This window comes from Peromyscus maniculatus, chromosome X (genome assembly GCF_049852395.1).
Source record: "Peromyscus maniculatus bairdii isolate BWxNUB_F1_BW_parent chromosome X, HU_Pman_BW_mat_3.1, whole genome shotgun sequence".
Taxonomy (NCBI): Eukaryota; Metazoa; Chordata; class Mammalia; order Rodentia; family Cricetidae; genus Peromyscus; species Peromyscus maniculatus.
The window spans coordinates 123,532,834-123,668,860 of NC_134875.1; the positions used below are offsets into that span (position 1 = coordinate 123,532,834).

At 41.5% G+C, this 136,027-nt stretch overlaps 3 protein-coding genes and 1 long non-coding RNA gene across 10 annotated transcripts; 3 read left to right on the forward strand and 1 right to left on the reverse strand.

Moving 5' to 3' along the window:
* Positions 1-32,973: 32,973 nt before the first annotated feature.
* Positions 32,974-90,038, reverse strand: LOC107402996 (uncharacterized). 2 transcript variants are annotated; one of them, XR_013047963.1, is made up of 5 exons: positions 89,901-90,038; positions 69,333-69,438; positions 68,586-68,804; positions 64,382-65,627; positions 32,974-53,101 (listed from the first exon to the last, which is right to left on the reverse strand). It is a non-coding gene; the product is annotated as an uncharacterized LOC107402996 (long non-coding RNA). The 2 variants fall into 2 exon arrangements; XR_006068197.2 differs by lacking the exon at positions 64,382-65,627.
* Positions 90,039-90,066: 28 nt separating this feature from the next.
* On the forward strand, positions 90,067-100,918 carry Uxt (ubiquitously expressed prefoldin like chaperone). 2 transcript variants are annotated; one of them, XM_006991428.4, is made up of 7 exons: positions 90,067-90,202; positions 90,372-90,436; positions 92,247-92,328; positions 92,465-92,532; positions 93,032-93,139; positions 100,569-100,632; positions 100,822-100,918. In XM_006991428.4, exons 2-7 carry the CDS (start codon positions 90,381-90,383, stop codon positions 100,873-100,875), a joined length of 432 nt encoding a protein of 143 aa, XP_006991490.1. In that variant the 5' UTR covers positions 90,067-90,202; positions 90,372-90,380; the 3' UTR covers positions 100,876-100,918. The 2 variants fall into 2 exon arrangements, with proteins under 2 accessions (XP_006991490.1, XP_006991489.1); XM_006991427.4 differs by having other exon boundaries at positions 90,074-90,202; positions 90,372-90,478.
* Positions 100,919-101,062: 144 nt separating this feature from the next.
* Elk1 (ETS transcription factor ELK1) lies at positions 101,063-119,243 on the forward strand. 4 transcript variants are annotated; one of them, XM_076561719.1, is made up of 8 exons: positions 101,063-102,342; positions 106,033-106,112; positions 110,573-110,816; positions 114,134-114,169; positions 115,680-116,126; positions 116,666-117,097; positions 117,654-117,755; positions 117,842-119,243. In XM_076561719.1, exons 3-8 carry the CDS (start codon positions 110,607-110,609, stop codon positions 117,938-117,940), a joined length of 1,326 nt encoding a protein of 441 aa, XP_076417834.1. In that variant the 5' UTR covers positions 101,063-102,342; positions 106,033-106,112; positions 110,573-110,606; the 3' UTR covers positions 117,941-119,243. The 4 variants fall into 4 exon arrangements, with proteins under 4 accessions (XP_076417834.1, XP_042125504.1, XP_076417833.1 ...); XM_042269570.2 differs by lacking the exon at positions 114,134-114,169; XM_076561718.1 differs by lacking the exon at positions 106,033-106,112.
* Positions 119,244-126,322: 7,079 nt separating this feature from the next.
* Cfp (complement factor properdin) lies at positions 126,323-132,318 on the forward strand. Of its 2 annotated transcripts, XM_006991425.4 has the most exons (9): positions 126,323-126,761; positions 126,849-126,999; positions 128,390-128,565; positions 128,980-129,150; positions 129,281-129,472; positions 129,691-129,864; positions 130,090-130,281; positions 130,424-130,535; positions 132,045-132,318. In XM_006991425.4, exons 1-9 carry the CDS (start codon positions 126,698-126,700, stop codon positions 132,208-132,210), a joined length of 1,398 nt encoding a protein of 465 aa, XP_006991487.1. In that variant the 5' UTR covers positions 126,323-126,697; the 3' UTR covers positions 132,211-132,318. The 2 variants fall into 2 exon arrangements, with proteins under 2 accessions (XP_006991487.1, XP_076417832.1); XM_076561717.1 differs by lacking the exon at positions 128,390-128,565 and having other exon boundaries at positions 126,324-126,761.
* The last annotated feature ends 3,709 nt before the right edge of the window (positions 132,319-136,027 follow it).

A 136,027-nucleotide genomic window follows, 5' to 3' on the forward strand; every position in this document is an offset into this window, starting at 1 on the left:
GTAACACTATACTATCTAACGATTTGCATATGGAAAAATTAGAGAATATACTTATTATCTATCTTGGTGAGTCTAAAGTTTTGTATTTAATTTACTTTCTTTTATAATTTAGGAAAACTATAACTATTTAGTCTTCAACTCCATCAAAGACCACAGAGGGGTGAAATGTTACCTAATGACAGGGACCTCAAGCTGCCTGGACAATCACCCAAAATTCTTCTGTAGTGTTGGAGCATCCATCTTCAGCCTACAGGCTTAGAGTATCTGGCAGACTATTCAGTGAAGCAGGAAATTTAAAGGCCTGTCCTGCCTTATATTGTCAAAGGTCATTGCTTGCTTTCCTCTGTGTTCTGCAGAATGTCTGGCAACTTCTGTGAAGCAGGAACCTGAAGGACCATCATGTCTTGGTTTAGTAAAGTTTAGCAGTCACTTTTCTGTGGGTTCTACATGTCCAGTTTATACAGCATACTGCCAAGCAATCCAGGCAAGGGCAATTTCTTGCCCAAGTGACTAACCTTACCAGATTGAAAGCAAACTCCATAAAGTGTTTCTTCAATGCTCATCATCCTCTTTGAAGTAATTGGTGCTGCCAGGAGCAGACATGTTTCACTGTTGAGAGAAGTCTAAGTTCTTAAAACATTTTGAATGCCACATTCTGTAGGTCTTTGAAGTGATTGAAGATTACCTACCTATCTGAAATATATCTCTGTATGACCTTGAAAACATATCTAACATGACTATAAGTTTGCTATTATTGATGACTATTAATCTGTATTTCTTAATTATATATTACAATTTTAAATGAGTTGTATAAACATATCTTAAACAAGAGTAGAAATATACATTCAGTATAACAAAATTAACTTTAAATTTCTATCAATAAAATAAAATCAATACAAATGTAAAATATGTAAGATTAATAGCTGTTTTCTGGATTAAAGTAATCTACCCATTTTTCCCATCATTATAATCTACTCTTTATCCTATCATTTCTATATAATATCCCCCTTTCTTCTTTTAGAAAGATATTGACTATGCCTAATAACAATTTGTAACTAACCTCCCTTAAATGAAAATGAACATTTATGACCAATATTTTGGGTATGTGGGCATAGTTCTCTAGACTACATCTTGTTGATTGCGGGCACTGGTAATCTTTGGGGGACCCTGAGAAAATTTAGGATTATGGTCAAGTCCTGACTAGAATATTCTGTGAGGCTGGTTCATGTCAGCTAACAGCCCTGAAGCCATTCTGGATGCAATCTCAGAGGAAACTGCAACAGAGGCACTCTGAAACACTGTTCCCATTGGAGATTTTTTCAGGAGGTCTTCCTTGATCAAACCTAATTTTTCTTAACCCAGAATGAATCCATAGTCTCTCATTTCCTGTGGAAATAAAAACACAATTTCTCCCCCAAACTGGCATATATTTTGACTTAAATTCTGGATTCAAGATAATTTTTAAATATATAGGTTGGTTTAACATAGCAGTCTCCAAAATCAAATGTCTCTCAGCCATCATCATCATTAGCCATCAAAAAATTTAAAGTCAACACAGTGACATACAGTATCCAGACTCTCCATGTATTTTCCATCCTTCTGTGGCTCATTATTATTTTACTACTCTATTTTTTAGAAAACTTTACTATTTCTCTCAAGCCCACACACATTTTTTAAACATACTGTGACCCATTTAGAGGCCTTTTGGTCTGATTTTTTGTACTATGTATTTCTAACCTTTTCTGTATGCATGAGCAAAAGCTCTAAATCTGCCACGCAGTGCATGGCTTATTAGCCTTTCTGTACTGTGGCCCATGTGAGAGACTGTGGAAACCTGCCAAGCCACTTAGCTCATGACAGCTGGCAGCAGCTCCGTCTAACAGTCAGCTTGTCTCTGTACTGCTGTTGGCATGAGACTGTGAGACTAGAAATCCCAATGCAGCTCCATTTCTGTGTGTTTAGAACCATTTTTAAGCTTTCTCAGGTCTTATGTGGAAATTCCTGCCCTGTGTTTGGCCACCATATGTAATTGGTGGCAGAACTTTTCTATCCTAATCACCCGGTCCCAAATAAACATACAGAAATAATCTAAATGTAAGAGCTAGTTAGTAATAAGCCTGAACTATAGGCCAAACATTCTGTAATCAATATTAAACCTCTGAGTGATTATTTAAAAGTAGCTGCAGGACAGAGAAAAGCCTCTGTTTACATATGGTGCCCATCATTGGCCATGGATCCACATGAGACCTAAAAAAGTCTTTAAAAGGTTCTAAGTTTGAAGAAACAGAACCACACTGGGCTTCCTAGTCTCTCATGCCAGCCATGGTACAGAGATACATCTCCAGACAACCTCCTGGGAGATGGAGCCAGCCCACCAACAACCATGAGCTAAGCCACATGGCTGGTTCCCACAGCATCTTATACTGGCTGCAGTAAAGAGGCTTGTCTGAGCCACTATCTGAGGGCCTGAGAACACAGCTGTGCACTGCATGGCAATTTAAGGTTTTGCTCATACAAACAAAAAACAGTTAGATATACACAATAAGGACAGATTAAGATTCATACGGTCACAGTATGTTTTAAAAATGTGTGTAGGCTTGAGAGAGAGAAGAGAAAGAATATATACAGCCTTGGATTTAAAGTAATAAAATAAAATCCTTAAAAAGAGAGTGAAGTAATATAAAGAAAAAATACACATAGAAAAGGGAAATATACTAGGAGTCTCGATTCCATATGCTATTATGTTGATTTTGATTTTTTTTTATTGTTGAGAAGCAAATGACAGCTGCTAAGAGCCATGGGATTTAAAGAGGGACTGATGAAATAAACCAGTCCTAGGTATTTTAAGAATGACTTAACTTTAAAAAAAGAAGTCAAAAATATATTTGTCAAATGAAAACCTAAAATGCTTTGGAGAAGAGGTTTTGCTGATGTTTCCACAGAAAACATGAGGCTATGGATATGGATCAGGATTGATCAAGGGAGATCTCTTGAACCTTGACAGGTGATATCTATTAACAAAGATTATAGCTGGTATTCCCACGACTTAGCCATTATTTCAAATTTTCTCTCTGGGACCCTAAAGATGCTTCATCCACAGACAGAATGAAGCAGTCTAGAATAAACAATGCCCACATTCCCAAGAGTTGAGGGATATTGGTGGTCTTTGTGTTTTAGTGGGTTATGGATGTTTGTTTTCATTTAGGGCAATATAGGAATGAAAATATAAAAGAGTAGATTATTGAATCTACTTTAAACTAAAAACACAACTATTAATCTCAAATATTTTGTATTTGTATGGATTTTTGTATATTGATACAAATTTAAGGTTTTTTTTTTTTACAACATATTGTATATATGCTTCTACTCTTATTTAAGGTATTGTACCTCTGTGATTCATTTTAAATATAAGGTAAAGTTCTAGTTTTTTAACACTATTATTATAAACTATTTAGGATAATCGAGAAACATAGGTTAGTAGTCATTTATAACAATCAAGTTTGTAGATAACATTAGGTATGTTTTTCAAGGTCATATAGAGATATATTTTAGATAGATAGATGGTCTTCAAACACTCAAAGACCTATAGAATATGAGATTTAAATGTTTTGTTAACTTAAGACTTTTCATGACAACAAGACACTTATGCTCCTGGCAGCATTAATTTACTTCAGAGATGATGGGCATTGAAGAAACTCCTTATGGAGTTTGCTTCATTGAGGGAAAGTTAACCACTGAGCAAAGAACTGCTCTTGCCTTTGACTGCTGACAATGTGCTGTGCAGACTGGACATGCAGGACACACAGGAAAAAGACTGTTGAACTTTGCCAAAACAAGGCAGGACAATCCTTCAAAGTACCTGTTTCACAGAAGAGTCTGCCAGATATTCTGCAAGACACAGAGGAAAATGACTGACCAACTTTGCCACTACAAGACAAGACAGTCATTCAAATTTCCTGCTTCACTGAAAAATTTGCCAGATATTCTGGGCCTGTAGGCTGGACATGGATGCCCCAACATTGAAGAGAAAGTTTGGGTGACTGTCCAGGCAGCCAAATGTCTCCATTGTTAGATAATATTACATCCTTCTGGGTCTTTTATGGAGTTTAAGACTAGATAGTTATAGTTGCAGTTTTTCTTAGTTATGATAGAAAGTAACTAAGTATAAAACTTCAGACTCACCAAGATAGGATAGATAATTGAATGTTTTCTCTGATTTTGTCAAAAACAAATAGACTAGATATTATAACTGTAATTCTTGCTTGATAACTCTTTTGTAACTTTGTGATGTTAAAGTTTAAACCTTCCTTTTTGATTAGACAAAAAGGGGGAAATGTTGTGGAAGGATCTTTCTGTATGCTGTGAATATGTGTTTCTCTCATTGGTTGATAATAAAAGTTGATTTGGCCTATAGCCAGGAAGAATAAGGCTGGGCAGGAAAGCCAAATGGAGATACAGGGAGAAAGAAGGACAGAGTCAACAGATGAAATCCAGGTGCCCAAAGAACAAGATGTCAGAGAATTGGTAATCCATGGGCCACATGGTGATGCATAGATTAATAGCAATGAGTTAATCTAAATGTAAGAGCTAGTTAGTAATAAGCCTGAACTCTAAGCAAAACATTCTATAATTAATATTAAGCCTCTGAGTGATTATTTATAAGTGGCTGAGGAACAGAGAAAAGCCTTTGTTTACACTCTTCTAAGAACCAAAGAGGAAACAGAAACCAAGGAACAAAACACCCATCCAACAAATGTAAGAGCAGATGTCAACACATAGAATTACAATCTTCCCAATCCAAGATGAAGCCAACATAAAAACACAATGACAGCCAGTATAAGGTGTCTCATCTAGAACTTAGCAACCCTATTACAGCAGGCCCTGAATATTCCAACATATTTGAAGCACAAATAAAAGACCTTAAAACAACCTTTATGGGCCGGGCAGTGGTGGTGCACGCCTTTAATCCCAGCACTGGGAGGCAGAGCCAGGCGGATCTCTGTGAGTTCAAGGCCAGCCTGGGCTACCAAGTGAGTTCCAGGAAAGGTGCAAAGCTACACAGAAAAACCTTGTCTCGAAAAAAAAAAAAAAAACACAAAAAAAACAAGCTTTATGAATATTTGTGGTGGTTTGAATGAAAAATGCCCCCCATAGGGTCATAGGGAATGGCACTACTTGAAAGGAAAGGACTTACGGCATTTTTGGAGTGGGTGTGGTCTTGTTGGAAGAAGGGTTTCACTGGGGAGTGGGCATAGCAAGCTTTCTTGTCGAACTATCTTTGGACTGCAACCCAAAAATAATAACCAAAAGACTTATTATTAATTATAAAATCTTGGCCTTAGCATAGGCTTTTCCACAACTCTTATGACTTAACTAACCCACATTTTTAATATGAGTTCTGCCATGTGGCTCAGCCTCTTCTTAGTATGACACATCTGACTTGTTCTACGTTTGCTGGCAAAATCTCAAGCCTAGGTTACTTCTTCCTGTTTCTCTCTCTCTCTCTCTCTCTCTCTCTCTCTCTCTCTCTCTCTCTCTCTCTCTCTCTCTCCCTCTCTCTGCCTGGAAATTCTGCCTGTTCTCTCCTGCTTAGCTATTGGTCATTGACATGTCTCAACATCAGTTTTCTCAGTTCCTCAAGAAAAAGACAAAGACTAACAGAATGAAAGGGAAAACAGGATCCGTGCTTCTGCTGTATCCAAGAAATATACCTTAACAACAAAAGTTAAAGTTTGTTGACCTCAGGGTGAAAGGTTGTAAAAAAATATTCCAATAAAATGGACCTAATAAATAAGCTGGTGTAGGTATATTAATATGTGAAAAAATAGACTTTAAACCAAAGCTAAGCAGAAGAGATAGAGGAGGACATTATATACACAAAAAGAACATTGTCATTTTTAACATCTATGCCCAAAAATCATGTACACCAAGTTTGTAAGAAAAAAAAACTATTACAACATAAATCACATATGTACCTTCACACACTGATAGTGGGAGATTCCAATACCCTACTCAGACAGGTCATCCAGGAAAAAAGCTAAACAGAGAAAGGCAGAAGCTATGAGACATAAACCAAATGGAACTAATATACTTAACAAACATTTCACCCAAGCACAAAAGAATATACCTTTTTCTCAGCACCTCATGGAACATGGTTCAACACTGACCATATGCTTGGATACAAAGGAAGTCTTAACAGATATAAGGAAATTGAACTAACTCCCTGCATCCTTTCAGACCACCATGGGTTAAAGCTGAATACCAGGAATAACAGAAACAACAGAAAGCTTACAAACTCATGGAAACCTACCAAAAACAATAAAGTTCAGCCTTTATTATTTTCTCCCAGGGTCCATGGAAGAATCTAAAACCAGCTGAGGATTCTAATCTGAGGGATATCAAATGAATCTAAGCACACTGAATTCTTTAGTCCATTCACTTTATTCTCCTAAATTCAATTCTATCTACACAGCTTCCTTTCTGTCTCATACTTAGTTCCTCTCTGTCCCTTCTTCTGCTCTCTCATCATTCTACCTAGTTCTTTCCATCTCCATCCTCATCTTTATTCTTCTAAATCAACTCCCTCTAGTGCTGTGGGGGCACCAGTATATATACACAAGCAGTAATTATTTTGCAAAGCAATTCAAGGCTTGAAGTTTTCAGCATTGCAGAGAGAGGTGATAAGAATCTACACATAAAGCAATAATTGTCAACCTCCAATTACAACCCAAAAGGGGGAGTGAATTTGCACAAGAAATGGAACTTGGCACCTGTCATGTGCCTGGCCTTGTCAGAAGTCTCCTTTGGTGAGTGGGAAATAATTATCTTTTTTTTTTTTTTTTTTTTTTTCGAGACAGGGTTTCTCTGGGAAATAATTATCTTAACTCAGTAAAAAGCAAGGGGCTAAAACATCATCCCAGAAATGTGAGCAGTAAGTATCTTAAGTTAGGGTCTTGTGTAAATAGCCCAGGATAAAGGTAAAATGTTGAGGATTTAATTGTTAATGGTTATTTTCTCTTATCTGTAAGTGAGATGAGCTAATGTTTAGCTATGTGCAGTTTTGTCCTCAGGAAAAAAAATATCTTTGATGAAATACTTTTGTCCGGAGAAAAGCCCTGGGCAGATGTAAGCTAATGAATAATAAACACAGCTGGAGAAATTATCCAATTACCCCAAATGTATAAGGAGAGTTGTGCCCAAGACTGAGATGCAATCATGAGATTATATGTACACATATAATCTGGAAATACACAGTAAATGAGGAGAATCATAGCTGTTATTGCACAAGAAGTTTACAACAAGAAACAGCCTATTCATTCAAAAGGCAATAATTCCATAAAACCTTACACGATGGTTTCATCTAATAGAACCCTCAGTTCTGATAGGTTGGCCTTCTGAACTCTAATTGCCACCTGCTGTATACCCGCATGGTTTTTTGCTACCAGCGGCTCTCAATAGAAACTGAACAACTCTCTATTGAATGAAAAATTGGTCAAGACAGAAATAAAGAAATCAAAGCCTTTTTAGAATTGAAGGAAAATTAATACACAACATGACAAAACTTATGGGACACAATAAAGGCACTTCTAAGAGGCAAGTTGATAGCACTAAGTGCCTACATAAAAAATACTGGAGAGATCTCAAAAGAGCAATTTAACAGCACACCTGAAAGCTCTAAGAAATCACACCCAAAAGGAATAGACAGCAAGAAATAATCGCACTCAGGCCTGAAATCAATAAGAGAAACCAAGAGAATAATACAAAGAATTAATGAAACAAAAAGTTGGTTCTTTGAGAAAATCCATAAGATCAAGAAACCCTTATCCAAGTTAACTAAAAGGCAGAGAAAGAATATCCAGATTAACAACATCAGTAATGAAAAGAGGGGCAAAACAACAAATACTGAGGAAATCTGGGGATCATAAGAACATACTTTAAAAACCTGTACTATACAAACATCAGGAAATTTAAAAGAAATAAATAATTTTCTCAATAGGTACCACTCACCAAAGTTAAATCAATATCAGGTAAGCAACTTAGAATACATATAACACCTTTTGAAATAGAAGCAGTTATTAAGAGTCTCCCAAGCAAAAAAGCCCAGGACCAAATGGTTTTAGAGCAAAATTCTTTCAGACTTTCAAGGAAGAGTTAATGCCAATACTCTTCAAACTATTCCATAAAATAGAAACAGAAGGAACATTGCCTAATTCATTTCACAATGCCACAGTTACCCCAATACCTTAAACACCCAACCAAAAAGGAGAATTACAGAGCACTTATCCCTATAAACATAGATGCAAAAATTATTCAATAAAGTACATGCAAGCCAAATCCAAGAACACATAAAAAAGATCATCCACAATGACCCACCCCAGAAATAGAGGCAAGGTTCAAAAATACATAAATTGATAAATATAATCCACTATATAAGCAAACTAAAAGGAAAAAAAATCACATAATCACCTCACTAAGTGTAGGAAAGGCCTTTGACAAAATGCAACACCGTTTCATGATAAAAGTCCTGGAGAGAGTAGGGATAAAAAGGGCATACCCAAACATAATAAAGACAGTATTATAGCAAAATCATAGCCAACATAAAATTAAATGGAGAGAAAGTCAAAGCAATTGCACTAAAACCAGGAATAAAACAAGGCTGTCCACTCTCCCCATACCTATTCAATGTAGTACTTGAAGTTTTAGCTAGATCAATAAGACAATTGAAGGAGATAAAGGGCTACAAATTGGAATGGAAGAAGTCAAAGTATATTTATTTGCAGATGATGTAATAGTCTACATAAATGACCCTAAAATTCAACTGAACACCTATAGTTGACAAACACTTTTGGCAAAATAGCTGGATATGAAATTAACGCACAAAAATCAGCAGCCCTCCTAAATGCAAATGACAAATAGTCTGAGAAAGAAATCACAGAAATATTACCTTTCACAATAATTTCCAATAATGTAAAATATCTTGGAGTATCTCTTAACAAGCAAGTGAACAAATTTTATGACAAAAACTTCAAGCCTTTGAAGAAAAAAATTTGAAAAAGATATCAGAAGATAGAAAGATATCCCATGTTTATTGATCAGTAGGATTAACAGTAAAAATGGTCATCCTGCTGAAAGGAATCTACATATTCAATGCAATCCCTATCAAATTTCCAACACAAGTCTTCACAGATCTTGAAAGGATAATCTGTAGCTTCATATGAAAAAAGAATAGGATGGCTAAAACAGTCCTGTGTAAGAAAAAAATTGCAGGTGGTATCCCTGATTTCAGGTTTCAGTATGAAACTATAGTAATAAAAACAGGAAGGTATTGGCACAATACCAGACATGTTCATAAATGGAATCAAATTGAAGACCTAGATATAAACCCACATACCTATGAACACCTGATTTTTTTATACAGTAGCTAGAAATACATATTGGAGAAAAGACAGCATCTTCAACAAATGGTGCTGGTCAAACTGGATGGCTGCATTTAGAAGTATCTAAATATTTATCACCCTGCACAAAAGTCAACTCCTGATAGATCAAAGACCTTAACATGAAACCAGATACACTGAACTTGATACAAGAGAAATTGGAAGAATAGCCTTGAACACATTAGCACACAAAAAGATTTTCTGAACAGAACACTTATAGCACAGGCACCAAGATCATCAAAAATTAATAAATGGGAGGTCATGAAATTGAGAAACTTCTGCACAGCAAAGAATGTTACCATTCAGACAAATCAGCAGCCTACAGAATGGGAAAAGATTTTTTTTAACCAACTGCATATATCTGATAGAGGGCTAATATTCAAAATATATAAAGAACTCAAGAAACTAGATATCAAGAAATGAACCCAATTAAAAATGAGATACAGATCTAAACAGATTTCCCAATAAAGGAAGTTCAAGTAGCTGAGAAATACTTCCTTAACCCTCAGGAAAATGCCAGTCAAAACTACTCTGAGATCTTATCTTACAACTGTCAGAATTGCTAAGATCAATAACACAAGTGACAGTTCATACTGGCAAGGATGTGGAGTAAGGTGAACACTCATACTTTGCACATGGGGGGTGTAAACTTATACAGCCACTCTGGAAATCAGTATAGTAGTTCTTCAGGAAGATTGAAATCAATCTACTTCAAGGTCCTGCTATAACAATCTTGGGCATATACCCAAATGATGCTTTATCCTAACACAGAGACACTGGCTCAACCTTATTAATTGTTGCTCTATTCATAATAGCCAGAAATTGTAAACAACTTAGATGCTCCTCAAAAGAAGAATGGATATAGAAAATATGAGTAATACAATGGCAGATTACTAAGTTGCTGTAAAAAAAAATTGACATCATGATCTTTGCCAGCAAATGGATGAAACTAGAAAAAAAAATCATCCTTACTAAGGTATTCCAAGACCCCAAAAGACAAGCAAGGTTCACACTCATATGTGGATATTAGCTGTCAAATCAATGACAACCAAGCTACAATCCATAGAACTAGAACAGATAGATCTCATCGGGAAAGGGAAATAGAATAGATACTTGTGGATGGATTAGGGGGTGTGAAATGAGAGTATCAAATGGTGATGGGAAGGGGAGAAGGGGTAGTGGGAGGGAATGTGGGGTGAGACAGCTAAAATTAAGAGGCATCAGCTCTTGCCTCCAGGTTCCTGCCCTGTTTGAGCTCGTGTCCTGACCTTCTTCAATAATGAACAGTGATACATAATTGTAAGTCAAATAAATGCTTTCCTCTCCAAGTTTCTTTGGTCATGATGCTTTATGACAGTAATAGTAACTCTAAGTAGGACAGAACAAATACTTCTTATACCACATGCTCTCACAGGGCCAACCTGTAACAAGCTCTCAGACCTTAACACAACCAACACCAAGTTAAAGGCACCATTTTGCCCTTAAAACCCAGCATGTCAGCTACAACATTTGCCAAAAATGGGAACAAGGACATAATCTATCAAAGATATAGTCCATAGTTCCAAGATCCAGGAAAATCCCTAAATGTACTAACCTTACTTTTTGGCTCCTGTAGTTTTGCTTCCTGACAACTGAAGTGTGCCAAACAGGGTGTAGTTTTTGTGCATAAAAGACAAAAAAATGGTAAGGCTTGGGGCTGCATGATTTAGGCAAGTTCCCTATGGAGCTGCTGGCCAACAATACAGACTTGCTATTTGTCTTCATGTGTGTTCAAGCCCCAGGCTACTAAAGGTGTATAAATGGTCATCCTATAAAAACTTTTCCTTGAAAGCTATGCAGTAGATAGTTGCTACTGAAACACAGTGATATGCTAACCAATAAGAACAGAAATGGGCCCAGAATGTTGACATATGAGGCAAAGGCAGGCAGATCTCTGTGAATTCAAGGCCAGCTTGGCCTACATTGAGAGGTCCAGGCCTACCAGGACTACAAAGTGAGACTCTATCTCAGAGACAAAGAAGAAAAAGAAGGAGGAGGAGGAGGAGGAGGAGGAGGAGGAGGAGGAGGAGGAGGAACAGCAACAACAACAACAAACAGCTTATATGTGCTATAAAATTGGTGTTTATTTTTAAATACCTTAGACACCACCCCATGGATCCCATGTATGAGTGTCTCTATGATTCATAATCCACTATATCATGTGGCTAAATAAAAGCTTGAAAAAAATACCCACTTAGAGACAATGTGTAGTTTAGTTTATACCCACCCAGGAACATTGATGTTATCTACTAAGGACAATTAGCAGGAAACTGGAACACTTGTACACACCTACGAGAAGAATGAGAAGTATACAACTGTCCTCAAAACCAAAACTGCAATGAAACTTAGCCATAGATGGCATATTTAACTCAAGCTACACTGGATTCTGCCAACCTGATCTTAGTACACATAGTGAATGTTTTTATACTCCAAAATTCATAGGTTGAAGACTTAACCTCCTGTAAAGGCCAGGCCAAAGAAACCCCACTTTGTGCTAAGGGCTCCATCTTAGTATCTAATGACTGTTTGCCCTAGACTCAAAATCCCAAAAAGGTGAGTCCCAAGAAAACAATCTTGACTCAGTGATCCCCACCCAGAAATATACAGCCACGACCATCTACTTGTTATGATATAGCTTACTTGTTATGATATAGTTACGTGAATTGCTTACATAGATACCCAAAGACTGTTTTGAGTCACTTTAACCACTTAAATTTGTCATAGATATTGAAGATCTTTTTGTGATTTTCCCCATTAAAAAACCATCCCCATTCTCCTCTTTCATGGAAATCTCAAATTTTGCTCAGAGATTGTTCATAATCCACTGAATGACAAAAAAAAATCACCCACCCCACCTCTTGGGAATGTGGGCTTTGTGTTCTCTAGACTGCTTCCTGTTGTCTAGGGGTGCTGGCACATTTGGGAGACCCTCAGAAAATTAGGATAGTGGACAAGTCCTGGCTAGAATAGTCTGTGAGGCTGGACCATCTCAGCCAACAGCCTTGAAGCTGTTCTAGATGCAGAACTCAGAGGAAACTGAAACACAGGTACTCTGAGAAGTTAGATCACCTGGACCACCCATTTTCATTGGTGTCTGGTCCCATTGCTCTTAAACACATAAACTTTCAGAGGTAACATAGATATCTACATTAACATAAGTATGGACTGTGCATTGTACACAAACCAGCCAAAGATGATTTTTTTTTTGTTTTATGTTTGAGCAGGTAAAATATACATCACCTGTCTTGTAGTTTTTCGAGATTTATTTCTTCATGCATGTAGTCAGGATTTTCAAGGTGTCTCTCCTGATCAAATCTGATCTCTATCAACTTTGAATGAATCCACAGCCTTTTGTTTTCTATGCAAACAAAAACATAAACTCTTCCCCAATATTATGTATTTTTGTACTTCCATTTTGAAGTTAAGACATTTTTAAAATGTTGGTTTAATTTAGTAGTTTTTATAATCCATTATCTCTCAGCAGCCATTGTTTACTCATGAGCAATTAAACAATTAAAAATCAATATAGCACCATACAGGATCCAGACTCCCTGTGTATTTCACATCTCTATATGACTTATTTTTTATTATTTATAAACAATTTACTTTTTTCTATGACTGTCTATATCCATTTTCTTTTCTTTCTTAAGCCTATGCACATTTTTAAACACACTGTATCCTGTTTAGAGGTTTGTTACATCTGAACCTGCTTTACCATACATCTGTCTACATGAGCAAAATCTTTTTTTATTAAGAAATATTTTGTTCAATTTACATACTAACCACACAACCCCTCTCTTCCTTCCTCCTGCCCCTCCAGCCTTCTCCCTCAACCCATCCCCCATTCCCTCCTCTAAACATGTAAGGCCTCCCATGTGGAGTCAGCAGAGCCTGGTACATTAAGTTGAGGCAGGTCCAAGTCCCTCCCACAAGGCTGTACAAGGTGTCCTACCATAGGTAGTGGGCTCCAAAAAGCCAGCTGATACAACAGGGATGAATCCTGATCCTACTGCCGGGGGCCCCTTAAGCAGATCAAGCTACACAACTGTCTCACATATGCAGAGGGCTTAGTCCAGTCCCATGGAGGCTCCACAGTTGTTGGTCTAAAGTTCATGAGCTTCAACTAGCTTGGTTTGGTACTCTCTGTACCCCCATGATGTTTCCCCATCATGATCTTGATGCCCCTTGCTCATAGAATTACTATTATCTCTCTTCAATTGGACTCCTGGAGCTTGATCAGGTACTTGGATGTGAATCTCTGCATCTGCTCCCATCAGTTACTGGATGAAGGTTCTATGATGACAGATAGGGTATTCACTGATGATTACCAGGGTAAACCAGTTCACACAACCTCTCCACTATTGTTAGTGGTCTAAGCTGGGGTCTTCCTTGTGGATTCATGGAAACTTCCCTAGCACCAGGTGTCACTCTATCCCCATGATGTCTGCCTCTATCAAGGTATCTCTTTCATTGCTCTCCCACTCCATCCATGTTCTACCTAGACCATCCCATTTCCTTATGTTCACCTCTCTCATCCCCTACCCTCTATTTCCCCCTAGCCCCCAGTCTACTCATGGATATCTCATCTTTTTCCCCTTCCTAGGATGATCCATGGGTCCCTCTTAGGGTTCTCCTTGTTAGCTAGCTTCTCTGGACCTGTGGGTTGTAGTCTGGATTTCTTTTGCTTTATTGCTAATATCCACTTATGAGTGAGTACATACCATGTTTGTCTTTCTGAGTCTGGGTTACCTCATACAGGATGATATTTTCTAGTTCCATTCATTTGCCTGCAAATTTCATGATGTCATTGTTTTTTTTTTACTGCTGAGTAATACTCCATTGTGTATATGTATCACATTTTCTTTATTCATTCTTTGATTGAGGGGCATCTAGGTTGTTTTCAGATTCTGGATATTACAAATAATGCTGCTATGAACGTAGCTGAGCATGGGCCCTTGTGGCCTTTGAGCATTCCTTGGGTATATGCCCAAAAATGGTATCATTGGGTTTTCAGGTATATTGAATACTATTTTCTGAGAAACCAACATACTGATTTCCAAAGTGGTTATACAAGTTTACATTGCCACCAACAGTGGAGGAGTGTTCCCCTTACTCCACATCTTCCCAACATAAGCTGTCATCAGTGTTTTTGATCTTAGCCATTCTGACAGGTGTAAAATGATATCTCAGAATCATTTTGATTTGTATTTCCCTGTTGATAAGGATGTTGAGCAATTCTTAAATGTCTTTGGTCATTTGAGAGTCTCCCTTTGAGAATTCTCTGTTTAGATCTGTAGCCTGCTGTGGAATGTTCTGTATGCTATGAACATGTGTTGCTTTCATTGGTTGATAAATAAAATGCTGATTGGCCAGTAGCCAGACAGGAAGTATAGGCAGGATAAGCAGACAAGAAGAATTCTGGGAAGAGGAAATCTGAGTCAGGAGATGCCAGCCCACTGTCCAGGAAGTAGCATGTAATGGCACACAGATAAAGCCACAGAAAATGTGGTGACATGTAGAGTAACAAAAATGGGCTGAGTTTAAAAGTAAGACCTAGTCAGTAGTTAGCCTGAGCTAATGTGCCCTGCCTGCAGGGCTACAATGGGTTCTCAACCACCCTAAGGAGGGAATGTAGGGACAGGAGATACAAAGGAAAATACACTAAGTCTAGATTCTAATCAAAGTGCAACTTTATTTTCTTCCAGAAGGGTTTATATAGTTCCTGCAGGGTGGGGGGAGCAAGAAGCTGTCATCTGCATAAGGTGGGGCAAGCTAACAGGATGTTTGTATAGGATGTTTACAGGGAGAAAGGGTCAAGGGCTCTGACTCAATGTCCTGTTGCTAGGCAACCTGGCTGTAAGATGATCTAGTTCCCTGTCTTATCGGAGGTCTGTATTTTTCCACTAACTAGAGATTCTGTCCTTGTCCCTGTCATCACCCCCTTCTTAGTAATAAATCTAATAAACCAGGTTCAAATGGTCTAAAAGGAGGGCTCTGAAAGAGGCTTTGCATGGAGGATTACAGAGGCCCTATCCCTCTAAAAGTTGTGAAAAAAGGTCCAAGAGGGAATGTCTCTCCAGACTCAAGCACCACAAGCATGCCCACCGTGCAGTTTTTTGAGGGAGTGGAAATGGGTAAGCGCAAGGCAGCTACTGCACAACCACTATGCAACAGGGCATATAATCCAGGTTCTCAGGATTTGGGGGTACCATGGCCCCAGCCTGTGCAGTCCCAGCTGCACTCCAATCATGCCTTGAGTGAGCCTTTTTCCCCACACACAGGTGCAGCCTCCCCCAAGTGAAGGGGTCTGTGTGTGGCATCTCTCATCAGGGGAAATTTCAACCCTGGAGTCCTGCATATCAAAGCAGTGGTAATGAACCTGGATCTGCCTGGCCTGCAGGTCTGTTATTTGGCTTCGGATGAACGGAATGAGCCAGGAAAGTGCCCATGGCCCAAAGGCAAGGACTAGGAGCAGGCCTACAACAGGTCCTAGGAGGGAGGAAAGAAGGGTCGTTAGCCAAGGGGAGTTGGAAAACCAATTCTAGAACCACCCAAGCTCTTGTTCTCCTTTTCTTTTTCTTTTTTTCTAGTCCTTTTCTAACCTTTACCATACTATCTCTGAATACCCCGGTGTGGTCTGTAAAGAAGCAACATTCCTCTTTGAGCACAGTGCAAAGGCCACCCTGTTGTAAAAAGAAGAGATCCAGGCCTCTCCTGTTCTGTAAAACTACCTCAGCTAGGGAGGAAAGGGGTGACTGGAGGGCAGAAATTCCCTGTTCAAATTGGGCAATATCCTCATCTATGGACAGGTGAAGCTCAGAGTAATGTTGATTGAACAGGACCAGAGAGGCAATTTCTGTGCCTGTTTCCGCTGCTCCAAGCCCCAGAAGGACTGCTAAGGTGATGGCAGTAACCGGCTCCCATCAAGGCAGTCGTCTCAGCGCGGTTTCTCTTCCTAGAGATCTAGGAATTGATCTGAGGAATAATAGGTTAGTCTAGGTGGAAGGGACCTAAGTGCCCTGAGTGGCATCTCTGGTGCTACCCTGTTTGCTGTGCTACCTGCCAGCCACAGGCTGTGTCAAGCTGGCCCAACATGGCTATGACCACCTGTGAAACCAAGGCCAGCAAGTCCAACAAGCCTTTCTGACACCTTGGATGAAAAATTCAGCACTGCCTTTGGAAACATGATCCCTGCTGTCAGACTGGATTTGTGACAAGCAGTGTCCCTGCTCAGCCCAGAACATGATTGACTATGGGATTTGTATACTGTGTGAAAGGTCTCACACACAGTTTGCTGTAAAGTTCCCACTGTTCCCCCACAGGAACTCTGAGCAGAGTGATAACAGAGCTAAAGGGCTGGTGGGGGTTGTTGTGAATGAGGACAATAGCCTGGATTGTTTGACGGAGGGACAGCATTTGAAACAGAAGAAGTTTCCTCAGGAGAGGGTCTATCTCTCCTGGGCAGATCAGGTATATTTACAGCTCTAACCAGGCATTCTGTTAACCATCTGGGAGCAGAGTGTATCAAGAATGCAGGCCAAACCTCGTCCCCATATAAGGACCCAGTGAGGCGCCAAGGAGCCCAATCCAGCTAACGCCCAGGGGTGTTTGTAATTGAGGGATTATCACAGACAGATGAGAGTAGAGGAACTAGCAGTGCCAGGCATGTACTGAGGAATCGTGACCATGCTGTTTACAGCAGTGGCCAGAATCTTAATTTCACCTGTGAAATCACTATCTATTATGCCAGGGTAAACCTGGACCCCTCGGAGGGCCACAGAAGCACAGCCAAGGACAAGTGCGCAAACATTAGGAGGTAAGGGCCCTGTCACCCCTGTAGGGATGACCTGAGCCCCTTCAAGGGAGTTTAATACTGTTTTGGCGGCTGCACACAAGTCCAATTCGGCACTGCCTGGAATTGGAACTGGGGCGGGAGAATTTGTTGAGGCTGGGGAGGCAGGAGGTGAGCGAACCTCAAGGCCCCAGGGTGCATTCTTGGAGGCATTGGGGCCAGAGGCTGGCCCCTTTGGAAGTTTCCTGGCACCTTCAGAGGAAGGGGCTGGCCAAGATAATTGCTTTTTGACCTGCATTCTGTAGCCCAATGACGGCCTTTGTAGCAGCAGGGGCAGAGAGTGGAAGGCAGGGGCCTCATAGAGGCAGCCTCCTCTGCTGGCTGGGCTAAGGGCACAAGGCTGTGACCTTTCTGGGGGCATTCCCTAGCAAAATATCCAGGTTGTTTAAAGAAATAACAGGTGTGGGCCCCAGGCTGTTGTGAAGACCTCAGGGCAGCACCTATGGCTAATCCCATGGTATGGGCGGCGCCAACACCTGAACAGAGTCAGACATATTCAGACAGGTCCACTCTGTTTTTATGAGGGTGGAGGACTTCCTGGCAGGCAGGGTTTGCGTTTTCAAAGGCCAAGTGTTTAACAAAGGTGCTTTCATGTTCGTTTGGCCCAAAAAGTCTCTCAGCTGCATCATTTAAGCGAGAAACAAAGTCACTAAAAGATTCATCAGGGCCTTGGTGAATCTTTCCTAATGAGGTGGTAGCCTACCTTTTGGGGCAGGCTATTCCAGGCCCGGACCCCTGCGTTTTGAATCTGGGCCAGGAGGCCAGGAGGGAATTTTGCCTGTGTTGCATTTGTATCATAAGGGGGGTTGCCAAGGAGTTTCTTTAGCATCCAAGTTTTTGAGGACAGCTGTTCAATATTTTTTTTGAGCAACTTCTCGACAATTTTCTGTAAATTCTGTTTTCCAGAGGACAAAGTCACCCCCAGAAAGAGCCGCATGGGCAAGGAAATACCAGTCATTAGAAGTGTTGTGCCCAGATCATGACCCCCAGAGAGACCACCAAAGACGAGCATGCCGGAATGCAAAAGCAAGGTTTAATTCTGGATATCCAAAAGCAATACAAGCCTAGGCAGGGACTTCGTCCAATGCATCCAACGCAATGGAGGCTGGAGGAAGCACCCACCTGTCTGCAAGCTCAGTTTTTAAAGGGAAAAGTCACAAGGTTACATCATTTAGGGGTGCTAGTACAGGTACAATTCTGATTGGCTCGCTTCTAGGGACTTCTAGAAATTACTTCTAAGGGAGTGGTTGCCCACCACCATTTCCATTTCTCATTGGCTGCCCTCGGGTGGGGGCATTTCTGACTGGTTTCAGTAACTAATGGCCTATTCCCAAAAGGAGAAATCTTAGGCCTTAATTTTAGGGTGAAAGCATTTTGGTCTTATTTCTAAGATGGCTCATTTTGGTCTCACATTTCCCCCTTCTCATGTGCCTAATGGGTTTTGGACAGTTAGTTCCTAAGTATCCCTCTCTAATAATGGCCATGTATAGTTAGCCATCTTGTCTCTATGCCAGGGAGTTTTCTTTTGACTCAACATTTCAGCCTTTTCTGAACAGGGAACATGGGTGACGTTCTCTTCTGGAACTGCTTCGAGCTGGCATTGGGGCGCCGATGTCAGGGGGCCCCAAAAGGCTGAAAAGCTAGTCAAAGACTGGGCAAGGGGGCATTTGTCAGAAGCATGTAGCTGCCTGACCCCATAGGGACAGGGAAGAACCATGTTAGCTGGGCTGGTCCACATTGGCCTTTAGCAAGTCCAGAGCTCACAGTCGTCTGGAGCAGTGGAGTCAGCTACTGAAACCTGGAGGTGACTGCCAGCTGAGTAGAAATCTGTTGAGACAAATTTAAACTAGGAACAGAAGTTAAAATTTATGAACTTATTTGGAACCCTTAGGTCCATACCCTTAGTAATGGGAAAATCAGTAGTCCCAAGACCAGGAGAGAGGAAAAATACCATCTTTAGGAATACTTATCTGGGGTCCTTTCAACCTCTGTGAAATGGGTCTAGGTTTTTTATGACTCTTTTGACCCTTTGAGGCCTACTTACAAAATGACATAAAAGTTTTAGATACATTAGTATTACCAATCTGTACTGAAATCCATATTGTAGACAAAGCAGGTGATGGGTATCTTGTAAAACAGCAGAAGTGGACTCATACCTTTGAGTCCCAACAAGAACTACAGATTTGGGTTAAAAGCTTGTGCATTTTCCTTCTGTCCAGAAAGCCAGGTATAAATTGGACAGAGATTTTTGACCTGATGAGAAGCACTTTAGGTTTACATTTAGACATCCAAAATGTTGAGCTTGTGACTGAATAGTAAGTAGTCATTGCTCTACCAGCTCATCAGGGCTCCTAAATGTTAAGCTCTGAACCATAGAACAGGAGAGTAATCTGAAACATATCTCATTTTAGACTCATATCTGAACCTCTATGACTTAGAACATTTTCCTAAAAGTGAGCTAACAAGTTAGCTATGGCCTTGCAGAAGGATCTGGTTGATGCTGCTATGCTGACAAAGTTAGAGCTAGCCTGGCCATCAGTACTGTCAGAGATCTGAGAAGGATAAACTATATCTGAGTGCAGACCAAGAAGCTTCCAATCCTATAAATTACAGGGACCAATCCCTACCCAGGTCTCCATAGCATTGGAGGCACCAGTCAGAACAGCATCAATCTTCTTCCGCCATCAGGTCCATAAGGCAGAGTATTTTTCCTGTGGAATAGGGACATGGAAGACTGACCTTGATCAGGCAAAAGGGTGCAATCAATTCCAGTGTCCTACTGCTTGTCCACAGTCTGGGCTGGGTCCTGGCGGCAGGCGTTGCATTGAGGCATCTTGCCCTGTGGTCAGCATTGTCATAATCCAGGCAGAGACATTATGGTGCCTCGTACATAATCTTCTTTGGAGACCTTGGGTCACTGCTAGGATCTGGAAGCCTGTCTGATATAGTAAGCTTTTAGATCAACATTTAAATGCCATATTCTGCAGATCTCTGAAGTATGAGGGCTGTCCAGGTATATCTGAATAGACAAACTTTGTTTCTAATTACTTGTTTCAAGCTCAACCCTAAAAACATATGCAAGAGACTGAGTAAATGAGTAACTTACATCAGTACTTACTTACCCTGACTACAATTAAAAACTTGATTACTTACTTATGACTGACTATTTATGTTCTCTAACAGTCTACAAAAATAGCCTAAAAACACTGCTTTTAAGTTGAAGCTCTTCTAGCATCAAATACAGATTCAGTAAAGAAACCAAAACAAAATATCAATATAAGGAGAAACATTTTTTTAAGCCATTGGTTTTTAACTATAAAAATGTTCTTAAAAGACTGGGATCTCTCAAATGTCTTCCACCACTGCAACTAGACTCTTTTGGAACTCTAGTCCTGCCATACATTTGCAAACCTCAGCTGTTTCCTATGATTCCTTTATGTTGCAAAGTTTGGCTGCCAGAGCAAGGTATATTCCTGTGTATAAAAGCATTGATGTGCAGCTTTAATATTAATCAAATACCTTATTTATTAAACATATGTTGCCATCTATTTAAATTCTCTAGAAACTTGCTGTTGAACACTTGCTAAAGACATAAGTATTGTGTTAACCCGAGTAGATCTTTATAACCTTAGTAAAAGATGGCTGCCAGCCACATGGCTGCCCATGAGGTCACCAGCCAAGATGGAGGGAGCCACGTGGTTGCTGTTCAAAGCTCATTTTTCTAAACAATAATTACTTGCACACATACACACAGTTGGATCCAAGTTACACACATACATACATACAGTTAAAGCTTGCTTACATTTTCAAGTCACATGCCTGTATACATACACACATAAGCAGTTTGCAGAATCATTAGCCATTTTTAAGATGAAAACCAATAAGAATTAACTTTCAAATTCAGTATTTGCAGGTATAAGAAACCATAACAAACAGTTTACATCACTTCCCCTCTGACCTTCTACGACCTTCCATGTACCCTCAGTCCGTTCCTTTGATCCCTCAGACATTTACTCCAGACAAATTCCACCTTTTCTTTTCCTTCAAAACAGAAACTCTTACCAAAGTCTTTCTTGTGATTTCCCTCAGTACTCTAGAATATATTGTAAAGTTACAGTATTTTAAACAAGAACAGAAATACATGCATATACCATAACAAGAATAACTCTCAATTTGCATCCGCACTGTACCACAGACAAGAAACTGTTGGTGACATTCCATTCTTGGAGCCAGACCTTGATCAAGTTTTAGCCCCAGGGCAGGTCTTGGGAGCCCCACCCAACAGCATGGAAGAACGGGGAAGGCATGCACCATGGAGACAAAAGATTGCTGTCAACCTCAGACCCTCAAGTACACGAGAATGGCAGACTGAAAGTGACTCCACGCCCTGGCTGGGCCCACAGACCTGTAGGCCACTCCTCAGGTGTGACCCTGGAGGGGCAGTTAGTTCTCCACCAGGCCCCACACTGAGCTCCTTGAGGCTCCTGCTGGCTTCTGCCAGCTCTGCCCCATGTCCACACAGGAGCCCAGCCAGAACCTGCTGACCGCATCTGGGCCCCACAGTGCTCACAGCCCGCTCTAGCACAAAACCATGCCTAGTTCCCATGCAGCCAAGCCTCTACTCCACATCTTTTTGAGTGAGCTGGGGCCCCAAACCCACTGCATCTAGGCCCCGTGATGCTCACAGGCCGCCTAGCCCTCTCAGCGGCGCCCTGGGTCCCCGAAGTAGCAGCTGTGCAGCTGCAAGCTTTCTGCTGCCTGCTGCCTGTGCTCTGGTCAGAGAGAGCAAGGAAACAATGTTAGGTTAGTCTGTGCCAGTTCAACCACCCAAGGGGTCTCCATCCCTTCGGCTGGCAATCCGGCCCACAAGTCCCAATGCATACACAAGCTCAGGCATAAAACACTCAACACATGTGGCCACAGTTCTCACACATTTATACATTTATGAAGGTATAACAAATAACACTGATGAACAAGATAGGCAGACAAAAAGGAAGAACAAGGGCCCTACAGATGGTCTAGGCAGAAGAGAGTCCGGAGAGGGAGCCTCAATAATGCCAAAGACCTACAGATGGGACAGGGAGAAATCAACAGAGTCTCCTGATCCCCAGACGGACCCCTCACAGGTGTCCAAACAGACGGACCCCTCTCGGGCGTCCTATGACGGGGGGGGGGGGGACTGTGAGGACCCCAGCGTCCTGATGAGGGGTTGGAACGTCTTCCAACTCCTCCAGGGTCACCTTACAGGCGCATCCGCCAAGGTGAGCCTGTCAGATTCAACCACCCGCTTCGGATAAGAAAATGAAAGTAAAAGGAAAGCAAAGACAAGAAAATGGAGCGCTATTACCGATCGGTGCAGATGGACCTCCGGAGCTCTTAGGGGTCCCAGCGGGGGGTCTCTGGGGATCCCGGAGAGCCCACAAATGTTGTGCCCAGATCATGACCCCCAGAGAGACCACCAAAGACGAGCATGCTGGAATGCAAAAGCAAGGTTTAATTCTGGATATTCAAAAGCAATACAAGCCTAGGCAGGGACTTCGTCCAATGCATCCAACGCAATGGAGGCTGGAGGAAGCACCCACCTGTCTGCAAGCTCAGTTTTTAAAGGGAAAAGTCACAAGGTTACATCATTTAGGGGTGCTAGTACAGGTACAATTCTGATTGGCTCGCTTCTAGGGACTTCTAGAAATTACTTCTAAGGGAGTGGTTGCCCACCACCATTTCCATTTCTCATTGGCTGCCCTCAGGTGGGGGCATTTCTGTGGTCAGTTACCCTGGAAACCAGGGAGAGGACATTCCATAGTCTGGCAGGCATTACCTCGTGACTATCTTGTGACTCTGTACTTTTACACTTCCTGGTTTCTGGAATCTGAACTGACTGGTTTCAGTAACTAATGGCCTATTCCTAAAAGGAGAAATCTTAGGCCTTAGTTTTTGGGTGAAAGCATTTTGGTCTTATTTCTAAGATGGCTCATTTTGGTCTCACAGAAGTTAACCAATGTTCGCTCTGGTTTTCCACCAAGGCCATTGTAAAAGGAACTGTAGGACCATACTGAGCACAGGCAGATTTCCGCTTTTCAACAAGGCTGAAATTTAATTTGTGATAAATCTGTCCTGGCGGGGGATCCTCTGAAGACAGCTCTGGCTCCTCCTCCTCCTCCTCCCCCTCCCCCTCATTTTGATCTTCCAAACCCCCTGAGGGGCCGCTCTGGATGGCTGCCTTGGATGAGTCCCCACCAGTCTGGCTCCTGGTAACAGGAAATGTCAGGAGAGGCTGAGGCTTACTTTTTGATTTACTAGATTTTTGAGATGGCTTTTAGCGGCCTGGGAGCTACCACTTCAAGGGCAAGATATTTAAGTTCTTTGTCAAGAGTTTTCAATTCACTTAAAAGCTCAACATATTCCCTGCGAGCCTGGAGGGCCCATTGCGGTGAGCCGAGATCTGGGACAGAGGGAACTAACTCATCAAGAACGGGCCGCAAAAGTGGGAAGACAAAACATAGGGAGGAGGCACCGCTGGAGATTTTTGAGGTAGTATAAAAGGGCCCAAAGACTCCTGTTTTAAGGGGAGATTTTTGCAGGGGGGACAGTCTGGATTATGTTAAGGGGCTGCCCCTTTCTCTGGGAAGCCTCCTCAGTGGGGTCTGGAGGGGAGTTATAGGTAAATTATTAGCAGAGGGATAAAGATGGGCAGGAGCGGACTCCTGGGGATTGTTAGGTTTAAAAGGCATGAGCATCCCCTCTTCCATAGAGCGCAGGTCGTGATCCGAGGGACAGACCGAAGGTGCTCCAGAAAGCGCTCGGGGGTGGGGGGGGGTGTCTTAGGGCAGGTAGAGGGCGAGTGAAAGGCTTCTTTTAAGATTTTTTCTCCTATATTAATAAGCTCTTGTATTTCAGGGGAATGTTTATAGACCCTAAGAATGTCATTAATAACCTTCCAGTAAGAAAATGTGGTGATGGGAAACTTCTCTAGTCCAAAAGTCCTGTAGAAATCATCTAAACATTCTCCGAGACATGCCCAAATTTTTTCATCTATGGTTCCTCCTTGGGGGAACCAAGGACATGTGTCTATAATATAATCAAAAAAGGCTTTAAGATCTTTTTTCTTTACCCTAGTTCCTCATATCTTGAGGGCCTCGTTTAGGCCAGAAAGGAATAACTCTTGTGACCATGTTGCCTGTCCCATTTCACATTGTTGTGCCCAGATCGTGACCCCCAGAGAGACCACCAAAGACGAGCATGCCGGAATGCAAAAGCAAGGTTTAATTCTGGATATCCAAAAGCAATACAAGCCTAGGCAGGGACTTCGTCCAATACATCCAACACAGTGGAGGCTGGAGGAAGTGCCCACCTGTCTGCAAGCTCAGCTTTAAAGGGAAAAGTCACAAGGTTACATCATTTAGGGGTGCTAGTATGGATACAATTCTGATTGGCTCGCTTCTATGGACTTCTAGAAATTACTTCTAAGGGAGTGGTTGCCCACCACCATTTCCATTTCTCATTGGCTGCCCTCAGGTGGGAGCATTTCTGTGGTCAGTTACCCTGGAAACCAGGGAGAGGACATTCCATAGTCTGGCAGGCATTACCTCGTGACTATCTTGTGACTCTGTACTTTTACACTTCCTGGTTTCTGGAATCTGAACTGACTGGTTTCAGTAACTAATGGCCTATTCCCAAAAGGAGAAATCTTAGGCCTTAGTTTTTGGGTGAAAGCATTTCTAAGATGGCTCATTTTGGTCTCACAACATCACTTTCTTATCTGCGTCGTCTCTGCTCTCCTCCTGAACTGGGTGATTTCAGAGGGATCCAACAACTTCACCAAGGCCTTGTCTTCCTCTGGGCACCAGTCGCCCCGCCTGCAGGGCTTCAACGGGTTCTTGACCACCCTAAGGAGGGAATGTAGGGACAGGAGATACAAAGGAAAATACACCAAGTCTAGATTCTGATCAAGGTGCAACTTTATTTTCTTCCAGAAGGGTTTATATAGTTCCTACAGGGTCGGGGGAAGCAAGAAGCTGTCATCTGCATAAGGTGAGGCAAGCTAACAGGATATTTGTATAGGATGTTTACAGGGTGAAAGGGTCAAGAGCTCTGACTCAATGTCCTGTTGCTAGGCAACCTGACTGTAAGATGATCTAGTTCCCTGTCTTATGGGGGTGGGGGTCTGTATTTTTTCCACTAACTAGAGATTCAGTCCTTGTCCCTGACACTAATGTCTGAGAAGTTTTTTTTTTTTAATTTATAATTTGATTTAATTTTACATATCAGCCATGGATTCCCTTGTCCTCCCTCCACCCGCCTACCAGCCATGCCCCCAGGCCACCCCCCATTCCCATCTCCTCCAGGGCAAGGACTCCCCTGGGGATTCAGCTCAACCTGGTAGATTCAGTCCAGGCAGGTCCAGTTCCCTCCTCCCAGGTTGAGCAAAGTGTCCCTACATAGGCCCCAGGTTCCAAACAGCCAGAACATGCACTAAGGACAGGTCCTAGTCCCACTGCCTGGGTGCCTCCAAAGCAGTTCAAGCTAATCAACTGTCTCACTTCTCCAGAGGGCGTGATCCAGTTGGGGGCTCCTCAGCTATTGGTTCGTAGTCCATGTGTTTCCACGAGTTTGGCTATTTGTCCCTGTGCTTTTTCCAATCTTGGTCTCAACAATTCTCGCTCATACAATCCCTCCTCTTTCTTGCCAATTGGATTCCTGGAGCTCCATCTGGGGCCTGGCCATAGATCTCTGCATCTGCTTCCATCAGTCATTGGATGAGATTTCTAGCATGACAGTTAGGGTGTTTGGCCATCCTATCACCAGAGTAGGTCAGTTCAGGCTTTCTCGTGACCACTGCCAGTAGTCTATTGTGGAGGTATCTTGGTGGATTTCTGGGGAACTCTTTAACTCTTTGCTTCTTCCTATTCCCATGGATTCTTCATTTATCATGGTCTCTTTTTCCTTGTTCTCCCTCTCTGTTCTCGATCCAGCTGGGATCTCCCACTCCCCTAAACTCTCTTTTCCTCAACCCTTGCCCTTCATTACCCACCCCACATCCAGTTTGCTCATGTAGATCTCATCCATTTCTCTGTCATTGGGTGATCCTTGTGTCTTTCTTAGGGTCCTGTTTTCTAGGTAGCCTCCCTGGAGTTGTGAGTAGCAATCTAGTCATCCTTTGTTTTACATCTAGTATCCTCCTATGAGTGAGTGAGTACATACCATGTTTATCTTTCTGAGTCTGGGTTACCTCACTCAGGATATTTTCTAGATCCATCCATTTGCCTGCAAACCTCATGAAGTCATTGTTTTTTACTGCTGAGTAGTACTCCATTGTGTATATGTACCACATTTTATTTATCCATTTTTCAGTTAAAGGGCATCTAGGTTGTTTCCAGGTTCTGGCTATTACAAACAATGCTGATATTAACATAGCTGAGCATGGGCCCTTGTGGTATGATTGAGCATTCCTTGGGTATATGCCCAAGAGTGGTATAGCTGGGTCTTGGGGGAGATTGATTCCCAATTTTCTAAGAAAGCGCTATATTGATTTCCAAAGTGGCTGTGCAAGCTTGCATTCCCACCAACAGTGGAGGAGAGTTCCCCTTGCTCTGATCCTCTCCAGCATAAGCTGTCTTCAGTGTTTTTGATCTTAGCCATTCTTTACCATGTCCTTTGCCTTACAGAAGCTTCTGAGATTCAGGAGGTCCCATTTATTAATTGTTGCTCTCAGTGTCTGTGCTACTGGTGTTATATTTAGGAAGTGATCTCCTATGCCAATGTGTTCAAGACTACTTCCTACTTTCTCTTCTATCAGATTCAGAGTAACTGGATTTATGTTGAGGTCTTTGATCCACTTGGACTTCAGTTTTGTGCATGGTGATAGATATGGATCTATTTGCAATCTTCTACATGTTGACTTGCAGTTATGCCAGAACCATTTGTTGAAGATGCTTTCTTTTTTCCATTGTACACTTTTGGCTTCTTTGTCAAAAATCAAGTGTTCATAGGTGTGTGGATTAATGACAGGGTCTTCAATTAAATTCCATTGTTCCACGTGTCTGTTTTTATGCCAATACCAAGCTGTTTTTATTACTATAGCTTTATAGTAGAGCTTGAAGTCAAGGATTGTGATGACTCCTGAAGTTCCTTTATTGTACAGGATTGTTTTAGCCATGCTGGGTTTTTTTATTTTTCCATACAAAGTTGAGTATTGTTCTTTCCAGGTCTGTGGAGAATTGCATTGGGATTTTGATGGGGATTGCATTCAATCTGTAGATTGCTTTTGGTAAGATTACCATTTTTGCTATGCTAATCCTACCTATACTTTAGCATGGGAGATCTTTCCATTTTCTGATATCTTCTTCAACTTATTTCTTCAAAGACTTAAAGTTCTTGTCATACAGGTCCTTCACTTGCTTAGTTAGAGTTACCCGAAGGTATTTTATACTATTTGCAGCTATTGTAAATATTGATGCTTCCTTTATTTTTTTTCCCAGCCCACTTATCATTTGTATATAAGAGAGCTACTGTTTTTTTTTTAGTTAATCTTGTATCCTGCCACATTGCTTAAAGAGTTTATCAGTGGTAGGAGTTCCCTGGTAGAATTTTTGGGGTCACTAGCATCTGCAAATAATGAAAGTTTGATTTCTTCCTTTCCAATTTGTGTTGGAAATTTTGATCTCTTTTTTTTGTCTTATTGTTCTAGCTAGTATTTCAAGTACTATATTGAATATATATGGTGAGAGTAGACAGCCTTGTCTTGTTCCTGATTTTAGTGGAATCGCTTTGAGTTTCTCTCCATTTAATTTGATGTTGTCTGTTGGCTTGCTGTAAATTGCCCTTATTATGTTCAGGTATGTTCCTTGAGTTCCTGATCTCTCCGAGACCTTTATCATGAAGGGATGTTGGATTTTGTCAAAGGCATTTTCAGCATCTAATGAGATGATCATGTGTTTTTTTTCCTTTCAGTTTGTTTATATGGTGTATTACATCAACAGATTTTTTTTATGTTGATCCATCCTTGTATCTCTGGGATGAAGCCTACTTGATCATGGTAGATAAGTTTTTTTGGATTCAAGTACTAGCTAGAGCAATAGGACAACAAAAGGAGATCAAAGGGATACAAATTGGAAAGGAAGAAATCAAACTTTCATTATTTGTAGATGCTATGATAGTATATTCAGTTTACCAGTGTTTTATTGAGTATTTTTGCATCAATGTTCATGAGGGAGATTGGTCTTTAATTCTCTTTCTTTGTTGCATCTTTGTGTGGTTTGGATATCAAGGTAACTGTAGCCTCAAAAAAAGAGTTTGACAATGTTCCTTCTGGTGCTCACTTCAGCAGCACATATACTAAAATTGGAATGACAATGTTCCTTCTGATTCTATTGTGTGGGACAATTTGCAGAGTATTGGTATTAGCTCTTTGAAATTCTGGTAGAATTCTGGGCTGAAAACATCTGGTCCTGGGCTTTTTTTTGGGGGGGGGAGACTTTTTAATGACTGTTTCTATTTTCTTAGGGATTATAGGTCTACTTAAATTATTTATCTGGTCTTGATTTAATTTTGGTATATGGTACCTATCCAGAAAATTATCCATTTCTTTTAGTTTTTCCAATTTTGTGGAGTACAGGTTTTTGAAGTGTGACCTGATGATCCTCTGAATTTCTTCATTGTCTGTTGTATGTCTCCCTTTTCATTTCTGATCTTGTTAATTTGGATGCTCTTTCTCTCTCTGCCTTTTGGTTAATTTGGATAAGGGCTTGTATATCTTGTTGATTTTCTCAAAGAACTGACTCTTTGTTTTATTGATTCTTTGTATTGTTCTTCTTGTTCCTATTTCATTGATTTCAGTCCTCAATTTGATTATTTCCTGCCCTCTTTTCCTCCTGGGTGAGTTTGCTTCATTTTATTCTAGAGCTTTCAGATGTGCTATTAAGTCACTAGTGTGATATTTCTTCAACTTCTTCATGTGAGCATTTAATGCTATGAATTTTCCTCTTAGCATTGTTTTCATAGTGTCCCATAAGTTTGGATATGTTGTGCATTAATTTTCATTGAGTTCTAGGAAGTCTTTAATTTCTTTTTTGATTTCTTCCTTGAGAAGATTTTATTCAGTTGAACTTTATTCAGTTTCCATGAGATTGTAGGTTTTCTGTAATTTTTGTTGTTGCTGAAATCTAACTTTAAGCCATGGTGAGCCAATAAAATACAGGAGGTTATTCCAGTTTTTCTGTGTTTGCTGAGATTTGCTTTGTGACTGAGTATGTGGTCAATTTTAGAATAGGTTCCATGGGTGCTGAGAAGAAGGTATATTCTTTTCTGGTTAGCTCTTGTGAGGCTTGGGTTCAGTCCCAAGCACCACAAAAAAAATTATTTTCAATTACCATTTTATGTCTTAGAAAAATTGAATTGAATGTTTGTGGTCAACTATTTATTTATTAACAGGGTCTATACCCCAGGCTTGCCTCAAACTGTGTTAAACCGGGCTACATCTTCAGTCCCCAATATTCATTTCATTGGAAGACTCACACTGTATTTTCATAATTTAAATATATTCTCTAGATGTCTTAATTATTTCTCCATACTCATTTCTGGGATTCATTTTAATGTTATCTTTTATTTATTTTATATCCCAACTGCAGTTTCCCCTCCCTCCTCTCTTCCTAGTTCTTCTCCCTCCCACCTCCCCTCTGCCTCTCTGGAATCCATTTCTTGTCATTTTTTATTCAGAAAATGGAAGGCCTCCCATGGAGATCAACAAAACATGGCATATCAAGTTGCAGTGAGACTAAGCACCTCCCCTCCTATTAAGGCTGGACAAGGTAACCTAGTGTGAGGAATAGGGGCCTAAAATCTGGCAAAAGAGTCAGAGACAGCCCCTGCTCACACTGTTAGGAGTCCCACGAGAAGACCAAGCTATACAACTGTCATATATATGCAGATGGCCTAGGTCAGTCCCATGTAGGATCCCTGGTTGTCGATTCAGTGAGCCCATATGATCCCAGAGTAGTTGATTCTGTGGGTTTTCTTGTGATGTCTTAGATCCCTCTGGCTCCTATAATTCTTTCTACCTTCTTCCTCAGGATCCCCAAGCTCCACCAAATATTTGACTTTGGGTCTCTGTATCTGTTTCCATCAGTTGCTGGATGAAGTCTCTCTGATGACAGTTGGGCTAGGCACCAATCTATAAGTATAACAGAATATTAGGCAACAGTGCATAGAATTTTTTTTAACCAATCATGTTTGTGTCTCTCTTAGGTCTCTGGGTCATCTAGCCTCTAGGTCTCGCCCTCCAGGCATTGTCAAGTGTGGGTTCATCTTATGGCATGGGTTTCAGGCTAGACCAGTCATTGGTTGGCCACTACCACAATCTCTGCTCAATCCTTACCCCAGCTTATCCCATAGGCAGGACAAACTGTAGTTTGAAGGTTATGTGGCTGGTTTGGGGTCCCAATCCCTCCACTGAAAATCTTGCCTGGTCACAGGAGATGGCCAATTTAAGCTACATATCTACTCCTGCTAGGAGTCTTTGTTATTTATTAAGCAGTGCAATGTTATTTATTAAACAGTGCTATTTACTGTACGAGAGAAGCCATGAGGCACAACAAAACCCACTATAAGAGTTTATTAAGAGAATAGAGAGAGGGTGTGCATAGGCCTATGGAATGACCATGCAGGAAGAGAGAGAAGTAATAGGTGGAACCTGTTTTTATAGCTCCCCACTGCACATACACATATAGGCTTACATAGCTATGCCACACATGCTCATAGATTACATGATCACACTGTGAGCAAATTACATGATCATGCAGCACATGGATTATGTAGGACGTAAGGCCCTGGGATGACTAAACATCTTGCCTGGCTGCTGGACAGCGCATGTGCAGTCATGTAGCTAGGGGAGTGGCTAGGAATTCCAGACTCTTTTTTATAAAAATTGGTGGGTAAACAGGAATAGGGGTGCTGTGTCTCCCAAAACTGCTTCCGGCTGACTCAGTGGGCATTGGTTAACTTTGGGGAGTAGGGAAGGGGGCTTTTAAGGTAGCTAGATGTCCTGATGTAGTAGATTGTTTTCCACTGCTTTAGGAATTCTCCATCATCTTCTGCTGCTTCAGGCTCTGTGGAATTGTCCATCGCTGCTTGGATCTGACTGTTTGGATCTGACAAGGTGCTAGCAAGGCAGAAGAGGAAGTTTAGAAAAAAATTTACCTTGGAGGAGTCCCTGAGGGGTCTTGGGGTGAGGAAGGGGGTCCCAGGACCAGGAAAATTTGAATGATACTTATCTGAAGTGGATCTGACCTGTACAGGTGGATTCAAACTGGCTCTGGAACACAGAAGAAATTTTAAACATACTAAGAAGCAGCTGCAAGTAATTTAAAATCTTGAGCTGGTAGTCATGATATTAAATGTTTAGTACTCTGCCATCTGAATGTTATTAGTTAGTGTTAGCAAGAGAGAGAAAAAGAGAAACCTGGAACATGCTTTTAATTTTCACCTGAGATAAGTCTTATTTAAAACAAACCTCAAGGCACCTGTTTTCTTTATTAGTTTAGCATCCAGGAGATACAGGTGATCAATTGCTGAGGGCATTTAAAAGTAATAAATTGTGGGAGCCCATTTTCGGGTTCCTCGTGGCTTTACCCAGCATGTCTGCATAGAGAATGATTAGTACCACCGGCCTGAGTGCAGGTGTCTGAGATGGTCTGCACTTGGCTGTGCTGGGGGAGAAGGTCTTTTGCTCCACCCCTTAGCATCTCTATAAATACCCTGTGACAGAGACAGTCAGGGCCTGTTGGAAAAGGCTCCAGGCCCTCTCGAGGCTATCCTTTATTCTCTATCTATCTCCACAATATTTTCTGCAATAAATCCTTCTATCTAATATTTCCTGCTGCTCACACTCAAGAAAACTCTGGGGAGCTGTGGGATTGGTGGGTAAACACCCCTACAGAATGGTGCCATGAACAGGGACCAAAGACAACAGAAAAAAAGGGGACTAAAGAAAAAAAGGGGGACTAAAGAAAAAAGGGGGACTAAGACAAATGAACAGGGACTAAAGACAAAGTAATAGGGACTAAAAATAAAGGAAAATAATAGTTTTATTACAGAATTTTTGGTGAAAGTGTGGGTCAGCCCTGCCAGTGGAAAGGCATGCCAGTGTTATGGAAAATATATATATTATTGAGGGGCAGGGATTTTATCCTCAAGAGAACAGGAAAGCAGACTGGAAGGATGTCCAATGCTACAGAGCAAAATTCTCTTCTGTCAAAATTTTCTATTTCTATCCCTTTCTCAATTTCTATCTGTGAAAAATAAGTACAAAGTATAGGGTAGTAATATGGTGTAGAAAAACTTAGAAGTTTAAGATTGTGTAGAAAATAAGTAAGGCAACTAGACAGAAAAACTCTCCAATTTTTTAACTTTGGGGGCTATAAACACAAACTGGGGAAAAAATCTTTCTTTGGGCTTTTTTAGTAAAAAAAGCTCTTCTTTGAGCTTATTGGGAAGAAAAAAGTTTCCTATGGAAGCTTTTGTCCTGGGGACAGCTGAAATGCTAAGTCCAAGTGGCAGGAGAAAGTGTTTTCTCCCTGAGGCAAAAATGGGGGTGTAAAAAGCCAAAAAGTTTAAAGTTCAGAAGTTTTGGGAAAAGTTGGTCTTTCTCTCTTGGGAAAAAAATCTTTCTCTTAAACCAAAAAGCTTTTCTTGGAAAATTTGGGGGAAAAAAATCTCTTAAACTTAAAAACTAAAGCCTTTCAGAACTCTCTCAGAAGAACAAATTAGAATCACCTGAAGATATTAGTATGGGGACCACCTGTGATTAGCTCTAAGGGAAAACAAACTTCTTAAGACAGCAAAATGACTCTAAGTTCTCTTTCAAGCTTTAAAGATCCTCCCTGCAATGCAGGAGGCAGGGACAAGTTCCTAAAAACCTCTTCTAAGCTCTGTCTCTTCAAGCTAGTAAAAGACAGTGGGTCAGAGTACCCTGAGGGAAACGCTTGGGAGAGTGTGGGTAAAGAGCTACAGAGAGCCCAAAAGGACAGGAAACCTTACCTGAGAAAAGCAAAAAAGCCAAGCTTTTCAGTTACAGCCGAGCTGAGGCATCAAGGGTTTTGTTTCTGAGTGAGCTTTTCAGAATGAAAAGGTTCTCCTAATCCTCCTAACACAAAGATCCCCTGAAGCAATGCAAACTGTTAGCATGGTATCCTCCCTTCAGAGCAAAAACCCAGAGGTGACTGGCCAGCGGCTCTGAGTTGAAATGCATTTTGGGGATACTAGGGTTCCCGCAGTGATAAACTTCCTGGAGCGCACATCTAAGGCCGGAAGGTGCAGGACCCAGGGGAAGATTGCTAATGAACAAACAAAACTAAAGCCAGTTGGAATAGCATAGTTGTCTGCTTTCCTACAAGTCCAGGGTTGATAAGTCTACAGCTGCAAAAAGAAATCTGAGAAAAAGCTTTTCTATCAGAGTAAGGACCTTTCTGGGAAAACAGTAAAGCTGAACTGTGTCTGAAGCAGTTGTGCTGCTGAGTCAGAATGCTGTCTGGGGAAAGAGCCCAGCCAGGGCAGAACAGAACTATCCAGGAGTAAAGCTTTCTTTTCTGTCAGAGAAAGCATCTCTTTGAGAAAAGCTTTGTCTCAACTGACTCCCGTGAGATGAGGGAGTGTAGCCCTAAGGGGTGATTGCCTCTGGCATAAGCTCTGTCCTTGAGCACCCAGACAAATTCAACCCACTGGGGGACTGGGCCAGGTGAAGGCCTGATGAGGCAAAACACTTGTCCTAATGGGAGTTTAGAAATGGCAAAAACATCTCTTGTTAGATTTTCAGTCTGTACACAAACCACACAGACCCCGAAAACAGAGACGGACTAAAGTCCCTACCTTCAGAAGCAAAAAAAGCTGTCACTGTGGCAATGGGAAATGTTTCTGGGCTAGAGGGGATAAATTGAGACCAAACTGGGAACTGTCTGGGAGAAACACTCTGTGTTAGTTATTTAGCTGCGTTGTGTTCTTACCCTGCAAGGAAATGTCACGAAACACGACAGAATGCGCTTATAGAGTTTATTAGAGTTAAAGGGACAGAGAGTGCGCAGGCCTGTGGGAGAGACACATGCGTGGAGAAGAAGGGGGATTGGGAACATGGCGCTCCTCTTTAAAACCGGCTGGGGGCGTGGCCAGGTCACGTCACTACTCCACGCGTGTGCATAGATCACATGGTCACGTTGCATGCTTACGTGGCCATGTAACATCACGGATCCTGGTTACGCGAGACGCCTTGACCCGGAACTTGCTAGGCGGAGGTGTCCAGGTCCGCCGGGTATCCTGGTTATGAGAGACGCCCTGACCCGGAAATGCCTATCCTGACCTGGAATTGGCTAGGCGGAAGTGTCCGCCTGGTACATGCGACCGTGGGGGCGTGTTGTGAACCCTTCACTCTGAAGAAACAGAGAAGGGACATAATCCCCCCCAGAAAATATATGACCTGAAAAAGCTGCTAGAATTTGAGGCAGATTAGGGGGGAGAAAAAAAAAAGCCCCTACCTCCAAAAGCATCTAGCAGAGGTACAGAGCTGCAGACAGATACCTGAAGCTCTGCATCTGAGCGGGGGAGAGGAACAAGCAAAATGAGATAGATCAGTAGGAGAAAATCTCTTGAAAGAGCTATGAAAAAGCTGTTGTAAATGATCTTGTTTTTCACTGGCTGGCTAAGGCAAATACAAGCCCTGAGGAAAGTTGCTATCAGAAATGCCAGCCTCAATGCCCACTAATGAGGCAGGTGTGGTTCTGATCCGGGGCCAGTGTCAAATGAAGGAGAGACACCTGTTAAAGCCAGCTGAGGAGAGACCAGAACCTCCCAATGTGCCATAGTTGAAAATGTAAAATGCTTGTTCAAATCTCCCATTGCAAAAGCAAAAAACTTTGTTCAAACCTCCTGGGCAAGAATTTGTAAGCAAGTCTGGTAAAAGTGAACCAGTTGACTCTCAGACCCGAAAAGAACTATGGGAAAAGACTGATATAAGGGAAATGATATTATTATGGACTGATATAAGGGAAATGCATTCTGGGAAAGGTAGTTTTTCTGCTAAAGATGGCGAAATTGCCCTGAAACACTTTTGTCAGCTTGAAAATATGTTCATGGTAAACTTAAAATACAGCTTTTAAAAGAATAAGGAGGAAAATCGTCTAAGAATTTAAGTGTCAGTTCCAATGAAAAATTGAAAGGATATGGAACTAGGTGCTTCTCAGTTTGGGGCTCCGTTGATTAAAATACCTTATTTACCCTAATAGCTGTGCAAAGTTATTACGGTAGTTGGATGACTAAAAAGCTACCTATAAGAGCAAGCAAGCCACTTTAAAATCCTTAAGAAAACAAGGGAAAGCAGTTTATACACTGAACGTTGTCTTAGATATGAAGAAACTTATGTTAAAATTAAAAAAGTTCTTTACCTTTTGAACAAACTGCCTGCAATGAGTAATTCCTTTGCAAATCTAATAAGTAGACAAGGAAACAGGCATTCAAAAAGAAATGACTGCTTTATAGATGGAAAAAAAACTTCAGAAAATCTAGCTGTCTTACAAAAGAGTTGCTTCACCTGAAAGTTCCTTATAAGAAATCAGTGCTAAATATTACAGCTGCTAATAACATCAGGAGGTAAAGTTAATGAAATAAAAATACTAAATCCTGAAAATGCTTTTTCTCAAAGTAAGCTAATGAAGGATACATTTCATGAAGGAACATCTATGTTCTTGACTCCTTTGAATAGTAAGTTTTGGTGAAAATAATGGAACTAACAACAATCAAGTCAAAATGATTCAATAAATTCAAGACGCTATTCCACAAAAGAAAGCTGCCATGCTTTGTGGGCCATATTAGAGCTCACTCCAATCTTGCTTGTCCTTTAACTGAGGGTAATGCAATGGCTGAGCATTATCCCAAGTGAAAATGGCTCAACAGTCACATGATCTTCATCATCAAAATAGCAAAAGCTTAAGAAAGCAATTCAAACTTACCAAAGAATCAGCTCGTCAAATAGTTAAATGTGGGGTATGTCCAAAATATTTTCCTATCCCTCACTTAGGGGTAAACCCTCAAGGTCTTCTTCCCAATCATCTATGGCAAATGGATGCTACTCATATTGTAGAATTTGACAAATTAAGATAAGTACATGTGACCATTGACACTTATTCAGGATTTTTAATGGCTAGTGCACAACCTGGGGAAGCTATAAAACATGTAATTATGCACTGCTTGAAGTGTTTTTCGTATATGGGTATACCTGTATGGCCGTGGGAGGCTTCTTGCTAACTGTTCTAATATCTTAAATTAACCCATTTCTATAAATCTATACCTTGCCACGTGGCTCGTGGCCTACTGGCTTCTTCACATGTGGCTTGTCATGGTGGCAGCTGGAAGTGTCTCTGACTCATCCTTCTACTTCCCACAATTCTTCTCCTCCTTGTCCCACCTATACTTCCTCCTGCCTGACTACTGGCCAATCAGTGTTTTATTTACTAACCAATCAGAGCAACACATTTGCCATACAGAACATCCCACAGCATATACCAAAAATTATTAAAACTGATAATGGTTCTGGATATAGTAGTAAGGCATTTCAACAATTTTGTACCCAATGGGAAACCATACATAAAACAGGTATTCCTTATAATCCTCAGGGACAAGGTGTAGTAGAAAGGGCTCATAAGCAGTCTTAAATACAACTTCAAAAAATAAAACTAGAAAAGGAAGAAATTTACCCTCAATCGCCACATAATACATTAAATCGTGCTCTTTTTGTTCTGAACTTTTTGATTATGGATGTCTATGAACAGTCTGCCGCAGATAGAGTTTTAAGGAAATATTTAAGTTTGATGTGAATACATCAAAGTTTTTCCTATGTTCTGTTAGCAAGAAAATTCAAATGATTAAGAGTTAAAGTTGTAAGACAGAGAAAATTGTTAACTATATATAGCACCATATATGCTAATTCAAATGGTTCTGTTAAGAGTTTGCTTTGTGTTGTAAGTTTGAGAGAATTGTGACTATGTATAGCAATATTTATGTTAACCTGTTAATGGTAATGATGAAGCTAAGGGATTCTTTAAGTTTGTAGTTGCCTTAAGAGTTTTTGGTTTAGAAAGGGCTTGAGGCAGCTAAGACTGCTGTAGTCAACTTGGACCTAATTCAAAAGAGAAATGCCATCTTTATCATCCTATACTCCCATACCAGGAGGTGTAACAGCTATGGAGATTGCTGTGAGCCATTAATAATTAGTGATTTTTGATCCTGCCCTGGACTTCCCTTCTGGACCAGAGGTGAGTGTCCTAGCTCAGCCCGGACTCCATCCCTGGGCACCAGCCACTCTGGGGAAGACCTGCCCAACTTGGCCCCAGGTTCTGGCCACCGGGCAGGTTCCCTTCTAGCCCCACCAGGAAGGATCTCCTTCTCCAAGACCCCCGGCAGATCCTGCAATCTCCACGCCCTGCCCCCACGCCCATCCGCCTGAGACCCCAGCCACTTCCTGAGACAGAGACCGGCACCCAGCTCCCATCCTGCCCCGGACTTCCCTTCTGGACCAGAGAGAGAGCTCCTGTGATACCTCAGTAAAACCCCCCACTCTATCCCCTACAGACAAAGAGAAGCTTAAACTAGGATTCCTAAGTGTAGATAAGAACTTAGACCCCTTTTCCCCAGGTGGCTGTATCTGCTACAGGGACTTTGGAAAACACAGAGTCAGGATATTCGACCAAAAGACTAAAAAAAAGGGAGGCGGGTTAAATAAATTATATGGTCTATGCCTTTAGGAACTAGCCTCACAAAGAAAGGGGAGCGCTCCTTCCAACCTCCCTGCTGTGAGTGAGAGATTTGGAAGAGCCTCCCTGGAGGCTTGTAAACTTAGAATACACCTTACTTTTGCATCCTGTACCTAAAGTCTCCAGTGGCAGCTTTGGGGATGCGATCTAGGCACAACAAGACCCTCACTCTATTGTCTCAAAAAGGGGGCCTTAGACAAAGATATCTCAATATAGATAGACCCAGGCCAGTTTCAAGTCACCAGAAATGATGGAGCCAGCCCCAGGAACTCAAAAGAACAAAGTCAGAATGTCTGATGGTAACCAATTAACCACAAAATGCCCCTCTTCAGAGATAACATGACCAGACCCTGGAGATGAGTTGGAAAACTCCTGACAGGGCAAACAGATAAGCTAGAATAAGATAAAGTCCAGGCCCGGGAAAAACTGGACCAATCAAGGATGGACCCGTACTAACCCCCTCCCCTCTAAGAAATTTTATGGGTTTTGCCTATAAATACTAACTTCCCCAAGAAAGAGTAACTCTTCCCTGCCTCACTTGAGATGTCTTGAGATGAGTTCCCTGTCATGACTTGTAACAGATAAACCTTGCTTTTGCATTCTGGTATGCTCGTCCTTGGTGGTCTCTCTGGGGGTTACACTCTGGGCACAACACTCCCATCCTGCCCTGGACATCCCTTCTGGACCAGAGAGAGCTCCCATCCTGCCCTGGAGTTCCCATTTGGACAAGAGAGCTCCCATCTGGACAAGAGAGAGAGACTTCCTGAATCTGTCAGCTCTGTCTGAACCAAGTGCGCTGATAAGACCAAGAACGAACCACAGGGAGATGGGCAGACGTCAAGGCAGAAGTACATACAACAAAATGAAGAGCAATACAGCATCACCAGAACCTAGCCCGCCTCCAACATCTAGACCTGAACATCAAAAATTGGAAGAAGCAGAAGAAAACAGCCTTATGAATAACATCATGAAGAAGGTAGAGGCTTGTGTAGAGGAAAAGACAAAAAAAAAATGGGAAGAACGCTATAAACAACTAGAGGAAAGGGCAAACAAATTAGAAGAAAACAATAAATTCCTGGAAGAAAACAATAAAGTACTGAAAGAAAATCATGAAAAAGCAATGAAACAAATAAAGGAAACAGTCCAAGACCTGAAAAGGGAAATAGAAAAAATGAAGAAGACACAAACAGAGGGAATGCTGGAAATAGAAAATCTGAGTAAAAGATCGGGAACTTCAGATGCAAGTATAACCAACAGAATGCAAGAGATGGAAGAGAGGAGCTCTGGCGTTGAAGATTCAGTAGAAGAAATAGATTCATCAGTCAAAGAAAACACTAAAGCCAACAAAGTCATGAATCAAAATGTCCAAGAAATTTGGGACACCATGAAAAGACCAAACCTACGAATAATAGGGGTAGAAGAAGAAGAATTTCAACTCAAAAGCACAGAAAATATATTCAACAAAATCATAGAAGAAAACTTTCCCAACTTAAAGAAGGAAATGCCTATGAAGATACAAGAAGGCTATAGAACACCAAACAGACTAGACCCCAAAAAAAAGTCCCCTTGCCACATTAGTTTTTTTTATATATTAAGAAAGGGGGACCTGTGGGAGCCCGTTTTCGGGTTCCTCGTGGCTTTACCCAGCATGTCCGCATAGAGAATGATTAGGACCACAGCCCTGAGTGCAGGTGTCTGAATGGTCTGCACTTGGCTGTACTGGGGGGGGAGGTCTTTTGCTCCACCCCTTGGCATCTCTATAAAGACCCTGGGGTAGAGACAGTCAGGGCCATTGGAAAAGGTTCCAGGCCCTCTCAAGGATATCCTTTATTTTCTATCTGTTTATCTCTGCAATAAATCCTTCTATCTAATATTTCCTGCTGCTCACACTCCAGAAAACTCTGGGGAGCTGTGAGGTTGGTGGGTAAATGCCCCACAATAAATTACTATATTAAGGTCAGTTTTTTGCAGAGTCCAGGCACTTTTGAGTCTGGGTGTGTGAATACCTCTAATCTGTTACTGTTCCTTACTGACTGGGTGTATTTGATGATCCTTGGCCTCTGGCTCTATGGTGGTCCTGTAACAATTAGCTAAGTAGTTAATTAGAAGTTTGAGGGAGACACAAGCTCGTCCTGCACCAATTGGGAACAGGTAAGGCCCCATCTCCAGACTGGGCAGACCACGTCCTAGGCTCTAGGCCCTGGGGACACATCCTGTGCCCTTTCCCTAAGCAATTGCAGCCCCAGGGACCAGCCAGCTGCCCCTTCTCCCACCCCCTCACCAAGAAATTCAGCCCCCTGTGACACCAGTGAAAAACTGGAGACATAAGCCCACACTGCACTGATTGGGAATAGGTAAGGCCCCCTCAGTAAGGCCTCATCTCTGTACTGGACAGACAAGGTCCCTAGCCCCTAGGCCCTTGGGGCACATTCTGTGTGCCCCCAAGCAACTGGAGTCCCAGGGAAGAGCCAGCTGCCTCTTCCCTGCCCCCTTGCCAAGAAAACAGCCCCTTGTGACACCAGCAACCACCAGAGTCATAAGCCCAACCTGCACCAACTAGAAACAGGGAAGACCCCATCTCTGGACTGGGAAGACCAGGTCCCTAGCCCCTAGGCCCCATGGGCACATTCCGTGCCACTCCTGCAAGCCATTGGAGCCCCAGGGACCAGCTAGCGGTCTCTTCCCCTGTCCCCTTGCCAAGAAAACAGCACCCTGTGACACCAGTGAAAAATGGAGACATAAGCCCATCCTACAACAATTGGGAACAGAAAACAGGTCCCACGCTGCACCAATGAGGAATAGCTGCTCCCTGAAACAGAGCCCACTGGTGCCCATTGGACTAAGATCTGCTCCCTGAGACACAGAATCCATCAGCACCATTTGGACCAAGAGCCTGGCTTAAACCAAGAGCTCCCATTAGACAAAGAGTATCAATCAGACCAAAAGAGGCTCCATCAGACACAGACACCACTTGCACAAAGTGGAGGAAGAGATGTGTAGACGCCAGTGCAAAAATACAATCAACAACATAAAGACCAATATGGCACCATCAGAACCTAGTGGTACTACAGTAACAGCAAGACATGAACATCCCAAAGCAGAAGAAGCAGAAGAAATAGACCTTAAAAATGACTTTAAGAAGATGATAGAGGCCTTTAACTACACTTAAAGAAATTGAAAAAAAGACAAAGAAAAACTTGGAAGAAATCAAAAAATCCCTTAAAGAAAGCCAAGCAAAAGCAATTAAACAAGTGAATGAAAAAGTTCAAGATTTGAACACTTAAATAGAGGCAATAAAGAAGACACAAACTGAGGGAACTCTGGAAATGGAAAATCTGAGTAAACAAACGGGAACTACAAACTAACAAAATGCAAGGGATGGAAGACAGAATCTCTAGTGTTGCAGAAAAAAATAGAGGAAATAGATTCATCAAAGAAAACACTAAAGACTGTAGATGGAACCAACCGTCTTATTAAATAAGAAACATAGAACCAATGCAAAGAGAAAGCCAAGAGATCAGAGCTAAGAGCCTTACCCACCTGCTGCAGCTAGCCTCTTCTATATGCAGTTTCTTCAATGCCCATATTTTCTCTGAAGTAGATTGGTATTGCCAGGAACCATCATGTCTCATAGTCATAACAAAAAAGAAAAATTTTCTAAGTTTTTAAAATATTTTAAATGCCATATTCTGTAGCTCTCTGCAGGGTTTGAAGATGACCTGTCTATCTAAAATATATCTGCTCAATTATTAAAACATATCTAATATGACTATAAGTTTTATTGTAATGTCTAACTACTAACTTTCATTTCTTTATATCCTAATAGTTGGTAATACTAACATTCAAGGATCAGAAAATTGCATTACATTGTTAAATGAACGGTATAAGTACAATTAGAAATATACATATAGCATTTTCTAACAATATCAATTTCAAATTTGTAAACAATATAAAACAATCCAATCCAATGTAAAGTATTTAATACAGGTAATTATCTTTTTCTTCTTTTCTTTTTTCTTTTTTTAAACAAGAACTTTACATCTAATCTCCTTTGCTTAGCCTTTTTCCTAACCCTTGACAACAACTTGTAACCAACCCCACTAAACAATGAAAATTATCCCAGACCCTAAACCCATTAAAAACACCAAAAAACCAGCTGCCCCACACCACCTCTTTGGGATTGTGGGCGTTGTATTCTTAAAATTGCTTCCTGCTGGGTATGGACGAAGTTATCTTTATCCTGAAAGAAAAATTTTAGGTTAATTGTCAAATTCTAGGAAAGGTAACTATATCATTCATTATCCAGTCTGTGTATAATATTCAAGTAGTCTTTGAGACTGGATCATCTCAGCTAGCTCTGTCAAAATTGCTCTGAGCACTTTGTATGTCAAAGCTGATATGTAGATGATGTTTGTCAGCTTGGTGATGTTATTATTGTCCACGTGGAATTGTTGTTGTTGTGGGGCCCCAACTTCTTTCTGGAGACTTCAGTTGATGTTAGGCCTGGCCGTGATTTCCCGCAAAAAACTGATAAGAGACTCGAACACAAAGACATATATATGCAGCTAATTGAAGCCTTTTTTCTAGAATTAGTTAGTACTGTATATGATCATTCATATCTTAACAAAGTTTAAAATGTATATATATATATATATATATATATATATTAATCTTGTAAATTTTGATATAAAACTTATACTTTAAGAAAAGTTTAAAGAATCAGAATAGAATCAAAGAGTTGAGATAAGTAATAGAATAGTTCCTTAATTAATTTGGCTTTTCTCCTGTCCCATAACAGAAGATGGCTCTTTTCTTCTGACATGATACAGGAAGTTTGCATTTTCCTTTTAACAACATGCTTGAGTTTTAAGAGGGAGAGAGCCATTCTCCAACTCCAAAGTCAGCTTAAAATTTTAATTGAACTGGGACTACTAGAAGACCAATAGTGTTTAATCTTTAGAGAAAAGCAGAAACAAACATTTAGGAAGACATAAAATTTTTTAGATGATATACCATACGCCATTTCACTCTGTTTCTTGGAATAGACAATTTGTCCCTTTTCTTCAGTTGTCTCATTTGTCTAGTATTCTTCAAATTCCTTAACCTTCATTCTCCTAAAAGACAAAAACAAAAACCTTTCCCCAAGACTAATGTTGGGGATGTTCCTTTTTGGCAAGTTATTATCTGATTAAATGAAAAGGCATGTGTTACTGGTATAAGTCAGTTTAAATTAGATGTTCATGCTAGTTGATGAATTATCACCTCCTCTAATTAAGAGATCTCTCTTGTTCAAATCAAACCTTTATCAATTTTTATGGTACCCACAGCTTATCTTCTCCTGCAGAAACAAAAGCAAAACCTCATCCCCAATGTAACACATATCCTGGTTTCCATTCTGAGGTCAGCTCATCCTTAAAGAATATAGGCTGATTTAATTCTGTAGTCTTTTCTATTATCCACTGTCTCTCTGCAACTGTTGTTCCTTTCTCATTGGCACTGAGAAAATTCAAAGTTAATAGAGCATTATGCAGTCTATTTCTGGTGGGATTCGTTACCCCTTTCTGTTTATTTAGCATATCCTTCAGAGTTCTGTTTGATCTTTCTATAACTGCTTGACCTGTAGGATTATGTGGCATGCCTGTAATATGCTTTATATTGTAATAAGCAAAAAACTGTTTCATTTTAACAGAGACATATGCTGGAGCATTGTCAGTTTTAATTTGTGTAGGTATACCCATGATGGCCATAACTTCTAGCAAATGAGTGATTACAGAATCAGGTTTTTCAGAACTCAAAGCAGTTGCCCATTGAAATCCTGAATAAGTATCAATGGTATGGTGTACATATTTCAATTCTCCAAATTCTGCAAAGTGAAACACGTCCATCTGCCAGATTTCATTCCTCTGAGTACCCTTTGGGTTACATCCTGCTGGTAATGGCATCTGATTGTAGAAGGAACAAGTAGGATATTTCTTTACTATTTCTTTGGCTTGTTGCCAGGTTATAGAAAAATCCTTTTTATAAACCTATACTATGACATGATGTTTTTATGAAATACTGAGGCCTCCAGCACATTTCCTATCAATATTTTATCAATCTCATCATTGCCTTGTGCTAGAGGGCCTGGCAGACCAGTATGGGATCGGATGTGAGTTATATATAAAGGATGACTCCTTTTCCTGATTGTATCTTGTAATTGAATAAATAGTAAAGTTAATTCTGAAGCATCAGGGATAAATTCTGCAGTCTCAATATGTAATACTACTCTTGCAGCATACTGAGAGTCAGTTACTATGATGAGAGGTTCTGAAAAATCCATTAATACCAACAGAATAGCATACAATTCTGATTTTTGAACTGAATTAAAAGGACTTTGAACCACTTTACTTAAATTTTTGGATTTGTAACCTGCCTTTCCTTGTTTGTTGGCATTTGTATAAAATGTACGAACTCCAGATATGGGTTTTTTTCCACACAATTTGAGGCAAGATCCAATCAGCTCTCTTTATAAGATCAATTCTATCGCTTTGGGGATATTTGCTGTTAATTTCTCCCAAAAAATTACTGCAAGCTTTATGCCAAGGTTCACTTTCTATCCATAATTTTTCAATATCCTCCTTAGTGAAAGGTATGACAATTTCTGCTGGGTCTATTCCTGCTAATTGACGAAGTCTCAATTATCCTTTCCAAATCAAGTCAGAGATTTTTTTCCACATAAGTTTTCAATTTTTTATTTGGTTTATTTGGTAAAAATATCCATTCCAATATAATATCTTCCCTCTGCATTAATATTCGTGTAGGAGAATGCCTAGAAGGTAAAATAACCAAAATGTAATCCAGCTTTGGATCAATACGATCCACGTGCCCTTCATGTACTTTCTTTTCTACCAAGGCCAATTCTTTCTCAGAATTCAGATGATACTTTCTTGGACTGTTTAAGTCCTTGTCACCTTCTAAGGTTTTGAACAAATTAGTCAGTTCGTCATTTTTTACCCCAACAATAGTTTGAGTAACAATAATTAATTAACAATAATTAATTAACAATAGATGAGTAATATCTCCAAATACTCTTTGAAAGTCATTAAGAGTCTGTAGTCCATCTCTCCTAATTTGCACCTTTTGGGGTCTAATTTTTTGTAGCTCTATTTTATATCCTAAATAATCCTAAATAGAATCTCCTCTTTGTATCTTTTCAGGAGCAATTTGTAATCCCCAGCAAGGCAAAATTTTCTTTACTTCTTCAAACATTATTTCTAAAGTATCTGCATTTGAGTCAGCTAATAAAATATCATTCATATAATGATAAATTATAGATTTAGGTAATTTTTTACATACCAATTCCAATGGTTGTTGTACAAAATATTGGCACAGAGTTGGGCTATTCAACATTCTCTGTGGGAGAACCCTCCACTGAAATCTTTTAACTGGTTGAGAATTATTATAAGTAGGCACTGTGAAAGCAAATCTTTCTCTGTCTTTTTCTTGTAAGGGTATTGAAAAGAAACAGTCTTTTAAATCAATAACTATGAGAGACCATTCTTTGAGTAACAGAGTAGGCAAAGGAATTCCAGATTGTAGAGAGCCCATTGGCTAAATTTCTTTGTTAATTGCTCTAAGGTCTGTTACTATTCTCCATTTACCAGATTTCTTTTTAATAACAAATACAGGAGAATTCCAAGGGCTGGTTGATTCTTCAATATGCTGGGCATTTAACTGTTCTTCTACCAGCTCTTCTAAAGCCTGGAGTTTCTCTGTTGTTAAAGGCCATTGCTGAACCCATAGAGGCTTGTCTGTTAACCATTTTAAAGGTAGAGCTGTTGGTGTTTTTGGAAGATTATCAGTTGTTGTGCCATTTTTGTATGACATGGATGGCTGGTGAGCACTCATTAGAATAATATCTATTATTTCTCTCAGAAACATGTACTAGTTTATGATTTGTTTCTGAGATTGAAGGGATATTAATCTGAGTATTCCATTGTTGTAACAAGTCTTGACCCCACAGGTTCATAGCTATGTTATATGGTTTTAATTTTCCTTTCTGTCCTTCTGGACCTATACATTCGAGCCATCTTGCACTCTGTTTCACTCAAGATAATTTCCCAATTCCTAACAGTTGAACATTTACCTCCTGAAGAGGCCAAGTTGGATGCCAAAATTCTGGTGCAATTATGAAAATGTCAGTACCTGTGTCTACCAGACCAGACAACAAAACCCCTTTATTTTTATTGTTAATTTTGGTCTTTGTTCATTAATAGAAGTTTGCCAATTTTTTTCTTTATGTTTTTTCCTGAATTTCCTATTCTGTCTGTTTCATCATCCCGACCAACATGATTTATTCCAATAGGCATTTGCTTATTTAGTTGTTTTGAGCAGGGGTTTCCTAAACAACTGCAGGAAAGGTTTGAACTGGATTTACTGTGGCGGCCTGCCTGAGGCCCCTCTGAGAGTTTCCCGAAGCCTGAGGCAAAGGATTACCCTGTCTGTCCCTTGTTGATATACATCGTTGGTCCAGTGTTTTCCCTTACCACACCTTCTGCATACTCCAGAAGGAAGGGGCATTCTGTTGCCAGTGTTCCTTGAATAAACATTATTTCTAGGAATGACCTGTCTACAGTCCCTTTTCAAATGTCCTTGATTTCCACATCCAAAACATCTAACATTTCTCAAACCTTTTGAAATTGCTTCTCCTACCCACATATCATCATGGCCATAAGCCTCAACATTAACCATGTCTCTAATCCAATCTCCCAAAGGTGCAGATCTTGCCTTTAACAGCCTGATTATTCTTTTGCATGCTGCATTTGCATTCTCAAAGGCCAAAGATTCAATTATTATCTGACTAGCCTCTGAATTCGGGATCATTCTCTGTACTGCTGAAGTCAATCTTTGTAGGAAATCTGTGAAAGATCTTTTGGGCCCTGTATAACCTTTGTAAATGACTCAGTTTTTTTCCTAGTTCCTCAACTCTGTCCCATGCATTCAAGACATAGAACTAGGGTTTGGACATCATATAAACATTGTGTTTGTACTGAAGCATACTGGCCTTCTCCAATAAGCTGATCCTGGCAGACTTGTATTCCTTTATCCCTCCATTGTTTTTCTATATTTTTAGCCTCATTATTGAACCACATTTTCCGCTGGAGATTTTGTCTGGGTTCAAGAACAGCCTGTGCCAAATCCCGCCATTCCTTTGGTAGAATCCTATTACAAGTTGACCAGGTGTTTAACATTTGCTTTACATATGGGGAATGCATGCCATAAGATGCTATTGCCTCCTTAAATCTTTGTAAGTCTAACATTTCAATTGGAATCCAAGTATTTTGTTCATTCTCTTCATCAGGTAGCTGCTGTATGGCTACCAATAAATTAAGGGTGATTGTGTGAAAACTGGCTTTCTTTCTGTAACCTTATGATCCAACTTTGAAACAACTTCACTGTTAATTTCTTCTGTCTGAATTTGAATTTCTCTATAATTCATTTTTACAGGTTTAACAAGTTTTTCTAAGACTGTTGTCCTGGCATATGGTGGTATTTTATTTGTACTGAAATGTGATTTTCATTGTATGTTAATAAATAAAGTTCCCGGGGGTCAGAGCTATTAGAGCCATAGCAAGAGCATGGTGATGGTGGTGCACACCTTTAATCCCAGCACTTGATAGAAGAGCTAGGTAGATCTCTGTGTGTTCAGGGATACAGCCAGCATTGGAGACATATGCCTTTAAGATCTGGAGGGCAGTACTTACAGGCAGTGATGAGGCAGTCATGTGTTTGGGTTTACAACCAATGAGAAGGCAGAATAGAAAGACATTTAAAGACAGACACACAGGAAGTAGCTCTCTTTCGGGGAAGCTAGGAGCACTGCAGGAGGTAAGATTTTAGCTCTGAGCTCTGACCTCTCGGCTTTCTCTTTTACATTGGTTCTGTGTTTTTTTATTTTAATAAGACAGTTGGTTACATCTACAAGGACCCAATGTTACAAATAACAAGATACTGACTAATGGTCCTACAAGAGGAATCAAAAGGGAGAATATGGATGATCTCCACCAGTCATCTGCCACAGCAGAGAATCACTGCTTGTGTAGCTCTAGGCTAAGTTTATGTAGCTTATTTATCTGGGTTTCTACCATTCCAGACTCATTAATATAATAACAACATTCTCCCCTCAGAAAAAGGCATGTCCCACCCTTTTCTGCTGTCAACAGGTCCAAGGCCCATCGGTTTTGTAGGGCAACCTGTGCAAGGGAAGTTAACTGCCTCTGAAGGGAGGACAAGGATGCTTCAGAAGCCTCAATTCCTACCTGAAATTGTTGGGATAGGTGAGCCATTGTTATGAGGGAGTGACCCAGGGCTTTTCCCACCAGGCCTGCAGGGACCAGGGAGGTGGTCAGGGAAACTCAGGCCACAAGGGGCAAGAAAACCAATTACCTGTCCCTTAGCAGGAGGAATGGCATCATGAATTTTGCAGTAAGAATAGGGGCATCCTACGCTTTCCTCCCTCTAATAAATTTTGCAATTGTGGGCAGTCTGACCCCACCCCCAAAGAAGAAAAAGAAAATTTGTAAGTGGGAGATATAAACTGTAGTCAGGTTGTATTCCTCCTAGTCCTTCTTGGCTTGTGGGCGTTGGCAAATTTTGATCACGCACCACCACCACCGACGTGATCTCCTGAAGCTTATAAGAACCTTTTTAATAGACAAAATCTTAGACACGTTAGCAATATAACAGTGGTAAACTTTATCAGAGCAAAATTATGAATCCTTGGAGCCTCAACAAAACATCAGGATAGCCAGAGAATAAAATCTAAAATGTGTCATTTATATATCTCTCAAGTCTTTTGACAAAATTAATAAAATACATTTAGAACAGAATTATTAGTTCTAATCATATTTCTATAAGTTTTGATATTGATGAACAGTTCTTCAAGAGGGTCTGGAATTGTATCAATTTATTCATATTCAAGAATCTAGAGGTAAATAACAGTCCTATAAAGACATGTATCCTCCTCCTGACATTATGAAAACATCAGGACCTTTTTAAATATCAGTGAGGGGATCATAGAGGCTTAGGTATAATTTTGTGGCTTGGCCTGGTGGTAATGAGGAATACCTGTAGTGGGGGATATGAAAAATTAAGCACCAATTTTTAAGAGCTCTTAAAGTATATGTAAGGCTGTTGTCTATATATGAGCTCAAGGCATTCCTAAAATTAAAAAGCAGTGAAAGATATGGTGTATTACTTTTTATTTCATAACCATAAATCATAAGGATGTAAGCCTCGTGGGTAAGCTTCCATAGGGACAGAATTTATAATTGTTGGCCAGACATATGAAAAGGTGCCAGTATATCCTGTAGAGCTATTTGCCATTCTATAGACTCATAAGTTTCATAGTTTGATATAAATATAATATCATCTGTACAATAAATGTATTGTAAGGTATATGTATATACATATACATATATATATATATATATATATATATATATACATATAGGTTGGGGGGCTGTGAGGAATCTATAATTGACAGTTAGTTCTGATAGTTAATCTGTATATATAAAAGGAGAAACTCTGTTCAATGAATGAGTCCTGGATAAACAGAACTTGCATTTCCTGCTCTGTATGTCAGCTTTGGCCTCCATCATGGCAGGGTGAGTAGGCAAGCTAAAAGTGAAATGCTGACAACCTTTAGGGTGAAAAGGTATGGCAAAGAAGCAATCTTGTAAAATTTACAACAATTGTTATCTTGATTTCTAGGGATGACATGAGAGATGGCAAGCCAGGCTGTGAGATTCTCCTTGGCTTTAATAAATTTTATTTAATTTCTTAAAATGTTTTAACAGTGTATAAGCCTGATTTTCCTAAATAAAAAGATATTGGGGTGATTTAAGGGCTGGTGGGAGGCTTTATATGCCCTATTTTTAAGTTTCTCTTCCACCAGACAGGTTACAGTTACAATTCTCTCAGTATTTAAAAGCCATTGTTTGATCTAGATAGGAGCATTCGATTTTCCTGACCTTTTGAATACATTATTAGCTTGACCTAGGCCTGTAAGAGACGAAGAAGTAATAGTCATCTTAAGTACTTGGCCAATCTTTTTCTGAAATATAAGAAACATCTATGTTTATGTCTAGCAAGCCAATTATCTTCTTTCCCTGTATTTTAAGTGTTTAGTTGTTTGGAATATTTAATTTCCTGAATCCAGAAGGCCATATCACTAGAATCCACACCAGCAGCTCCCTTAGGCACTGCCCTGTATGAATCTGAATTGTACAATGATCTTAATCTCTCCAGTAAAGTCAGAATCGCACATCCCTGGGGCAACCTTGTACATACAGCCAAGGAGCTACACCCTATAATTAGCCCCAATGTCCCTTCTGGGGAGGTCCAAAGACTCTTGTATTAAGGTATACATAACTTTATTTTTAAAGCCTATACATCTATCTCAGACCTCAATAAAAACTTTATTCATAGATCTAACTTAGGCATACATCTTTAATATCTTTAGGTTATTTATTGAGATTTGTTTAGCATTTATAACATATCTAGATGTTTATAGATTATATTTCTTTATTCCAATGACTTGCATTACATATGTAATAAATTATTTTTAACATTCTTAAACATTTTTTATATCTAATCCTTCATATCCTATAAAAACTTTATATCTAAAAGCATTTTTGTATTTAATTCATCAGGAGATATAGGTGATTAATTACTGAGAGCAGCCAATGTGGTGAATTCCTTTAAACAAAGGAACAGTCAAAGATTATTTTGAAATCTGTTTGGCGAGCTATCTTTTCTATGAATTTGGATAGCAAGGCAAATTATCTTTTAGGCCTTGTAAATAGGGATATAATCTAAATGATGTCAAAGCATAGTTTGGACAAAACCCTGGAAATAAGGGGTATGGCAGTTTTGTCCAAAGCTTAAACATTTTAAATGCTAGGGGGCTAAATAATGAATTGATTATATGAAATTCAGCATACTTAGCATATATATAAATATGATTTTGTATACATTAGAGAACTTGATCATAAAATGATCAAGCTTTAATTTGTATCCTAATGATTATCTCTAATAGCCTATAGCTTAAGTACAACTTATCCTTAACAGTTTACAGTTTAGGGTGGCCAATCAATCAATAAATTTTATTTTTTAATTATCTTTAACTAAAGTAAACTTATTTAACAATTTATAAGTTAGTTGGCTCTGTAAACTTAGAACTTAGGTTTTATATTAAAACAGAGGAGGATTTTTTTTTTTTTTTGTAGCAGCTGCAGCCGGTTTGTCCAATCTATATCAAGCCAGGTAGCCACCGGGAATGGCAAAGGTGAGGAGAAGGGTGGAAGTGAGCTGAGATGCAGATAGCAGATAGTTAGGTTCAGAGAGAAGAAGGCAGATGTTTAGGATTCCAGCCCCCAAACATCTTCGGTGTCTGATGAATCCATACAGGTCGTAGTAGGGCGTTCCCTAACCAGGACCTGTTTTTTTTTTTTAATGAGTTAACTGAAGTTCTTGTACTTGGCCAAGATTTTTGTAAATTATCAAGAAGTTAAAAGTCAACCCAAAAAGAGAGAAAAGGACACCTTTTTAGGAGAGCTGGGAGTTGCCATTAGTTTTTAAATCGGTACTGGCTATAAGGCTTGCATTAATTTAAATGAAGGCTGCTGGAGCAGAGCTCCTAGTTAGCTGCAGGGCAAATTTAGGGCTCAAGTTAGCCCTTAGATTCCAATAGTTTTAGCAAAAGACTTTGTAGCAGGACGCTGCTACTACTATGGAGAACATAGTGTTCTCCATAGTTCTAGTTTACACTCTCAGGAGGTCTTAGTTCTCATTAGTTCTAGTTTACACTCTCAGGAGGTCTTGTAGTATGATAATATTGTGTTACCTCCTTTAAAGACCCTGAATGAAGTAACGGCAGGTTTCTCCCTGAAGGGAGGGGTTAGAATCTCTGCCACTTAACACAGTCTGACAGTAAATCATTTTTATAAGGCTGGCTGCTTTTATGGGTCTCCTATATCTTTCCTTACTTTTTTTAAATAAACCTTTAGGATATCATTTATCAAGTTCCAATAAGAAAAGGCCTAAACAAGCACCTTCTCAGGGCCAAAAGTTTGATAATAATCTCTTTTTTTTTTTGTTTTGTTTTGTTTTGTTTTGTTTTGTTTTTCAAGACAGGGTTTCTCTGTGTAGCTTTGCTCCTTTCCTGGGACTCACTTGGTAGCCCAGGCTGGCCTCGAACTCACAGAGATCCACCTGGCTCTGCCTCCCGAGTGCTGGGATTAAAGGCGTGCGCCACCACCGCCCGGCGATAATAATCTCTTAAACAATTTCCTATTAGTTTCCATCTTTTTTCATCTGTAGTTCCCTCTTGAGGAAACCAAGGACAAATGTCCCCAATATAGTCAAAAAATATTTTTTTAAGATCTTTTTTCTTTACTCTAGTTCCTTGCGTCTTGAGAGATTCTTTCAAACCTGAAATAAGGGGCTGGAGAGATGGCTCAGAGGTTAAGAGCACTGACTGCTCTTCCAGAGGTCCTGAGTTCAATTCCCAGCACCCACATGGTGGCTCACAACATCTGTAATGAGATCTGGTGCCCTCTTCTGTGTACATAATAAATAAATAAATCTTTAAAACCTGAAATAAACAGGTTCTGTTTACTAAATGCTTGTCCCATGGTGACTCACTCACCTTGCATTGACACCAAATGTCTCTCCTCAGATCTGTCTCGTGGGGCGGGTGGTCCCACGGTGATCTCCTCTCCAGAGCTTCACTCACGACCAAATAGGCCATGGCAGTCCAATGTCATGGATCTGTCTTGTGGGTGGTCCCACGGCAATCTCTTCTCCAGACCTTCACTCACAACCATATGACGCGTTGGTCCAATGTCAGTCGGCTTGCCTGGGTGCAACATTAGCTGAGCCCTTCACAGCTTCAGCCTCACCATTGGGTGCCAGGTGCCCCGGCCAGTGGGGTCTTCAATGGGGACCTAAAGGGAGGGCCAGCGAATGAGAGGGACAAGAGACACAAAGAATGAGAGCAAGACAGGATGTCTGATCAAGCTCCAAAATTTTATTTTACTCTCAAGGGATATATAGGTAGGCAAAGGGGGTTGAGAGCAGGAAGGGACTTAATTATGGGGGTTGCAAGCAGGAAGGGACTTAATTATGGGCTGTTCGGCCAGCAGGGAATGTTGCTCTGAAGGTTATCTATCTACTCTTGCCTAACTACCTAATTGCTTAACTGCAGCTCATTCACCTGATATCTGAGAAGAGGTTCTGGTATTTGTGAGAAGAGGTTCTGGTGCTTTGGAGACTTAAGCAAGGCCTAGATTTAAGAAAAGAGGAGAGAAGCCCAAATATGGCAGCCTGTGTGTCAAAGGTCGCTTAGGCTTATGGCTCCCGTCAACAGAGTAATAACAAATAAATAATTTAAAGACAAGTTATGTCAGATTAAGACCCACCTTAATTACCATATTCTAGCTTAATTACTTCCATAAAGAATTTAATTCCAAATATGGTTGTATTCTGAGATACTAAGGGTTAGGACTTTAATATATTTTCTTTTTCATTACTTTTAAGTCTTTCTTTTCTTTTTAAAGATTAATTCTTTTAGAATTTAGCATAATATACCCCAACTTCTACCAGACTTCTCCCCTTGCCATCCCTGTACACCCTGTTCTCTTCTTAAAAAATATCAAGTCCAGTTTGGGCCACACATATACTCTAAGGTATGTAGCTTTCCACTAGAACTTGATCTACCTACCAGGGACCACACACTTTAAGAAAACTGACTCTCCTTCTCCAAGCAGCTATCACTTACCAAAAGAACCTCAGCTAAGGGTATGACTTCATGACCACTCCCCGTTCTCCATGCTGAGATTTTGTCGGACTTAAACTTTCAAAGGGCTTGTGTATGATGTCACAATCACCATGAGTTCATATGTGCAATTTCCCTTTTGAATCCCAGAAAATTCTGCTTTTATATAGTAAGCTATCACCTCAGGTTCTTACAATCTTTCTTCCCTCTCTTCTGCAATTATTTTCTCTGGAGACAATTTAACCCACAGCAAGCTTCTCAAAATACAATAGAGAGCAGGTGGCTGTAGTTCTCCAGCATTACATCCTGGTATAGACATCTTTGAGAAGAGTCCAATTGCTGCCATTCCTCTCTACTGAAATCTACAGCTACATCTTCAAATGACACTGGGACCTATAACAACATAATCCTGTTCAAAACAACATTATCAACACAGTAGAATAGTTAAAAGACAGAGGAGATTGTAGCATACCATATAGTGTGCCCATTAAACACACATATACAATAACATGTTGAACACAATCATCTAATCATAAATTTCTGCTGTTTTTGATGTATGAGATTTAGTTTTTAAATTAATATTTAAAACAATTCTGGGCCGGGCGTGGTGGCGCACGCCTTTAATCCCAGCACTTGGGAGGCAGAGGCAGGCGGATCTCTGTGAGTTCGAGGCCAGCCTGGGCTACCAAGTGAGCTCCAGGAAAGGCGCAAAGCTACACAGAGAAACCCTGTCTCGAAAAAACCAAAAAAAAAAAAAAAAAAAAAATTCTGTACAAGATTTGACATTGATTTTAAATTTTTTTGCTCATTTTTAAAGATTTATTCATTTTTAATTTATGTGTATGAGTGTTTGCCTGCAAGAAGCAGGATGCTGAAGGATAGGTAAACCATGGTCCACATGGCAATAACAGATTCATAGGAATGGATCAATTTAAATGTAAGAGCTAGTTAATAATAAGCCTGAGCCATTGGCCAAACATTTATAATTAATATAAGTCTCTGTGTGATAATTTGGGAAGCAGCTACAGGATGGGGCATGACAGAGAAAAGCTTCTGTTTACATAGAGCACTCCAACTTGACGCACACATATCCACATAAAGCCTGAAAAAGCTTAAAAGGGTTCAAGATACACAAAAACAGAGCCAAGAGCAACTTCATAGTTTATGTCTCTTCCTCTGGCTGAGGCATGCATGTTTCAGCTACAGTGTGGCGGATTCCCACCACATACATAGAGGTGTCTCCAAACCTTGCAGCACACTGCATGGCAAATTTAGCCTTTGCTCATACAATAAAGATACACAATAAAAAAGATAAAGATACACAATAAAAACAGATTCAGACAGAAAGGCCTATAAACAGGTCACAGTGTGTTTAAAAGATGTGCATAGGGGCTGGAGAGATGGCTCAGGGGTTAAGAGCGTTGACTATTTTTCCAGAGGACCTAGGTTCAATTCCCAGCACCCACATGGTAGTTTACAACTGCCTGTAATATAACTACCTCCATGGGATCCGACATCAACATACATACATGCAGGCAAAATATCAATGCACATAAAATAAATAAATCATTTTTTAAAACTAATAAATAAATAAATAAAAATAAAAGATGTCCATAGGCTTGAGAGAGAAAAGAGTATATATACAGCCTTAAATTAAAAATATAGATTTAGGGCTGGAGAGATGGCTCAGCGGTTAAGAGCACTGGCTGCTCTTCCAGAGGTCCTGAGTTCAATTCCCAGCAACTACATGGTGGCTCACAACCATCTATAGTGGGATCTGATACCCTCTTCCACCATAAAGGTGCACATGCAGATAGAGTACGCAAATACATAAAATAAATAAATAAAAAATAAAAAAAATATATAGATTTAAAATAATAAAATAAAGTCCTTAGAAAAGGGAGTAAAGTAATATAAAGAAAATGAGCCACGTGAGGATGAAAAATACAGAGTCTGGATTATGTATGTTGTTGTGTTTTACATTGGTATGGATTTAGTCAATTTTGTTATACTATATGTATATTTCTACTCTTGTTTAAGGTATTGTGTTTATACAGTTCAATTAAAAAATGTAATGTATCATTAGAAAATATAGATTAATAGTCATCTATAATAGTCAAACCAATAGTCATGTTAGTTAGCTTTTCTGGGTATGCAGAGATACATTCCAAATAGGTAATCTTCAAACACTTCAAAAACCTACAGAATACGACATTTAAAATGTTTTAACAGCATTTTTTAATGTGACACATCTGCTCCTGGCAGCACCGATCTACTCCTGAGAGGAAGATAGACACCAAAGACACTCCATATGGAGTTTGTTTTCTTTTTGGCAAAACTGGCATATTGGGCAAGAAACTGCCCTTGCCTCAACTGCTGACAGTAAGTATGCTGTCCAATCTGGACAAGCAGGACACAAAGAAAAGTGACTGCTGAACTTTTCTAAGACAGAATAGGACAGTCCTTCAAATTTTCCTGCTTCTGAAAAAAGTCTGTCTATAAGCCAAAGTTGGATGCCCCAATGTTACAGAGATCCTTGTGTGACTGTCCAGGCAGCCAGCTGTTTCTGTCATTTCTTAAATGATTTGGAAGTCATGTGCTTGCACTTCCCCCTTACTCAGGTAATGTTATTTTCCTTCTCAGGTCTTTGATGGAGTTGAAGACTAGATAATTATAGTTATAGTTTCCTTAATTATAATAAAGGATAAAATAGATATAAAACTTTAGACTCGGGGGCTGGAGAGATGGCTCAGTGGTTAAGAGTACCGACTGCTCTTCCAGAGGTCCCGAGTTCAATTCCCAGCAACCACATGGTGGCTCACTACCATCTGTAATGAGATCTGGCGCCTTCTTCTGTACACATAATAAATAAATAAATCTTTAAAAAAAAAAAATCTTTAAAAAAAAAAAAACTTTAGACTCATCAAGATAGGATAGACAATTGAATATTTTCTCTGATATTGTCACATATGAATAGACTAGATATTGTAACTGTAATTCTTACTTGATAACTATTTTGTTATTTGTAATCTTACTACGTTAAGGTTAAAAAACCTTCCTTTTTGGATCTATACAAGGCCCTCTGCACATATATTATAGCTACTAGCTTGGTATTTTTATGGGACTCCTGACTATGAGAATAAGTGGGTCTCTAACTCTTGTGCCTTCTCTTGAGATTCTTTTCCTCCTGTTGGGTTGCTGTGTCCAACTTCAATAAGATAGCTTTTGCTTCATCTTATTATATTTTATTTTGTCATGTTTGCTTGTTAACTCCTAGAAGCCTGTTCTTTTCTAATGAGAGACAGAAAGGAAGTGGATGGGGCGGGGAAAAGAAGGTGGGGAGTGAGAGGATTGTAGAGAGGGAAACTACAGTAATTTTAAAAATAGGGTTACTAGCTGGGCGTTGGTGGCGCACGCCTTTAATCCCAGCACTCGGGAGGCAGAGCCAGGCGGATCTCTGTGAGTTCGAGGCCAGCCTGGTCTACCAAGTGAGTTCCAGGAAAGGCGCAAAGCTACACAGAGAAACCCTGTCTCGAAAAACCAAAAAAAAAAAAATAGGGTTACTATAAAGCTACAGTAATTCAGACAGTGTGCTACTGGTATAAGAACAGATATATCAATAAATATACACAATAAAGTCCAGAAAGAACCACATCTGTATGGTCAACTGCTATTTGACAAAGGTATCAACATGATTTAATGGGGGAAATAAATCTTTTTAACAATTTTTGCTGGAACAAATAGGTACCAGTACTGGAAGAATACAACAAACCTTGACTAATATATCATTTTCAGTATGAATGCATCATTTTACCATTATCAATTAACCCTCACACGGGTAACAACTGTAAATATTGACTAAAATATTTTTTAAAGAAGACAACTAAGCAAGGCATGGACGTGCATGCCTGTAATTCCAACATTTGCAAGGCTAAGTCAAGAGAATCTCATGTTTGAAGCTAGCCTGGGCTACATAGTGAGACCCTGTCCAAAAAAATCATTCAGTATACTAAGAATGATTCAAATCAGCTATCTACTAGAAGAGAATTAACATTTAAAAGAAGGGATGGTAAGTTTGTCTATAAACAAGCCCAGTCAGTGGGATGTAGACTAACTAAATTATAAAAAAGGAAGGAAAGAAAGCAGGAAGGGAGGGAGGGAGGGAGGGAGGGAGGGAGGGAGGGAGGGAGGGAGGGAGGGAGGGAGGGAGGGAGGGAGGGAGGGAGGGAAAGTTTTATTGACTTAAAAAAAGAGTGGAATTTCCTTGTTTGCTCATAGTAGGGATTAGACCTGAGGCCTTGTGAATGTAATGAAAAGCATTCTAACACTGAGCTATATTCCTAGCCCTCTTTTTACTTTGAGTCAGGGTCTCTTTAAGTTTCCGTAGCTGTCCTTGAATTCATTCTATTGCCCAGGCAGGCCCTGAACTTCTGACCTTTTCTGCCCCAGACAACACAGTAGCTGGGGATACAGGTCTTTGTCACCAGGCCTGGTTAAAAGGATTTTTCACTCTTCATTACCACTGGAAAATTAAAGGGGAATGCAGGGAGGCATCCAGGGAAATATGAATTCTAAATTCTGTAAGTTAACACTGTTCAAATCTCTAGTTGATAATTTATATGAACTGAAATTTGACCAATCAAATACCACAAATGAGACAGTTTCTAGTTTAATTCTAGCCAAGTGCACACTTCATTATACAGAACAAAAAAAAGAGCAATAATCAGAGGAATTAAATGGAATCCAACTACTTGTATAACAACTAATATAAAATCAAAAATAACACAGAACAAAACAAAAGATGTGTAGAAATAAAAATTCAACAGAAAATGCTATCAAAGACTGATCTGAGGTGACCTAAATGCCAGCATTGGCAGAAAAGTATTTTAAAATGCTATCCATAGTTATTTCATATATTTATATAAAAAATAGTTCATAATGAAAACAGGATAGCTTGCCTAAGATGTAGACACCATAAAACAACCAAATGAAAAGTCTAGAACTAAAAAGAACAATCTGAAACAAAAACTTTACTGAATGGGCTTAACAGAAGAATGGCGATAACAGAAAATAGATACTAAGAACTGGGACCACTGCTGAAATAAACTTGACCTGCAATTTGTAGACCTTTGCAACTGGTTTGCAGAAAGAATGTGTAAGAGTTTGGACGTTTTGTGCATGTCTTTAATCCCAACATTCTGGAGGTGGATCCCTGTGAGTTCCAGGACAGCCAGGGCTATATAATAAGACCTCCCCTGCTTAAAGAGAGAGAGAGAAATGTTTAGGCTAGAAAACCCCTAGTATTCAGGAAAAAACTTAATGAGCTATTCTGATGAGAGCCTGATGATAAAAACACTGTGTTAGATTTATGCTGCAGAGGTAGGTCCAACTCAGGAGATTTCAAAGAGGAACAAAGACTATCAAGAACTGGACTAAGGGCCATGCATGTGATATTTTGGCCAAGAATCTAGTTTTATTCTGCCCATGTACTGAGAACTTGAGTAAAGTTGGATTTACAGGTAATGGATTAATTTGTTTGATAGAGAAATTTTCAGGACAGGAGAGCATTCAACTGGTAATAAGAAAGCAGTTGTCATTCTTAAGAGTTCAGCACCACTGAAGAGAAACCTGCTGTGCACACTAGGACAAATAGGAATGGTGCCTTGGGGGTAAAATTCCAAACCTTGAAAGTTCCATCTTGTAAAGATCCAAATTCAGATATGAGAGTGATCTGGCTGTGACATCTGTAACCCCATTGATCGCCAGGGTTGATTTGGCTGATCTGGCTGGCTATGCAGATATCCCCTCCACCTTCAACACTCCATGTATGTCCCTCCTGAAGCTACACACTCGGTTGAAGGGAACAACCTTCCCTGAATAGAGGAGGAGCAGTCTTTGGTCAAGGGTAGACGAGTAGCTGTACTCCGGTGCTAGAACGTTCAAATAAGATCCAAATTCATTTGAAGGAAAAAAAAGCCTAAACTGAAAAGATCCTCTGTACCTCAAACGAAACTGCTTAGGAGGTATTTTCCCAGGGTCAACACACAGCTCAGAGCCAGGGATCAGAGAAGGGAGGCTTAATCCTAAAATGATATCAGAGCTTAGACTTCTGATTTTTCTGACCCTTGGGTTATAGCTAATTGCCTAACTGTACAGTCTCCCACTTAAAAAACCATATACTAAGATTAGACCACCATCATTGGTGTTATGGACTATGTAAACAAATTACAGCTATAGCTGAATGCTCTGGGTCATATACATAGGGCTCTACACTAAGGATCTACTTGATGAAACTGACTGGAAACAAACTGCCAATTCAAACTTAGGTGCCCAGCCTCCTACCACTGCTGCTCAGATCCATCACACTGGACATGGTAATGCATCTATTGTAAAAACAGACATGACACAAATTACTGGACACCGTTTCTAATACAGAAGTTGCCATTACAATACACAATTGTGAGTCCTTCAATTTTGTGATGAAGCTGGGTGTGGGGTGTGTTTGTATAATGCCAGCTCTAGGGAGGCAGAGGCAGATGGACCTGTATAACTTGTAGGCCAGCCTAGTCTATGAAGTGAGATCCAGGACAGTCAAGGCTACATAGTGAGACTCTATCTCAAAAAAAAAATCAAAACAAAATGTGTTATGAAGAAGGGGATCTCACATAAAGTGTGACCCCATTTGCTCCTGAAAAACTGCCTACATCACATGTCTAGCCCCATCTCAGAGCTTTCAACATTCACTAATGTCAATTTTATATGGAAATACAAAATCCCAGGATAGCTCAAACTATCCTGTACAATAAAAGAACTTCCAGAGCTATCACCATCCCTGATTTCAAGCTCTACTACAGAGCTATAGTAATAAAAAGTGCATGGTATTGGTATAAAAAGATAGGTGGATCAATGGAATTAAATTGAAGACCAAGACATAAATCCACACACCTGTGGACACCTGATTTTTGACAAAGAAGCCAAAATTATACAATGGAAAAAAGAAAGCATCTTCAACAAATGGTGCTGGTCTAACTGGATGTCAGAATGTAGAAGAATGCAAATAGATCCATACCTATCACCCTGCATAAAATTCAAGTCCAACTGGACCAAAGACCTCAACATAAAACCAGATACACTGAGCATGATAGAAGATAAAGTGGGGAATAGCCTTGAACACATTGGCACAGGAGACTTCTTGAACAAAATACCAATAGCACAGGCACTAAGATCAACAATTAATAAATAGGACCTCATGAGACTGGAAAGCTACTGTAAAGTAAAGGACATAGGACACCATCAACAGAACAAAACAGCAGCCTACAGAATGGGAAAAGATCTTCATCAACCCCACATCTGACAGAGGACTAACTTTCAAATATATAAATAACTCAAGAAACCAGACATGTAGATTCCTCAGTCCTTGGATGGGGTTTCTGGTACAACTATTAAGGTGTTTGGCCATCCCATCACCAGAGCAGGTAAGTCCCGGCTGTCTCTCAGCCATTGCCAGCAATCTTTTGTGGAGGTATCTTTGTGGATTTCTGTGGGCCTCTTAGCACTTTGTTTCTTCCTTTTCTCGTGTGGTCTTCATTTACCATGGTCTCCTATTCCTTGTTCTCCCTCACAGCCCCGGGTGGAGCACTGGGAGTCTAATTAGCAAGAAAGAGGAGGGTTTATATGAGCGAGAATTGTTGAAACCAAGGTTGGATAAAGCACAGGGACAAATAGCCAAAGGAATGGAAACACATGAACTATGAACCAAAGGCTGAGGGCCCCCCAACTGGATCAGGCCCTCTGAATAGGTGAGACAGTTGATTGGCTTCATCTGTTTGGGAGGCATCTAGGCAGTGGTACCAGGGTCCTGGGCTCGTTGCATGAGTTAGCTGTTTGAAACCTGGGACTTATGCAGGGACGCTTGGCTCAATCTGGGAGGAGGGTACTGGACCTGCCTGGACTGAGTCTACCAGGTTGATCTCAGTCCTCGGGGGAGGCCTTGATCTGGAGGAGGTACGAATGGGGGTGGGCTGGGGGGAAGGGGAGGGGGGCAGGAAGGGGGAGAACAAGGAAATCTGTGACTGTTATGTAGAACTGAATAGTATTGTAAAATAAAATAAAATAAAAAAACTACATCTGAAAAAAAATGTAAATTCCAGAAAATTCTAGGTAGTTTATACTGCCAAAGATGACAGGAAGGTTAATGTTCCACAATTCTTCCCTTAGACTCGCTGACAGTCTTCTGGTTGTTAATTATTGGCATCACCCTATAATATTCATCCTTGGATATTCCTGAAAAGCTTATAGTTCTCAAAGTTTGACTTTTATTTTCTGAATTGGAATTCATTAAAAAGTCTGCTCATAAAAATAAAAGAAAGAAACTAGACATCAACAAACCAAATAATCCAATTAAAAATGATGTACAGATCTAAACAGAAAATTCTCTACAGAGGAATCTCAAATGGTTAAGAAACACTTAAAGAAATATTCAACATCCTTAGCTATTGGGGAAATGCAAATCAAAATGACTCTGAGATTCCATCTTACACCTGTCAGAATGGCTAAAATCAAGAACACAAGTGACAACTCATGCTGTAGAGGATGTAGAGCAAGGGGAACACTCCTCCATTACTGGAGGGAGTGTCAACTTGTACATCCACTATGGAAATCAATATGGCAGTTTCTCAGAAAATTGGGAATTGATGTACCTCAAGACCCAGCTATACTACTCTTGGGCATATACTTCATCCTATCACAAAGACACTTGCTCAACTATGCTCATAGCAGCTTTATTCCTAATATCTAGAAACTGGAAAGCACCTAGATGTCCCTCCACCAAAGAATAGATAAAGAAAATGTGGTACATGTACACACTAGAGTATTACTCAACTGTTAAAAACAATGACATCAGGAAATCTGCAGACAAACAGGTGGAACTAGAAAAAAATCATCCTGAGTGAGGTAACCCAGACCCAGAAGAGCAAACTTGTACTCACTCATAAGTGAATATTAGCTGTAAAGGATAACCATGCTACAATCCACAGACCCAGAGAGGCTAAGTAACAAGGAGTGCTCAAGGGGGGGCATATGAATCTCCCTGGGAAAGGGAAATAGAATAGATATCGCAGGTGGAGGAGAGGGTGGGATGTGACAGGAACAGGAGGGATCAGGTCAGGGAAAGATGAATGGAGAGAGTACTGAGAAAGACAACTGGAATTGAGGGGCATCTCGGGGACAAGCTAGAAACCTAGTGCAATGGAAATTCCCAGGAATCTATGAAGGTGGCCCCTAGCTAAGACTCCTAGGAATAGGTGATATGACTAGCAATGAGGTATACAGAGCCTGAACTGGCCATCTCCTGTAACCAAGCAAGACTTCTAGTAGAGAGATTGGGACACCAAACCAGCTACATAACCTTCAACCTACAATCTGTCTTGCGTACAAGAATTGTTAGGGTATAGGTAACACAGAAATTGTGGGAGTGGCCAACTAATGATTGGTCCAGCTTAAGACCCATGCTATGAGTGGGAGCCCACCCCTGATACTGCCTGGAGGCCAGGACCCAGGGGGTAGATAGCCCAGAGACCTAGGATAGAATCAAACATGCCTGGCAAAGAAAAAAAATCCATGAAATGATTCCTAATGATATTCTGCTCTACTCATAGATTGGTGGCTAGCCCAATTGTCATCAGAGAGGCTTCATCCAGCAACTGATGGAAACAGATGCAGACCCACAACCAAACATTAGGTGTTCTGGGAATCCTGCAGAAGAGAAGGAAAAACGATCGTAGGAGCCAGAATGTAGCTGAAGTTTTCCTGGTCCTGCCTGGCCCACAGTCAGGACAAATCTCTCCCATTCGCATCCCCCAAGTAAACACACAGAGACTTATATTACTTATAAACTGTATGGCCGTGGTAGGGTGCTTGCTCTTATATCTTAAATTAACCCATTTCTATAAATCTATACCTTGCCATGTGGCTCATGGCTTACCGATATCTTACATCACGCTTCTCCTCATGGTGGCTGTCAGCATCTCCCTGCCTCAGCCTTCCACCTCCCAGCATTCTCCTCCTTCTTGTCCCACCTACACTATCCTTCCTGCCTGGCTACTGGCCATTCAGCATTCTATTTATCAATCAATCATAGTAATATATATTTACAGCATATAGGACATCCCACAGCACTTACTTCCCCTTTTCTGTTTTTTCAAAAAGAAGATTTTAACTTTCACATAGTAAAATTACATATAACAAAACAAGCAAGAATTACAGTTACAATATCTAGTCTATTTATAATATCTAGTCTATTTGGATTTGGCAGAATTAAAGAAGATATCCTATCTATCCTATATTTGTAAGTCTAAGATTTCATCTCTAACTTATCTTTTAGCATAACTAAGGAAATTATAACTATCTAGTCTTCAACTACATCAAAGACCTCAGAAGAATATAATATTACCTGAGAAATGGAAGAAGGATGCAAGCAACTTTCAGGAGTATTGCAAGAGTAGACAGAGACAGCTAGCAGCCTAGACAGTCATCCAAAGTTCTTCTGTAAAGTTGGGGCATCTGTCTTCAGCCCACAGGGCTAGAGTCTCTCAGTCACTTCTCTCTGTGTCCTGTAGAATGTCTGGCAGTTTCCTCTGTGAAGCAGGAACCTGAAGGACCATTTTGCCAAGCAAAGTTCAGTGGTCACCTTCCTATGGGTCCTGCATGTCCAGTCAATCAAGCAGTCCAGGCCAGAACAGTTTCTTGCCCAAATGGCTATTTTTGCCAAGAAGAAGATAAACTCCATATAGAGTGTCTTCGATGCCCATCCTCCTCTCTGAAGTAAATTCGTGCTGCTAGGAGCAGACATGTCTCACTGTCCAGAAAGTCTAAATTTTTTAAATATTTTAAATGCCATATTCTGTAGGTCTTTGAAGTGTTTGATGATTACCTACCTAACTGAATTATATCTATGTATATAATGTATATTATATATGTACCTTGAAAACTTAGTATGAATACAAGTTTAACTATCATAGAAGACTAATTATTAATCTGTATTTCTTAATTATCCATTACAATCTAAATGAGTTACATAAGCATAACACCTTAAACAAGAGTAGAAATATATATATAGTAAAACAAAATCAACTCTAAATTTGTGTCAATAAACTAAAATCAGTAACAATGTAAAACATTTTAAACAAGCTGTTCTTTAAAAGTAGGTTCAATAATTTACCCCTTCATCCTATCATATCTAAACTATCCCCTTTTCTTCTTTAGAAAGGGATTGCATTTATTATCAACCTGCTTTTAAATAAAAATACTGGGTTTGCTCTGTCCCACACCAGAGGGCTCTTCTGATATGGGACAGAAAAATCTCTCAACCTTTTGTTTTAGCAATATGCTTGGGTTTAGAGAAGGAGTGAGCAAATTCCATCTCCAAAGCCAACTTGGTATATTTGGGAATTTGAGTGTAGCTTCTCATACTACTTCCTGCTGAATGAGGGTGCTGTATCTTATGGGGACACAAAGAAAATATTAGGATTATGGAGTAGTCTGTGAGGGTGTATTGTCATTGTCTGAGCCAGTTGCCTTGAAACCATTTTGGATGTTGGATTATCTGGGCCATGGTGTCATCGGAGACCTTTCAGGGGGTCTTGGCTGGTTAAACCTGATGTATCTTAATCTGGAACAAATCCGTAGCCTCTGGCTTTCTGTGGAAACAAAAGCAGAGCCTCCTTTTTAAAGCACCCTATCCTTACATCCAAATTTTGAAGTCAAGGTATCTTTAAAATATACATATTGGCTTAGCTCAATAGCTTTTACAATCAAATGTTTTTGTGCTGTTAAAAATTCCAAAGACAATACAATCCAGATTCTCTGTGTAATATCCATCTTTAGGTGGCTTATTTTTTATACTACTTTTACTGTCTTTTTAAAGACTTTATTTTTAAAAACTATTTCTTTATATAACTGCCTATTTTTTTTCTCTTTCAAGCCTATATACATTTTTACATACATTGTAAGCTGTTTAGAGGTTTATCCCATCTCAATCTGTCTTATTGTGAATGTATTGCTTTAAACTGCAGCATTCTAAGACTGAAATAGCAGCTATGGCTGCTGGCTCTGCCCACCTCAGCTTTTCAACATGGTGGTGGTTTACCAGCAGCTCTGGAAACCATGCTCCCACAGACTCTGGGAAGCAGTGGGTCTATGATTCCATCCAGCAGCATGTAACCCAGAAACCTCTTTTTTTTAACTAGCAAAAACTATATCTAACACACAGCATAGTGCACAGCTTGGAGACACTTCTGTGTAACATTGCGTAGGTCAAGCCTGCATGCCATGAACCTGCCATAGAGTAGCTCAAACCTTCAGGCTGCCGTTAACTTGAGAGAGAGGAAGCTGCTTTTAGCTCTGTTTTAGAATCCTTTTTCTCAGGTTTTAGGTGGAAACTCTTGCCAACCCACTGGGGGCCATTTGTAGCTGAAGTTTTCCTGGTCCTGCCTGGCCCACAGTCAGGACAAATCTCTCCCATTCGCATACCAAGTAAACACACAGAGACTTATATTACTTATAAACTGTATGGCTGTGGCAGGGTGCTTGCTATCTGTTCTTATATCTTAAATTAACCCATTTCTATAAATCTATACCTTGCCATGTGGCTCATGGCTTACCGGTATCTTACATCATGCTTCTCCTCGTGGCAGCTGTCAGCGTCTTCCTGCCTCAGCCTTCCACCTCCCAGCATTCTCCTCCTCCTTGTCCTGCCTACACTATCGTTCCTGCCTGGCTACTGGCCAATCAGCTTTCTATTTATCAATTAATCATAGCAACTTATATTTATAGCATACAGGACATCCCACAGCACCAGAAGGGGTCAAGGACAAAAGAAAACCCAGAGAATCAACTAACTTGGGCTCATAGGGGCTGACAGAGACTGAACTGACAGAGCCTGCATGGGACTGACCTAGGCCCTCTGCATATGTGTTACAGTTGTGTAGCTTGGTCTTCTTGTGGGACTCCTAACAGTGGGAGCAGGGGCTGTCTCTAATTCGTTTGCTGGCTTTTAGGACCCTTATCCTCATACTAGGGTGCCTTGTCCAGTCTTCACCTTGATATGCCATGTTTTGTTGATATCTATGGGAGGCCTGTCCTTCTCTGAAAAGAAACAGGAGGACTGGATGGGGAAGGGGAGGCACAGGGGGAAGGTGTAGTGGGGGACAAGGAGGAGAGAAAGGAGGGGAAACAGTGGTTGGGTTGTAAAATATAGGTGGATGGGTGGATGGGTGGATGGGTGGATGGATGGATGGATGGATGGATGGATGGATGGATGGATGGATGGATGGATGGATGGATAGGTAGGTAGATAGATGATAGATAGATAGATGATAGATAGATAGATAGATAGATAGATAGATAGATAGATAGATAGATAGATAGATATAGACAGACAGATAGACAGACAGACAAATAGGCAGATAAATAAATACAGCCCAGAGAAAATGAAGCAATTTTATATGTGTTATTAGGAAAAAAATGGATAAGAGAACTTTGACTATATAGATTTGCACTTTTCAAACTTTTTGTCTATATTACTAAAACATTAAATTTAAAATTAAACTATTAGCTAGGCATGGTAGCATATACCACTAATCTCAGTACTCATGAAGAAGAGAAAGGTGATCTCTGTGACTTACAGGCCAGCCTGATCTATATAGCAAGTTCTAGGGCAGCAAAGGCTACATAGTTAAGACCCTTTCTAAAAAATTAAACTGTTACTAATACTCGCTAAGTAATAAGATATTGTCACTGCAACTATAAAATAGTAATAGTGGGGTGTTTATGGGGATGTTCTAAAAATTTTAAGTTATTTGAATAAAAATTATAATAGTATTAATGATGTACAACAGAAGATTTAGAAGAAAAAGTGTTTTTTTAATTAATTTGAAGGAAAATAAGAGATAGAAAGGTGTCAAACATGGTAGCACATACCTATAATCCCAGAAGGCTAAAGCAGAAGGGTTACAAGTCTAAGGCCAGTCGAGGTAACTTAGCAAGACCCTATCTTAAAATTAAAAAAAAAAATTAAAAGGTTAGGGTAGGAGCTGGAGAGATGCCTCAGTAGTTAAGAGCATCTAGCTGCTTCCCAGAGGAACTCGGTTTGATTTCCAGCATCCATACGACAGCTAACAAACAGTAACTCCTTGCTGGGCGGTGGTGGTGCACGCCTTTAATCCCAGCACTTGGGAGGCAGAGGCAGGCGGATCTCTGTGAGTTCGAGGCCAGCCTGGTCTCCAAAGCAAGTTCCAGGAAAGGCGCAAAGCTACACAGAGAAACCCTGTCTCGAAAAAAACAAAAAAAAAAAAAAAACAAACAAAAAACCAAACAGTAACTCCAGTCCCAGGAGATCTGATGACCTTTTTTGCTTTTTTGTTCTCTGTGGACACTGTGTTCATGTTGTACACAGGCATACATCCAGGCCCAACATCCACACACTTAAAATAATAAAGTGTTCTTTAAAAGGTTTGGTTATAGCTTCATGTAGACCCTACTAAAATGTAGCTATCAGGGTTGGGGGACATGCACATAAAATTATGTTTTTCTTTAAACCTCAGAAGTTCAGCATAAACAAAATCCTACCCCCTCGATCTCTTTTCTTTTCCCCTCACCTCACAGGCCTTGTCATGTCTCACTGGCTGAGGAGGGTCTTGGGTGGCCACCATGTTAATGCTATCCCTGGGCTCTCTTGTTGGTAACTCTGCTCTGTTCAGATTCTCCAATTCTGTTGAAGTCTGTAGACTTAACAAGATCTTCTGGGGTCAGAAGTAAGATCCCACAGTCTTTGCTATGGGATTTCTCATTGGGACTCCACAGATACTCAAAGATACCTGAAAAGACAGTGTACAAATTATCAGAATCATACAACATCTGCTACTAAACATATGATAGTGCCAAAGTACAGTTCAATCCACTGGATACTTTACAGTATCTACTGGACACCCACAGTAGACAAAGTCCCAGAAATATTGATTCAAAGTAGAATATTAGGAAAATGAGACATTTCTAATAAGATTAATAAAAATTTAAATTTTAGCTTTACAATATTTAGGCATGATATTATAAAAATGTTTCTTTTGAGTTTTACTTTTAAATGAATAAAAACTATCTCGAGCAGCCGTAAAAATTAAAATGAAATGATGTTTATGAGGCACTTAGCGTAAGACTGGCACAATGAAAATAGAGCACATATCAGCAGGTACTCTTATACAGGTTGAGCATTCTGAATCTCAAAGTCACAAATTTAATAAAACCCAAAACATTTTAAACATTGACATGATATGGAGATGTAAAATTCCACATTTAACTGTGAAGGATCACAGTCAAAACAAGGTTGCAAAAAATATTACATAAACTACCTTCAAGTTAAGCTGTAAGGTAGAGATGAAACATAAGAAGTTCAATTATAGATTTGGATCTCAGCCTCATTATACCTCTTCATGTTAAATGGAAGTGGTCCAAAATCTGAAAAAGAAACACAAAACATTTCTGATCCCAAGCTTTCCAGATAAAGACTAATTACCCTGTATAAGGACCCATTAATATGCAAAGGCAGGTAGATATGTCTTATAATTTGCACAAAACCTTTCATCTACATATTAATAATTCTTGTTTCTGTACTTTCTATGTGCAGAAACAGAAGGTTAGGGATTACAAGTTACAACCAGTCTACCTTACTTCAAAGTTCACATTCACAGCTGGGTGTAGTGGCACAAGCCTCTAAGCTCAGCTCTCAGGAGGCAGAGGCATGCAGATCTCTGTGAGTTCCAGGACAGCCAGGGATACATATATAGACAACACCTCTCTTGAAAAATCAAAGGAGAAAGAGAGAGAGAGAGAGAGAGAGAGAGAGAGAGAGAGAGAGAGAGAGAGAGAGAGAGAGAGAGAGAGAGAGAGAAGAAAAAAGACAAGGAAATGGAGAGAGAAGTGGCTCAGCAGTTAAAAGCACTCACTGCTCTTCCAGGAAAACCAGGTTTGGTTCTGAGCACCCACATGGTTGCTAACAACTGTTTCTAACTCCAGTTCCAGGGAATCTAAGTCCTCTTCTATCCTTTTCAGGCACTGCCTATGCATGTGGTGTACAGAGGTATATGCAAGCAAAACACCCATACACATAAAATAAAAATAAATCTCAAAAAAAAGAAAATAGACAACAGAAATGGGTGAATTTGAAAGAGACCAAGGTGCAGTAGGGAGTGATGATGACGTAATATGGCAATAACAAATAGGTATTTCTAAAAAGTAGAAAGAAATAGTGGATAATTTATATGCAACATGAGAAACAATGCATTTTCTTTTTCACTTCCAAATATCACCTAAAGATGCTGGAGAAATTTATACCGAATCCTCAACAGAAAATAACCACCACAACAAAAAGGCTTCAAGAAATGCCCTTTCTTTTGTAAAAGATTAAGCAAAGGTGGCCTAATGGAACAGAAAATGTGAGAGATTTTGACAAGTTTAAAGTATGTATTTAAGATAGAATTTGCAAAATGCTTACTCTGCTGACAGAAAATGGATTTTTTTTACATGCTCAGCTATTTCTAGCAAAGCACTAATGTTTGTTTTTCTGAGACAGGAGGATTTCATTAATTAGCCCATGCTTGCCTCAAACTCTATTAGTGGAAACTAGCCTTGAATTCATAACCCTACCTCACCCTCCTTAGTACCAGGGGTATAGGAATGCAGCATTGAAATGCATGTTCTTTTCAAGAGCCCACTGAACACTTTGCAAGATAGAAAATACCTGGGATCATAAAACATTATAAAACAAGGTCATTTCATGTATTTTCTCTGATTATAATGTCAAACTTGAAATCAATAACAGAAAGATAAGAAATCTTCAAGTACTTAAAACTTAAAATATTGTCAAAGAAACTATGGGTCATAAACATCTTAAGGAAATTTTAAAAAGCAATAAATGAAAATACACCATATTAAAATCTGGTATGAGCCGGGCGGTGGTGGCGCACGCCTTTAATCCCAGCACTCGGGAGGCAGAGCCAGGTGGATCTTTGTGAGTTCGAGGCCAGCCTGGGCTACCAACTGAGTTCCAGGAAAGGCACAAAGCTACACAGAGAAACCCTGTCTCGAAAAAACCAAAAAAAAAAAAAAAAAAAATCTGGTATGAGCAAGAGACATCAAGCTCATGATGGGGAAACCTACAGAGATAATCAAACCAAACTAGTGGGAACTCATGAACTGTGGACCAATAGCTATGGGGCCTCCATCTCATAATGAATATTCACATAGCTCATAATCTAGCAGGTCTAGCCTTAGGAATATATTCAAGAGAAACACGTGAGAAATTTCAGATATCCAAGGCATCCTATTTACAAGAGCAATACCTGGAAACAAGAACCAGAAGCAGTAGCACACCACCAATGCCAGACATACCAGGGCCAGCTTGAGCTGCATAGGAAGACTGTCTCAAAAATGAATAAAATAAAACGTAGAGTCCATCTAGAACAGAATTGTTTGAAACTGTATTTTTACTTGTAAAGTATCTTCTACTTTTAATACACAATGTTACCTGCCATTGATGGTGTTTTCTGATCCTTCTTATAGTATTTTGTTCATAAACATTTTATGCAAATGTACTATTATGAGATGAGATATAATATCCACATTTTATATGTAGTAAATATAGTTACATGTAAATATGAATATTACAGACAGTTCAGAGTAATTCCTATGGCTTGGAAGTATCATGGCAAAGTATACAAAATCTACATTTGAATAAATGCCCTAACTGGAGTAAGTGCATCCAGTGTGTGAATTATATCTGGCCATTTCCAAAAACTACAAAAACATTAGTTAACCGCATATTTATTTATTTTTGTGGGGTTTTTTTTTTGCTTTTTTTTATTATTAAGAGATTTTCCATTCATTTTACATACCAACTACAGATTCTCCTGTCCTCCCTCCTCCCGCCCCCCAGCCTTCCCCCTCAACCCACCTCTCATTCTCACCTCCTCTAAAGGTAAGGTCTCCCATGGGGAGTCAGCAGAACCTGGTAGATTCAGTTGAGGCAGGCCCAAGTCCCTCCTCCCTGCACCAAGGCTGGGTAAAGTGTCTCACCATAGGCACTAGGCTCCAAAAAGCCAGCTCATGCACTAGGGATGGGTCCCAATCCCACTGCCAAGCTCAACAACTATCTCGCCTATCCAGAGGGCCTAGTCCAGTACCATGGGGGCTCCATTTATTTTTAGTTACTGATAATGTAAGAGTACAAGTAAAGTACTCTCTAGTTATGTTAATATTGTCAGATTGTAACATTCATTTTTTTATTTTTGTTTCTTTTCATTTTCCATGTAGTCTCATTGAACCACCTTGTGTATGCTGGGAATCAAACCTGGGCCCAATGTTCCTAACCACTGGGAGACCTCTCTAGCCTGTAGGAAGTCTCCTTATTGCTTATTCAGAAGCTCATCTATGAATAAGTCTGTAAGCAGGTCATCATGTATTGCAGATCTTTTTATGCACTTGTTTTAATACTCAGTTGTACAGAAATTATGCACTGAAGTACAATACTATTCTTTTTTGAAAAAAAATAAAAAAAGGAAGTTTAACATGAATCAAAATGAACAAACTAGAATAATATTAAACAATACTTCTCAGTGATTACATAAAGCATAACACATTTTGCATTAGTGCTACATTAAATAATAGAGAGTCTTAAAGTTAAGGTAGTTTAGATCTATGTGTACTTTGAGTTCTGTGTTCTGTCTGTTGTTTGCCTGTTGTGTATGAGTGTGTGTGCATGTGTGCACATATATGTGTGTGATGTCTACCTGTCCCTATTGTCTATACCTAACAAAAGGCTTTGCTCTATATTTACTGAGTAGCCCAGAAAATACAGTACGTGAAGGGAATTTACAAAACTCTTTGAGTTTTACAAGTCAGGAAGTTATTTTCCTGATGCCAATTGACCCAGAATAGCACTCAGAACCACAAACAGATATTATCAAACTTTCTATATGTTGCTTCCAACATTTATGATAGATATTTGTTTAAGGTTGCTTTCAATCTTCTGGCTACTTTCAACAAGTGATTACCAACACACACACATACACACACACACACACACACACACACACACACACACACACACACACATTCTGGATCAGGGATATGGAAGAATACAGTTTGAGATTAAAGCCATACATTTAGCTTATGTTGTAAAACTCTGATTACATAGTGCCCTAGTTAGGTTTCTGTCACTATGACAAACACCATAAGCAAAAGCAACTTGGGGAGGAAAGGGTTTATTTTAGTTTAGATCTTAATAGTTCATCTTGGAGAGAAGTCAGGGCAGGGACTCAAGGCAGGAACCTGGAGGCAGGTATCTGAACTAGAGGCCATGGAGAAGTGCTGCTTACTAGCTTGCTTCTCCTGGTTTGCTCAGTTTGCTTTCTTATAAACCTCAGGACCACCTGCCCAGGAATGGCACTGCCCACAGTGTGCTGGGCACACCCACATCAATCCAGAAAATGTTCCATAGGTTTGACTACATACCAATCTGATGGGGCATTTCCTCAGTTGAGGTTTCCTCTTTGGAGAAGACCCTAGCTACTGTCAGGATGACAAAAACTAACCAAGACGGAAAGGAAGTTCAAGGCAAAGTGAGATTGGTTACAATGTTTTCTTTTTTTTTTAAGGTTTACTTATTTATTATGAATACAGTGTTCTGCCTGCATGTATGCCTGCAGGCCAGAAGAGGGAGCCAGATCTCATTACAGATGGTTGTGAGCCACCATGTGGTTGCTGGGAATCGAACTCAGGACCTCTGGAAGGGCAGCCAGTGCTCTTAACCTCTGAGCCATCTCTCCAGCTCCTAACAATGTTTTCTTAAAGGCAAGATAAACTTAAGCAGATCGAATATACACAGTAGGGAAATAGCATAGCCAGAAGTTTCTATATCCCACCCAGCCCTGTGGTCCAGACGAATCTTTCCCACCCACAGTCCCACAGCTACTTTTAAAATAATCACCCAGAGGCTTAATATTAATTACAAACTGTTTGGTCTATGGCACAGGATTCTTGCTAGCTAGCTCTTTCACCTTAAATTAACCCATTTCTATTAATCTATGTTTTGCCAAGTGGCTTTGTGGTATTACCTGTGTTCCATTATCTCTTGCTCCCCCAAACAGTGCTCAATGCCTCCTCTGACTCTGCCTTCTTCTCTTTGTCTCTTTGCTTGGATTCCCTGCCTGGATCTATTCTGCCTTGCCATAGGCCATAATAGCTTCCTTATTAACCAATCATAGCAACACATATTCAGTGTACAGAAAGACCATCTCACAGCAAAACAGATTGGCTACATAGTTTTAAATGGTCTCTTTGCAACTTGGCTGCAAGATCTGGCAAAAGTTCAAGTTCTGGAGACAAAAGAGATTTTAGAAAAAGACCATGACTTTCATAAAATTAAAAGCCACTGGGGGCCAGCAAGATAGCTCAGTGGGTAAAGGTACCTGTCACCAAATATGATAACCTGAGTTCAATCACCAGGTCCCATGAACTTGGGGAAAAAGAGAACCAATTCCCACAAATTGTCTTCTGACTGTTACATGTGCACCCCAGCATCTGCATGTGCACATGTATGTGCAAGCACACATACACATACATAATTTAAAGTGGAAAAAAGTGAAAGCCACTTAAAGAACAAACTATTTAGAAATGCATATACTTGCAATAAAGTTATATTTAAAAAGAAATGGTAATCTTGAGATTCAAGACAGTGATTATGTCCATTGAGGGCAAGCAGGAAAACTCACTGTGGGACTATTTGTTGTAAAGGCATGCCTTAGTTTTTTAAGTGTGAACTGAATTATTAAAACTAAATGTTGAATTAATTTGGAAAATTAAAATGTTGGCTATCTAAATGAAAACATGAGGACGTCTTTATGGAAGAAAACAATGACTTTCAAATGTGGCTAGAAATCTTTAGCCCTAGTCCAGACATACCACTTAGTGGTGAGATGAGCAGGACACAGGAGATCTGCAGCCTTGACATTGCTACACCTGCCAAAGATGCTGTGGTTCTAAGATACAATTTGTGTTGGCACTCAGGCCGCTAATCAAATGTCCTTCTTCAGAGGTGTTTCCTACCTGTCCCACTCTCAAGCTTTTCCTCATATGCCCATCTTCTTCTTGGCCTTCCTACTGATTAGCAACTTATGCATTTACTGTTTGCTCATTGTTTAGCTGACACTGCAGCCATTTCTAATTCTCAGTGACTTTATTTCTCCTCTATTTGATACACCATGCAGAGGAGGGGGAAATGCACATGGTAATCAATTTCTCTTTTTCCCCACTGTGGAAATTAGTATGGAACTCCAGGAATTGCACATATGTGCAAGCACTTTACCACTGAGCTACATGTCCAACCAAAGCCACTTAATTCCCTTTCACTTTTCCTTTTATCTATTCTGTTTGGTTTGTTAATTTTCATGAAATTTTCATTTCCCTCCCAAAAGCATCTAGAGTCACCTCTGTATGAAACACTGACATAAAATTATTTTGAATACATAATGCAAGAAATACTCAAACATTTTAACTTTAGTCTTTACATTCTTCCATTCTTTATGTAGACCTGAGTTTCAAAAATATATTAGGTTCCTTATATCTGAGGAACTTCTTACCATTTGTTGCAATAAATTCCTTTGGTGGTTTTTTGTTTTACTTTTGTGGTGCTAACGGATGGAACCCAGGGCCATGTGCATGCTAGACAAGTGCTTTGCCACTGAGCTCCATCTCCAGAACCCATCAGTGCATTTTTATCTCAGTCTATTTATACTTCTTGTCTTAGTTAGGATTTCTATTGCTGTGAAGAGATACCATGACCATAGTAACTCTTATAAAGGAAACATTTAATTGGGTCTGGCTTACAGTTTCAGAGGTTTAGTCATGGCAGCATGCAGGCAGACATGGTGCTGGAGAAGGAGCTAAGAGTTCTACATCTTGATCTTCAGGCAATAGAACGAGACTGGGTCAAATACTGAGCATAGCTTGAGCATATGAGACCTCAAAGCCCACCCCCACAGTGACACGCTTCTTCCAACACTACCACGCCTACCCCAAGAAGGCCACACCTTGTTATTCTGGGGGATTTGGGTGAAGCCTGGACCTACAGATAGCAAAAGATTACCAAGTCATTAAACTAAACCCTTCCCCAATGTTCCAGGTGGAAGACAGGTAAACATCTCTTTCCTTTGATGAGACAAGCCTGTGTGTTTTTCCTTTGACGAGACAAGCCTGTGTGTTTAACTTTTCCCAGTTTCCCTAGTGCTTATCTGTTTGCACAAGGACATATTACCCTCTACAAAACCTGTCTACATTCCCTGGGAGGTCACCTGCTTCTTTCCATAAGTTATGAAACTTAAAAGAAACTATTTCTTGAATCTAAAACTCTATTAGTACCTGGATCACTGTGCTGTGTAATTAAGACCTAGTCTTGAGGCTGAAGAAATGGCTCAGCAAGTAAGAGCACTGGCTGCTTTGGCAGAAGACTTAGGTTCAATTCCTAGCACCCTACACAGCTGCTCACAGCCATCTGTAACTCCAGTTCCAGGGGATCCAATGTGCACTGGTGCACAAACATACACGCAGGCAAAACACCCATAGATATACAATTTTAAAAGGAAAATATCTTTTTTAAGATTTATTTATTATGTATACAGTGTTCTTGCCTGCAGGCCAGACAAGGGCACCAGATCTCATTACAGATGATTGTGAGCCACCATGTGGTTGCTGGGAATTGAACTCAGGACCTCTGGAAGAGCAGCAAGTGCTCTCAACACCTGAGCCATCTCTCCAGACCCAAGGAAAAAAATATTTTAAAAGACCTCACGCCGGGCGTTGGTGGCGCACGCCTTTAATCCCAGCACTCGGGAGGCACTCTGTGAGTTCGAGACCAGCCTGGGCTACCAAGTGAGCTCCAGGAAAGGTGCAAAGCTACACAGAGAAACCCTGTCTAGAAAAACCAAAAAAAAAAAAGACCTCACCTTCATATCCTTCTAACTTCACAGATGAAAATTGATCCATGTTATACTGGGAAAACATGGATGCTGCTCCTTCCTTGGAGAAACTGTCATTATTAAATAGTAACCAGATATCACTGAATATGTTATTAAACTCTCCTGGGGTGCTTTGGTGATGAATTTAGCAGCTGTATATACTTTATTTTCTTCAAGGAATTTGTCACCCCTAAACATATAATTAAATATGTATTGCTGAGTATCTTCAAAAGAATTCCAGGAGCACAGAGCAGAAGTCAGTAAACTACTTTTCCTCACTTAACACTAATTAATCCTTAAAGTTGGCTATCTTGGGTTGCTCTGACTGGCTCAAGGCAGGCTGGACTGAGAAATTTTTATACAACCCTGGGTATACAGTTATATGAAAAGGGCATAGAAATAAAATATTTACTGATAATAAATCATTAAGAATTACTTATTTTTAATGACTCTTTAATATATACGCTGGTTAGTTTTCTGTCAACTTGACACAAGCTACAGTCATCTGGGGACAGGGACCTCAATTGAGAATATGTCCCCATCAGATTGTTCTATGGGTATTTTCTTTGTGGTTGATGTGGGAAGTCACAGCACTTGGAGGGCAGGGCTACCTCTGAGCACATGGTCCTTAGGCTCACACAGTTTCAGACATTGCATTCCATGATCAGCTTGTTCTTTTCCTTTTAGACCTGTTAGCAAGGCAGAAAGTCATGGCAGAAGGATATCATGGAGGAAAGCCACTTATCTCATTGAAGTCAAAAGGCAGAGAGACTCAGGAGGCAAAGGCAGGCAGATCTCTGTGAGTTCAAGGCCAGCATGGTCTACAAAGCGAGTTCTAGGACATCCAGGACTACACACAGAAAACCTGTTTGGAAAAACCAAAACAGGGGGCAGAAAGAGAAAAGAAGAGTATAGGGACAACATCTACCCTTTAAAGGCATGCCCTCAGTGATTTACTTCCTCCAACTAGACTCCATTTCCTATGATCCACTATAAAATCATCAATGAATTAATCCATTAAAGAAATTATCATGATCTAATCACTTCTCAATAGCATCACCTGCTACAGATCAAGTATACAGCACATGAGCCTTTACAGAGGACATTTCATACATAAATCATAACATTGATTCTAATGTCTGCCAGTTTTCATACCACCTCCTATGTCTTTCACTTTTTTGTCATATAAGGATATTTTTCATTGGATTAGAGTCCATTTGTTTAATCTAGGATGGCCCCACCTCAAGATACTTAATTAAATATGCAAGTTTTTTTTCAAAATAAGGTCACAATCACAGATTCTGTGGCTATATATTTTTGGTAGACATTATTCTATCCATTAAACACAGACATTCGCAAACAGATTAAGCTGGACTTTGTAGCTAGAGTTTTCCTGCTTTGCCCACAGTCAGGACAAATCTTTGTCACCTGCCAGTCCCACAGCCGCTCAGACCCAACCGAGTAAACACAGAGACTTATATTGCTTACAAACTGTATGGCCGTGGCAGGCTTTTGCTAACTGTTCTTTTATCTTAAATTAACCATTTCCATAAATCTATACCTTGCCACGTGGCTGGTGGCTTACCGGCGTCTTCACATGCTGCTGGTCATGGCGGCGGCTGCAGTGTCTCTCCGCCTCAGCCTTCTGCTTCCCAGAATTCTCCTCTCTCCTTGTCCCACCTACTTCCTGCCTGGCCACTGGCCAATCAGTGTTTTATTTATTGACCAATCAGAGCAATTTGACATACAGACCGTCCCACAGCACTTCCCCTTTCTTTTTTTTAAAAGGAAGGTTTTAACTTTTACACATCTCCAAAGTCAGCTTGGTATATTTGGGAATTTGGGCGTAGCTTCTCTTACTACTTCCTGCTGGAGGGGGGCGCTGTATCTTATGGGGACACAAAGAAAATTTTAGGACCATGGAGTAGTCCGTGAGACCGTATCGTCTGAGCCAGTTGCCTTGAAACAATTCTGGATGTTGGATCATCTGGGCCATGGTGTCATCGGAGACCTTTCAGGTGGTCTTGGCTGGTCAAACCTGATGTATCTTAATCTGGAACAAATCCATAGCCTCTGGCTTTCTGTGGAAACAAAAGCAGAGCCTCCTTTCCAATGCAACATATCCTTACATCCAAATTTTGAAGTTAAGGTACCTTTAAAACACACATTTTGGCATAACTCAACAGCTTTTGCAATCAAATGTTTCTCTTCAGTTACGAATATCAAAGAGAACATAATCCAGATTCTCTGTGTGGTAGCCATCTTTATGTGGCTTATGTTTTATATTTCCTTGAGCCTATTGCTTTAAACTGCAGCCTTTTAAGCCTGAAACGGCGCTGTGGCTGCTGGCTCCGCCCACTTCAGCGTCCCAACATGGCGGTGGTACGTTTTCCGCCAGCTCTGGGAGCCATCGTGGGTCTATGCTTTTATCCAAGCAGCATGTAGCCCAGAAACCTCTTTTTTTGTACTAGCAAAGGCTAAATCCACCATGCAGCTTAATGTGCCACTTGCAGAGGCCTCATTCCCGCCATACTGCAGATCGAGCTTGCATGCTAGGAACCCGCCAGTAGCTCAAACCGGCAGGCTGCCGCTCATTTGAGAGAGACAATTAGGAAGCTGTTTTTAGTTCCGTTTTAGAATCTTTTCTCAGGTTTTAGGTGGAAACTCTTGCCAACACGTTGGGCGCCATTTGTAGCTAGAGTTTTCCTGCTTTGCCCACAGTCAGGACAAATCTTTGTCACCTGCCAGTCCCACAGCCGCTCAGACCCAACCGAGTAAACACAGAGACTTATATTGCTTACAAACTGTATGGCCGTGGCAGGCTTTTGCTAACTGTTCTTTTATCTTAAATTAACCATTTCCATAAATCTATACCTTGCCACGTGGCTGGTGGCTTACCGGCGTCTTCACATGCTGCTGGTCATGGCGGCGGCTGCAGTGTCTCTCCGCCTCAGCCTTCTGCTTCCCAGAATTCTCCTCTCTCCTTGTCCCACCTACTTCCTGCCTGGCCACTGGCCAATCAGTGTTTTATTTATTGACCAATCAGAGCAATTTGACATACAGACCGTCCCACAGCAGGACTTGGTGCCTTACATCTGCAATGCCAGAAGTTGAAAGGCTGAGACAAGAAGATTTTAAGTTCAAGGCCAGCCTGGACTACACAGACAATTCAATTCATCCTAACTATATGCCAAGACCCTGCCTCAAAAAAAAGCTGTAAATAAATGTTAAATTGGATCCATACCTTATATCATATATACAAACTCTAAATGGACGAAGATTGAAATGTGAAAGTGAAGCAATATACAAGTAGTAGAAGCCCTGGGTATATTCCTTTATAGTCTGGATGAAAGACCCTAACCCTTCAGGCTTACACCCCCAAGCCTCAGGAAAAGGAGGAACTTCAAGCACCAGGAAATGAGAAACTAAAAATCTAGTTCTAAGAGCAAGCTGACTCAGCCATTGTTCAATCTCCCCTGCAACCATATAACAATATAGAGAGATTTCTATTAAGAGATGTGCTCAACTGTGACTGGGATAGTGGCAGGTGTTCCAGGAAGGACCACTGTGACCTTTGTGTAAACTCCACTCCCACCCTGATACCCCCCCTTGAGGTTTCAGGAAAAATGTACCTGTTGACGTAACTATACCCCCTCTGTGATCACTTGTAACCAGACCATGATCTTGTGAAATGAAATTGTATGGGAATTGTAATCTTATGGCTTTTGTGGGTTTTTCTTTTAAAAGCCCCCATGGGGCTGCAGTAAGATGCGGCTTTTGCTCTTAGGAGCAGAGTTTGCCCTTCTGTACAGAGCTTCAAAAATAAATCCTCGTGCTTTTGCATCAACTGGACTGGAGTCTGGGTTCTTGGAGTGCCCACTTGAGACCCTAAATTTGGGGGTCCAATAATTGGAGGCCCCAGTGAGATTTTGGGGTGCCCCCACTCAGCCAATTGGAGGTAAAAACTAGCTTGATCTATGTTTTATGTTATTATGTCCTTGTCCTTTGGTTGATTTGGCATCTGTATTCTGTGCCTGTGCATGAGGTGCGTGCAGGACCTGTGTCTGGGACCTGTGAGGGGAGCAGACATGCTCAGACGTCCTTGGGTCCCCCCTTTGGAGATTTCCTCCAGAGTGGTCGGTGTCTGGGACCTGTGAGGGGAGCAGATGTATTCAGATGCCCCCGGGTCCCCCCTCTGGAGGTTTCCTCCAGAGTGGTTGGGGGACAGGAGGCAGACATACCCATCTGAATCAGTACTTTCAGTTTTGTGGCTGAATCAACCACGGTGCTGACTGTGTCTGTCCTTGTCCTCTGTGGATTTTTTTGGAGTCTGTCTTTTGCCTCTACCTTTCTCTCTCCATATAGGGCAACAACTAACTACCCCCCTAAGTTTGACTTTAGATAACCCGAAGGATGTGCTCGCCCAGGCTCACAACACCTCTCTGGAAGTCAAGAAAAAAAAAAATGGATCACCTTCTGTTCCTCAGAACATTGAGGCCGGCTGGTCGGGGGACGGGACTTTTAACGTAGATTGATGTCATTTCACAGGTGCCTGGGTAAAGCCTGCCCGGGGCTCCGACCCCCACCTCTTCCTTCTCAAACTCCCCTTACTCCCCTTGTCCCTTCAGCCCCGCTGCCCTCTGACCGTTCCCGGCTTCCTCCCTTTACCCTCTTAAGGAAATCCAGCGTGAAAAACCCCCGGTCCTTCCAGAGGACCGGGGAGACTAATGGTGAAATCACCCCCCTCATGCAAATCCACCCGCCAGCACAGGAAAAAAAAAATCCTCCAAAACGGCTCTGGAGGCTAACTCTCCCAGCCGGGCTGTGAGCACCGCCCAGCAGATTCTGGCTGGGCTCCCATATGGACAAGGGGCAGAGCTGGCGGGAGCTAAAACCTGATCAGGATCTGACTCCAAGAATGGAATGTCACTCCCTATGTGAGGCTAACCTACAGTTTCTAGTCTGAGGTACAGTACTGATGCAAAATTAGATTTCTAGATTACTGAGGAAAATCACAAGAAAGACTTTGATATAAAAGGTTATAAAGGTCAGTAAACTATTATGGTTTCTTTTTTTTTTTAAAGATTTATTTATTTATTTTGTACACAGAAGAGGTTGCCAGATCTCATTACAGATGGTTGTGAACCACCATGTGGGTGCTGGGAATTGAACTCAGGACCTCTTGAAGAGCAGTCGGTGCTCTTAACCTCAGAGCCATCTCTCCAGCCCCTATTATGGTTTCTTATACCTGCAAATACTAAATTTGAAAGTTAATTCTGGTTGGTTTTCATCTTAAAAATGGCTAATGATTCTGAAAACTGTTTATGTATATATATGGACAGGTATATGACTTAAAAATGTAAACAAGCTTTAACTGTATGTATGCATGTAACTTGGATCCAACTGTATGTATGTGTGCAAGTAATTATTGTTTTTAATATATATATATATATATATCACCTAAGTACTTACCAAGTGTTCAACAAGTTTCTAAAAATTTAAGTAGATAACAACATATGTTTAATAAATAAGATGTTTGATAAATATTAAAGCTACACATCAATGCTTTTATACAGAAATATAAAAGTTTATAAAAGTTTAGCTCTGACAGCTAAACTTTGTAATTTAAGATTTACCCATGTAAAATGATAATGATTTTAAAGACATAAAAGGATCATAGGAAACAGCTGAGGTTTGCAAATATATGACAGGACTAAAGTTCCAAAAAGAGTCTGGTTGCAATGGTGGACCTTAGCAGTTTTAAAATTGCCAATGTCAGATGATGATCACCAGAAAGCACCAGCCATAATAAAACAAAACAGACAGGCTATATATGTGCTGCCAAAGGTAGGGTCAAAGAAATCATCCAAGTCTCTAAGTAAAAGAACCAAAAAGATTATAAATAAGTCCCAGATATTAAACTTTGGGATTGTTTGTACTCTAGAGCTTGGTTTTACTTTATACAGATTATTTAAAAAAGTACTTTTTTGTTATTACAAAAGACATTTGAGAGATATTAATCTTTTAAGAACAGTTTTTATAGTTAAAAACCAATGACTTAAAAATGTTTCTCCAGCTGGGTGGTGGTGGCACACGCCTTTAATCCCAGCATTCGGGAGGCAGAGCCAGGCAGATCTCTGTGAGTTCGAGGCCAGCCTGGGCTACCAAGTGAGCTCCAGGAAAGGCTCAAAGCTACACAGAGAAACCCTGTCTCGAAAAAAAAAAAATGTTTCTCCTTACCCAAGGTACATTCAGGCTTAAGAATGTTGTCTAGCCTCCTTGTATTTGCTAAGTTTGTTAAACTTAAGTTATTTAAATAAGCTGATATATTGACATTTTGTTTTGTTTTGTTAAAGAATTACTGAATATGTTTTTGATGCTAAAAGAGCTTCAACTTAAAAACATTGTTTTTAATAGTCAGTCATGAGTAATCAAGTTTCTTTTTAATTATAGTCAGGATAAATAAGTACTGATATAATATTACAAAGATAAGTTTACTCATTTATTCAATCCCTTGCATATGTTTTCAGGGTTGAGCTTGAAACAAGTAGTTAAAAACAAAGTTTGTCTATTCAGACATCTGGACAGCCCTCATACTTCAGAGATCTATAGAATATGGCATTTAAATGTTGATCTAAAAGTTTATTATATCAGACAGGCTTCCAGATCCTAGCAGTGACCCAAGGTCTCCAAAGAAGATCACGTGCGAGGCACCACAACGTCTCTGCCTGGATTATGACAATGCTGACCACAGGGCAAGATGCCCCAGTGCAAGGCCTGCCACCAGGACCTAGCCCAGACTGTGGACAAGCAGTAGGACAATGGAATTGATTACACCCTTTTGCCTGGTCAAGGTCAGTCTTCCGTGTCCCTATTCCACAGGAAAAATATTCTGCCTTCTGTGCCTGATGGCGGAAGAAGATTGATGCTGTTCTGACTGGTGCCTCCAACGCTATGGAGACCTAGGTAGGGATTAACCCCTGTAATTTATAGGATTGGAAGCTTCTTGGTCTGCACTCAGATATAGTTTATCCTTCTCGGATCTCTGACAGTACTGATGGCTAAGCTAGCTCTAACTTTGTCAGCATGGCACCATCAGACAACCAGATCCTTCTGCAAGGCCATAGCTAGCTTGTCAGCTCACTTTTTAAAAATGTTCTAAAATATAAAAATTTAAATAAGTCATAAAGGTTAAGATATGAGTCTAAAATGAGATATGTTTCAGATTACTCTCCTGTTCTATGGTTCAGAGCTTAACTTTTACAAGTCCTGATGAGCTGATGGAATAATGACTACTTACTGTTCAGTCACAAGCCCAACATTTTAGATTTGTTTTAGATGTCATCTAAATATGTCTAAATGTAAACCTAAAAGTGCTTCTCACCAGGCCAAAAATCTCTGTCCAACTTATACCTGGCTTTCTGGACAGAAGAGAAATACCCAAATCTGTAGTTCTTGTTGGGACTCAAAGGTATGAGTCCACTTCTGCTGTTTTACAGATACCCATTACCTGCTTTGTTTACAATATGGATTTCAGTACAGATTGGTAATACTAATGTATCTAAAACTTTTATGTCATTTTGTAAGTAGGCCTCAAAGGATCAAAAGAGTCATGAAAACCTAGACCCACTTCACAGAGATCAAAAGTACCCCAGATAAGTATTCCTAAAGATGGTATTTTTCCTCTCTCCTGGTCTTGGGACTACTGATTTTCCCATTACTAAGGGTATGGACCTAAGGGTTCCAAATAAGTTCATAAATTTTAACTTCTGTTCCTAGTTTAAATCTGTCTCAACAGATTTCTACTTGGCTGGCAGACACCTCCAAGTTTCAGTTGCTGACTCCACTGCTCCAGACAACTGTGAGCTCTGGACTTGCTAAAGGCCAATGTGGACCAGCCCAGCTAACATGATTCTTCTCTGTCCCTATGGGGTCAGGCAGCTACATGCTACTGACAAATGCCCCCTGCCCAGTCTTTGACCAGCTTTTCAACCTTATGGGGGAGGGGCCCTGATAACGGCGCCCCAATGCCAGCTCAAAGCAGTTCCAGAAGAGAATACGTGGTCCCATATTCCTTGTTCAGAAAAGGCTGAAGTGCTGGGTCAAAAGAAAACTCTCTGTCATAGAGACAAGATGGCTAACTATACATGAACTATGCATGGCCATTACAGGCCATGAGTTACTAAATGTAATACCATAATTTTAAGATTAAAATTTGCCAAAAAGAAAATGGGGGAATGAAAGACCCTAGCCCTTCAGGCTTACACCCCCAAGCCTCAGGAAAAGGAGGAACTTCAAACACCAGGAAATGAGAAACTAAAAATCTAGTTCTAAGTGCAAGCTGACTCAGCCATTGTTCAATCTCCCCTGCAACCATATAACAATATAGAGAGATTTCTATTAAGAGATGTGTTCAACTGTGACTGGGATAGTGGCAGGTGTTCCAGAAAGGACCACTGTGGCCTTTGTGTAAACTCCACTCCCACCCTGATACCCCCCCTTGAGGTTTCAGGAAAAATGTACCTGTTGACGTAACTGTACCCTCTCTGTGATTACTCTGCAACCAGACCATGATCTTGTGAAATGAAATTGTATGGGAATTGTAATCTTATGGCTTTTGTGGGTTTTTCCTTTAAAAGCCCCCATGGGGCTGGAGTAAGATGCAGCTCTTGTTCTTGAGAGCAGAGTTTGCCCTTCTGTACAGAAGCTTCAAAAATAAATCCTCGTGCTTTTGCATCAACTGGACTGGAGTCTGGGTTCTTGGAGCGCCTACTTGAGACCCTAAATTTTGGGGTCCAACATGGATTGGGGGAAAGCACTTGTAGCTGTGCCACAAAGTCAGACATCTCAGAGGGAAAAAATGAGTTGATATATGTAAAATGCTTAGAACTATGCATGGAATGGGTAAATGTCTAATGAATAGCAGATATAGCCCTAAGAGTCCTATAGGTAGTTTGTTCCCCTCTCCTTGACTTCTCCCTGTGGTTGCACTCACGGGCAAAACTTTGCCACTGTAGTGTCTCCTGTCTCTTCCCCAGTGGTACTGCCCACAAGGTGACTTTCCCACCCTGAACTCCCTCACAACCTCTAGGATTCCTTACCAGAAGGGAAGTACCCTGATATCTCTCTCTTCCTCCTCAAGGGTATTTTCTAGAGAATCATTGTACCTACCTGATTTAACCCATTTCTTCCAGTGCTATCATTCAGAAGAGGATGGGCCCATCCTGAATTTCCATCCCTTTCCTATACTTGCAACGCTTAGGAGATAAGTTCTTTCTTGCTCTCATGTCATACATAGAGGGCCACTTCAGCTTCTATAAGTAATGAAGATCCTACAGCTCAGATCCAAACACTCTAGTCCAGATTGGCACATCTTTACCCCCTAACCACCTAAAGCAAGGTGACATCCTTATTTATATGTGAAGGGTACCTTTCGAAGATGGTGGTCCCTGCAAGTAAGCTCCCCAAAAGTTCTATGATATTCCCTGGTCTACAAAGCAATTCCTAGGAAAACCAGGGCTGTTACAAAGAGAAACCCTGTCTCAAAAAAAAGCTAAAAAGGAGAAAAGAAAGAAAGAAAAGAAAAGTGAGGACACCCAGCAAACACTACTATAAAGTATGAAGAAAAACAGGTGAGTTCAGGGAGAAAGCAGGACCTGAGTATCTGATTACTTGGGGGTAGATATCAACTGAATGACATATAAGCTACTAGGGAGTTAAACTAGAACTTTTAGTGAACTTCTAAGTGTCAAACGTAGGTTAGTGTGACAGTGTGAAGTTCTTGGGAACTGCAGGCATAGGACATTTCAATGGGTTTGCAAACTCTTACAGTAGAAGGGTCAAAAGAAACTCTTCCTTTTTCAGGGTGCTGGCTAAGGAAACTACTGTGAAATCCATCCAGATTCACTTCACACAGAAAAGGTTTAGTCTCCAGGGGAAAATGAACCAAAGCCTACACCCTGTAAACACTGGTAGGGTTTTACTTCAGGTAGGTGAAAGGAAAAGTGGGGACAATCAAACTCTACTTTTTATCTATCCTAAACACAGATCCACAGTGCCTATCAAAGATGGAGCTTAATCAGAATAGCAAAGATGTCTCTCACACTAAGCTTGAGCACCTCACTAACAAGCAAAAGAAACTGACACATGACTGGGGGGACAAGAAGAGAGACTTTGTTTGAGAATAGGAACAAAGGGATAATCCAAGCCAAGTGAGAAGACAGAGACAAGATACATAAAGGAAAGCTTCAATAGGTGTAACTATAACAACAAAAAATAGCAAACACAGTTGGATTCTTGATTAGATAAAAATCTCCACACAAGACCCAAGAAGAGGAAACATCTATTATTGAGGTTGAAAAAGAAGGATTTATAAGCAGAAACAGATGAAGACTCTACTGACTCCACCAAATGACTACTAGAACTGATTAAAAAAAATCAGCAAAGTAGCAGAAAACAAAATCAACATTCAAAAATTGATTTTCTATACACCAATGATGAGTTTACTGAGACATACATCATGAAATCAGTATCATTCACACCAGCTACCAAAAAAGAACAAAATATCTCATAATTTTTACCAGGAGATGTAAAGAAAGGTCTGTTCACTGCAAATGAACGGGTATCAGCAAGCCAACAGGATCCTGTCCAAGTCAAGTTTGATGAATAAATATTGGGATGAATTATTGGAACATGAATGACTCAAAGACAGCTACACAACTAAGAAATTCAGAACAACTCATAGGCAGATATCCCATTGACTATTCCCATCTGCACCATGAGGAACTCACAAAAAGCTGTACCACTGGATAGTCCCACTTGCAGCATGAATGGTTCATGAGAAGCTATGCTACTTCATTTGCCCAGGAAATGTACAGGCAGCTATGCTTCCAAAGATTTCCACCCTAGCCCATTTGTTTACCACTTATATATAATCTTGAGAGAGGAGGGTCTTTGTGAGGATCTTGACCCCATGACGTCATGAACCTCTCTACTCTCTCAACAAAGAATATTAATAGGCCAGATTCTGTGACAATCTCATAAAAGCTTCATGAGGATCTTGAAAGTTCACTGAGACTCAAGAAGCCTCCCTTCTCCTTCCATGTGGGAATGTTAATAGGCCAGGTCTCATAAAAGTCTCATTCAAGTGATTACATCTGCTCTGATTCAAGATAGTAATGGCTATGCCCAACACAGCTCTACCTTGCTCCAACTCACATTCTTTCCATGCCTTCTTCTGCAGTGTTCCCTAAGATGTAGAATGATATAGGTGTATGATTACTTCCTTCCACCTTGGGCAGCTAGCTATACCACAGCAAAAAAATGTAGAATACAGCAACAAAAATATTCCTTGCAGTTCAACCAGTTATGAATCTTCTATAGTAACCACCTCCCACTATAAAAAGAAGTATTCTTTCTCTATGTCAGTCAACAGCAGTAATCTACAATCCATCCATCCTACGGACTGAACTTAGGCTTTCAGACTTGTTAGCAAGCACCTTTTACCCACTGAGCCATTTTGCTAGTCCAAAGCATCTTTCAAGTTAAAAAAGAAAAATTTGCATGAAATGTAGTTAATAGACTTACATAGACCCAACTCTAGTCCATCCGAACTGTTTTCCTTACCAAATAAAGATTAACTAAATATTTTCTAACTCCCTAATATCCATTTTAAGCACATTTTAAACACCTGTAACATGGGATTTTTTTTTCCAAGAAAAAGGTTTTTCTGTGTAGCCCTTGCTTTCCTGGAACTCACTCTGTAGACCAGGCTAGCTTCGAACTCAGAGATACTCCTGCCTCTGCCTCCTGAGTGTTGGGATTAAAGGCGTGTGCCACCACCACCCAGCCATGCATTTTTTTAAATTTCAATATTTCCTTTACAACCATCGTGTTTTATGAACAACGAGATATTTGATTTGCTTAGGTTTTGAGCATTTGAAGAAAAACCCAATAAAACTTGGTTTTACATACTGAATGCAAGAATAATCTGGAAAAGCTTTCTTGATAGGGGTAAGTGCTCTAGGACCTTCAAAGGGGAACAGCATTTAGGAGATTCTAGTGTCTAGGTTATCCTCCAGGCTCAGCCCTTCACTTGCTAAGCTAAATGCTACTGTTTAAAAGGAAAACAAAGAGATCCACAATGTGGTTGCTGGGACAAAAAAAAAAAAAGGAAAACAAAGAAATTTGTTTTGTTTTGTTTTGTTTTGTTTTGTTTTTGAGACAGGGTTTCTCTGTGTAGTTTTGGTGCCTGTCTTGGATCTAGCTCTGTAGACCAGGCTGGCCTCAAACTCACAAAGATCCTCCTGGCTCTGCCTCCCAAGTGCTGGGATTAAAGGCGTGTGCCACCACCGTCCAGCAACAAAGAATATTTTTATCTGAAAATAAATTAATAGAAAATCTACACATTTAAATAAAAATAGCAGGAACTATTTAGTCTGGGAGGAGTTGAAGGGAAGGAGTAGGGAATGAATATGATGAAAATACATTGCATACGTGTATGAAATTCTCAAAGAATAGAAATGATTTTAAAAGAAAAAAACGGGGCTCTACATAAATAGATCAGTGGTTAAGAGTACTGGCTATTCTTGTAGAGGCCCAGAGCTCACAAATGGTGAGTAGCTCCAGCTCCGGGGATCCAACATACTCTTTTAGCCTTCACAGGCACTGCACGCACATAGTGCACCAACATGCAGACAAAACAGATAAAATAAGAAAATTTCTTAAGAGTGAAGAGGGGGCTACAGAAATGGCTCAGCAATTAAGAGCACAAAAGGTCTTGCAGAGGACGTAAACTCCGTTACTAGCACCCACAACTAGCTCACAACTGCATGTAACTCTAGAACGCGCGCGCGCGCACACGGGGGGGGGGGATAAATAAATTGTAAACGATTAACTCCCTGTTCCTACCTTCCTGTGAGTCCAGCTTCCCTCAGAACCCGCCAAATATCATTAACTTCACCTGAACCAGCAACCTGCGGGCTCAAGACCATTGACATTCTAGCAGACTGCTGGCCCGCTCTCTAGGTTGGATTTAATCTCCAGGGGTTTATTAAGACCTGCCTGCGGCACTTCCCTGTAAGTGGGTCTTCTCTCTCCCATTCTGGACTGCCCCTTCCCACCAATTTGGTTGGCTCCCATGCTGGAAATACGTCATCTACACGCGCCACCCGGAAGCCGCGGTTCATACAGTTATTGCCGGTGGACCTAAGGTAAGCACCGCGCTTGGGTGCCGGTGAGTGAATGAGTCGGGTTGGGCTGAAGGAGGAACCCCGTAGCACGAGCCGAAAGAAGTCATCCCCAACATTGAGAGGTTGGAGAGAACTTTGTGAAGTTAAACAGGAGCGCTCAACGTGGTTTCCCCCCCTCCTCACTCCCCAGGAGCCCATCATGGCGACACCCCCCAAACGGCGGGCTTTGGATACTGTGGGAGAGAAAGTGCTGCGGTACGAGGCCTTTATCAGTGACGTACTGCAGCGAGACTTGCAGTGAGTGACCACGCAGATTCTAGGCGTGACGTTTGAGAAATTCCATGTGGTGGGTGGGACAGAATCCCGGCCAAACTTTCGGATTGGCCGGGAAGCGAGTTTGATGTCCGGGCTGCGATTTGGTTGGAACTTGGCCCTTGTAGCAGAGCCTCTGATGTTGTTTGTCGGATTAAATAGTCATTATGAACCCACGATGTTTCTGACTGGGCCATTTAACCATTACTTATGAACAAGTTGTGCCTCACCTTTCCTCTCTATGCTTTATGAACTTTCCTCATCTGTGAAATGGGAAAGTTTATGGGGCCTTCTTAATGTGGTGGGTTTGAGTTTTAAATGTGTCAGCCCAGGTAAAGAATGTAACCCAAAGCCAAGCGTGATAACACAGGACTGTAATTCCAGCACGAGGGAGGCAGAAGCAGGAGGATCTTCGAAAGCTGGAGACTAGCCTGGGCTATAAACTGATTGTCTCAAAAGAAAATAATTAGAATGAAACCAGGCTCAGGCTCTCTGGTGCATGCTAGTACTATCTAGTGGAGAGGTGGGAAAATTCATTTCTTTAGCCAGGGTGTTCAAGCCAGCCTTGGCAATAGAACACGATTCTATTTAAAAAAAAAAAAATTAAAACTCCCAGTATGGTGACACAGGCCTGTAATCCCTGTACAAGGATGGGTGAAGCAAGAGGATCCAGAGCTCAAGATCATCCTCAGCTACATTTCAAAGTTGAATACAGCCTAGGCTCTGGGACTATGTCTCAAAAAAAGAAAAAAAAAAGAGCCAGCAAGATGGTTTGCCTTGCCCCCAAACCCATGTCCTGAGCTAGCTCTCTGGGATCCACATTGTGGAAGGGAAAAAACCCCCAAAGGCTGTCTCCTGAATTACACATGTGGACCATGGCACCCAGACATATACACAAAATAAATATATTAAGTAAGAATACTTTTTTTAAATTCACATAAACCCAACTATTATTATATTAAGGCTGAGAAGAAAGGATTGTCTGGTGTGCTTGCATATTCAATGCTAGCCTGGGAAACTCAGCTCTTGTCTCAGAAAATAAAACAAATAACCTGGATAAGCTGTTTTGAAAAAGGAATTTAACTCCAGTGCCTGAAACACACTAAAGACTCAATAACTAGATGATTACTATTATCTGAACAGAAAGTTAGGTATTCAGAACTCGAGTTGTGTGAGCATCCTAAAGGAGATGGGGGATATATTTAGGATGAAGATGGGACATTTTAATTGGCATAAAGTATTGAGTAAAATGCAATATTTGTAGTAGTAATAGATAGTGCTTATCATTTGGCTGGAATTTAAAACACTTGGTAGTAAACACTTGATTCTAATGAGTCCTATGAGGTAATACTGTCATCTCTATTTTATATGTGGGGAAACTAAATCCCAAACAGGTTTCCTACTTGCCAAAGACACATTGCTAGTAAGAGGTAGAGCTCGGGATGAAATACAGTCTGACTTGTATTTATTAAAATACTTGGTGTGTTTTTCTCTGTCTATACTCCACCGTGTGTGTGTGTGTGTGTGTGTGTGTGTGTGTGTGTGTGTGTTTAAGTGTGTGTTTAACAAAGGGTCTCACTATGTAGCCCAGACTGGCCTTGAACTCATAATCCTCCTGCCTCAGTCTTTGAGTTATTGGGATTGCATTCGTGAACTGCCACACCTGGCTTAAAATGCCTGTTAGGCCATGATGTGAGGTATCTCAAGAGAAATAGGGCTGCCTAATGTTCACTATTGTATTTCTACATATCAGAAAGGTGCTGGATCATCGAGACAAGGTATATGAGCAGCTGTCTGTATACCTTCAACTGAGAAATGTCATTGAGCGACTCCAGGTAAAGGCTTTTAAATTGGGTATCAGTTTGTGTGTGTGTACAAAGAAGGAAGGTGGGAAGAGAAACCCAGAACAAAACCTTTTACCTGCCTTAAAATTGGCCACTGACACCTACTTCTTTTCTCCTGGACCTACAGGAAACTAATCACTCGGACTTATATATGCAGGTGGATTTGGGCTGTAACTTCTTCGTTGACACAGTGGTGTGAGTGTATTTCTCTCCTCCCCCCCCCCCCCCCCCCCCGCCCCCAAGTTTCTCCCTTCTTTCATTCAACAAGTATTTCCTAATATTTTCTTTTTTTGTTTTGTTTTGTTTTTTGTTTTGTTTTGTTTTGTTTTTTTGTTTTTCGAGACAGGGTGTCTTTGTGTAGCTTTGCGCCTTTCCTGGAACTCACTTTGGAGACCAGGCTAGCCTCGAACTCACAGAGATCTGCCTGCCTCTGCCTCTGCCTCCTGAGTTAAAGGATTAAAGGCATGCACCAATAAAGGCCCTAATATTTTCTATATACCAGACTTTAGTAGCTTTTATATTGCATTAGGATATAAGCTACATGCTGTGGGTGTGACAGTGAATGAACACGAAATACCTGCCCTTACGGAGCCTTCACTTTGGGGAATTGGAGGGAATAGGAAACACTTTAAACTGTAAAATATGCCAAATGGTAATAAAGATTTCCTCCACTTCCTCTGACTTCTTTCCTCAGCCCAGATACTTCACGCATCTATGTGGCCCTGGGATATGGTTTTTTCCTGGAGTTGACACTGGCTGAAGCTCTCAAGTTCATTGACCGAAAGAGTTCTCTCCTCACAGAGTGAGTTCATTCCATGAGGATAGTGTCTAAAATCACCTGTATGCAGGGCAGTGGTACAGCATTTGCCTAGAATGTGTAAAGCTCTGGGTTCTATCCCAATCACACACCATACACAGACAGACACACAAAATACATAAAAGCCAGATATAGTGGTACCCACCTATAATCCTAGGACTTGTGAAACAGGAGGATCCTGAGTTTGAGGCCAGTCAGAGTGATAACACAAAGCCCTGTCTATTTAAAAAAATGAATAAATAGACATCACAAATTTTAACATTCTATCCTTTTTCCCCATGACTATCTGAAATGGTACTTGGAAAACCATACTACCTTCCTCTTTAGGGCTAGGGCTAAGAAAAGTGAGGATGCAAAGTTCAACCAGGGTGTAGCACGTACTAAACACTCAATAAATGGTTTTTGTATCATTCCTTCACACAAATTTATTGAGCATCTTATGTATACCAGGTTGTGTGGTTGGTGTTGGGAATACAGCAGTAAACAAAACAGAAGAGTCTTACATTCTAGGACTATGCTATTGTACATACATACATCTGTGACCACATCCATGAGGTTTCAACCCATGATTCAGTAACAGTCAAAAAAGGTACTTCTCATTTAACTCTATTTCTAATCTACTAATATTTCTGCTTATTCACTGGGCTCTCACCACTCTAAACTTCACATTCCTGTATCCACACATGCAGAGATAATACCCTCTTGATATTGTATGTCTTATTCTCTTGTGACAGGATCTCTACCACACCTAGAGCTTGCTGGTTTTTTGGCTTCAGCAAGCTACAGTACTGTGGTTAGATAGAGGTGTGTGACTTTTTACTTTGGTACTGGGAACCAAACTCAGGTCTTTATGCTTGTGCAGCAAATGTTCTTGTCCACTGAGCCACGTCCCCAGCCTTAACACATGCTTTAAGCATTTCCCACCTTTGGGAGCATTCAGTAGCTGCTGGCATTTATCTGCAACCACTCCCCCATGTTTTATTTTTCTCCTTACTCAGTTTTCCTTCATAAATAATACTCCTGCAACAAATTCTTCTGTGACCTAACTTCAAAATTGCAACCCCTAGCATTCTTGAATTGCCCCACACACTTTAAAAAATTAGCATTAGTGTATATGTGCATGTGTGTGCATGCGCGTGTGTGCTCATATGAACATGTCTTTAGTTATATGTGCTATATAGCATGCATTTGGAGGTCAGAGAACAGCTTTGTGGAGTTGGTGCTCTCTTTCCAGGGAGTCCCTGAATGGAACTCAGATTCCCAGGCTTGTGTGGCAAGCACCTTTACCCACTGAGCCTTCTCACCAGCCATCTTCTAGTTTTTCTATTTTTCCAGCATCTTATTATCTAATATTTACTGTGAGTTTCTTTCTTTCTTGTGTTTATTGTCTTTTATAAATAAGTAATAAGCATCATTTACATATTTTACAGGGCTGGGACTTGAGGCCAAGGTCTCTTGTATGCTAAGCAAGAGCTCTGTTACTGAACTATGTCCCTGGCCCAGGTTTATAACCTGGCATTATAAAGGGAACAGTTTATACTGTAGATGACTAAAATAATGTAAAGCACAAAATTTCTGTTGAATAAATTATGCTAGAAGCAAATTGAAGAGCTGATCAAAGCTTATCTGTGTGGGTAGTGGTGGGGAGAGAAAGTGTGGGTTCCAGATGAGCTCTGGTTTTGTGTAGGGAAGAACTAGTTTGGGTGAGGAGTTTGAAATATAGGTAATAGCTGGAGAGATGGTTCAGTTGTAAAGAGCACTTGCTGCTCTTGCAAAGGACCCAGGTTCTATTTCGAGAGCCCACATAATGGTTCAGAACCTTCTGTAACTCTAGTGCCAGTGGATCTGATGCCCTCTCCTGGCCTCTGAGCACCAAGCACACAAGTGGTATACAGACATGCATGCAGGCAAAACATCATATACATGAAATAATTAGATAGAAAGTGAAGACCTTCTAGAAGGCCTGCCCTCAACTCCCATTCCCAGAGGAGTGACATTTGAATCATATTGGGTGAACAAGCCATGGGCTATCTGGGGAAAAATATTCTTGGCAAAGGGGACAGTGTGCCTGACATACTAGAAAAAGTGTCACATGTGGCATAGCTTAGAATGAGTATGAGGGGGTCAGTAAACAGTCCACTTAGATAAATATGCACTCACAAGCATGAACACCTCCATTGTAAAATTTCTCCTTGGCCATGTTTATTCCTGCATTCATTTTGTCTGGAGTTGCCTTCTTTCTGGTTTCAGTAGTTATTCTATTAAGCTTTGTGGAGTTTTTAGTTTTAGTATACCTGAGACCTGCTGAGATTTCTAAATTTTGGTGACCAAACAAATTGCCAAGTAATTTGATCAAGGGCAGTGTAATTCTGAACTGGTGGCCATTTAGAACAAGTCCAGTTTTTATAGCAATTTTTCCTCCTATGTCACCAGGGTTTTGGAGTCTTTATTTTTTTTCTTCTTGAGAATTGATGATTTTCCTCAAAATGAGGTATTCAGAGTTATCAGTGCCTGTCAGAAAGACTCCTTGCCTAGTCTTTCTAATCTTTTGACGTGCGTTCTACCAGTGTAATGAAATATATGCTTGACATATTGCTCTGTTATAACTAATAGAGCTATCTCAAAGTTTCATCATTCTAGATTAGGATTTTCAAACTTGATTACTTGGGGTTGGGGATTTAGCTCAGTGGTAGAGTGCTAGTGGGTTCAGTCCTCAGCTCGGTGGCGGGGGGGGGGGGGGGGGGGGACGACGACTTGATTACTTGGGATACACTTAAAACTAACATATTTTCTGGTTGCTTTATGTATCCAAAACTGCCTGCCAGTACTTAATTGTTTTTAATGTATCTTTCGTTATTATTATTGTTACGTGTGTGTGTGTGTGTGTGTGTGTGTGTGTGTGTGTGTGTGTGTATCACACATGTATATATAATCTATATAATCTACTGAGTCCATTTAGCTTTGTATGTACATGGGACTGGGCAACCTATTCGGGAGTTTATTCCTAAAGGAGACTAATTCTCCCTCTTTCAGCAGGCTTTAACCACTTGTAGCTCTTCATCTAGAGGTATGCCAGTGTATAATTTCCCCTTTCCACTTTGACATGTCAACTGGTGTTGACATTATGCTGGCCTTATTCATATTGTTGGGAGTTCATGGGTATAGTTTTCCGAACATGTCTAGGGAATATCTAACAGCAGACATTCTGGGCATTCTTATAATGTCTCCACCGCTTCTCTATGATTTTCCACGAGCCTTAGGTGTAGGGGTTACAATACAGATGTACCAGTTGGGTTTGGGCACCTCACAGACTCTTATTCTCTGCATTTTGGCCAATGGTGGATCTCTGTGATAGTCTTCATCTGTTGCAAAAAGAAGCTATTTTAGTGAGGGGTGACAGCTATACACTTATCTGGGAGTAAAAGGATATGTTTATAGAAAACAGACATTATATTAGTTTAGGCTATTGGGCCTATGACCGACCACTCCAGCCATGGATAGTTAGCTATGTTTACATCACCAGGCCTGAATTCCTTCCTGTTGAGCAGGCTTTAATTCCAGTGAGACAGCTGATGATTAACTCAAAGATAAAAAAAAATGCTACTCTTACATTATTGGGAATATCTTGCCAGTCAAACCATTGTTGTGGTTCATAGGTTTTACAGCTGGGTAGAACTAGGAATGATCCTCTCCCTTAGCAGCTTACATAGCACCTTGGAGAGCTAGCCATGGAGGAGACTTCCAGATTAGTTTCAGCTTGATTCCTCCTAATTTCTGTGTCTGAAGTACATGGTATTTTCAGGAGTTGAGTCTTTTTTTTTTTTTTTTTTTTTTTTTTTGGTTTTTCGAGACAGGGTTTCTCTGTGTAGCTTTGTGCCTTTCCTGGAACTCACTTGGTAGACCAGGCTGGCCTCGAACTCACAGAGATCCGCCTGCCTCTGCCTCCCGAGTGCTGGGATTAAAGGCGTGTGCCACCACCCGGCTAGGAGTTGAGTCTTAACCTTCACGTTCTGGGAGGCAACCAAGAGCAACAGCAATTACCAGTATTGTCTTAGAAGTCTCTTTAATTCCCCTGACCAACAACTCTATAGCAGTCCAGGCAGGAAGATCTCAAATTGGAAGCCACCTGGGCTAAGTCTGTCACTGGGGTTTTTGCTAGATCGTTTATACATATATAATCATATGCAATGTGTATCTATACATATATATGTATATATACTTTAAAATAATACATATAAACATAAAATAGTGTTTCCCTATGGCTTTTTCAGTCATCCTCGTGTTTTTTATTCCTCCTCTGTCCCTCTTCCTCAGTACTTCTCTCCCTCTCCCCTCCCCAGATAAAACTGCCTCAACTTTTCCCATTTCTCCATCATAGCACCTGTGACCTATTATCCCATTCTCTACAGTTCCTTCTCCTCCCCCCTGGTCTCTTTACTTTCCTGGTTTCTGTGGTTACTTCAGCTTATATATTCACATCTAAAGATTCGGAGCTGCATTCACAAATAAGAGAAAACTTGAGGTGCTTGTCTTTCTGGGTCTGGGTTGCCTCAGTATAATATGCTCTAGTTCCATCTATTTACCTGTAAATTTCTTTATTTCATTTTTCTTTGTAGCTGAACAGAATTCTGTTGTGTATATGTACAGCATCTTTATTATCCATTCATCTAGTGAAAGACATTTAGGTTGTTTCCATTTCCTAGCTATTGAGAGTGAACAGAGCAGCTATGAACATGGCTGAGAAAAGGTATTCTTGCTCTCCAGCAGTAATGCCAAGCTTCATACCATGTCCTAATTATAGACTTAAGTATTTTTTTTAAGGATTTTGACTTCCTTTGAACGGTGCAGTCTTAATTCATTCAACATCCATTGGGTCCCCACTCTGTGCCACATATTCTTCTGGTCCTTGTTATACAGCAGACAACAAAACAGACCACAGTCTGCCCTCACAGCTGTCATTTTGATCAAAGGAGACAATAAGTAAATAAGGCCATGATGTAGTAATAATAGATGTTGACAGTGGTACAGACAGTACATAATGGAGATGGGAAGTGTTGCTTGGGCTGGAGCAATTGTAGTGTTGAATGGCTGACTGGATATGGAAAACAAAGAGGATCCTTGAAGCTGGGGTACATGTCTGTCAGTAGTAGAGCACATAACTGGGATGTGTGAGGCCCAAAATTCAATGCTAGTCCTGCAAAAAGATGAGAATCTGGGTTTTTGATAAGCAACCAGGAAGATGGCATGATTTCTATCTGAGGTAGAAAAGCAGACCAGGAGGGAAGAGCTGGGGCTCAGACACCGGTGTCAGGACTTAGACACTGAAGTGGGATTTTGAAGATAGTTAGCAATATAAATTTGGGAGATAGTAGTATATAGATGAATTCATACTGGGTTTTTTTCCAGCTTAACTTTCTATCCCATTGCCTTGTTTTTTTTGTAAAGTATTTAGTTTCATTTACCTAGATCAGCACAATTAAACTGGATTTCCTATCATGCTATCAAGGTCCTGCACTATCTAGCCCCTTCTGCTGCTTCCACACTATCTTACACCATCTCCCTTAACTATTCACTTAATTACTAACACTGACCGCTTTTCATAAAGCTCTTTTGTGCCTCTTGTCCTTCTGTGAAAAAGACCTTCCTACTGTTTAACTCTCACTCCATCTTCAGTGCTGCTTCTTTATTCTTCAGAAAATTTCTCCATGGCCCACTGCATTCATTTTTGACCCATTATATACATGAGGATTCTTTTAGATGAGACTTGATTCAAGCAGACATAGACAGAAGGAGTTGACTGATTTATGTAACTCAACAGTCCAAGCCTGGGGTAGTTTTAGGCATCTCCATTTGCTCAGGTATTTTTATACCTTGGCCTTTTCCTAGAGTCCTTTCTTTCACACCTGACTGACTGCAAGCCTTTGGCCCTGCCTTCAGAATACATCCCAAACTAAGTTGTTTCTCGTTACTTAACTATACTGCTCCCTGTAGTCTGAGCCTCCATTCTTCACCTCAACTATTGCATTACCCTCCTCACTGGACTTACTGACTTCACATTTGGGTTTCTTGCCCTATAGCCAGGTGGATTCTTTTAAACCCTATTGATTCTGTTTCTCCAATCATTTTCCATCTGTCCTCCACGCTCAACCGTCCCCTTGTTCCCACCTTATTTAATACAAAAGCTAAGGTTTTTACCATGCTCCTGTAGACTTTACACCCTCTACCTCCTTCCTTACCTCTCAACTTCACCTCTTAGGATCCTCCTTCACATATTCCCCAACCACAGTGGCTTCTTGGCTATGCCTGAACCATACCAAGCACACTGCTAGCATCTTTGCATTGGCTACTCCTTTGGTTGGAACACTTATCTTCCATATCACCCACACTACATGGATTTCTTCATTTTAGGTCAGTGGTAGAGTGTGGTAGTACACATCTTTACTCTCAGCAGATCAGCAGGAGGATCTTGAATTGGAAGCCAGCCTGGGAAAGTTCTCAAAAGGAAAGTTCTCCGTGAAGCCAAACCTGAGCACTTTTTAAAATTGAAGCCTCCACTTTTTACCTCTTCATCGTTTTTTTATTTCCTTATACTTAGATCTAATACATTATAGTTGCTTGTGTTTATTTTATCTCTTAGTATTTGAAGAGCTAGAGAGATAGATGGTTTGGTAGTTAAGAGCACATACTGATCTCCAGAGTACTAAGTACAGTGCCTAATACCCATATCAGGCAGCTCACAACCACCTGTAACTACAGCATCAGGGGATCTGATGTCTTCTTCTGACTTCTGTGGGCACTTACACTCAGGGGTACATTTTCCCCACACACAATAGACAGATAATTAAAAACTAAGTTTTTTTAAGGAGCTCCAGGAGACCAAGAATTTTGTTTCATTTACTGCTGTTTCTGCTGCTATTTCCCCAATATTTAAAGCTGCCTAGCATACAGAAAGCATTCAGTAATCTTTACTTTTTATTATCATATAGTCATTGTGATGGGTTTCCTAAAGACAGTTTGTTTCAGGTGTAGTTTGATCATATTCAGAGACCCCATATTCTCCCCTTCCCTCTTCTCCTTAATCTTGAAAAAAAGTATTACATTTTTTATGAGTACAGGTGAAGGTAAGAGGTCACCTTTTGGAAGTCATTCTCTCCTCCACTATGTGGGTCCTGGGGATTGAACTCAAGTTATTAAGCTTAGCAGTAATCACTTTTACCTGCTGAGCCATCTCACTGGCCCTATTCCCCTCAATTTTTAAATGGGGAAATTCTGAGTAGTAACCAGACATCTCTGCATAGAAGCAGGCCAGGTGGAAGTCATCCAGGATGCAAGCATTTCTTGAAGTGATAAGGAAGAGTCATCGTCATAAGCCTAAGTAGGGCCCACTTTGCCCTTTCTTGTTCCTTTTTTCTAGGCTCAGCGACAGCCTCACCAAGGACTCCATGAATATCAAGGCCCATATCCACATGATGCTAGAGGTGAGAACAGCTCACTCCACTCTACCCTTCAGGTATTTTTAGGGTGGCAACCTGAAGGGAAGGAGAAAGCCAAAGAAGGGAGGGGTCATCTTTCCTTCTAAACTGAAGCCAAGGGAGTGAAAAACAAAGCAAACCTGGGACAGGACTTGGACCCAGCCTCTGTTCAGTCTATTTTGTCCTCTTTTACAGGGACTTAGAGAACTACAAGGCCTGCAGAATTTCCCAGAGCCATCTCCCCATTGACTGCTTCTTCCCATCTAATATTAAAGAGCCGAATGTCTTGGAATCACATAGCCCTTCTTTTTCCCCCTAGCTCTCACTGATTGACTAAGTGCCCTGGAGACCAAAGTTACTAGAAGACCCATCCACTCTGTAGAACCTCTAGAACACTCTAGAGGTTTTGCCTCCAATTTGTATTTTCCACCTGACTTTATGATTTGCCCTTTTTGTCACCTTGTGGACTTTGACCCACCTCCTCACACTTTAATTCCTTTTCCTATCAGTGTCCTTTGTATTACCATAAAGAATGAACTGATTCATGGGCAGGGGATGAAGTTTAGTTGGTAGAGTGCTTGCCTATCACACATGAAGCCCTAAATTCATAGGAGGTCTACCTGAGTGGGATCAGGAGTAGGCAGGAAGATCAGAAGTTCAAGGTCATCCTGGACTACATGTGACCCTTGAAACAAATTTTAAAAGTGCTAATTCAGAGTGATTTGTTTCTGTGGCCATTAGCCTTTTACTTCAGATATTAAGGTATATTATCTCACTTTCACAACCTTGATTTGTTCCCTAAATGGTTCTAAATAGATCTAGTTTACCAAAAGGCACAGATCCTGCCCTTATAGGCACAGGCCCTATAACCTAGAGTCCAGTCTTAGATAACTAAAAACCAAGTTCCACACTCTGGCTGCAGCTTGACCCTGCCCTTGTAGACAGTTAATTTCTACCCTCAACTACCCCGTATATCTGGCAGCCATTCAGTCCTCCTACCTCTGCTGGATTCTAAATTTGTCTCGCCTAGCTAATTACCATAGCGTTACCCTACCCTCCTACATAGTGTCAAGCCCTACCCTGCTGCTATTCCCCGTTCTAAATAAGTCCTGTTTCCGCTGAACCGCATGGTGTGCAGCACCACCTACTTTGGTGTTTTGGCAGCTGTCTCTGTCTCTCCACCAATCAGCTGAAAACGGAGCTCATCCACCGCCCCTCCATCCTCTGGGGCTGTCTGTCTGCCATCAATCTCACTTAGGCCAATCGGTGTGAACCAGGCGCCCTCCCCCCCCCCCAAAACCTCCCTCGCCCCAACCTTGGCACTTGCCCACTTGGCTACCAGTCCTCCTTGATCCAATCAGGGTGAAGCACCAGTGCCGCCCAACGCCTCTCTAGTTGGCCATCTGCAGTCCATCAATATCCTTCAAGCCAATCATGTCACAGCTCTGTTAGGATTCAACCACCAGGCAAAACTCTGCCTACATTCTTGGCTTTTTGGCCAATCAGCGAGCAGCGGGACGCTCAGCTCCTCCCCTGAGGGCCCACGTGAGCGGTGGGGAAACGCAGGGGCGGCTTCTGGGTGCTGCGGCCACCGCCACTGCTGCTCCCGCCGCCACCGCCGCCGCCGCCTTGGAACTCAGGCCTGGGGGGCGGTGGGGCCTCATATGGAGCCCCCGCCCCCCGGAGCTGCCGCTGCCACCACCGCGCCACACACAGGTGAGCCCCAGGCCCACAAGGTGAAGGGCCCAGTCTATGACCCCATGTATCCTCGCCCCCGCGAAGGGGATGTGGCTTCGCCCAGCCTGCCGGTATTCAGCTCTACTGCTACCAACTGATTTCCCCTATGTGTGTATTGCCAGCTCCTTTTGCCCCTTATAGTGGATCTGAGCTTGGCCTAACCTCCTGCTGTCTCTATAATGGATCGGTCTGCGAGGTTGTTTTTCCTCACCCCAACTTAATGGACTCGTCCGTGGTCTTGCCCTCCCCAACCCCCACTTTACTGGGAACCAGTCTGTTGCATTGTCCAGTCTTCCTTTGGTAGTAGATGCTTCTAAAGTGTTTGCAATTTCTTCTAGCCTCAACTTTAAGGGGATCCTCTGTGGCCTTGTTTATTGAACCCCTCATGTTTTGTAGTGAATCAATCCGTGGCGCTGTACCCCCCTCATACCCCATGTTTGTTTAACAGTGAGTCCACCTGAGTTTATGTTTCCATCACCTTGAGTCCCCAGTACATAAACCCATGACTTTACCCACCTCCTTCCACTGCCCCCAGCTTATTGTGGATTAGTCTGCATGCTTGCATTCACATCCCTCTAGTTATCACTTTTCTCCCTTATTTGTAGACTCCAGCCTTTGACCTGCTTCCTTTTAGCAATGGGTCAGTTTGCTGCTTTTTTTTTTTTTTTTTTTTTTTTTTCATTTTCGGCGGCCCAGTCTATGGCCTTGTTCTGTCCCTCATTTTAATCTTTATGTGATGGCTCTTCTTCGCTGCTATTATATAGGAGTCAGCTTTAAACCTTATCTCCCTCCTTTTGTAATGGGTCTGTTCAGTAGCCTCCTGCCACCTCAGTGTTTGCATTCTCTCATATCCTTCTGAGTCCAGTGCTTGCAGTCTTTCCCCAAGGAAAATAGGCCTTGTACTTTATTTCCCTCCTCCTCTCCATGTGTTGGATCAATCTTCCCTGCCCCCATCTGTTAGGCGATCCTATGTATTTGTGAAAACCAGGGACTTTTACTGTATACTTTACATAGACACTCTTAACCACTTAGACATTTTGCCTTGCTATAGTTCTCAAGTACAGTAGTGGTACTGATGTTAATGACAGTCAGAGCTAACCTTTACACTTTACACTTGCTATGTACCAGGCAGAGTGTTCTATAGTCTCCAGCTTGCTTAGTCTTTATCATAGCCCTGTGAGACAGGCGACTGAGAAAACCAAGACATGGAGATTAAAACCCTTACTCAGAAATGGTCCAATAACTACTTTCAAGGACATTTTTGAAGTGCCCTTCTCTCACTTCATTGCATCCCACATGAGGGCACATTTCAAATTAGTTCCAAGTACCAGGCTTTTGTTTCTGGTGTTCATTCTTCCAATAGGTCTATCCCCATTCCACACTAGTCTCAAGACCCATTAATTCCCAATCCCAGCAGTGCTGTGGCTTTACATGAATAGCTTAACTACTTTCTCCCTGTACTGGGCTGAAAAAGGGGAGTCAGGAACTATAATCTTTTCCAGTGCAAAGAAAAAAAATATGTGAGTTAAACAAGTCACCTCTCTGACCTTACCTCCTTCACCTCCCCATTTTAGACCTATGGTACAGCCATGCTGGCCTCCTCTTCATTGCTTCTCGAAAACAGCAGGTACAGGCCAGCCTCAGGGCCTTTGCATTAGCTCTTCTTTCTCCCTTAACATTATGTCCACATTTCAGCATGGTAACTTCCTAGGCCTTGTTCAGTTGCCATACCCAAAATAAATTTTTCACCACACTGTGCAGGGAACACACTAAAGTTGTTTCTAAGAATGCCATTTGATTTGTGAATAAGGTGAGTGTAGAAGGATTCATTAACAGAAATGTGATGTTGGTGATATGAAAAGGCACAAATAGAAAAGATGTTTCAGAGAATGCTTTCATTGCATCTGGGTGGTATTCTTTCAGTAAAACATGTATTTGTCACACTGGTGCTTGGAATATACTATATAAAGGCACATGTATAAAAATGTTTCAAAGGATACTTCTTGTGTGAAAACAAAGCAGTCAACACCCACCCCTCCCCTTGGCCATCTGATTTTGCACACCCAACAGGGTTCAGGTTTCTTTCTTGCTTGCTTTGTTCCTTTCTACTCTGTCACTGTTAAAAATGCTATATAGTTTATATATTGTCTGTCTCTCCCCAGAATGGAGGTCCTATGGGGACTTATATGTTTTATCTGCTTATTCAGTGTTCTGTCTTCATCTAAAAAAAACATACCTTCTGTACAGTAGATGCTTGGAAAAATTGGTTGTACAAATAAATGAGGGGAAGATGTTATCTAGGCTGTGCATGGTGGCTTACATCTATATATTTCCAGCATGGAAAACCAAGAGAGAGTTTTCAGGAAGTAAATGCTTGCCTGGGCTACATAGTGAGTTTCAGACCAACCTGGATTACGGAATGAGATCCTATCACAAAACTGAAACTGAAAATTGTATCCCAGACATCAGTATGGGGATGGGGCAGACAAGAAGGAGAAGGAGAAGAACAACAACAACAACAAATTAAGATATTAGTTGGGACTGTTTAAATGTTAACAGATATTTTCTAAGTACCTAGTGAGTACCAGGCATTCATTCTAGATGCTAGTGATATATGGAGAAGCAAAACAGGCAAAAATCCCTGCACATAGGAAGCAGGTATTACTAAAAGTGAGGGAGACAGACTATATAAATAGGTAAAATTAGACGGTGTATTACACAAATGCTAAGGAAAAAACATGAAGTGGGGCAAATAGGACTAGAGTATCAAGGTATTTGAAATCTTTGGGACAAAGCAGGCTACATTTGGAAATGTGACTCATGAATTAAGGCCTGAAGGAAACAGTGGAAGAACTCATAATGCGTTAGGGAAGAGTGTACCAGAAAGAACACTCCGTACAAAGACTGTGAAGTCAGATTGTGCCTACCATGTTCAAAAGCCAGTGTGGCTGGAAAAGATTTGAGGGGGAGGGGTAGAAGACAAGGTCATAGACATGATGAGAGCCAGATGGTAGAGTCCTACAGAGGTTGAGGGGGAGGAAGAAGGATGACACACAGCCTAAGGGCTAACATTTATTGAGTGTTTACCATGTGCTAGAGACACTTTTCTAAATCTTTTACATATATTGGCACCTTGAATCCTTATAAAAAGCCTTTGAGGGAAGGCATGATTTTTTTTAATTCTTTTTTGGTTTGAGAGTAAAATACCCTATTTTACAGATATTTAACCAGGCATAAAGAGGTTGAGCAACTTGCTCAAAGCCACATAGACTAACATGGCAGAGTGTGAAATTGTGAAGACCAGGACAGAACAAATTTGCAAGGACAAACAGGTTACTCCATGCATTGGATTGTGCAGAAAAAAAACTAATTCTACCTGCTAGGGGCTAGAACTTAATGATATGATAGAATTAGTCCTAGGAGGAAATGACACTCCTGGCAGAGAACATTGTGTGCCTCAGAAAGTGGGCATTATCCTAGGAACCATGATACCTCGAATAACCACTTCAGAGCTTTTGTATATGCTATTCCCTTTACCAAATTATCCTTCCCATGGACATCAGTATGACTTACTGCCTCCCCTCCATCAAATGTCACTTCTTCAGGGAAGCCTGTCCTACTCACATTCTTGTCACTCTGGGATCTTGCCCATCTATGTTTTCTTCATAGAGAACTGGTCTTGAGTAGCTAGGAATGCTGAGTCAGAATTCATCCATCATCCAGCATCTCGTCCAATGGTGAGATCTAAGGCAAGTTACTTAACTACTTTCTCCACACTTCACTGACTTGTCTGTAAAATGTAGGCAATAATACAATTCACCTTTTGGAGAGTGGTTGTGTTATGTTGTAGTGTGTGTTGTGTTTTTTTTTTCTTTTTTGAAACATTTCTTACTGCCCCACAAATGTGTGAATTACACTAGCATTCAGGGGCTCCTGTCTGTTGTGTCCCAAGCTGTTTTGAGGCACCCAGTGAATGAGGTGAGGAGTGAAAGGAAAGCCTTCTGGGAAGGGCAAGTGACTAGGATTCTTGTTTAGGAGTTGTGTGAGAGAAGCAGTAATCAAATTCAGCCCCCTGTCTGATAGGCTGAACACTAATTGGGCAGATTTCACTTAGCTGCTAGATTTTGGCATAGCTCAGAAGAGGTGGTGAAATTGCCTGTCTTCGCCACTAGGAGTCACACTGGTCTTAGGGCCTCTGAAAGAAGTCAGTCTTGGGTATATTTAGTCTGTTAGAGCTCTGAGGAGGGGACTCTGATCCACTGTTTCTTGGCACTGTAATTTGGACAGCTGTGTAACACTGTCCTAAATGAACCTTGAACTAGCTCAGGCATACGAGGATCATACTGTAATTTCATGTAGATTAAAGAATAAGGCTATAAATATAAATCATAAATTCTTCAAAACCTTAGAAGATTTATTCTTAATCTAACAATCCCAGCCAGGTGGACAGCTGGTTGATGGAGTCCCATCTTCACAGGGACTAGAATGTTGAAGGTTAGTTCCATTTTGCTTATTGGAAAGGTTAGTGATGGGATGACAGGGAACATCCTTCCTCTGAAAGGCACGCCTAAAGGGAGTAATTAGTTGAGGTGATATTTTGTTTTGTTTTGTACTTCCTTTTAGTTAAAATAGATTTTTTTTCCTCACATAATATATATTTTGCTTATGGTTTCCCCTCCCTCTTACCCCAGTTCATTCCGACCTCCTCTCCCATCCAGATCCACTCCCTTTCTGTCTCTCATAAGAAAACAAACAGGCAGAGCAGGTATGGTAGTGCACACCTTTAATCCCAGCACTCCAGAGACAGAGGCAGGCGGGTGTCTGTGAGTTGGAGGCCAGCCTGGTCTACGAAGCGAATTCCAGGACAGCCATGGATGTTACACAGAGAAACCGTGGAGAGAGAGGGGGGGGGAGAGGGAGAAGAAGGAGGAGGAGGAGGAGGAGGAGGAGGAGGAGGAGGAGGAGAAGAAGAAGAAGAAGGCTTCTAAGGGATAATAATAAATTATAATATTATAATAAAATAAAACAAAAACTAACACAATGCAACTGGACAAAACAATCAGAAAGTAGCCCAAGAGAAGACCCAAGAAGCAGGGACCCTTTCATTTAAACACTAAGGAATCCCATAAAAACACTAAACTGGATGCTGTAATATATATCAAAGGACCTGATACAGGCTCCTGCAGGTGGTTAAATGCTCAGACCCCTGAAGCTGGTCATGGTGACCCATGCCTATAATTTCAGTACTAGGGAGGTATAGACGGGAAAATCAGGAGTTCAAGATCATCCTCTGTGTGGCAAGTTTTAGGCTAGCCTAGGCTATATAAGACCCTGTCTCTAAAAATGAACAACAGAACCACTTAGATCTCCGAAACTGTCACTTATAGCAGTGTAGCATAGTGAAGTCACTTGGACATCTTTTGCCTCAGTGTATAAATTAGCTGCCTTGTGTATAAATTAGTGCTATTATAATAATATCTCCTTTCCAAAAGGAAAAAAGTCCCTACTTTCCAGAATTGGGATGAGAGATAAGTGAGTCAATGCCTATAAAAATAACAGCCCATGCCTTTATCTAAACCCCCAGAGACCAGATGTATTTAAGAACTGCGAATTTTTCAGTTCAGAAAGGTAGCAGGGTGCACATATGATATGTTACATAATGCCTTCAGCCAGCTCTGTCACCAGCTGCTTTCAGATCTCTGCAGCAGAATGTATGAACATTCACACTAAGCAAGGATCAATAAAAACCAGAATGAGCTTGCTTTCTTTCAAATCATGTTTTGTTGCCAAAAGAATTACAAAAAAAGCCTTTTGTTCTTAGAGCTTTTTAGATTCAGAGATAGCAGAAAAAGGATTTATGAACAAATTAGAAAACAAAGCTTTTACCCCAAGCATGTTATATTTAATTCACATAATAATAATGCTCCATAGTCACTATTTTATAGATGGATGTATCACTATCCCTATTTCACAAATGAGGAAATTTGAGGTACAAAGAAGTTAATGAATATGGCCAGGATCACACAGCTAATAACTTGCAGACCCAGGATTCAAACCATAGAAGTCTAGCATTAGACGGAGGTTGATTGTCCAGTAGGCCAGCCTTTCTGCTTAGAGCAGTGCCTAACATAATAGTTTACATGTTTGTTTAAAGAAAGACATAGGTTTGTGGTAAAGCTCTGTGATTAAAAACATGTGCTTAACATGCATAAGGCCCTGAAGTTGATCTTCAGCACGGCAGAAAGAAGCAGCTGCCTTGTATGCTGAGTTATGTGGGATATGTATAATCTCAGCACTCAGGAGATGGAGGCAATAGCATCAAGAATTTAAAGACAGCTTGAACTACATAAGACCCTGTCACAAAACAACAGCAACAATGGCAAACAAAAAGGGAAAAAAACTAGAAGGACTCATGGCCCCACCATTTCCTGAGGTTCTTTAGGCCTTTAATGTTTACTGGAAGAGCAAGAGACATTTTCTTCAATGGTATAGCCACTGGTAAGGTGTCTGTGCTCCTGAAACAAACCCTCACCCATGCCCCTGTGAGCAACTCTACTGAAACTCATTGGATCACAAAAAAAGTCATAAAATAAAAAGAAGCCTAATTGGGAAGAGGAAGGTAATCAGTGGGAAGGGAGGGAAGCAGGATAGGGTAATTGAGGTGAATGTAATCAAAATTGTTATAATGGAAATGTTATAATGAAACCCATTTTAATGTATAATAAATTTGTGCTCATCAAGAAAACATTTTTTTGTTTTGTTTTTCGAGACAGGGTTTCTCTGTGTAGCTTTGCGCCTTTCTTGGATCTCGCTCTGTAGACCAGGCTGGCCTCGAACTCACGGAGATCTGCCTGCCTCTGCCTCCCGAGTGCTGGGATCAAAGGCATGTGCCACCACCGCCCCGCAAGAAAACATTCCTTAAAAGCCTAAACCATACAGGGACAATCACAGGCTAGAAAAATGAGGTATTGAGGAACAGAAAAGTGTAGGTATTCAGATTTGGAAGGCTTCATAAAACAAAGGACCTTTGAGTGAGCTCCATATGCAATGAACAGTGTGTTTACAAGGGGCTAGCAAAAGGCACATCCTGGAAAAGCTAATGGGATAGAAGATACTGATTATAAGAGTCCAGTCAAGGACATTTCACTAGTTTTTTAGTACTGCTGTATAAATTAGGTTAATCTCCTTAAAACTACACATTTGTATAGGTGCACACCTGTAATCCCAGTACTCATGAAGCTGAGACAAGAGAATTCATGACCAGCCTAGGCTACATAATAAGACCCTGTCTTTTAAAAAAAATTACACATTTATCATCTGATAGTTCTGTAGCTCAGAAATCCAACACTGTTCTCACCAGGCTAACATTAATGTCTTGGGAGGACTTTAGTCCTTTTTTAGAGGAGAATTGTTTCCTGTTCTTTCAGGTTGCCCTTTGAGTTGTAATACTGATGTTTCCTTACTGGCTGTAGGCTGGGGGTCATTCCAGGTTTGTGAAGCTGCCCAACTTCCTTGTCTTGGAGCCTTCTCCAGAGTCAGGAATGGCAGGGAAAATCCCTCTGATGTTTGGAATCTACTGCCTCTCCTGCCATTCTGCCTGTAATCTCTGTTTCAGCCTTATTTGTCTGCTTTTAAAAGAGCTCATACAGTGCAGTTGAACTCAAATAAAACCCGAGTGATTGCTGTATCTTAAGGTCTGTAATCCGTATTCTTATTCCTAGACTCAAAATCATCCTAACATAATACTAAGGTTCCTTACTTCATAGGAGCATAACATAGTCAGACTCCAACTAGGATGTGGAACTCTTTCAGGCTCAGGTTGTATTATCTTGTCTTCCAACTAGCCCCTAATGATACACACTTGTCAGGGTTGAACTGATGGCTCAGTGGTAAAGAGTGCTTGCTGCTCTCACAGAGAACCCGAGTTCAGTTCCCAAAACCCATGTTGGACAGCTCATAAGTGCCTGTAACTCTAGTTACAGGGGATCCATTGCCCTCTTCTTGTTTCCCAAGAAGAGGCACACACATGTTCACATACACACAGACATACATAAATATCTTTTAATTCCAGTTTTGTCCCATGTGTGAAGTACAAGGGACATCTAAAGCTACATGAGGGAGTTTAGGAGACTGTTTAGGGGATAGTAGTGGGATATGGGAACAGAGGTGTAGGCAAGGTAACAAAGAAATCACTTTTGCTGTCCTCCAGGTACCCCTGGAATGGCGTGAGTGCTTCACTAGTGATGGACCCATCTGTGACGCTGTGGCAGTTTCTGCTGCAGCTTTTGAGAGAACAAGGTAATGGCCACATCATCTCTTGGACCTCACGGGATGGTGGCGAGTTCAAGTTGGTGGATGCAGAGGAGGTGGCCCGTCTATGGGGGCTGCGCAAGAACAAGACCAACATGAATTATGACAAGCTCAGCCGGGCCTTGCGGTACTACTATGACAAGGTATGGCCTCAGAGACCAGGACTGGAAACCCTTGAAATTACTACCAGAAAACTCCTCTCTGTTTTTTTCCTTTTGAGTCAGGGTCTCACAATGTAGTCTGGATTTGTCTGAAACTTACTATGTAGCCTAAGCTGTCCTCAAATTCACTGTCCTGTCTTCCAACTGGACAATTCCTGAAAATTCCCCCAATTCCTGAAATTACACTTCTGGCCTAGAAATTTCATTTTGTTGTCTCAATTACTATAGCTATAACTTTGAAAACCATATTAAAATTTACCAATTTTTGACCCAGCCTTTAGTTCCCTGCTGGCTTTAAGATAATGTGTTTTCTGGAACCCTTGGACTAATGTTGTGTTCCCCTGGTTGCTTTATATATAATCTTCTCTCACTACAAAACAATCCATATTCTTATTCCTAGACTCAAAATCATCCTGACATAATACTAAGGTTCCTTATTTCATTTTTTAGAACCCCCAATATCTTTATCAATTGTTTTGTTTTCTCTTGTTCCTTTGTTTTGTTTTTATTTTTGAGGCAGGTCTCTTGGTGTTGCTGAGGATGGCCTCAAACTTGCATTCCTCTTGTCTTAGTCTTCTGAGTGCTAGGATTACAAGCCTTTGCCCTTAACTAAATGCTCCAGAACAACATGTGTAGTGCCAGTTCCATGCCCACTAATCTTAGATTTCTAGAGCAGCAAGCACCTCAGTGTCTAGATCACTATTGCAGCTCCATTTTTAGATTTTCTCATCTTACACTCAGACTCCCAGATCTGCATTATATTTATACTAATTATTTCATATTTCCTCAGTGTAAATCTTCAAAACAATGTTAATAATTTTCCCTTTTCATTCCTCTTCTGAAAAACACAAGGATACCCTGTGAAATACTTGACCAGCATTAAGACTTCCACCAAAATACCTAGTGTCCTCAGATTCCTCATTCTCTCTCCAAACAAGATAATTCTCACCTGTGATTTGTGTCTTTGATAGTTTATGGCATATATTCCAATTTCATACAGTACTCTTTCAGTTCAAACCTCTAAAGTAATATTAATTACTCTTCCTCATTCTGGTCTTCTGAGACCATCAGGACATCCCTGGAACCCTCCAAACCATATGTGTCTGTCTTAGTTAGGGTTTCTATTGCTGTGACAAAAACCTCATGACCAAAGAGCAAGTTGGGTAGGAAAGGGTTTATTATTATTAGGCTTACAGTTCAGCATTGCTGTTCATCCCTGAAGGAAGTCAGGACAGGAACTCAAATAGGGCAGGATCCTGGAGGCAGGAGCTGATGCAGAGGCCATGGAGGCGAGCTGCTTACTGGCTTGCTTCCCCTGACTTGATAAACCTACCTTATAGAACCCAGGATCAGCAGCCCACGGCTGGACTCTACCCCATTGATCACTAAATGAGAAAATGCCTTACAACTGGATCTCATGGAGGCATTCCCTCAACTGAGACTCCTTCCTTTCTAATGACTCTAGTTTGTGTCAAGTTGACACACAAAACTACCCTGTACAGTGTCCTAAGATACCACAAAGCATGCTTTCTGACCCAGCCAAGCAAACCTTGCTACCCTACTCCTCATGCCTACACCAGCTTCTCATGCTCTTCTCTAATTACGGCCAGTTTCCTCATTTTCTTAGTGCTTTAGCTTAAATATCCAGAATGGTACTAAAAATGAGACATTTCCTGTCCTCTTTAGTGATATTTCTATCCTAGTTTATTTTCTTGGTAGGATAAACACAATGACCAAAAGCAACTTGGAGAGGAAAGGGTTTGTTTCCCTTACAGTTCCATGTCACAGTCCATTATTGCAGGAAGCCAGGGGAAGAACTCAAGGCAAGAACCTGGAGGCAGGAACTAAAGCAGAGGCCATAGAGGAAGGCTGCTTACTGGCTTGCTCCTCGATGGATCACTCAGCATGCTATTTTTATGCAACCTATGACCACCTGCCCAGGGGTGGTAACACCCTGAGTATACTGGGCCCTACTACATCAAATCATTAATCAGGAAAATGCCCCCACAGACTTGCCTATGGGCAATCTGATGGAGGTACTTTCTCAATTGAGGGTCCTTCCTAGATGACTCTAGTTTGTATCAAGTTGACAAAAAACTGACCAGGACATTTGACCCTTTTTGTCAACTTGACACACTAATGCATCACTATTAAAGTATAATCTTTAAAATAACTTCTTATTTATCCTCAAGATGTCATGTTAATATCAATATCACGGGCTGGAGAAATGGCTTAGAGGTTAAGAGTACTGACTGCTCTTCCAGAGGTCCTGAGTTCAATTCCCAGCACCCACATGGTGGCTCACAACCACCTGTAATAAGGTCTGGTGCCCTCTTCTGGTCATACATGCTGTATACATAATAAATAAATAAAATAAATCTTTAAAAAAATATCAATATCACAATATAAAACATAATATAACTTTAAAAGTCCCAGAGTCTTTTAAACATTTTAAAGGTTCAGTATCGTTTTAAAATATCCAATGTTTCTCAACTGTGAGATCCTATAAAATAAAAAGCAAGTTAAATATTTTCTTACTTTTACTCCAAAAGGGAAGAACTGGTTACAATCAAATCAAAACAAAACCAAATTCCAGCAGTCTAAATTAAATCCTGTAGCTCAACATCTGGCATCTGGGACTCACTCAATCTTTAGGCTCTTTTGGGCATCTCTACTTCTCCAGCTGCACCATCTGTAGCATATAGAGCTTGTCTCCTAGGCAGAGGCTAGCTCCACATCACACTTGTCACCATCCTTACTGGTAGTTCCACAGTCTTTGCTTCTCCAGTAGGCTGGAGTCTCCACTGCAACTGTGGATGCACCTTCACCACGGGCCTCTTAGCCTCTCTGTGGGGACTCCAACCCTATCATATGGTACCAAGCCCCAGCTTCTCTCCACGATCTTTTCAATCCTGGAACATCTATTGCAACTGAAACTGCACCTTCACCAGTGACCTTTCCTGGCTTCTCACAGTACCAAGCCTCAGCTGCTCTCCATAACCCCTTCAGTAATGCAGCTTTCATGCCACTAAACCAGATACCATGTGGAAGACTTACAAATTGCCAAGTTCAGCTACCAGTATAATATGTATCCTTGGCCCCCTATGGACCACAGCTTCTGTGCACTGACCCTAAGGAAACACTTCTTGAAATATTTCACCTCAGTGTTCCTGATCTCTTCTTATTCACAGCTGATTTTTCCAGCCTCTGTTAATCAGCATCAATTGTCCCAGTAAAGCAAAGGTTTCACTGCAGTTGTGCTGGTCTCTTGTTAATCACAACTAATTCTTCACTTCCAGCTTACCAGAAACCACAGATTCTTAACAGAATATCATGTAAGTAGACCCTCTAGAGACTTTAAGGAACTCTCAAACTTCCCTCTGAAAGTTCACAACCCATCATCTGCACTGCTCTCAGCATTATCTTCCAAGTTCCCTCTACAGCTCATTTGAAGCTCTGAACAGAAAGCTCTTGCAGCCCAAAGTTCCAGGTGCTACTGCACTCCTTTCCAAATAACATGGTCAGGTCTATCACAGCAATAGCCCTCTCTGGTATTTCTGTCTTGTATGCTTTGTTTGTTTGTTTGTTTGTTTGTTTTGTTTGGGGGGGTTGTTTTTTGAAACAGGGTTTCTCTATGTGGCCCCGTCTGTCCTGGAACTCACTCTGTAGACTAGGCTGACCTCAAATTCACAGAGATCCCCCTGCCTCTACCTCCCAAGTGCTGAGACTAAAGGCGTGCACCACCACAATAGGCATCTTGGTGTGTCTTCTATTGCTGTGATAAACACCATGACAAAGCTACTTGGGGGTGGGGAAGGGTTTACTTCATCTTACAGGTTACACTCCTTCATGGAGGAAGTCAAGATAGAAAACTGGAGGCAGGAACTGAAGCCAAGTCCATGGAGGAACACTACCTACTGGTTTGCCTTTCATAGCTTGTTCAGCTACCACTTTTATACAGCCCAGGACCACCTGCTCAGAGATGGTACCACCCACAGCAAGAAAATGCCTATAGACATGCCTAAAGACAATCTGATAGAGGCATTTTTTTCTCAGTTGAGGTTCCCTCTTCCCAGATGACTCTAAGCTAGAGTTAACAAAAACAAATAGCCAACAGACTTTCCCTACTCCATGTCAGCATCACTAGCTTTAAAAAATCCACTATATCTGGCCAGTGAGGTGGCTTAGCTCTTGTTGCCAAGCCTGAGAACCTGAGTTCATTCCCTAGGACCTACATACTAGAGGGAGAGACCATCTTCTGCAAGTCGTCCTCTGACCTTTACATGTACTATGGCATACTCATGCCACCACGTGAGTCAGTCACACTAATTCCCCTCCCACATACAGTCAATCAATAAATTGTTATGAAAACCCTCTATATTAGTCATTTTATCTCCCTATTCATCTATAATAATTTAGACTCTTCCAACATGTATATCAGTTATTTCATTTTCCTATTGAAGTAGTTAATTTCCAAAACAGTCCTGTTAGCATTCCTGACTCTGTTAAACCCAGATCCGTAGTTCTCACCTGCTCCCCTAAATTGATCCCTTGTGAAATGTAGCCAGTGGGGAAAGGGGAGTTAGGTGAATGAAGATGAGTGACAGAAGAAGACTTGAAGGGAGATGGATGGGAAGAGACACTAAAGAATTGTTGAGGGTGCCCAGAGAAAGGAGTTGAAACAGGGGAGAGACATGGAGAGGGGAAAAAGGAAAGCATAGACAGAGAGGAAGAATCCACAAGCCTAAAAGAGATGAGTGAAATGGGAGCAAGTAGGAAGAAAGACATCAGGAGAAGAGAAACAGCCCTCAAGACCCTCCATCCACCCTGTTCTTCACTTCTCAGAACATCATCCGAAAGGTGAGCGGCCAGAAGTTTGTCTACAAGTTTGTGTCCTACCCAGAGGTTGCAGGGTGCTCCACTGAAGACTGCCCACCTCAGCCTGAGGTGTCTGTAGCCTCGACTGTAGCAATGGCCCCTGCTGCTATCCATGCAGCCCCAGGGGACACTGCCACTGGAAAGCCAGGAACACCCAAGGGTGCAGGAATGGCAGGCCAAGGTGGTTTAGCACGCAGCAGCCGGAATGAATACATGCGCTCGGGCCTCTATTCTACCTTCACAATCCAGTCCCTGCAGCCACAGCCACAGCCACCCCTTCATCCTCGGCCTGCCTCAGTGCTTCCCAACACTACCCCTGCAGGAGTACCAGCACCCACCTCAGGGAGCAGGAGCACCAGTCCAAACCCCTTAGAAGCCTGTTTGGAAGCCGAAGAAGCTGGTCTGCCTCTGCAGGTGAGTACTAGAATTTGGAAATTTAGTAAAGGCCTTGGAGAGGAAGGATGCATAATTCTGAAATGAAGCACAGAATTGGTAGAATAGATATAGGTGTCCTGCTAAAGGATGTAATGGTGGAAGTGGGGACACAAGTTCCCTCAGAGAAAAGGATGGGGGGGGACAGTTCTGCATATCTTGCACAATTAGTCCCTTACATGGTCACATCTAATACACCTGGTTGCCATGCTTTAGCATTCATCAGAATCACCAGGATGGCCTTAAGGCACAGATTGTTTGGACCCATTTCCAGAGTTTCTGATTAATGTAGGTATGAGAATGAATGACAGTGGTACCTCTAATCTAGAGTCTCATCCCTGTTAAGTTTTCTTACCCCAGAGGATCTCCACTTCCATTAAGACCCATGGCCAGTTAGAGGACATGCTGTGTGTACAGCCTTGCCACCAATATCAAATGTCTTCCTAGAGATATCCTTGGATGACCCACAGGAAAACATTCTACACGCCTATGCGTTCCATTTGTGCCCACTCCTCTCCCAGGTTATCCTGACCCCACCTGAGGCCCCAAACCAGAAATCAGAAGAGTTGAGTCTGGAGCCAGGTTTTGGCCGTCCACTGCCCCCAGAAGTGAAAGTGGAGGGGCCTAGGGAAGAATTGGAAGCTGTAGGAGCTGCGGGCTTTGGTTCAGAAACTGTCAAAGCTGAACCAGAAGTATCACCCTCCGAAGGCCTGCAGGCTCGGCTCCCAGCCGTCCTAATGGAGAATACAGCACAGGTGTGTGGCCTATCTGCCTCTGCCAATGAGATTGCCCAACCCCAGAAAGGCCGGAAGCCCCGGGACCTGGAACTTCCACTTAGCCCAAGCCTGCTGGGTGGCCCAGGACCCGAACGAACTCCAGGATCAGGAACAGGCTCTGGTCTGCAAGCACCAGGGCCAGCACTGACGCCATCCCTGCTACCCACACATACCTTGGTGAGTGCCTTGCAAAGGAACAAGGGCTGGCAGCCTGGCTGGGTAACATTGGCACAGGTGACAAGTGTAATTAGCTGCTCTGAGGAGCTAATTAAACAGGGCAGGTCTGAGGACTTTGTGGCGGCCTGACTCCCTAGGGCTTTCCTTTGGATCTGCTTCTAGAGGGTACAGCTGAGGAACTGCCTGGTTATTTGGCCTAGAGTTTGCGTATTGGGTTTCCCTAGTGAGTTATATGAATGGAATCTGAAAGTGGTAAGTTGAGCTCTTCTGATGGTCACTTACAAGGTTTTAGAGCAGTGCACAGATAGAATCTGGTGGATAGTCTTGCCCATTGAAGTGTCAATAACAGGAGGTGGGCTCCTAGGGGTTAGCAGGAGTGGTCTTTGTAAAGGTTGAGAGATGTCATTGGTATGGTCTTAGTACTTATACTCTAGGTCTGTGAACTTTTGAGGAGTGACCATGGAAGTCTGAGGGGGATATGTGTAGAGGGGCTGAAAGTAGGTTCCTTCCATCTTCCCATACTTGTCATTGAGTTCCTGCCACTCCATCTCCATAGACCCCGGTGCTGCTGACACCCAGCTCGCTGCCCCCCAGCATTCATTTCTGGAGCACTCTGAGTCCAATTGCACCCCGTAGTCCAGCCAAGCTCTCCTTCCAGGTAGGATTCTCTCCTCCCTATGTTGGAAAGGGTGAGAGTCACTAGCATGGTTCTCATCTATGACCTCTCCTTGTTTCTTCCCCCAGTTTCCGTCCAGTGGCAGCGCACAGGTGCACATCCCTTCCATCAGTGTGGATGGCCTCTCAACCCCCGTGGTGCTCTCCCCAGGGCCCCAGAAGCCATGACTTACACCAACAACCCCTTTCTGGAGTCTCTCCATTCATGCTCCTGAACTCTCCAGCTAGCCATCTCAAGGAGAAACATAATTCAACTGACAGACTCATGCTTTGGTTGTGATGGGGTGGATATTCCTGGAAAAGAGGATCTTTCACTAACTTCCACCCAAAACAGACAACTTCTTTCTTTTTTTGCCAGCCTCCCAGTGGCCGCCTTTACACGTCTCCTACTTCAATGGTAGGGGCGGTTTATTTATTTATTTTTTGAAGGCCGCTGGGAAGATTCTGGCCTAACCCTTTTAGGAGAGTGGGTAAGACATCTACTCCATTTCCTCCCCATTTTTTTCCCTAAAACAAGACAATCAGGGTATGGCTTGATAAGGACCTTTCTTTCTTTATTTCTCAGCCTGCCCTTGGGGAGTCAAGGGTTTCCTGTCCTTATTTTGGAACATGGGTTGAAGAGCTAGTTTGTTTTGTTTTATTATTCCTGGCCATATCTGAGTCCAGGGAGCACTTGTATGATTTAATGGTTTGGGAGTTGTAGCTAGGGAAGAATCACATTGTTAAAATAGGAATTGCTACCTCCCCAACCCTCTCAGTCAGCTTGTTCTTTTCTCAAGTAACCTTTTGGCCAGGGAGGAATATTCCTTTTATTGTTCTTCCCCCTGAGAAGCCATTCCTTTGTCTCCAAACCCCTGGGGGCCTGCCTATTACCTCCCAATGGAGGGTTTTTTGGGGTGGTGGTCCCCGTCTGGGGGGCCCCTCCAGCCAGTTCTCCAGGGCTCTCTGTCTCCCATCCTCTTCCATTTTGATAGTATAATCTATTTTTAAATGGGGCTTTTCAATAAGGGAGAGGGAAGCATCTCTTCCTATATCTGATGGGTGGGTAGGCGGGTGGGTGGGAAGTAAGGGATTTGGAGGCGGTCTTCCTGCCAACCCCAAGTGTTTATTTTTGATACCAAACATGTATTTTCAGCTCCCTCCCTCCCAGCCCCCCAATTTCCTGCGGGCGGGTACAAAGGACCCTTTTAAGTGTCCCTGGAGTTGGGAGGGAGGAATGGGGGACATGAAGCCTGTCTTGTATCAATTCTAGGCTGGAGGGGTTGGATTCAAAAAACTCCCAGGCTCACCTCCTGTCAGCACTGACCCAGACCAGGCCTGAAGACCTGGGGGTTGGTGATTTGGGGGACGGTGCTACACTCGTCTCCACGGTTTGTTTTACTTCCCCAAAATGGACCTTTTTTTTTTCTAAGAGTCCCAGAGATTGGGGAATTGTTCCTGTAAATATATATTTTTAAAGGTGTTACTGAAAGCTGTTGGTATTTTTTTCTCCTGGTGTCAGCAGAATGAGCTATGACAGTCATGAATGTATGTGAAGAACAATAAGGGGGAGGTGGAGATTAACTGTGAAACAAGCAGAATGATGGCGTATGTCAGAAACACTTGATACAGACTGCTGATTGATAACCAGTGTGGTGAGAGAAACTGAAAGGTTTGTGTGTGACAGGTCAGAAGTGTGACCACAAACATTTTTGTGCATATGTATGCATGGTATTGTATGTGGCGGCTGGACAACTTTGGGTGTTGTCTTCTGGAACACTGTCCCCCTCCTTTGAGACAGGATATCACATTGACCTAGACTTTACCAGTTAGGATACACTGGCAGGCCATCAAGCCTCAAGAATCCACCTGTCTCCACCTCCGAATTCTGGAACTACAAGCATGTGTTTCTCTATACCTGGAATTTGTACCTGCATTCTGGGGACCAAATGCATGTTCTCATGCTTGCAAAGCAAGTGTTTTATTGACTAGGCCATTCCTCCAGTCCCAACTGCATTTGACAGTGTGTCTATGAGAAATTGTGGCTGTATTTCAGAAACTCAACTAAGACTGAGTGAATAATTGGATATTATGTAAGAGCCAGGTGTGGTATCACATACCTATATCCCAGCAGAAGCTGGGCAAAAGGCTTGTGAATTTGAGAACAGTCTAGGCTACATAGCAAGATCCTGTCTCAAAACAAAAACCTGCAATGATCTATACAACATACTGTTTATAGGTAGAGAGTGGGGACTGCAAATTAGACACTATTTGACAGGCTGTCAGCATGGGCAGACTGAGTGACCAAAACCATGGGTGAAAGTGTGGACAGGAAACCGGTGGAGATTGTCAAGGACCACCATTTGTAGATGAGAAATCTCACTGTTTAGTATCAGGCAATTCTCAGCATTTGAGAAATGATTTGTGTGTGAAATTAAGTCATGGAAGTATGTGTGTAAGAAGTTGATTGTGTAAAAGAAAATGACCGTGAGGCCCAAGAAGTGACTGATAAGACACAAGGTACAAGGTATGAGACTATTTGTATGAAATGTTTTATTGAAACCATGGGAAAGAATGAGAACTGGATTGGCTGTGGCTGCTAAGTCTGAAAGGCTAGTGGGGGGGGGAGGAGAGAGAGAGACTGTGACTGTGACCGTGACCCTGAGTCTAGTGAGTGGTGAACCGGTTTGCAATTAACAATTGCAGCTTCCCCACAGGTTCTGGTGAGGCTGAGGAGCTGAAACACAAACCTGTCTGTGAGGAGGAAGAAAGGACTGTTCACATGGGGCCAGCAGTAGCAAGGACTCATAGTCAGCAGTTATGAGAGAGAAACTTGACAACCAAATGGTGTCTGAAAAGTATGTAAGTCTGAAACATTTCATAAAACTGAATCAACCCTTATGTATGGAAAACAAAATGAGACTGAGACAGTGAACTACTGTATGACCACAATCAGGGTATGTGAGAAACTTGGAGGCTATTAAATGTACAAATGTATCCATGATAGCTGATTGTATGAGGAAAATGATGGTGTGTTTGACCAGGGCATAGGAAACTGATCACAGGAGACTTAATGAAAGCCTTGTAGCAATTGTGAATTAGTGACCTTGTATATCAGAAGGGACTGAGGGGAAATGATGGTGAGACTGAATGGTGAGTGGACCAAGTGTCTAAGAAGCTGTATGTGAAACTCTTTGCTGGACATGGTGGTTCACACCTCCAGTTCTGGCACTCAGAGACTGAGGTAGGAGGATCACCATGAGTTCAAGGCTAGCCAAGCTACATAGTGAGTTTGAACCCAGCCTAAGCTACAGAGTGAAACCCTGTCTCAAAGCAAAACACAGCTCTGTGAATAAAAGAGTCGGAATGGTGATTGAGAAGAAATTCATTACTTCATGAGGAAGATGAGATGTCTGAGGTACTGTGCCTTTGTGTGTTCATGTAACAGTTCTTCAGAGGAGGCTGTAACTCTATAATAGGCTATAAATAGGGAATTCTTGAAGGTGTGACCTAAGTGGCTTTAAGAGAGAAGGGGGAGGAGAAATGGTGATTTTATATGTGCAAGAAACGTCATGAAACTTATTTAGTGGTGACTGTATAAAAGTAGTTGTGCATGTAAGAAAATGTTAGAGCCAAGCGGTGGTGTTGCACACCTTTAACCCCAGCACTCGGGAGGTAGAGCCAAGTGGGTCTCTGTGAGTTCAAGGCCAGCCTGGGCTACAGAATGAGATCCAGGACAGGCACAAAAAGTACACAGAGAAACCCTGTCTTGAAAAAAAAAAGAAAGAAAGAAAAAGAAAAAAGAAAGAAAATGTTAGGTCAAAGGAAAGAAATAGTTCCTGTGCTTATACATGTGGTAAAACTGACCTAGTGAGAAAAAGTACTGGTGATATTAACCAAATGAGACAGACTATAACACATGATGCTCTGTGTGTATCTGTCTGTCTGTTAGTAGGAGACTAATGAGGCTGGGGATCAACAGCAGAGACAATGACAACCCTGAGTGAATGACAGTGTCCGAGAGGTTATGTAATCAAGCACATAAATATGTATGTAAGACAAATGTGCATGCCTGTAATCCTAGCACACAGGAGGTGGAGGCAGGAGTATCAGGTGTTCAAGATCATCATTGGCTATTTAATTCAAGGGTTGTGTGTGCTACATAACCCTATTATCTTAAAAAAAATGAACACAAAATCACGTGTAGGTCAGATGAGATGGCTCAGCAGTTAAGTGAACTAGCCACACAAGCATAGTAACCTGTTTTCCATCCCCAGAGCACACCTGTTGGAAGGAGAGAACTGACTCTAAAAAGTTGTTCTCTGACCTAGTAAAATAAAAAGGGAGCAGCAAGATGGCTCTGTGGGTAAATGCGCTTACCATCAGACCTGACAACCTGAGTCTCTGGGACTCAATGGTAGGAGGAAAGAACCAACTCCTATAAGTTGTCTTCTAACCTACTCACACAAAAACCAAATAAATAAATGTATTTTTTAAGAACAAGAATGTGAGCCTGTTCCTAAGAAGCTATACTAGACACTAGAAATCCAGAAGTCTGTATATAGGTGAAAAAATAAGACAAAATAAGAGAAAGTGATTGAGACCAAATGAGGCCATATCTGAGAGATCACAGAATGGATGTGCCAGGGCCTCCTGTTTGTCCTCTTCTTCCACAGGCCCCTCCTGGCTTAGCCTCCAGTGCTTCAAAAATTGAAATGCGGGCTGGAGAGATGGCCCAGAGGTTAAGAGCACTGGCTGACTCTTTCAGAGGTCCTGGGTTCAATTCCCAACAACCGTATGATGGCTCACAATCATGTATAATGAGATCTGGTTCCCTCTTCTGGCCTGCAGGGATACATGCAGGCAGAACACTGTATACATAATAAAAGTTTTTTAAAAAAGTTGAAATGCTGAGATTCACCTGGACTTTGCCCAGCACTCCTTCCTCAGGCATCATTTCTAGATAGTCTTCTCTGGTCCTAGCATTTGAAATAGATGCTGGAAGGTGATGCCTAGTTTTCTTTAATGTCCTGTTAGCACTTACTAGAAATTCAACTTTTATTTCATTTATTGATTGACTGAGTAGATCTTTGTTGTTCATCCACTGTTAGCTCATGTCTGTCTGGTGTCCTGAAGACCTAGCAGCTAAGAAATTAGACAAAAGTTTCTGCCCTTCTCAACACTCAGGATTCTAAGCCAGCAGGGTTGCCATGAGTTCAAAGTCCACTTGGGCTACAGAGAAGTACCTTATTTCAAAACAACAGTAGCATCGAGATGTGTGTGACTGAAGCCTTTAATCCCAATGTGCAGGAAGGTTACCATGAGTTCAAGGCTAGACACTGTCTCATCTGCTTCCCCACCCCCCAAAAAAAACTTCCTTTATGGGACTGATAACTCAGGGAAACTGACACGACAGATAAGTAAATTATATCAGGCAGTAACAAATAAAACCAAACTCTCATTCTTTGTTTAAATAAGGAATCTGTTAAGTCATTTGAATACCTTAGTGTGTGGGAGAAAAAAAGTGCTGACAACCTTCATCCACAGAGAATTCTATGAGTATGCCATGTAGGAACAAAGGAAATATCAATTATAACATTATTACCAGGGTAAAGGGTGATTGAATAATGGGGCCAGGAAGAATTGCAGGTTTGTTTTTCCAAGATAACAGCACTGACAGCTGAAGTCTTAGAATCTTAACAAGATCCATTTGTTCAAGGGCACACAGTTACAGACAAAGATATTCTCAGAGAATAGGGTACTTATATGATGGATACAAATATTAACAGAAATTTTGTCACTCCTGTCTTAGTTAGGGTTTCTATTGCTGTGATGAAATGCCATGACCAAAAAGCAAGCTGAGAAGGAAAGGTTTATTTGGCTTACACTTCCATATTGCTGTTCATCATCGAAGGAAGTCAGGACAGGAACTCAAACAGGACCGGAACCTGGAGGCAGGAGCTGATGCAGAGGCCATGGAAGGTTGCTGTTTACTGGCTTGCTTCCCATGTCTTGTTCAACCTGCTTTCTTATAGAACCAAGGACCAGCAGCCCAGGGATGGAACCACCCACCATGGGCTGGACCCTCCCCCATTGATCACTAATTGAGAAAATGCCTTACAACTGGATCTCATGAAGGCATTTCTTCAACTGAGTTCCTCTCTGATGACTCTAGCTTGTGTCAAGTTGGCACACAAAACCAGCCAGTACAACCCCCAAATCAAGAGCAGATCCTTGAGGGACTTCTATTTTATCTTGATTCAAAGATACTTATCTGTGACTGCAGGAGAACTAGAGTGTCACCTTTCTCAAGCTCCTTTTTGTGGATTATAAAAATTGTTTTTATTTACTTCTTTATTTTTGTGATGCTGAAGATCAAACCCAAGGTCTGTCTCATGCTAAGTAGGCAGTCTGCTACTAAGCCCCAGGGCACAAGAGTGCTGTTTTTAAAAGCAAGTTCTAGAATTTCATTCATTAAGGCTTGTTTTAAAAAATTAGAAAATAAAAAAGTCTATGGAGCTCAGATTTTCCTTGGGTGAAAATGGGCTGGAGATGTATCAGTCATTAACAGTGAAATAAGGCACCTGTAAAATTTTTTTCTCTAGATATGACCCACCAAGAAAACTAAAGAGGGATCAGAACCAAAATAACATTTCTCCAAGTTCTTCAAACCAGCCATCAATGTCTCTTGGGAGATTGTTAGAAATGCATTAGTGGAGCCCCAAGCCACACCTGCTGAGAGAGAAATAGGTGGGACTCAGCAATCTGCAGTTTGATTGAGAAGTCCTGTTGGTGATTCTGGTATGTCCTAAGGCTAGAGAGTGATGCCATCCAACAAGGGTCACAGGAAAAGATGTTTATTGCTACTCTCCCCTTGTAGAGTGTGAGTTCTTCAGAGGCAGTGATTTTTATCTGTCCTGTTCTCTATGCCATCTAATGCTGAGAACCACTCTGACACTTAATAAATGTTAACAATTTAATAAACACAGCCAGGCACTGTTCTAAGTATTTTCATTTTCAGTCTGTGACAAATCTAACTGTGTCAGATGCTTTATTTTTTTCAGTACTGGGGATCAAACCCAAAACTACTCACATGCTGGGCAAATGGCATACCTCTGAGCTAAACTCCCAGCCAAACCTTTGCTTGCTTGTTTGTTTTGGTTTTGATTTTTCATGGCAGGGTTTCTCTGTGTAATTGTCCTGGCTGTCCTAGAACTCGCTTTGTAGACCAGGCTGGCCTCGAACTCACAAAGATCTACCTCCCTCTGCCTCCTGAGTGCTGGGATTAAAGGTATGCTCCACCACTGTCCAGCTTGCTTGTTTGTTTTTAAAATTTGCTCTGTAGCCAAGGGTAGCCTTGAACTTCTTCTGATCATCTTGCCTCTACCTCCCAATTGCTAAGACTACAGGTATCCATTGTTGTGCTCAATTTATATGATGCAAAGTAACAAACTGTGGGCTTCATCGATGCTAGGCTAGCACTTTACCAACTGAGCTACATCTCTGGCCACCCCAGCCTTTAAACATTTACTACACATGCCACCGTGTACATGTGGAGGTCAGAGGACAACTTAAGGGAGTCAATTATCTCCTATCATGTGAGCTCTAGGAATTAAACTCAGGTCATTAGGTTTTTCAGCAAGCACCTTCACACACTGAGCAATCTCACCTCCACCCTGCTCTTCTTTAAATTTTATTTTTGAGACAGAATCTTACTAAATTAGCCAAGGTAGCCTTGAACTCACACTGTAGCCTAGGCAAGCCTTGAACTTTCATTCTGCTTGTTTGAACCTCCAAAGTAGATAAGGTTACAAGCCTGTACATCCCAGGGCCCTGTTTGTGTGCACATTTTACAGAAAAGGAAAACAGGCCTAGAAGCAAATACTATCTGCCCTTAGGTACTCATAGAACATGGCCCAACTGGTTCTCTCTTCTCTACCCTTGTAGGCCCTAAGGGTTTCTTCAGATGGCCCCTTTGGGCAGTGGGTATGCCTGAAACACCCTCCATCCCCACCCACTTCTGAATCACTTCCCACACAATGCCACTTCCCTTTCTCACTTCCCTTGTGTTGACCTCCCACACATGCTTACCACAGGAACCTCACTTTTAGGAAAGAGGTAGGTTTTCAAGAAGGAAGATGAAGCACTTGCCCTGATGCCTTCTCCTTGACAGACTACTTGAGGAGGGCTACCCTCATTTCACCCTTCTTCAGTACCCCATTGAAGTTGATCCTGTCACTATAGTCAAGATTATGCATTTTACAGGTAAGAAAATGAGCCAGCCATGGTGTGATATGCCTGTTCAAGACAAGCCTAGTCTACAAAGCAAATTTCAGGCCTGGTATGGCTACATTATAAAACTTTTCCTTAAAAAAAAAATAAGGAGCCGGGCGTTGGTGGCGCACGCCTTTAATCCCAGCACTCGGGAGGCAGAGCCAGGCGGATCTCTGTGAGTTCGAGGCCAGCCTGGGCTACCAAGTGAGCTCCAGGAAAGGCGCAAAGCTACACAGAGAAACCCTGTCTCGAAAAACCAAAAAAAAAAAAAAAAAAAAAAAAAAAAAAAAAAAAAAAATAAGGAAAACTCAGGCTGAAAATTTAAAGTGACTTATCCAAGGTCATACACCCAGGTGGTTCTCCAGACTTACAGGCTCCAATGCCCTTGAGTGAGAATTTGTCTCATACAAATTAATTGAAAACTAAGAGGTGTCTGGGTGGTGTGGGGTATTAGGTGGCAAAGATTGGGTGTCAGAAGCAGGAACAAGGGTGATACAGGAAATGGAAAGGAGAGAGAAGAGGAGGAGGCAGAGGGCTCAAGGGAGAGGTCAGAGCTAAAGAGGTCACACCCTCCCAGTTCCTCCTGCGCTGGCTTCCTCTTTCCTGAGCAGAACAGCCCAGATTAAGCCAGACCTCCTCTCTGTAAGAGAGTACAAAGACGTAGTGCTCCAAATGCTTGCTGGAATGCAAGCCCCTCAGTCGTTCCTGCTGCTACTGCTTACCCTGCCAGTCACAGGTAAGTGGATGAGGGCCCAGATGTCCTCCCAGGGATGCCCAGGTCAACCATACCTTGATTGTCCATTCTTCTCCCCTGATCTTACAGGTTCAGACCCTGTGTTCTGCTTTACCCAGTATGAGGAGTCCTCTGGCAAATGCAAAGGCCTGCTTGGGGGAGATATCAGTGTGGAAGACTGCTGTCTCAATGCTGCCTATGCCTTCCAAGAGCACGCTGGTGGTCTCTGTCAGGCATGCAGGTTCGGGGGAACCTGTGCTGAGCTCTATAATCCAGAACTGTACTCTCTCCCTGGAGCTTTTAAGAGTGCCCCCACCCAAGTCTTCCTCATGACCATAGCTCAGAGTTTCAAAACCTTGGCACTATTGCCGTTTGGAGCTCTTTGTTGGGGGTATGAGGTCTGAGCATTGTTGGGTATTTTATAACATGACCTTCCCCTAAGTGTTTTTAACAACTTTAACAACTCCCTCCACTGGTTAACATTGGGAGTGGGGGTGTATCTGATTCTTTCACCTGCTTTTGGGACCCTTTTCCTCCTACTGGGTTGCCTCACCAAGCCCTGATAGGTTTGTGCCTAGTCTTGTTGTATGCTGTATTCAGTTGATATCCCTGGGAGGCCTGCTCCTTTCTGAAGGGAAACAGAAGGAGTGGGTCTCATGGGCTGGGGGTGGAGTGGAAAGAGAGGAAACTATAGTCGGAATGTATTGTATGAAGAGAATTGTTTTAAAAAGACAACCATAACTGACTCTAGAAACTGCTAAATGTCCCCTGATGGAGACAAAATCAGCCCTCATTGAAAAGTACCACTGTCAGAACTTCCTGTAAATATTGCAGGTGGGGTGCAACTTATATATTTTTGGTGGTAGCTCCATTCTCCTAACTTATAACAGATGATACTTGAGTGCTTATTGTATATAGATCCATCATAGGAATGGAGGACCTTGGGGAAAATCTAAGGGCAATGCCCAAACCTTTATTTGTAATGACACATTCATTGTGCAATTCCTCTGTGGTAGTTTGATCTCTGAAAGAACCTCAAGTCTCCTAATCATGACGTCCAGTTTACATATGTTGAAACTTAATGTATTGTAGATATATTTTATGACTGCTTATTATGTACTCTGGGTAACACTGTAAAAATGTTGGGTTTGGAGATCTTGGAAAAGCAGCTCTGGGCCCCCAATCATGCTAACCGTTCATGTCTCTTTAGCACTAGCATGCACACCCAGTCCTGTACAGGAGGCTAAGCATAGCTCTAGGATGTTTCTGAAGCTCCTGTTTTTCTAAGCACTTCCTGTCTGCCAGCAACTGTACAGGGTGGTGACCTATTGGGTTCTTGGCAGAAGTTCTGGGCTTTTAAAAAGTCCTTACATTTGCTTATTGTGTATGGCTTAGTCCCTGGGGGATTTCCAAGGCCCTTGTCATAAAGGGAAATGAAATTTATCATACACTTACTATATACTCACATCTTCCTATTCAATCCCCCACCATCCCTAAGTGGTAAGTAGGTGCTCACTGTTTCATCTTGTATATTTACCCAGAACCCCTCCTGTACCAACCTGTACTCTTTGGTGTCCCACATGCCATCTTGTCAGTTCATACCAGTATGCAACATGGGCTCCTCTCTGTAGGTCCCCACGATGGTCACCATGGTCCTCATGGGCCCCCTGCTCGGTTACATGCTCTGAGGGGTCCCAACTGCGACACAGGCGCTGTGTGGGCAGGGGTGGGCAGTGCTCTGAGAAGGTGGCTCCTAGAACCCTTGAGTGGCAGCTACAGGCCTGTGAGGATCAGCCATGCTGTCCAGGTAAGGAACATCAGCAATGTGGGCATGCACTCTGTATTACCCAGCCCCAGGGCCAGAAGAATCAGTTCAGAGGCCCTGAGGACAGATCCGTGTGTGGCTTTAAGGGAAACTGAGGAGGCTGGGATTGCTGGAGGAAAATGCTTGGAAGTGATCACGTTGGCTTTAGTCTGAGTAATTTGTATTGTGAAAAGGGGAGAAATTAACTTTGACTTGATTTTGGAAGAAGACAGGCCATATCTGAAGCAGAGGGACGAGTATGAAGGCAACTGCCATAGTCTAGATGAGTAGTGCTGGTAGGCTAGGAATAGGAACAAGAGAACAAGAGATAGGAGGACAGAGTTAGCTTATGTGGGTCACACATAAAAGGAAGGAATCCTAAGTGCCACCCCCACCTCCCATCTTTTTCTCCCACAGAAATGGGTGGTTGGTCTGAGTGGGCACCCTGGGGGCCTTGCTCTGTCACCTGCTCCAAAGGAACCCAGACCCGTCAACGAGTATGTGACCACCCTGCTCCTAAGTGTGGGGGCCACTGCCCAGGAGAGGCCCAGCAATCACAGGCCTGTGACACTCAGAAGGTCTGCCCCAGTGAGTAAGGGCAGCCACAGGACATTGAAGGGGTACCCAGAATGGATCTATTGGGTTAGAGCAGAAAATTGCCAGGGAGAAAAGACTTGAGCACTCTTGACCACAGTTCATCCTTCCACTCCTACCACAGCACATGGGGCCTGGGCAGCCTGGGGCCCCTGGAGCCCCTGCTCAGGAACCTGCCTTGGTGGAACTCAAGAACCTAAGGAGACACGAAGCCGCACATGTTCTGCACCAGCGCCTTCCCACCAGCCCCCTGGGAAGCCCTGCTCAGGACCAGCCTATGAGCATCGGGGCTGCACTGGCCTGCCACCCTGTCCAGGTATGTAGTGATGAGGTCAGTGGCACAGAGCTAGTGGAGCATTGGATTTCTGGCAAAGATACTGTGGCATTTAAAGGATTAGCATTCTTATACCATGTGATCACAAGCCCATCATTTGAAGACAATTTGCCTTGTGTTTAGATGTGTCAGAGAGGGAAGCTGGGGTGTATGCATGATTAAGGTGGCCGGTCATTTCGCTTTCTTTCCCATTCTAACAGTGGCTGGTGGATGGGGGCCATGGGGCCCTGTGAGTCCCTGCTCGGTAACCTGTGGCCTGGGCCAGACCCTAGAACGACGAACATGTGATCGCCCTGTACCCCGTCATGGGGGCCTCTTCTGTGCTGGTGATGCCACTCGGACCCACATCTGTAACACAGCCATGCCTTGCCCTGGTTAGCAACTCAGGAGGCACCATTCCCATTTCTAAGCCCCCTGCCCATCACTGCTGACCACTTCCTGCTGCCAAAGCCTTGTTCCTGCCTCTGATCCTCCTCTTCCTACCCTCATGCCTTGATTCACCTCCCACATCTGTTCACTCTTACTCCCTCCCATAGCCTTCATTCCTTCCCCTGAGGCTCTTTACTGGCTCCAAATCCATTTACCTCTTGTCTCTACAGTAAATGGGGAGTGGGAGGCCTGGGGGAAATGGAGTCACTGCAGCCGTGTGAACATGAAGTCCATCAGCTGTGAAGAAATCCCGGGCCAGCAGTCACGCACAAGGAACTGTAGAGGCCGCAAGTTTAATGGACAGCGATGTCCTGGGGAAAACCATGATATTCGACACTGCTATGACATCCATAACTGTGTCTGTGAGTAACCCACAGACAGTACTGTAAGGGTGGGCAGCCATGCAGTAGCAATGCTAGGGATCCTATGTCCCTGAAATCTCTTTTTCCCATTAAGACCTCCAGTTTTGACTATGATATTCTGCCCCCACCCTCCACACTGCAGTGAAAGGTTCATGGTCACAGTGGAGTACCTGGGGTCTCTGCACACCACCATGTGGACCCAACCCCACCCGTGTCCGCCAGCGCCTCTGCACACCTTTGCTTCCCAATTTCCCGTGAGTTGGGGGACATTGTATTCCTAGGAGGGGGTCTTGATGCTGAAGAATGAGAAGAGAATTGGTTACACTGAGCTTCACCACTGCATCAGAGGTGCCTGCCTTGCCAGTGCCATCTCCCAGTTTAGAGAAGAGGAGAGAAAGAATAGGAAAGGCAGTTGGAGAAGACTTAATGGCCTCTGTGCTCCTTGGTTACTAATGCAGTCATTCAGCAGTGCTTCCATGCACACAGTCTTTCATGTGGCCTTCCCCACTGAACTCTTAGTTAGCGTACTTTGACTTACTAAGTCACCCATACCTCCATTCATCCGCTCCACATTTCACTGCCCTGAGGTACTCCAAGGCCTCTTTAGCAACAGTTGCAGATAAAAGAACCCATATCTATGGACAGAAGGGACCCAGATGAGATGAGCTATGATAGAATCCATATAAAAATGACAGGTAAGTGGCAATGAGACTATCACTACTCCCTGGGCCTAGAAAGCTAATCAGACCTTTTTGGGTAGATGAGGATTGGGAGAAGCATTCCTGACATCCAAATTGTGAGCAGAGTCCTGGGCAGAGCTGATTAGCCACCCTAGGTGTTTATTGGACACCACAGTGGCCCCAGAAATAAAAAGAGAAAAGCTACCCATCCCTTCCTTACACCACAGAGGTCAAGATTTAGTGGCCCTTTTCACAGCTAGTGAGAAGCCTGTCACTGCGATAGGATCTCCCAGCTGTGGGTGTCACATTAGTTCCTCAAGAAGAGTTAGAGTCTATGTAGAGAAGAACCAATTGAGAGAATCTGGGTGAAAATTAATAGAGGGCTTGCCTACTAGAAGAAATAATCCTGTCAAAAATCTTCCTGAATATTTAAGGTTCCATTTGGATAAAGTTGGGAAAGGTAGAGAAAAGAAAAGGGAGGGAGGAAGAGAAGAAAGAATGATTTGGGATAAGGATTTAAGTTGAGTATAAGGAGAGAGGAGGGTGTGGAAGTAAGAGTATTCCTATTACTGCCATTTTTTAGATGAGGGAAACAGGCACAGGAAGTTATCTTTTCTATTTCTTTATCAGAAATAGCCCAGTATCACAGTTAGACAGTGTTAGGTACACAGTGAGTTGTTAATCCAGGTGTGGTGGTGCAAACCTGTAATCCTAACTACTTGAAAGGCTGGAGCCAAATGACCACATGTTCATGAGTTCAAGGCTAGCCTGGGTAACATAGTGAGACTCTTTAAATAAATAGAAAGAGAGGGGATAGATCAGTAGGAACTAAAAAAAGAAGAAGAAGAAGAAGAATGCTATGCTATGGGGTATGCTGGAGTATTTACCTAGTAAGTACAAGGCCCTAAGTTCAATCTCTAATACCACCAAAAAAGGTTTTGTTATGAGACTTGCTCATAATTCCCACATCTGGGAGGCTGAGGCAGGGAGATCATTGAGTTTGAGATCAGACTCAAAAAAAAGTTTTTTCAATACATTGTTGCCTTCCCTGAGCTTTTCTCCATTGCTTCCCCAACACCCCAGGCCTACAGTTTCCATGGTTGAAGGTCAGGGTGAGAAGAATGTTACCTTCTGGGGAACCCCACGGCCACTGTGTGAGGAGCTACAGGGGCAGAAGCTGATGGTGGAAGAGAAACGGCCATGTCTACATGTGCCTGCCTGCAAAGATCCAGAGGAAGAAAAACCCTAAAATCCCTCAATAAACCAGCCTTTATAAACTCTTCTAAGATTCCTTAAAGAAGGGGGGAAACCTGCCCCCTTTCCTTGATTGAAGCAATGAATTTTCTAGAGCAAAGTAGTAGTGTTCTGTTGTGAAATATTTTGTTCAATTGTGTTTGCAGCTTGGAAAGCAAGTGTCCAGACCCAGCCTGTCTTTGCCATGACTATAAGGGGGTGGGCTAGGAGACTGTTGACAGGGTGAGTTTTGTCATTGACTGCTCACCTTGGCAGAACTTTTTGATTGACCCATGTGCTATTTAGTTGCTCTCTCTTACTTTATGAAGTTCCCTAGGTTCCCACCCACACATCAGAGCCTCTCAGCTGGCAGATCTGTGGTGAACTGGGTGGGATGTTACCAGAGTTGGCACCCAGCTGAGAAAACACCTGCACCCACCCACTGAAAACAGCCTAGCTCCAACACCACAATTATCAATAACAAATAGCTGGGGGAAGGGGCATCGAGGAGGTGGTTATGATGCACTTTGATCTGGGGCAGGGGCAAAGAGAAGCTAGAGTTAGCATCAGCCTGGAGGAACCCCCAAGACAAATCTTTTTGTATTTGTTCATTTAACACTTTAGTGTATATGTATGCTAGAGATAAGTCTGAGCATCTGGGCTGGAGGAGGACTGGTAGAAGGCGAGGACATCTGAGAGTCTGAGCAGACTCAGAATAGGCATTCCTTTTGTTCAAACATGTATTCAATGCTTAACGCCTACTGTATACTAACAATAGTGCTGGGCATTGGGGACACAAGGAAAAAGAAGAATCAGCTGCCCGTGTCTCCACAGTAATGGAAACAAACCTAGACACAAGTGTTCTTAGAATTTGCTCATTCGTTTACCATTCACTGAATGCTAAGCCCCTTCATGATAGAATTATGAAGGAATCATATTAGGGGTAATAGCTAACACCTAGAAAGCAAATTACTAGGAGCCAAGTAGTGTCTTAAGGCTTTCCATAGTGTGGATTCATTTAATCCACAATGAACCCAAGAGGGTCAATATTATCCCCCACTTTACAACAGAGACACTAGCACAGAAAAGTAATAAACTGGATGTTTTTGAAGCACCACACATGCAATAGGAGCAGAGTTTGCAGCTTCATGCAGTAGGTGAAGGGGAACTTTTTGTGTGGGAGATTGGTGAGACCCAGAGTTTTGTCAGAATGTATAACACCAGTTGATGGGTAGAAGTGAAGACAAGTCCATGAGAACTTGGTCATCTTGGGAAGGCTGAGTCAAAGTGAGGTTTTATAGTTGCTACTACAGAGTGTAAGAGATACGTGTTTGCAAGAAAGTGGAACCTTGGCTGTGTATGCACTGTATGTGTATGTATGCACTGTGAGGTACATAGCTCTGTAATGTAGACTTCCATAGCTTTTCAAGAATTAGGGCTGTATTGGGTGTGTGGTTTAAGAGGTTATAACTGCACTAAAAGCATGAGGTGTGTGTGTGTGTGTGTGCACTTACACTAGGGTAGCATGTGTAGGTATGTGTTATGGGCACAATACTGGCATGTTTAAGTTGCTGCTTACCAACACACAAATTATTCTTAGACTCTTCTGTATGCCTATTCCTGTTTGAGAAGATGGTATGGAGATTTGCCTCTGCCTTGAAGAGTTAAGACAACCAGGAGGAGTGGGAGGCAAATTCCTCTAAAAGACGATGTACAAAAGTTAATTTCTGAAAACAGACACCTAGGGGAAAAGGATGGCACTAGGAAGCTACAAGTACTAAGAGTCTGTGTTTCCCAGGAAGAGCCACAGTCAAGGTGGCTGTGTGGAGCCCTGATTTCAGGCCCAGAGGAGCCAAAACAGTCCTGAAGACCTGCAACTGCTCCTGAGTCACCAGAGAGGCCACCACAAACCATGTTCTTTTTTAATTAGCAATAGAATTACATATTTTAAAACATTAGAAATAGCCAATATGCAGGGAGCTCTTCATTTGAATTTCCGCAGAGCATCCTGCAAGAGGATGAGAAAGGATTGGCCAAGCAAAGGCCTGGAGCACAGACTAAAGCTGACTAGGATGGAAGAGGGAGTAAAATGATGGCTTGGGAATGTTGAACTTGGGTACTGTAGGAACCTAGCAGGAAAGGGTTGGGCAAAGGTTAGGTGGAAACATGATTTCTGAAGATGAGATGATCACAGGCAGTTTTGAGTACTAAATGGAAAGGCATTCCTGATGGGACTACAGCACTTGCAAAGGCACAGAGATTATGCCTCTCCTCTGGTTACCTCTTTTACAGATAAAGAAACCAACTCTCGTGAAGATTAAGTCACTTTTCCAACCATATGGTGGAGGCTGGTCTTGAACCCAGCTATGTGACTCCAGAGCCCACATTATTGCTGCCATGTTTAACAAACCATTGATTTAATGAATAAGGAATGAGCAAATGGCCAGGCATGGTAGTGCACACCAGGAATCTCCTAACTGGAGAGGCTGAGGCCAGCCTGTGCTACATAGCAAAGACCTGGTTTAAGAAGTCTTTCAGGCAAGAAACCCCAAATCTACTTGCATATCTCCTGCCAGGTTATCTGGTCCACTATCATTGTTCACTAGGGTCAATGACATATCCAATCATTCTGGCCCTGTCCCTTACAGTCCCACTCTACTTTGTTATGAACACACTGGCACTGACTGTTACATCTTCCTGCCACATACACTGATCACAGTGAATGTGACTCTTTGGGGATGATGTGAAGTTCATGAATTCCCCTCATTTGCAAAGTGAAAATATTATCTTTCCATAGAATTGTTTGAGAGTGGGATAAGCCAGTGTACATATAAACAAATAACTATGGATTTATAATTTTGCTGTAGCCAGGATCTTACAAGTTGACACATACCACTGTATGGATTACTGTCTTAGTCAATGTTCTATTGCTGTAAAGAGGTACCATGACCAAGGAAATTCCCATAAGAAAAAAAAAAACATTTAATTGTTTACAGTTTCAGAGGTGAGTCCATTAGCATCATGGTGGGGAGCATGGTGGCAGGCACACAGGCTTGATGCTAGAAAAGTAGCTGAAAGCTACATGCTGAGCTACAGGCAAGAGAGAGAGAGACTGGGCTTGGCATGGGCTTTTGAACCCTCAAAGCCCACCCCCAGTGACACGCTTCCTCCAACAAAGCCACACCTCTTAATCCTTTTAATCCTTCCAAATAGTGCCACTCCCTGATGACTAAATATTCAAATATATGAATGAGCCTATGGGGGTCTTATTATTATTATTATTCAGACCACCACAATTACCTTACTATTTCATATGAAAATATTCTTTGGCTTCCTCTCTGCAAAGTTCTTATATGTAGAGGAAGACAGCCATGGACACTGATGACACTGGGTCTGGGCTATGTCCAGAGCCGAAGAATGAGGACGTGTAGACTAAACGTGCATCTGGGAAGGAGGCTGGATACACATCAGGGCTAGCCCGCACTGCAGGCAATGTTTCTGCATTGCATACCCAGGGTTTCCATGCTCATCTGGGAGCATGTGGTTTCTCTAGATGTGTATACTTGTTGAAACTCTCTGGGTGTTTGTGTGTCAATGTGTTGCCTGTGTATATAATGTGTGCTCAATATGCTCATGTGTGTTACCTTGGACTTGTGTGTCTGTATATATACCTGGATGCCTGTGTGTTCTATGATGTACATATACCCTGTGTCTTTCCTTACTTTTTCTATGTGTGTTATTTTCCCTGTGTTTCTTCAGGTTCTCACCACCAAGGGCAAGGATATGTACACTACCCAAGTGTCTACCTCTGCCTATCTGGTGATGTTTACACC

What these genes read in the sequence shown, in the direction of transcription:
- Uxt (XM_006991427.4), top strand. Translation starts at nt 90,381, where the DNA reads ATGGCGACACCCCCCAAACGGCGGGCTTTGGATACTGTGGGAGAGAAA. An exon ending in ATGTCATTGAGCGACTCCAG is followed by an intron (nt 92,329 to 92,464) that starts GTAAAGGCTTTT and finishes CTGGACCTACAG; the next exon opens with GAAACTAATCACTCGGACTT. An exon ending in AAGAGTTCTCTCCTCACAGA is followed by an intron (nt 93,140 to 100,568) that starts GTGAGTTCATTC and finishes CCTTTTTTCTAG; the next exon opens with GCTCAGCGACAGCCTCACCA.
- Elk1 (XM_076561719.1), top strand. Translation starts at nt 110,607, where the DNA reads ATGGACCCATCTGTGACGCTGTGGCAGTTTCTGCTGCAGCTTTTGAGA. An exon ending in AAGCTGGTCTGCCTCTGCAG is followed by an intron (nt 116,127 to 116,665) that starts GTGAGTACTAGA and finishes CTCCTCTCCCAG; the next exon opens with GTTATCCTGACCCCACCTGA. An exon ending in CAGCCAAGCTCTCCTTCCAG is followed by an intron (nt 117,756 to 117,841) that starts GTAGGATTCTCT and finishes TTCTTCCCCCAG; the next exon opens with TTTCCGTCCAGTGGCAGCGC.
- Cfp (XM_006991425.4), top strand. Translation starts at nt 126,698, where the DNA reads ATGCTTGCTGGAATGCAAGCCCCTCAGTCGTTCCTGCTGCTACTGCTT. An exon ending in GGTCTCTGTCAGGCATGCAG is followed by an intron (nt 127,000 to 128,389) that starts GTTCGGGGGAAC and finishes TCCTCTCTGTAG; the next exon opens with GTCCCCACGATGGTCACCAT. An exon ending in GGATCAGCCATGCTGTCCAG is followed by an intron (nt 128,566 to 128,979) that starts GTAAGGAACATC and finishes TTTCTCCCACAG; the next exon opens with AAATGGGTGGTTGGTCTGAG.